The sequence below is a fragment of the Diadema antillarum genome, unplaced genomic scaffold, assembly GCF_040938485.1.
Source record: "Diadema antillarum isolate AM-2024a unplaced genomic scaffold, OU_Dant_1.0 seq00000285_RagTag, whole genome shotgun sequence".
Lineage (NCBI taxonomy): Eukaryota > Metazoa > Echinodermata > Echinoidea > Diadematoida > Diadematidae > Diadema > Diadema antillarum.
The window spans coordinates 381080-525258 of NW_027271313.1; the positions used below are offsets into that span (position 1 = coordinate 381080).

General features: G+C 38.7%; 1 protein-coding gene across 1 annotated transcript; it reads right to left on the bottom strand.

The window, feature by feature from the left end:
* Positions 1-241: 241 nt before the first annotated feature.
* Positions 242-105318, bottom strand: LOC139730002 (roundabout homolog 2-like). Its single transcript, XM_071640923.1, is given in 27 exon segments — positions 242-325; positions 969-1133; positions 2859-2960; positions 4933-5742; positions 6327-6715; positions 7242-7377; positions 7782-7904; positions 9097-9191; positions 9492-9528; positions 9916-10107; positions 11217-11513; positions 11929-12151; positions 12593-12696; positions 13384-13599; positions 14005-14205; positions 14741-14858; positions 18297-18380; positions 18382-18473; positions 23227-23386; positions 27048-27175; positions 31924-32051; positions 32858-32996; positions 33503-33593; positions 34270-34460; positions 68911-69082; positions 83914-84050; positions 103473-105318. Coding segments are annotated over 27 exon segments (4686 nt in total). The 5' UTR covers positions 103591-105318; the 3' UTR covers positions 242-287.
* Between the last annotated feature and the right edge of the window lie 38861 nt (positions 105319-144179).

Consider the following 144179-nt stretch of genomic DNA (forward strand, 5'->3'; position numbering starts at 1 on the left):
ATATAGGGACTGTGAATAAAACCTTGAGAGAAAATAAGAGCAGCATCTAATTTTCTAATAAATACAGCTTCAAAGCAGGCACAACATTTTGTGATGATTTAAAATAAAATAGCAGAGTGTACACGACAATGGCCGTATTTTTTCCTATAATTATTCAGGTTCTATTTACAATATTCAATAATATAAACTTGCCATTTACAAATTATTTTCTCATCTGAACGTCCTGTAAATGTACTGCATTGTTCCAGTCCCACTGGTGATAATCCCGTAGGAGCATACTGTGGTCCTCAGACAGTGTCTTCTCGTAATAAGTGTTGACTGGATGCTGAATGAAAGGAGTAAAAAATATAACATTATTTTCATGACTGTCAGGCAGTGTCCATAGTGAGTCATTTTGCATTTTAAATTACAATTACTTAAAAAGACTATAACAAACACTTCATACAAAATGAACTAAATCTTTATCTTATAATTTAAAGCACTGCATATTTTTTTTTGGTAACAGAATGTTAATTTACAATATGTTAATTTTCAATCTAAAACTTAGCACGCCCAGAGCAATGTAGCATATCATTCACTGGAATGATGTTATGTGTAAATGTTAATGTGCTGTATTGATCAAAATAACACAGCTCTGTCACACTACGCAGCAATGTCACACACATGTGTTGCCCAAATTGTGATACAGTAGTATTCAATGTCAAAAATGAAAAATTTCTTTAGATGCTTTATAGAGGGGCAAGTCCCAAATACCCCTCTCAAAATAATTATCATCCCTACACCCGAAACTCATGAGGTACAAAAGCCATCTGCACAGTAAGTTTGCTGCCAACAGCACACCTGTAACTCTCTTCTTCAATTTAGATTATTTCTGTTTTAAGAAGTAGTTGATTAAAGAACTGCTAAATTAGTCTGCACATCACACGCAACCCACTAGTCTCACATCAATCCATACCGCCTATACTTACATGGTACACCTCCCCTCTGTATTACACACACTCCAGCACTCTGGGCCGCTGCAGCCACCGCGCTGGCAAAGTCATTGTCGTTGAAGAAGGATTCGCCTGAACTTGAGCTGGCTTGACTGTTTCGTCTACTGCCATTGCTGCTGCTTCCATAGGCTAGCATGGATCCTACAAGATCAAGATCAGGTGAGAAGCAAATATCCAAATTAATTAAGCCCTTTGTTCTTTTGACCACAACAGTAGTAAAGAAATGTGACCAATCTGGGGGCCATTTCAAGAAGCATTTTGTTGGCTATTTTTTCTGACAGATTTGCTCTTAGCCAATCAGATGCAAGGGTTTCAGCAGCTTATAACAGTTTGTCAGGAAAAAAAATATGACAAAACACTTAATGAAATGCCCCCGCCCCCCCCCCCCCCCCCCCCCCCCCCCCCCGACTCTTACAGACCTCTTGCACCTATTCCCTAAAGTTTAGGTATGTTTCAAAAACATTCTTCAATCCATTTAGATTTTTTGTTTGTACAATCTTGCCACAAAATTAATGTGAGGTCAGTACAGTGGCCACCACAGGTCTTCTAAAAGCAAAACTTAATCTCAGCTGTAGAGGGCGTGCTCTGAGAAGAGGAGTGCACCTCTTTGCCTTCTCTCTACTGATGCCTCTATTGTGTCGATCCTGTGTAGAGATGTATCCATTTAAACCATACACACACAATCATCCCCCTCCACGTACAGATCCATCTCCCCCTTGGTTTCACAACCCTCGCATTGACCAATGGGGCATTGCTTGAGAGTGTTATTCAAAACAAGAACATTATGCTTGGAGGGAGATACCATTGCTTATTACATCTATTCAATACTGTAAACGTCAATATTTTCGCGCGATTAATTTTTCGCGCTGAGCGGCTCGAAAACGTATTCGCGGGTTCTTAAATTCGCGCTCCGCAGCAGGTTACTTTACTGTAGTACACATTCACTGCTTTCATCCAAAGCCTCTGCTACATAGCTTGCTATGCCAGCGTAAGACAAGCGACGTAGCGAGCGGCTCGACTGCGAGTACAAGCACTCAAATACGTAGTACAGCTGTGACTGTAGTACCGTAGTCACGGGGACTGTAGCATCGGTGCGTGCGGTGCACACATGCATGCTACAGTACACAGCAATCTAGGGTATCGTCTCTTCACACAGTACTAGTAGCGTAAACATGCCTGTACATTGCTGTACTACGTAGCAGTATCATCGATGAAGCGCACACAATTCATCCCGTTCAAAATGTGCATAGAAAATTTTGAAGATATATTCGCGCGTTTTTGAATTCGCGCTAGCCGAGCGTAGCGCGAAATCCGCGAAAATTAATGTACCGCAAAAATTTCCACGTTTACAGTATACCAGCGCCCCGTTGCAAGAAAGTTGCAATCAATTGCAAATAATTGCTAATATTGAAACAACCATTCTGATTGGCTCAGGGTCTGCCCTATTAAGAAGACATGCATGCAACAATGATTTTGATTGGCCAGTGACAATCAGTTGCAAGTTGCGTTTAAACGCAAAGTTTCTATCAACGGGGCCCAGGTAGGACAATTCTGTTTAGATTAGTCAATGGTTTCCCCATAGCACTGAAATTAGATTCTTTGATGTTGAGACGACCCAAATTCTCTCCTGTGTCTGAGATTCTCTGATGGTAAATAGATCAAAATTTCCAAAGTTTACCATATCATTTACCTACTGTTGAATGGTTGAAAGTTTTTTACCCTCTCCCCTGTATTGTTTATTTGGGGTCCAAAGTTCAAACCTCAACACCAAAGTTTCTCATACACCAACTGACCCAGTGTTCTTAGCTACACCTCTGCTATTGAGACACTTTGACAAGGAATGGTTCAGAGAGTTTCTCAACTTACCTGTACAGTTGCTAGCTGTCTCTAGGTCTCCGTCCTTCTCCAGGTTATTAAGTTCTGTACTCTCCACATCACACAGGGAATGGGGGCCGACTGACTGTGAGCCTATTGAGGTAATACAGGGTAAAGGTCAAGGGTCATGTCTCTCATTTTTATTACAGAACATCTGAAATAAGATTTCACTGCAAGAAGGGTGATAAATGACTTTACCTGTTTGTGCTGTCACTACAACTCCTACTCCAACTAATTCTGCTGCAGTTACTACTACTCACTCTAAAAATTTTACTTCTACAACTGCTGCTTCTCTTAACTCGTTGAGGACAGTTTGATTTTGCTACAACACGCAATTCCCATAGACACCTGCCTCAGTATACTTGGGACTCGTCCTCAACGGGTTAACATAAATGCTTCAGTTGACACCGCTACAACCGATACTACTGCTTCTACTACTACTACTACTACTACTACTTCTACTATTACTTCTACTACTACTACTTCTACCACTACTACTACTACAACTACCACTACTACTACTACTACTACTACTACTATTACTACCACTACTACTACTACTACTACTTCTGCTACTACTACTACTTCTACTACTACTGCTACTACTACTACTACTACTACTACTACTACTACTACTATACTACTACTACTACTACTACTACTACTACTACTACTACTACTACTACTATACTACTACTACTACTACTACTACTATACTACTATACTACTATATTGCTACTAAAACAACAACTACTACTTTTACCACTGACAGGCTTATTACTACTACTACTATACTGCTGCTATAAGAGCTAATGATAATAATAACTGCAAGATAAGAACTTCACTGACGTATCATGCAATGATAACCGACATGAGAGAGAATGAACCAAATGATCCACCACAAGATATTCCTGACAGCAAGAGTTATACTATATGGGTTAGTCAAAGTACTTTGAAATTGATGCGTACCTTTAACTGGTCAGTTTTGCATGGTGCCATTTTTGCAGCATCCCCAAACCTAGCTAGGCAAGACTATACACAGCCTCAGAATCCTTGCATCTTGCATGCCATAATGCTATCATGCATGAGCTGCTTCACTTCTTTGCCAAAGTTTACACTGAAATCTTCCCCCTGAAGAAAACATTTCAGAATGTTCTGCCCAGGGGAGAACATTACAAGTAATTTGCTATCACAATACCATGATTATCTGACCACTGATTTGTACATGTGCTTGACTAACCCATATCATATTCTGATATCAATGAAATACTCTTACATTATCTGAACCTTCTTTGTAGGGTATAATTTTTATGTGTCTCAAGAACTTGTCTGGTATAAATTGTGAGCAGCAGAGATTGACTTCAGTGGATTCATGTTCTGATTGGTGGATTTGTGATTAGCTGAAGGAGACCAAAGCTACCATTGGGAGTAAAAAATGATTACATAAATTCCTGTAATAAGTGCTTAACACTGTTATGAAGCAAGGAACATTATTGATTTTTAAATGATAATAGGTTGTTTGAAGAAATTTATGTGCAGCATTATTGCAAGAGAAAATTGTGGAAGAAGAGAAAAGGGTTTTGATACATCAGTGCCAAGGAGGGGTGTCCCAAGAAGTATTTGATTCCATGCAATTTCTCCACAAGTAGTTGAACACACACATTTTTGTGTACCCATACATCATGGGTTCATACAAAATGTGGGGGAGTACACCGTATGAGCATTTTGTAAGAAATAACCATCCTGCTTGGTGACAAACACTACTATTGAATATCTCCACAGCCCTTGAGATGTAGCTTTGTACCATTCATGACCATTAAAACAATTTATACGCCATAATTGACAATTAGTCTTTGGTCACATACTGAGGTTTATTTTATAATGACAAAAACAAAAATGTGCCAGGTAATCTGGCAAAATGATGTTAATTGCTGGCAATGTGGTGAGTTGTGAATCCACCAAAGTGAGTCATTTCCACTGCTGTACATGTGTGAAAAGGATGAGGTTATGGTAACATCATGATAGGACACAGATACAAGGTGAGAGACAGGATGTTGTGACTTACAGTCTGATGGTTTGAGACACATGGGGGCGTAGGGAGCATCCTCCGACATGTCCTCCAACTCATTCCTGCTCATGTACTGCAACAACTCCTGCCCGATTTGGGCGTGGCGCGGGTCCTCAAACACCCTCTGCGAAGCTATCGATTGCTCCTCCGACCCACACCGCTGCATCAAGACTCCCCTCCCGGGGCTCCCTGGTCCCGACTGCAAGGGAATCATATTTTGCCTTGTCCCGAGCTCAACAGGTGTCATGTTCCCGCTGCTCGTCGTCGGTGGTGGGGTTCGAGTCAGTTTATGCATCCCCCGCTTGTGAACTGGACTGTCGCCGGCATGCGGACTCAGCGCTGTGATTGGTTGGAAATGTGACTGTGGGCCAGGGATCTCCGTCCTACATGGCTGCTGGGGAAGCAGCGGGGGAGGGTAGATGGGGACTGGTGAGGAGTGACCAGAGAGGGGCTGGTTGAGGAGGGGACTCTGCTGGTGGTGGCGAGGGGGAACAGGTGGACAGCGAGATGCCTCACAATCTGCACACGTCCCTGGGTTGATCTGGACGTAGGCCTGGCCACCCATATGCTGACTGGGGCTGCTGCCACGACGCAGGAAGGAAGACTTGAGGGAGCCTGGCTGCGAGGGGGGCAGCGATCCACCCGGCGAGTCTATGTCCGTTGGGGGCTGCTCCGGGGGAGGGGGGAGAATCTCAGCCCAGTTCCTCTGGGCTTGCCTGCCCGGTGTGGTGGGATTGGGGTGTCTGCTCCTCTTAGAGCCAGAGCTACAGCGAGAGTATTGACTGGAGTGGTCTGAGAAGCCTGGATCTGGAGGAGGAAAAAAAAATCACCTTGGTTACAGGATGGAAACATTACAATTTGTAGAAAAGGCTTGATAATCAGATGACAGTGAAATAACTAGACTTTGTGACTATTTCATCAGGTGAAACAGGTACGGCACAGCAATATTTGGAACACTTAATCAATATGACCCAAGTTTGACTGTGATGGCAATGGTGACAGCACAGTTATCTTATTTTCTTAGTCTGATATCACTGGACTTCAATGAAGATGACTTGTATGAACTTACATGAACTACAATGTAGAAGAGATCTATCTGATAGAAATCTGATGTATAACATCTGAAGTGTGATGACTTATGCAAGGATGAATTGTTTTCAGCATACTCATATCACTTTTTTTTTGGACTAATGCGCTTAGAAACATCAGTATTAAGCGCTATATAAGTGTTATTCATTATCATTATCATCCTCACTTTCCTCAGTGCATATGCAGTTCTATCGAAGTTTCCCTCTAGAATACAAGTGGAACAATGAAAAATATCTGCAAAAACTTGGGACATTGATGCTACTATAGAGCCAAAATGTCTAGACTAGTATGTGGTTATTAACCTCTATCAGGAATTGGTGGTGCACCATCATGTGATCCATGTCTTCCCCTTGGACTACCATGGCCTGCTGTCATCACCATCCTTCCCGGGCGTCGCCCTTCACGGTTCGCCGACTGCCAGGATCCGGACCACTCCGAGCTGCTATCACTGCAGTTCTGTCGCCGGGCGGGGTACTCCCGGATGTTGGGGGGCATCACCAGGGTTGCCGAGGCGTAGGGCTCTGGGTCATCTGAGTGGTGGGGGTAGTGGGTGTGCTGTGTGTACTGCGGAGGAGGCCGGTGGGAGTCCTTCGTGCCTGGGCTAGGGATGATGGGAAGGGTGCTGGCTGCATGGATGCTCAGCTCCTCCTCCATCTCCGCCTCATTCTCAACAACTGCATACTCAGGAGAGCTGGGATGAGAGGGATATACAACAGAAATCACCAGTTGATGTTAAGATCATGATTGAAATAGGAGCTGAGACTGACTTCAGAGTACATTGCTAAGTTGGTATCATTAGCATGTCTTTGTCTTGACTGTGCCTATTTGGGGATATGCTTGCATAATATTCATGATTACAATCTACAGTAAAGTAAGATATTTTCGCAGTATGAAATTTTTGTGAACTGGAACCAGCATCCTTTTTCAAGGCATGAAAAATTTTGTGAATTGCCACTGACATCCAATGCATATAGTGTAGACAAGAAATTTTGAATGCATTTTAATTTCACAAATTTTGGCTCTCGCCAAATTGAAATCCAGCCAAACATTTTTGGTTTTACAGTATTTCTAACACAAGAGGGTTGCCCTGCCTATGTATCCTTGTTGGTCATAACCGAAATGGTAGTTGTAAATAATACTCAACAGAGGAACAAGGAACAACAAAAAACAACAACTCTGACAACATTCATATCTAATCAAGATTGATAGCATCCCACCTGGGGTGCATCATCATGCCGTGGAATGTGCTGAGGGTAGGGAAGGAGCTCCCAAAGCCACTGCTGCTCTGGCTGTCATGGGTCAGGTGTGTCTCCTTACTGACCTGGCTCTGGAGGTGTGAAGGGTACTTGGGGTCTGTTGGCATGGAAACAAGATTCAGGATGTCATCAGTTTTATCGATATCCTATCCATCTATGTTCCAAATTATCACGAGGGCAGAGTAACACGGCACTCCATACAAACTTTGTGTTCATGCTTCAGATCTTCACAGTATTTCTCACGCTATTCCTAACCAGTCTCTGTTATTCAAACGCTTAAAGGAATACCCAACTTTATCAACTTGATGTCAATCAAATCATGCATTGTCTATGCAGCAAAGGACTATTGCATTCAACAACTTTGTAACAACAGTTGATTCTTACCCACTCATGTTTTTAGTTACTTTCACAAGAATTTGAGTCTTCAACTCTTTGAATCCTACAGAGAACCACACATATCCCATGATGATATAACAATCACACCTGAGACTTTTCTCTTACCATAGATCTCCTGTAACCAGACGGGAGGGTTGCCGTTGGGCCACTTAGCTGGAAGAGGTTTGTTTTTCTCCAGCGTATCATCACCCGATGATCCATTCCCTGTGCAGCAATTTCCCATACAACCTAATGGATGATATAAAAACCAAAGAGCTCATGAACTATGTTGTATGAACATACAGTTGAACCTCTATTATCCGGCCTCCCTTTATCCGGATCTCTCTATTATCCGGACGCAATCTCGCCATGATTTTTGTTATAATAATTACGGGAAGAAAGGGGGATTCCCAACTCCTTGAGAACTCCTACCCAAACACACATGAATTACATATTACTTCCAATATGATTAACATACATTGCATCAAATTTCCTTCCAAATTGCTTACCTTCAGACATTTCAACATCCCGAAACATCCCCAAATGTAACAATGAAAAGGTTGCAGTATACACATTACTACATACTACAATGGGCTACATCAGTACATGTGTATGTATATGTACATGTATAAAGCATTATTGAGTCTCCCGTATCCGGCCAAATCCCTTATCCGGATGGGCCCCGGTCCCGACTTGTCCGGATACGAGAGGTTCAACTGTACATGAAAAGAGGGATGCCAAAACATAATTTCGAAGCTTGAAATGAATGCTTGCTTTATAAAAGGTTCTGCAAGTCAGAGTCTGCAATATATAGGGTAGACTGAAATTCAATATTAGAGACATTTGGTGTTTCTTTAAAAAAGATAGTGCTTTCCCCTTGTACACCCATCTGCTCTGTTCATATTATCTAATTATTCCCAGTGTCTTCATAGATATCTCTCTTGTAGTTGCTGGCTGGGATTCATTCTACCACTTGTCTTCTTCTAATCTTGAGATGCCCTCATCTCCTAGAGTAATTCACAAAAATTACAAGCTATGCTTCTCTTGTGAATTCCTCTTTTCCATACAGAGTTACAAAAAGGAATTGTATTGCTTACTTGTTTATTCATCTAAAAAGCAAAGTTGATATCATTATAATATTGTATCTGTGTTTTGTTGAAACTTATGTGATTCTAAGTTCCTTACAATATTATGTACTCATGTAAGCATAATGTATATTGCTTTGTATAACTTTATATGGAAATAAAATCATTTGAATTGAATTGAATGAATATTTGTGTCTTTGTCTCCATGCACTGCCTGTCATAAAAGTTCAAGTACTGATTAACAAATTCTCAGTCCCATATATTTGTAAGGGTGTGTACATGAAATGTACTCTGCACAGCTAATGAGTAAGAGATGAGGGGGAAGATAGAAAAAAAAGAAGAGAACAGTTGGTTACCATGGTGATGATGAGAGTGTGGGCCTGCAGAGGTCCATGTTTGAGCATCTCCTTCCGGATGAGCGGTGCCATTCAGCTGCGTGGGGCGGGGTGCCCTGTTACACAATTACACAAGTAGTAGTACATTATATGAGTATGTGAACATGACCTGAAATTTCTTCAAACAAACACAAGTGTGATTTTTAAAAATCTATGAATACATTGCTACTTGACTGATATCTTATACCCATAATGTAACACCTGAAAAGCTGAAGTGAGACATGTACCTGTTACAGGGACAACTGGTATCAAACTAATTGTGAAAATACACATGCTCATTATTTTTACCTGTCACCTCTGATGGTAACTATTCAGTAAGAATCTTTGTCAAAATTGTATAATCAAACTGTACTCACATGTTCTGAGCATTCACATTGTCTTTGCTGATGATACCTGCATAAAAAAGACAAGACAAGACGATATAACATTCCCAATCACTCTAACTGAACATGGAATAGGCTGAACAAACAGAATGTTGCCTCCAGGGATTTGCAGGGCACGATTTGGAGGATTGAGTAAAATCATTAAGTATGATTTCTTACATCTCTCCACAGGAACTTAATGCACTGTCTGAGTGATACATTTTGAGATTATTTCATGGCAGTATGAACTAAACATACCACATGCTCAGTGAGATTGTTCGGCAGAATTGCAAGCTACCTACATGTGGCTTGTTAATATGCAAGTAACAAAATAGCTGTACATTCATGCCTTTGAAATGAAAGGCAGTCACATGTGCAGGACATGACAGTCACATGTCCAGGAATTGTATCCTCTTACCTTTAGCAGTGCTGACAGGCGAGCAAGGTTTCTTTCGATGTCGCCTCCAGACGAGCACGAAGATGAAGGCGACCACGAGCAGCAGTGCTAGAGCTACGGCAGCATAGAACCACGGCTGGTAGAGAATGGTGTTCATCCCTCCACCAGCTGTACCATCATTGAGACCTTTTCTTGTATCAGGGTCATCGGGTCCTAACAAAGTTTGGTAAAAAAGAGTAATCACCTCCAATTAACCTAATAATGACACTAGTGCTATTGGACTCTCCTTATGAACATTACATATTGAAACACCGGTATGTAAAATTTCTTAAGAAGTCAATCTAACTGGACTGATCCTTACTGTGGAAAAGTAACAAATTCTCATGCTACAAGGCCATGTAAACATATCTATTCTGCAGTTCAAACAATTTATAGGATTTTTCCCTTTTTCATCAAATCTTTCTTTCTGAAAGGAAACAAACTATGTCTCTTGAGAGAAACTGTTCCACATTCTACTCAAACTTTTCTCACATACCGGTTTACTAACATAAAGGAATCTCTAGTTGACCAGGGCCTCGTTTCATAAAGCTGTTCGTAAAGTTATGCATGACTCTACGAAGGACTGGAATATGAAGTGCCAAATGTGCGCCTGTTTCTTTTCTTTTTCTTACGTTTTAACAAAGTATAACTGTATGACAATATTTCATTTACACTGGGGCAGAAAAACACTTTCAACTAAAAACGTCTGTTAAAGGGATCGTATAGTTTTGGTTGAGACCTGATTTCAGGTTTCTAACATTTTTTGGTGCAATAATGAGAAACCTCTCATGAAATATGAGAGAGCATGTAATTCTATGAGGAATTCAATGTTTATTTGATGAAAATTGGTTTTGAAATGGCTGAGATATCTAAAAAAGAGCGATTCTAATAAAGTGTGGCACCCACACTTTATTACGATCGCTTTGTTTTACTTTGTTTTTAGATGTTTCAGTCATTCCAAACCCGACTTTCATCAAATAAACTTTGAATTCCTCTTAAAATGGTATGCTCTGTACTATATCATAAGTTTTTTCTTGGTATCTCGCAAAAAGTTAAAAGCCCAATTCTCATCTCCACCAATACTGTACCATCCCTTTAACATGTAAGAATAATCATTATCATCTGCAAATTTCAGGTTTAGCTATTGGAATTAGCAATGATTAGGAAACCCACTTGGCTTGCCATATCTAAGTCGCTTGTAATGTCATGCATAACTTTACAACAAGCTTTATGAAACAGGGCCCAGAGTTGGCAACCCTCACCGCTCTACCTCCTCTACTTACCTGGTGGAAGGGTGACATAGACGACGTCACTGAAGGGCCCCGCTCCAGCGATGGTGTAAGCAGCCACCTTGATGCCGTACTGCCACCCAGGTTGTAGGTCAGTGACTGCCAGAGTAAGGGTGCGGTTGTTGTGGGTGGTGATGTTTCTGAGACCTGGAGGGGTCTCCCTCAGGCAGAAGACATGGTAGCCAGCAATGATGCCTGGTACCTTGTCGGCCACCGGAGGGCGCCAGCTGACAGTAATGGCTGTGGAGCCATTCTGACTGGCCTTGATGAACTGGGGTGCGGCTTGAGGGGCTGCCATGGCAACAAAGAGATAAGAATTTCCACATTTGAAATTTGTTTTTGACCCTTTGATATAAAAAAAGCGCTCTTCTTCTCTGCTCTTCTTACCATCACCTGTAACATCCTACAGAGCTTACACACACCAAAATACTTTCAAGGACTGCCACTTTAACATGTAAAGTGCAATCATTTTTCTGGTCATTTTTCTAGTCATTTATTTGGGGAGAGAGGGCAGTTACTGTGGCTTGTAGAGTTGGAACAATGTGCGGATGATGTGTAATTTTGACAGTGTGTGTACCCTTAAAAGCATTTGCAGCATTTGATTTGCAACATGATATTCTGCATGAAAAACCTCATTTATGACCATTACTGCACTCAAAGGTAACGTGTTCCTATAAACCCTAAATCAGACCCTCACTGCACTTACCATCCTGTCCAGTCCTCACAATGACTCTCTGGCTCTCCCGTCCAACATGGTTGAGACCATGGAAGGGCTGAACTGTGACGGCGTAGCGGGTCCAGGGCTGCAGTCCACCCTGGATGGCGTTCTTGGCGTCTATGACCCGCTGGATCTTGAAGTTGCTCTCGGTGCTGCCGAGAGGGGTGAGGCGGAGGTAGTAGCCGTCGATGTAATCACCATGGCGAACAATCTGATGAGACAAGCAGAGATATCAAGGATTCCTAGTAAGCCGGTAGTTTATGTCACTTATCTAACACTTGTCAGTTTTACCACTTTATAAGTCTTCGGCATCTAGACAACCTGTTCCCTGCAGTCTCAAATTCCCATCGGCTTCGTACACAACCCTCCAAAGATTTACCTCTGTAATGCCCAAGTTGACTTCTTTGCATTGACGCATGTTTTTTGTTTCATGTTTGTAATGTTCATGATATGTATCCTATATTCTTTACCTGGTCAAATACATAATAATGATAATAATAATAATGATCATGCTGATATTTGGATGCACGAAAGCTGTCATTTGATGCTGCTGTGGTGATAGGATCGATAATTTATGAACTTTCCGTTGTCTCTGATATTTCTAGCCCGTTGGTGGAAGTAAACACTGAATGACTGAGAGGTTTCTGCTTACCTGCCAAACCACTTTTATCTCTTTAGTCCCTATTGCTTCCCCCTTCTTGATGAAGATCCCACAGTTATCCAGTTTGTCCTGAAGAATGTCTCGTGAGTCACCTCCTGAGGAAAAATGGAGCAAACATAGACATGACACAAACATACAAAAAAAAAAATACAATACTAAATGAATAAAAACAAGCTGACCTATCCTACAACCAGCAGCAGCATCACCTTGAATCCTCAACTGACACATTCAGTACTTACTAAATTTGTATTGTAGTACATTAATACAGGTTTTGAAATGTGGTACTTGACACAAATATCTCTCAGTCTGTATTCTAGTATTCTGTATTTCTCCATCTGTATTTCAGTATGCTCTCATCACAAGTGTGAATCACAATAACCCTTGTGGTCAGGGTCCTGGGCCCTGGACACTCTAGGGTTACAGATGCTCCAGGGTACTTTCTTAGTCTAATTTCTGAACATATTATATGACAACACTGAAAAGGCTCAATTTTTAGATTCAATTATCTATTTTCCATCAATAAAAGGAAATATATAATACAAGGTGATACATTTATAGAGTCAACTGTTCAACAATTTAGAAGGACAAATGATTGAATATAATACAAAGTATATGTATGAATGATATTGTAGCAAAAAAACAAGAACAATGCACACTTTGTCATTGTAACAGAAAAGGAAAACATAGCGATGGAAATTTTAAACAGGAGAAAGACACCCTAAGCAGGAGACACACAGCCATATAGGGAAAAATTTGAACTCAGGCGAGGAATGAGAACTCACCGTCTGGCTGGGTGGTAGGGGCCTGGTGGGCCGTCTCCTGGCCAGGGATCTCCCTGTGAGTACCCGACTCTGTGTTGGCCCTGATGGAGACTGGGCTAGGGGGACCAAAGCCATGCTCGTTGATACCCCGGACCATGAAGACATAGGTGAAGCCTTCCTGCAGATTTTTGACAGTGAAGGAGTTGCCTTGGATACGCTCAGCTGCAACAGTCCATCCTTGGAGAAGCAGGGAAAAATTATAGATGGCAGAAACTGTAACTTTATCCAAAGGCTTCAGTCATGTTCAGAAAATTCATACAGTTTAAATATCACTGATAGTAAACTACAACTGCTCAAGAGATATAAATGCTGTAAAACCAGAAACATTCATGGCAGGAATCCTGCACACACTGGAGCCAATGGCCTTTTTCGGGGTAGGAAACTTTCGTAAATTGCTGACCATGAAAAAAAAATATGAGTATACTATACATACTGAATTGTGAAGACATACCTTAACATTTTACTTTCAAGAATTGTTTCTCCTCACAAAATTCACAAAAGTTTCATGTACACAAAAATGTCTGGTTATACATTATGCATTTTATCACCTTCATGCCATGCTAATGTTCATTCCTGGTTTACCTGTCATCTGGTCAGGAGTGAAGTACTCAAGCCGGTAGCCAGTCAGACTGACCGCCCGGTCTGTCAGGGGTCGTGCACTGGGCCAGGATAGTCTCATCGTGTTCCTGGTGATGTTGTCCACTATGGGGAAACCTGGGGCTTGAGGGAGTTGGGTGATGCTGGGGGCTGTCTGGATGGGGGCAGAGTCAGCAAATGACTTGCCTGCAGGGAGCATAAAAAACAATCATAATTACTAATCCTCACCAAGGAGACTTACTGTATACTGAACTGAATTGAACTGAATTGAATTGAATTGAATTGAACTCAACTGAATTGAATTGAATTAAATTGAATTAAATTGAATTGAATTGAATTGGACACTGAATGGAATTGAATTGACTTGACTTGAATTGAACTGAAATGAAGTAAATTGTATGGAACACTGAATTGAACTGAAATGAATACATGGTACATGCATACTCCTGCAAATATCCAATCAACTTCAAACTACCTTTTATCAGAATGTCCTCTGTGAATATGAATGACGATGCTTTGTTGATTACTCTTTGGAATATAAAGCAACATCCTTGGATTCGCAGTATAATGTCATACACTTTAGACAAGATCCTTTGGAAGTTAGTTACTAAAATGGAAAGGGACAAAAAGAAGAAGAGAGAGAGATAGAGAGAGTGAAGGAAAAAGAAATGGTGAATGAATGAAAGAAAGAAAAAGGATGATGACATGGCACAAAACTTACGGATAACTTGTAGGGATGCAGCCCACTTTGTGGATCCAACACTATTAGCAGCATCACAGGTATAGATACCAGCATCATCAGGAGAGAGGGAGGAGAACTTGAGGGTACCAGCGCCATCCTTGGTGATTCTACAACAAGACACAGATTCAGGAAATACATAAAGTAATATATTTGGTATAATTGTTCTTTTATTTGCATTTTTATATGATGCTGTATATTTGTTATGTTGATGTAGTCGATATTTGTCATTGCTGAATTGTTCATACAATGTATGCTGTTTGATATAATTATGTTTTACAATGTGATGCATTATAATTTAGCCTTTGGGCTACTACTTTGCATGTTTGTTTCAATAAACCATTATCAAATCAAATCAAATCAAACAATGGTGACATGAGAATTACAATATACAATGTATGTTCTATCCATTTTTAAATAGACAGTCAGCAGTGAATGTCATGTTGTAACTCATATGCCATGCTCCTAGACACTAATAACAAACCATGAATCAATTCTTCTAGTCCAATGTTTGAATGAGCACTCCTTCAAAGTGTACAATCTTTTATTTCTATTTGCTTGGTCATGAATCTAATTTGCTCGCCTTCCGTATGCAGAATACCTGTACTGTTTATTCCTCTTTCTGGGGTCTGTGTAATTACATGAATACTTGGAAATATATATTTTAAACTTCAAAAAAATAAGATGTAGAGAAAATCCTTCTATCTGCATGAAAGGTAGATGGGAAATAGCAGAGTGGTTGAAAATTTCAGAAGGAGTACTTTCCTTGAGAGGTTGGGAGTGGTATCCACTGCTAGGGAGAGGTCATTGTGACACAACGTTGTAATTTGATTCAGACTGAAACCTTCGTGCTTTATGTCTGGCTTTACTAATATCTCTGTGCATCAAACAAAACTCACAGCCAGCTAAGCAGTTTGTAATTGAGTGCTACTCACTTCCTTTTTTTTTCCCAAATCTATTCCACACATTTGCTAAATGCTAGCCTTTTGCAATGGCAGCTCACAATAATTTGTGGATGTGTACAGTCACAGAGTGTAGCGACCTGCGAGCGGTGGAGCTGAACAATGTGTGAGTCCATTGCGTGCTGCCTTTGCAGAAGGAAAGCTTGTGGAGGATTATGTTTGTCTCAATTTTCAGTTCCCTGCCTGAGACTTCTCTTGTCAATCTAGACAATTCTTCAGACACAATTAAAGAACTCATAAGTAGCAAATCTAAAAATAGATTGTCTGCCGTAAGTTCGACACCTTACATAATAGAGGAAATCTTGCCGGGAGGTTTTCTACAAAAAAAAAAAAAAAAAAAAAAAAAATGATTCTGTATCATTCCAGGAAGATGGTATTCATGAACCATCATCTTTAGTCTTTATCTTTGGTGTCATATAGAAATACTCATTAGTAATTCAGGTGTGGAGGATACAGTGCTGCCAACAGTGATATGATCAAAGATGTAACATACCCTGTACAGCATATGGGTGTGTGTCTGCGTGGTGTAAATGTTGAAACATGTAAGGCACCAACTCTATATTATGTATGTATGTATGTATGTATGTACATATAAATGTTTGTTTGTTCACTTCATATGTAGGTATGCATGTATGTTTGTACATTTGTATGTGAAGAGTTTGTTTGCAAAAACCAATAAGTCCATTTTTGAAGATTTTGAAGTACAATCTCTGTCATAAAGTACAAAATAATACCTTTTGAATGATATATTGGTCACTACATATATAAGGTACATTTTTGAAGTTATGGTCAAAAGAAGCAAAAATTTTCTTATTATTCTCTTTATTTTTCTTGACCTTTAATCGCAAATATCTCCATTTGGCAAATATGGACTTATCAGTTTTTGCAAACAACTCTTCATGTTCACATGTTTGTGTCTATGTATGAGTGTACCGTATGTGCATTATCTCACAGAATTTCACAATGCCCCATGCCTCAAGACATCAAATCCAGTATCCGAAAGCAATGATGAATAATTCAATAAACATAAGGCATAGGAATGCTATACATCCTGCCTTTGCAAAATAGAAGTGAGTTACTAGCACTCAAGCGAGGCTTTTAATCAACTTAGGTGAGGTTTCCACCATTCATGTTCACTCTCCCGGCAGGATCCTCTGGTAATGGTTCCTCTATGGGCTTCCATGGATTAAGACAATTTCACAAGGTTTGTGGTAGAAATTGCGGGAGAGAAATCTAATATTGATTGTAATATAATTACTGAGGATGAAGGACTTGAGTTAGCCAAAAAGCTTCTAAAAAGAGTCTTTTCTACAGCTCACTACTTTCCCTCCCAATTTCCAACAATTGACTCAAGAAGTTTACTTCAATTTCACACATTTTGTGATGTATTGGTCTCAGCAATGAAAATGTATGTCCTCTCCTCTAGTACACATCAACACAGGAAAAATACTGGGTACTCATTCCACTTTATATAACATTTATGTCATTCTTCTACAAAATCAAATTAACTGAATGAATCTTTTGCCAGCTAAAAGCGCATTTCTCCTAAATTGAATAGATTTTGTATCTGGAAAATGTAATTTTTCTGACTATTATCATAGTATTACTGTAGCCCTATGCATGAATTCTCTATTTCATCCTTCAACTCTATGGTGTTACCTGTAAGACATGTGTCTAAAGATCAGATTTATTGTCAACACAAACAGTATTACATCTCATCATTAAAAGAAGAATGAAACCAAAATATACACAAAATGAGGGAATGCAGCAATATCAATAAATTACATCAGCAAAGTTTGAGGAAAATTGGACAATATGTTCAAAAGTCATGCATTTGTAAAGTTTTGGTGCAACCATTGCTGGAAGAGAAAACTACAACGTTACCCTTTGTGACATGTATGGACAATGATGTAAAGAAAGTATACAGAAAATTCAAAATTTTTCACTTTTCTAGCATAATCAAAGAGCACTTTCAGAGAGCAGACGAAATAATATTACCCTTAACATATATTATGTCAGTGACAATTTGAAGGAATGTGCACTTTTCACAAAAGCAGAAATTTGTAGACTTCTTATATTTTCTTCATACTGTAGAACATATGTGACGTCACAAACTGTAGTAGTTTTCTCATCCACCCTATGGCTGCATCAAAACTTGAAGAATTCATGATTTTAATGGATTGTTCAACTTTCCTCAAACTTTGATGACGTGTTCTGCTTATGTTGTCTGCATTCACTCAATCCACATATTATTTGGGGTTTCAATCTCCTTTACAGCATATAGAGAAAATGGAAACTTTTTGAGTAAACTTGATGAATTTGAATCAAATGCTGGTGCAAATATACAGTCATACGAAGGAAAGTAAATTTTTAAAACAAATTACCATTGAGATTTGGTAATTACTAATAGATTTATACTTGGTGCATCTTATTTCTTATACATAATGAATCAAGACAACAGTTTAGATTTTAAAGAGGACAGAGAAAAAAAAACAAAAGAAAGGGATATTCATTTCTTGTTAATAAAGCAACAAAAATGAATGCTCCTCCTGGAAAATTAAAGGCAGTCAAAGAACTTCACAAAGTCCCACCTGGAGCCCACTAAGCTGTAGCTCCTGACCATCCTTCAGCCAGTTGACAGAAGGTTGTGTGCTGCCCCTAGGCCTGACAATGTAACTCAGCAGCAGAGCCTTCTATCAGGGTCTGGTTGGAAGGGGTTAGGTGGATGATGGGAGGCAGCTTTAAACTGTCATCTGTAACATGAAAAAGAAGAAGAAGAAGAAGAAAGATTGACACTGAGAATTGGGCGAAGGATCAAAAGTAATCAGTGCATTGTGATGAGTACTGCTAATCTCTATTTATTTCATATCCGATAAAACATGAGTAAACTGAGAGAGATAAAAGACAAACAGCCATTCCAGTCAGAGAATTTTTGTTTTTTGACAATTAGACATTATCATTCTTCTTGCACTACAGAATGTAGTTTGGGAAAATCCCCCCACAATAAAACAAAAATCAACAAAAATAAAACAAAGCAAAAGAAATTGCAATTCCTTTGCAATTTTTACTCAATCACTTTGATATGTTTTCATATGTTTACAATCCAGAGAGATGTATTTTTTTGTAACTCATTCACTCTGCAACAATGAAAAAAAAATACTAAAACTTTCTCTGCTTTCAGAGGCACTCCAATTTAAAGGGACTGTCAGTTGGAATGTCAAATTACGAGCAATTAAACACATGTTAGCCGTAAAGCTAGCCCTGAAGAGCGGACAGGAGGTTGAGAGGAGAGGAGAAAGAAGAGATGAGGGAGAATTTGAGTCAATCTAGGTTAGAACTGTTCCCATCAAACTCGCATCAATAGCTGCCCGGAGGAGTGGAGGAATACTCTAACAGTCACTGTAGATGGTGGGCCAGATTGGTTGAACGCACAACTAGAGGTAGGCTGACCTTAACTCTAGCAAGAAAACAGGAGAGATAGAATCAAGTGATCAAAAAGGAGACAGGAAAGAGAGAGAGGGAGAGGGAGAGAGAAGGAAGAAGAGAGAGAGAGAGAGAGAGAAAAAAAAAGAAAGAAACATAAAACAGGAGACAACAGGATAATAAATAGAAAGAGACAGCATAAGGAACAGAGAAAAAAATAAATACTACAGAAAGAATTAAACGATGAAGGAAGATAAAATCTTTGCAGAAACAAATGAATTAAAAAAAACTACAGATAGGTAACATAAAAACAGACAAGGACAAGGACATGAAGGGGGTGTGGGGTCTGAGAGAAACATATGTCTTTAACTAAATAGACACTAATAGATGGAGAAACAGATAGCAAGAACCTGAAACATATAAAGATACATCAAGAGATATGAATATTATACATATGTCTACTTACTCATGAAAAGAAATTGGTAAGACCAGAATGGGGAAACCCACAAACATTTTTTTGACATGAACAAAGAACCAAAGAAGAAAAAGAGAGAAACAAGGAAAGAAAGAGAGATAAACAGATGAGATGAAATGAAAAGAAAAATGAACTGATGGAGGAAGATGTACAGATTAGGGGGGGGGGAGGGAAATAAACAAAGAGAAACAGAGAGATAGTGAGAAAGAAGACAATTTAGAGAACAGAGTAAGATGGATTTCAGGTATTATAAAATAGACAAGGAGAAATATTTAAAGTTGAAGTGACTGATAAATTCAGAAAATTATGTAAGAAGAGAAAAAGCAAACAGTTTAAGGGCTGGGAAATATATCAAACATATACATAAAGAATAGGAAACTTGAAGTGCCAGTAGGGAGCTATTTGTGTGTTGGAAAAAAAAATATATTTAAGGTTTAGCTTTTTTAGCCTTCCTGGCAATAAGATTGTCATAAAACTCTTTTGAAAAATCTTTTCCCCCAAAATTATGAAAAAAAAGTACATGCAAATGAGCACAGATATGTGAAAATGGCACTTAGTAGAGAAGATAAAGACAGGAATAGAAGCACAAACCTAATAAAAAGATACAATATTGAACTGCAACTTTGGAGATTACAATCTGATTAAAGCGCTTCTTATCTTCTCAAGTTTTTGTGACAAGTCTTGTTTAAGAATGCATCTTCATTTAAGAACATTTGAGATCATTAAAATATAGAGTGTATAGTGAAAGTGAGAGTACCGTTAGAACATTGGAAATTCTCTGGGCATTAGCAAAGCATAATTTCACACGTTAACAGATATAGAAATGACCCCCCAGGGAGCTCAAAAGGGACAAAAACAATTTATGGAGAAAGACTAAAATGAGATCAAGAGGCTTGTACTGAGAAAGCCAACACATCAACAAGTAAAGGAAGGAGGAGTGAAGAATATTGTGGGATTGTGCTTCCTTAGGCCACTAAGGTTTAAGAGATGAAACTTCTGGAGCATGCAATATAAAACTTACACTTGATATAAGAAGGCTACGACAAACGCTGTTCTAATTGGCTTTCTTTTCACGCTCTCTATCTCTTTTCCGTCTATATTGTCGCTCTTTTCTAGTCTCTTCAAGGGCCCCTCCCAAGTCTCAGGTTAGTGACATTCTAGCTGTGGCAATACGTCAGGCCACCACTCGGACCGATAAGGTTGCGTCCACTGTGATGGGGCCGAGGTCCCCGACCAACGGGGGTGCAGAACGCGCTCACCTGAAACCCAAACCAGCCGCCACTATCGCTGACAAGAATCTTCCAGGGTTTGTTATCGGCGGGTCTGTTCCGCGACGGCGGTTGTGATAAAACGCAAAGGTGTCAGAGATATGGACTCTGCATGAAGTGATGGCTTCATTGGGGGCTGACCTTTTGAGTACGGCACAAACCACCACCAAAGAATGGCAACCAAAAATCTCTCTTGCCAACAAGATGCTCTTTTTGCTCTCCTCTTCCAATCTTGATCTCAATAAAAGCAGCTGATACAACAGTCTGCTGGACAAAAGCTTCAAATCAAACCTTAAAATACACAAATTATTGCATTTACCAAAAAAAAAAAAAATGCACCAGAGACATCCATAGCCATGAATAAGATAGATGTTCTAAAGAAACACTTTGATGACATTTCTTTTCAACAGGCATAGATATTTCATGATATAAATGAGAAATAAGCTAAGTTCACATTAAACTAAACACAAAACAACAGGCAACAAAGTTTAAAAGTCAGGCAAAGGAAAAATCAAAAGAAGGAGAAAAGAAGGCACAAAAAATGAACACAAAAATGAACACAACGGAAAAAGAGGAGATGAAGGAAGGACGAAACAAACAGCTGTGCATTGCTGTGCAGCTGGCTTCATCAGTAGATATCTAATAGAATGGTATTCTGATTGCAATAAGTTAAACAATGCTGATGAATATCAATAAGATACCATTAGAAAAGTGACAATAGCAAAAGAAAAGGAACTGATGATGAAGTAAAAAGGATGAAAAGGAGACAAAAAAAATGTTAAGGAGCAGATGAAAAAAGGAAAGGAAGAAGAAATTTTATTTTTATTAAAGCAAGAAGGAAAAAGGGAAGGGAAAAGGAAAGAATGGAAGAAGAAAGACAAAGAAAGGAAAGAAGTGGAGAGGAGAAAACACTGAAGAAAAGAGTTAGAGAGAGAGATATGAAGAGAGATGAGAGAGAGAGAGAGAGGAAGACAGGAAGTTAGAAAGAGAAGAAGAAGATAGGATTCTTCTGGTAAAACGGTACAAACAGCTGCTGGAAAGCTTTTCCAAAACTGTCCACAAGCACAAATTTACAACACTCCGTGGTATCGTGTCTGCCAATAAAAGTAGGAAACACGCAACAAGATATTGACCCTCCAAAGAATACCAGGGCGAGACAAAACACCGTCAGGTTGCAGAGCACTGCGGACAGCTCTTGTAATCAAGATGCATGCGTCGCTCTCATTTTTCCCAGGGACGACGCAGGACCGGGAGAAGTTGGAGATTCAAATTATGTTCCGCGGCTTCACCGCAGATCAAAGACGCTCCCAAAGAGGCGCCTTGTGTTTCTGTCGACGCCGGTATTTGAGACCTGGAAAGCCCTCCTCATACTTGGTCAACTAGAGAAGGCTCTTACCACAGGGGGAACCTTACATGTCCCTCCTAATACAGACAACCTAAATGTCACAACTTACTCTATTCACTTTGCTCTTTTGCCACTCTGAGCATTCAACAAAAATTCATGTCAGCACTTCATCTCACATGGATAAGAATGATCTTCAGTGTGCTCCTTCAGTAAAAAAAAAAGACTAAGTTATCTTTCAGATGGTTCTGTGAAGGAACTTTTTATGTATGTGCTATCGAAGACAATGAAGACAGCATTTTACAATCCATGTAGCTTTCTAGCACACTGACTAACCACATGATAGATTACCTCTTCAAGGCACAACCTATTTTACAATAATATACAAAATATTGTTCCAGTGGAAGTGTGCTGGGTTGATACTCCAAGTGTAAGGGATTTATTGGTGTAAAAAACAAAAAACAAACAAACAAGATGCATCATGCAAAGTGCACTATGCATCAGAGTCAATATAGCATGCTGCATTAGTACTTCTAGTGAAGAAACATTACAGTGCATAATATTTGATTCATAACATAAGTCTAAAAGCTATAATTCTCGCTGAAGTTAAAGGTGATTCTCAAAGTTCAGGAAACATAACTGACTGGATTTTACTCCATGCACCATATATCTCAAGTACCATGCTGACTGAACACATGATCACAGGGCCAGTTTGGACCTTAAACTGGCCTCAAAAATTATACTAATTCTGGTCATAAATCAAAGACACATGTAAGTCTGAAACAATGCAGTCTCGACAAGAATTTTGAGAATGAAGACGACACCTTTTGGCTCTCTTTTACAGCCTTAACCCTTGCAACAAGTTTAAACTTTACTCCAAATATGCAACCATATTGCCCATTTATCACCTTGGTAGAAGAATGACTGAAAGGCATGCACTGCCTTCATGTCATATATATTTTTGTCCTTACAGCTACTGAGCAATTAAAAGGACTTACCCAGAACCCTGAGGTAGGCGGAGTCTTCAATGGATCCCCTGGGGCTCATCGCTGAGCAGGTGTAATAGCCTTCATCCTCCCTGGTTACCGAGGTGATATGAAGCCTGCCCTCATTGGTGATCTCAAACCTTCCTACATGCTCACCGGGAAACATGAGAGGCTGAAAAAAAAGGCGTAAAAGATATTTGATGATGCTGAACAAAAACATTCACAAAGTTTGCACTCTTGCATCAGAAGAGTACAGAATTATGACAGGGAAGTTAAAGGGACACGTCATTTTTTACTCCAATGGCAAAGTGGCTAAAACTTGCACTACTCTTCTTAAAAACATCACACAAAAATTGGATGATCAGATAGCACTTGTTTTTCCCTTCTACCTTAATCTACCTTTTCTTTGCACAAGAAAACTGTTGCATTGCACGGATAAGAACATGTGCACAATACTTTATCTCTCTTTTTCCATCTCCGTCGGTAATACAGGTATCATACGTGCATGTAGACATCTGTAGCTTTAACAAGTCACAGGTATTTAAAAGCTGTTTGATGACTTTGTCATAAACACATACACATATAAATGGATAAACAAGGAATCACTTCAGAAAATGGATTTCAGTTCAAAACAATGCTTAACATGTGAAGTAATCAATAATCATCACATCACTTGTAAATTTCTGACTTTATGCAGAAACTTTTTTTAGATTCTTCTCAAAGTACTGACAACACTGGTTTTTCATTGGACTCTGTGATATATTTAACACTTGGTAGTCATAGAAATTTCTTTCAATAGTGAGGGTCTATGTTTTTATAAGAGTCCTGACACCCCAGAAAGTATGACATAGCTATTGAATGATATTGAAAAGGATATCTGTGATAAGGGGCCCCCGATTTCTCCACCTGCTATCAATCGAGTGTGGAAAGTAGCATCTGTCACTTTTCATTTCCATAAATATATCTCACAATGTTTCTGATGAATCTCATGTGTGAGAAGAAAATTCCAGCACTGCAAAACACCACCTGCAAACATTCAGACAATTTCACAAGACTGAAGATACAACAGTCCCTGTGATATTGATACAGTTGTCATCTCCAGAAATGAGAAGAAGAAACACACATGAGTACTGAGGAAAAGGAAAAAGCTAGGGATATCAAAATGAAAAAAAAAATGGTCAAACTCTGCACAAGTTGGAAAAAACCAAAGATACGGCAAGAAATTGACATGTGCAAAGAGAAATAAAGCAGGTGTGCTCTCCCTTGTGAACCAAGAGTCTTTATTCTTATATTTGTGGTAACTTTGTCACAATTTGAGCAGCCCTCATTTGAATTTCAATCTGATAAAGAGGTTCAACTGTGAAGTGGGAGAAGGAATCCATATGTCACTTCTCCAATCCAAAGTTGGTGTTATCAATAAACAATCTGTCATAGCAAACGTCCCATTCCTTTACCACTTCCATCTCATTCTCATAATCATGTTTTTCCAGACACGCCATCTCTCATCACTGTCGAGCTACATCCCTCCCTTTCTTAAAGACTCAGGGGTTAGAAGTGAAGTGTCTTTTCTTGCTGTGTAGTGCCATGCCCTATATCTTTACTTTCACACTGTGCTATGAGTGACAATCATTTAATTTTGTGCTTTCTTATGGAGATATGAAAGGATAAGACATCTCTAGAACAGTATCGCTTTGATGATAACAGAGCAACTAGACTTAAAAAGCATGGTGAAGCATGAGTAAAAGAAAGAAATTTATAAGAATGCTATAATTACTCCAATATCAGTATGCTGCTAAACAAGGTTTTTCATAAACACCTTGAAGTAGCTCCACTGGTCATGTGATTCCAATATTATTACTTCAGGTGGAATGCCAATTTTTACTTAATTCTGTCTAATGATTAGATAACATGGACACAGTAATATCACATTTTTACTCAGACAGTCTATACTTTCCTGCACAAAAACCTTGATAAATGTCAGTTTTGTTCATTCAACACAAAGTAAATGATGAGTGCTCTGCAAGTTTCTGTGAAAACTTGCCTAATATTCCTTGATCTGTGGTCACTACCTGATGTCTGTGATTAAAACAACCTACTTTTTGAAGTGTAATGTCCCTTGAAGACATTTTCTCACTCATGTTGTTTCTTCCTTTATTTTCTAACAAGAAAAGTGGACACTGTTGTTATCTCACCTTCGTCTACCTGACAACACTTTTCTAACTTTGCTAAATATCTTTGCCATCTACCTGCTTAATGCAGAAGTCACTACTAACACCATTTTGGGCATCTCAGATCTCAATCTGCCCACATAGCCTTTATTTGAGACATTGAAATTTGAAGTCCTATGTGACAAACACAAAGTAACATAAAAACAAGAAACAAACAAACAAAAAAACCTTACACACCTTCTCCACAAAAAAAAAAAAGAATTAGAAAAACAGAAAAGGCAACAAAAACAACAAACCCCAGAGTCTGGTCAAGGGGAATGGAAAGTGACACAACTACAGGTGACAGAGGTGGGTCCATCCACGTCAAAGTGACTCATAAGACGATCAACTTAAATCAGAGACAAAGAAGAAGTTAGACTCTGATGCAAATGACCCCCTCTTCTGGCGCCACGCGGTATCAGCCGAGACAGAGTTATCAAATAAATGCAACAGGTAGAGATAAGGGGGTAAAAGGAGGAGAGGAGATGTTTGCTCTCTTCTGGAACCAGCGAGAGGAGAGGGGAGAGGGTGAGATGTTTGGAGTAAGGAGGAAGAGGAGGAGGAGGAGGAGGAGGAGGAGGAGGAGGAGGAGGAGGAGGTGATGTACATGGAGGGGAACGTCCTGGTTATCTCTTTTATCTCTTTCGTCAATGATTGTGCCTAATGGTGAGCGAAATATTCCTCATATCGTATCAGTTTGGCATTGAACAGGGGCGGCTTAAAGGGATGCTGTGGGGCATTGCAAATTAAAGGGTGAATCAAGTTTGAAGTCTGTAACAAGTGAGGGGATCGTACGGAGTGGGTGACCCATTTCTAGGAGACCACAAGATTTCATTTCTCCTTGAGATAACAACAAGATCAGTCCCAACATCAAAGGATTTCACTGCCCAAGTTTGGTTCTAAGCATACTAGGACCATTTATTCTCATCAGGATAATTTTCAAAGGGGGGGGGGGGGGGGGGTAGGTATCGTTGTCTTAAAGGAGCAAGTCAGCATCCGTAATACATACAGGAACATATTTGGAACCTTTTCAAATCTCAGATGTAATGCATGTTATCACAATAGATGTTAAGACTGTCCAAGACTTACAGGAGGACAATAACAAGATACATGAGTAGAAACTGGTCAGTGTTGGGTAATTAACCTCTCTTATCCGACCAGACGTTCATATTTTGGATGAAAAATCCAACTGTCTTCTCTATGATTAATAGAAAACTGTGAGCTATTAAACATAATCATTGCAAATCATGAAATAGAAGTTATAGCGATCCATTTTACTTCAGAATGTATTATAATTATATTATTCACTTGGCAATTTTGATAAAATATACCTTGAAACAAAAATGAAGAACACAAAGTGGTCACTCCACAGAAATGAACCATATAGATGGAAATGAAGTGTGATAATCAAGCCAGCTAGTATAACTGGGTGTACCAGATTGTGAATCTGACCATGAGCTGCTCTTAAAAAACACATGAAAGTTTAGCAAAACTAAATATCCATACTCAGGATAGAGAATTGAAAATATATCCCAATGACCCAAATTGTATTTGAACCCCCACTCTCCTGCCCCCCTCCCCTCCCAGTGATGGGGGTTACCACCACTTCAGAGACCCTCTTCTTACCCTTGATCCTTTCCTCTCCCTCCAGTAGATTGAGGGTGCTGGTTGCCCTGTAGCCTGGCAGAGGAAGAAGGCATCCTGTCCTACCACCACCGTCCGGTCCACCGGGAGGCGGGTGAACATTGGGGCAGCTGAGGAGAATCAAGAAAGATGGACAGAAATGGTCACTTCCTTCATCCACATCTTCATCTTCATCCATTCTTAACTAGGTGTGCATGGAGTGAATATATGGCATACAGACAAAGGTCTTACACTATACTTCCTTTGACAGAATATGAATTAGATTTCTTTTTTTTAAACAAGAAAAGTTGAATGTATACGGTACATCATATAAAATATTAAAGGGAAAAGTTCTTAATATGCTGCATATTAAGTACAAGTGTGCATGTTAAAAATCAATACATTTTCGAACAACCTATTATTTTTCAAGGCACTGCTATAATTATCATTCACATCCAAGCTGACTCAGAAATTAATATCCTCATGTTTGCACATTCCTTTTTATATATTTACACACATTCTTAGATTTATGATTTTTCCACTTATGTGCACTATTTGGATGCCTAGCCTGTAGCACAAATGATCGTATGATATTTATACCAATGATTTCCGACCGCCAATATTGCAGACTGTTGCAGTTCTTTTGGCACTTTCTTTTTTCTTGCTGCTGCATTCAGCAATGCAATATAAGTGAGACTGCAGCTGTCTGTGAGAGGCACGCTCGCCGAGTATTTAGACAGCCAAATTTTCACCCTTGGATAAACCTATTACGAGTTGCCGTGGAAACAGCCCCACACTTCACAATCATAGCCAGCTTCTTGAAATGTCAGAGTGACGTCTAATCACAGTAGGAGCAGCACCGCTGAAATATCCCCAGCTGCAATTAGTGCCAGCAATATGGAAAGTCATAAAGTAATCTCAGAGTTTTTGCAGCTTCACAGTAAGAAAGACCCTTTATTAGGACCAAGATTGCTTTTATGATTTTTATTTTTTTTAAAGTCATATGGATATGAGTGAACACTTGAAATGCTTTTGCAAGGTTTTACTGATATGTATCCATCACACAACAAAAAGGCATTCGTATATAATAATACATGCGAGCATAGGTAAGACCATAAAAGAACTTTGAAACAGTAACAATCCTTGAATGACAAGTTCTATTGTAATCACGTGATAAACTTAGCTACACTAACCTATGCAGGATTTTAATATCTTTAGGTTCTTATATTTTATATCTACATATAGATCTATCATTTTATACACATTTGTCACTCCAGAACAACAAGTGTCATTCGATTCTGCAGAAATGCAAAGTAAAGGTCATAACAGGAAAAAACAAAACAAAACAAAACAAAAATTCATGGAGAAATCATATCAAGAATGCACAATAAAATAACTACACAAAAAGCATCATCTTCCTTTATTACTTTGCATCTTTTGCTTTGTATTCTTAGTCACAATCTTGTCCAATGAAAAAAGCACATTTGCAGAAGTAGAGAGCGTATTTCAGACATAGCGACACACACACAGCAACACACTTCCATGTATATATCTTCAAGTTACACATTCTCCACTCTTCGACAAACTGCAGCACATTTTTCGAGTCCACCTGTGATAACAATGGTCTCCTTTGACGGATGCTAAGCCGTCTAATGAGGAGGCTAATATGTCTCAGAGAAAACAGACCATCAAAGGCGGGCTGGATGCCCCACCCTGGTGCTGTGACCAGTTATACATCCTCAGGGGGTGTGGGAGAAAATGATGACATTGCCGGGGTATGCACTGACTCACACCAACACCACCAAATCTTTCTTTTTCCAACACACGACGGAAAAAATAGAGAAATCCTACGACCCGAGTCTGAATTTTTCATCCCCTTGGGCCACACCATCCATTCCGACTGGAAGAACTGGGGTGGCTCCTTTAAAGGTGCCGCTAGCTGGTGGCCTCTACTTGGCCTGTTAACACTAATAAGCAGAAAAATACCAAGTTTCTAATTAGAGTCATTACAGTTAATGGTGGAAATATGCTGACTCATCTCATCATAAACTTAAACTAAAGATTTACGAAAATTTCTACAGAGTGGTCAAATTGCTTCTTCTTCTTCAGATAGTCTCTTAAACCTCTATTGGCAATTTGCCCTGTGGAAGAAGACAAGATACAACCACTATGGTTGAATAAAACTTGTTGCTCTGTGTTTGGCTCTTACTCTTCTCTACAAACTACACTCTGCACCTCTTTTTTCTCTTGACCTTTAAAACAACAAGACAAGTATTTCAATATCTGTTGGGATTAGCACTACATTCAAAATGACAATGAGTGACGGGAAACGGGAAGAAAATATTATTTCAAACAAAAATAGGGAAGATGAAACAAAGCCTATTCTTAAAAAGATGAAAGTATAAGAAGACAAGTATACAGGGAGTAAATACAATACTATGAAGCATAATGGAGTCTCATTTATGAAACAAAGAAGCAAGAATGATAGATTTAGATTTAAAAAAGCAGATGGATAAACAAGAAATGGAAGAGAGAGAGAGAGAGAGAGAGAGAGAGAGGGGGAGAATGAGATGGGATTATAGAAGGCAAGAGAATAAGAAGATCTCAACAAACTGTCAAATAATGAAGTAATTGTAGAGTTCTACAAGCTTGTTAACCTGTTGATTACGAGCCCCGAGTATACTCTGGCAGGTGTCCGTGGGAAATGTGTGTTGTAGCAAAGTCAAACTGTCCCCATCGGGTTAAGTCTTTAAGTCTATATGCCTTTTCCAATCTCTCTGGCCCTTACTAACGTTGTCATTAGCACAAAGTATAAAGAAGAGAATGAGACTCTGGAAGAGTATGAGAATGCTGCAAAGTGTGGTGATTTCTCAGTAAAAAACAGAGCAAAGTGGTCATCGTTCATGTCTGTATCATACTCGGCTTCCACGACCTACAAAGTTTTCAAGCAAACAAAATTGACTCTCTCTCCCCCTAAAATCAGCACGAAAACATACCAACATCAAATGTCCAGAATCAAACATGACACAATTTTATTTGGCTGAAGTCACTGACTAGAAGAGAAACATTGAAGCAGACATAACATTTTTGGCAAAAGTCCTTTTTGTTTTGGATGATCCAGTATAAACCTTGAGCCATTAATGTTCAATTTTCACAGAATAAACTCCCAACTTCCTTTTACATCAGAAATTTTTCCAGCATCAAGAACTATTCCAACTAAAACCTCACTGGAACGTGACTAGTGCTACAATCAGTGAATAGTTGAACTTGCTAACAAGTGAGCCCGGTGAGCTCTCAAAGATCACACAGAGGTTGAGAGAAGCTCAGGCTGGATATCTCCCTAAATCTCTCTAAAGCCATCCCAAATCCGACTCCTTTGTCATCCTGAGTATGTCAGAGGAAACTGAGCTTTCAGAAATTGAATAAAGTTTGGATTCATCTCATGGTGAAACTAGCTAGCATCTTTGTGGACTAAATGTTCCTTGCAATTTGAAGTTTGTTCTCTCAACTCATTAAAGGATTTGCTTGTGACATCTCTCACAGACCCCATCCTAAGTCTGCTCACTGCTAGATCTAGATAGACTAAAGCAACAGCCATCTTTTCCTTAACACTGACTGTTTACAAAAATAAAACATAATGTCACCGATTATCTACACGGGTGATAGTTGGTAGTTGCCAATCCCCCAATATTGTTTGTTTTCAGCAGCTCATTAATATCAACTGTGAAATATAGTAATGAAAAAGTGCATTTAAAGTAAAGAAAATATCTAAACTCAATATATCTAATGTTGTATATGCATATATAATTACATATGTAAATTTATCAAAAGGAAAAATAGTAAAAGAAATATTTTCAGCACAGAATGCACTGGCATCTCTAATTCTTTTTCTAAAATTCTGAAATAATTAGAAGTTACTATTTCTCCATCTTTGTAAAGAGCAGAATTCCCCCAGGTGAGTCCCTTTTCCCCTTTAATCAATCACTGCATTCCAATGAGTGTGGTAGTTTGAGGGAGAGTGAAGACACAGATAGGACCGATGGAGTGTTTCCTTTCTACTGATACCCATCTGCATGATGGACAGCATACAACCCTGGGGTCACGCCTTTACAATGCCGCTCATTGCCTCTGAATCTATTTCAGTGGGAGCACTTACCCCAAAGAGCATACATGGTAGGTTTTCCTGATTGAAATCATGGTGGATGACGCTAGCAATAGACTCCCACAAATGGGGTTTTCATTAACCCATCGAGTGTTAACAAGCCATCTGACATTGCTAGTTTGGACATGGAACTGTTTTCCCACTGGTGTTGGACTGCTCATTTGTGCAGTGGAAATGTAGCATCAGTTATGTCACATTACCCAGTAAGAGGCATATCATTGATGAATCTGAAACAACAAGTACAGACACTGTCAGCAGCACACACACACACACAAAATCTCCTTCCCCTCCTCCAACAAAAATAAAAAATGGAGTATAAGCTTACAGATTTTCACATCAACCAAAATAGAAAAGACTGGAGTTCCAACACATTACTATCTACTGTAGATCAGGAGCTCAGGACCCTTCCAGTCACCATCATCAGCCATCTTTGCTCCCAACTTCCAACTCTGACCACAATCAAAACCCCTCACCACTACCATGAGTCATCTCAAAACCACATCTACTTGCCTTGGGGTCAAAGCTGTCTCTCTGATTGATTTTATCGCTACTCATGATCATACCAACTCATTTGGATCATCAGTACCTTTGCCACAACTTTGGTTCACCGCAACAGCCACCACCATCACAACTACTGACACCTGTGCATCCACTTCAACCATAACTGATACCATCTCCATAGCAACCACATAGCCTCAACATCTGTCATCAACTTACCGCTAACTGTGACTTGCACCTCCACGTTCCGATCTCCCCAGTCATTCTGTGCGATGCAGACGTACGTCCCAGTGTCGCTCGTTTCTGCGTTGCGAATCCGCAGCGAACTGTCCTTCAGCTCGGTATACCTGCAGGCAATCAAGGACAAGTTCAAAGGTCACATGAAATGATTTGCTGTCAAAGATGTCTCACTGTGGATTGAACAACATTAATCTTTTAACAGTAGTGAGCTTGAGATCTGTGATGCAAATGCTAAGATGATGCTATTAGGCAAAAAACGGTGTTCTGCACATGCATGACACAGCTGTTTCTATTGTCCAACATGTGAGGAGGCGTCGTCTTAGCGTTTGCACCGCGGATCTAAAGCTTGCTATCATTATGGCAATGACAAACTGAAATAAAGTCTATCTTTGGTACACAAAACCTTAAAGGGCCAGTGACAGCCTTGGACATACATGCCAGGTGAATACATACTCACTGTAGGGTAGATACTTTGCAATTTTACAGAATTAGCAAGTTTTCAAATTTAATTGATTTTGGCCTCACAGTTTCTTCCATGTAATTATATCATTCTTTTGTTACATGCTTCTACAAGTGCATGGCAGTCTCTTTTGTGGTTGAAAAAAAAAAATTTACACCTCCTTTTTGTTTCAAATTGAAGTTACCACAGAACTCCACTAAATAACAATGATCTTGCATGTCCATATCAACATTATTAGTTAGAATTACTGCTCGTTGCATACATTACAGTAATCACATCATAATACCTGTCACTTGGAAGCCAGTATTTTGGTGGATGTCACCTCTAAACATCCAATTCTACATAATCAGTAATACCACACCAGCTTCAATCAAGATAAAGTGGTTTATCTAGCTCGCTGCTCTACTGGTGTGTGTTCAGGGACAAGAAAGTGAGAAAGGTTTTCCCCCTTACCGTCCCTCCGGCAGGCTCCCATCTTTCTTGATCCATCTGATAGAGGGCTGCGGCTCACCCTCTGCTGCACACACTAGGGTGATGGTCTCGCCTGGTATGGTCAGGACTTCTTCCGGCACCGCCGTGAATGTGGGTCGGGCTGCCGTACAAGTCAAGATAAGATATCACGCTTATTGCAGGAAATTTCCCACATTTACTGCTCAGCAAACACTTCATCTACAGTGCAGGATGATCAAATATTGAGCACTGCTTCTGTTTTAATGATCTCAGTATCTAAAATTTGCTATTCCCTAATTTCCCATTCCCTCCTGGAATTGGTGCTTCTTATGATCTTCCGGTGGAAAATCTGATCATATTTTTGTTTACAGAATGACTCAAAGTTTATTTGGAGGTCTCATCAATCTCACTGCTGTTGACTAATCAAAATTTCTATCCAATTTCAGTTGACACTAACTCATAGCAGTCTACATTTAAGAAACACAAACTTTTTATATTTTATTAGTAATACAAATTCACAGATATACATTTCTTTAAAATGTGTGAACTGTTACATTATTTAACATTAAATCTTACACAAAAGAAGTGAAAATTTACAGGGAATAAAAGCAAAAAATGTTACAAGGAGTGGAAGCTACCAATACTTACAGTGGACAACCAGTCTTCCTGGGGAACTCCTCTTTGTTCCTTCGGTATTTGTCGCTGCACAGACATAGTTCCCTTGGTCACTAGGTCTTGGCTGGAAGAGGAATATATGACACCATTCTCATGTTAACTTGAACACAACAGGGAGTATCATTATTCATCATGTTTTTCCTAACACCATTATTATCTACATTCTTATCATCCTACACACCATTCCACTGTTGCTGTCTTTATTTTCACAAATCTATATTTCAACTTTACCATCATTGTCCCGTTTAGAATGTATTGTTACTGATGGTATAATCATATCATATTTGTAAGCATTTTACTTGTACTTAAAAGTATTGTGCCATGTATATAACCATTTCTTTATGATCAAATATGATAAAAATCACAACTGTCAACAACACTGTCATTATCTTCTTCATTGTTAACATAAGCTACACTGTCAACATGAGTGATACATTTACTTCATGACAATTGCTCCAGTCTCATTATCTCCAAGGACTTAGGGTTAGGGTTAAGGTTGTGATAGGGTTTTAGGTTTAGTTTGATGTGAGGATTAAGATTATGGTTAGTGTTATGCTTGTGGGTAGAATTTATCTTTGGCTCAGCATGCGGATATTTCATCGGAGCAATGGTCACAGGAGCAAATGTCATGGAACCGTCAAAATCACATCCATTAACGATTTGTCTGGTATCATCACTGCACCATCTATAATAATCTGTAGTGGTGTGAAGTTGTCTTGGTGATTTGTGTCTTTCCTCACCTGTGAAATGACAAGGTTTCCATCAGGGAGTATTCGGACCCTTGTTCCATCTGCCACCACTGTCTCCCCGTTCCTCTCCCAAGATACCTCAGGGGTGGGGTGCCCCCGGGGAGGGGAGCATTCCAGCACCACCCCCTCTCCTGTCAGGGCCGTGGTATCACTTGGCTCACGGCGAAAGTCACTTCTCAGATCTGGAGGTTGAACAAAACGAAAGAAATGATCCTGGTAAGAGATACGTCTTGTTTCACAACATGTGTTGAAAACTAAGCAACATTCAGTAGAACTGCAAATTCAGGGAATTCCAATGATATGAGACTACTGAGTACTGACACATAAATGAAATAGGGAGATGAAACATGCTGACCCATCTCTATTGGGAAGGAAAATTTCAACAAATATTCATCTTGTTCTGTTCCCACCATGATATAAAAAGATATTGAATACAACAAATCTACCTCTGCCATGAGCAAGGTAAACCTTACATGCTTGTTTATTATCACTCGTCAGCTTTTCTTTCATTCTAATTGTGTACAGAGATGAGTGCAAGGAATGATCCTCAACCTCACACAGGGATAAAGATTAATGTGAAACTGTGGAGGAGGAAGAGGAGATGACTACCATGGGAACAAGGCATCAACAGATTCATGGTTTGTATGCAAGTCTTGTCTGTTTGTACCCCAAACAAGACTTACATGGATTGAAATATCAAAGAAAAATGAAGGGGGGGGGGGGCAAATATATAAACATTCCACAAGTTGTTGGTCTTCCTACATGGTAAGGAGGAGGCAAGAAGCGTTCCTCCCCCTAGCTGCATGGAGGGGTTTTATTGGGTCTTCAATTAGATAGGGGGAAACAACTGTCGTCTAGGATGCGACAGCCGATCCTCTGGGTTCGATTGCCACGGATTGATCACCGGTGACAGACACGTTGCAACTCTATCCCACTCAACCTTCTGTTCAACTGCTTCTGCATTCAGCGCCATACAACCACAGCATCTCCGCATCTATCTATCTCTTTCTCTCTCTCCCAACTCTCCCCTCTCGCCCGTCCACATCTAAAACACTTTCGTGGATTCCTGAACTTAACACCGGTACCAGGAGAACACAATCCCCCCAGTGCGCTGGCTCCTCTTCCTCCTAATAAAATTCCAATAAAGTTGGGAAGAGAGCGACGAGTTAATCTCCGGGTTTAAGAGCTGTAATTGTCGGTTCGGGAGGGCAATAACAAGTTGGCTGCTCCTCCTCACGCTGCGGAGCAAGTCAGACAAGCAGGCATCAAGACGTCATGGCATGCAGCCAAAACTATTTTGTTTCAAAACAAGTGTTGATGAATTGTTGTTAAAGACAAGGGAGGTATTGCGAGCTAATTGAAAATCAGATTGTCTCCAACTTGGCTTTGACTGAAAACTAAACTTTTAAATGAGGAGAGCGAAAGAAAGAGAAAAAGAAGATTTTGTAACTGTATTCCAAATGTCCAGTCATCTCAAACATATACAGAATCTTACCCTGCTTTTTCATTTAGTCTTTTTAAAGTCTATTTAGTTTTAGAGTTTGAAAACTAATGTAAGCCTGCATGCAATTAAACATTCTGTGGACGTAGGTTTTACCCCTTTCTCTCATTGATAGGATGAATTCTCAAAAGTCTCAAAACTGAAAAGTTCCAAACTGTTACATATGAATTATAAATTATTATTATTATCATTATTACTATTATTCATAGTGCGCTTTTCCCACAAGGCCTAAAGCGCTTACAATCAATTCAAAACATGTACGACAATATGTGTAATTGGATAAATGTTACAGCTACGAACTAGTTGCTACTAAAAAGATGTGTTTTCAAGGCTTTTTTGAAAACACTGATTTAATGCCATCACAAAAGCTGCTAGATTGAAGTTTACCTACAATGGTCAATTTGTACATACAAGTATTAAAGTCTGTGAAAAGAATAGATGAGAGAACAGCAAAGAAGTGAGACTTGGGAAATCAGTCAAAAAATCTGAAGACAGAGGTATAGACCATGGAGAGAGGAGAGAGAGATATATATTACTAAACATGGAATGAAATATAATAAAACGTTGAGAATGATATAAGAAAAAAGTGAGGAAAGACTGGGGAAAAAGAGAGAATATAAGCTTGACGTTGTACCAAGACAAAGTATCACATAGCACAGAAGCATGATAGAAAGACAGGAAGAGAACCAGAATGAGTGAGGCTGTACCCTGCCTACATCTTACATGGAATATGATCCGTAAGATGACATCCATACCTATACAACAAGTAATGAGTTTTTAACAGGCGGTAAACTACACTGAGAGGAGAATTTGAAGACAATTGTCCGTCTGTATGTCAGAGATGTATCGCGAGGCTGATATTTGATGAGACGCATCGAAATGACAAGAAGGAGATGCGGTTTTCTGATTTTACCCCAAGACCATCTTGTAGCAATCAGTGCTCTATGGAAACAAAGGAGAGTAAAGGGATGATGCAGTGGATGTAGAGGAACGCTTCCCTGATCGCATTGTGAAAGTAGATCTGGAGGGCGAGTTGCTTCTCCCGGCGCTGCAACGTGGCCGTGCCGTTTTCAGCTGGCCAGGTGGTGCAAGCCGCGGTAACAAATCGCTGAAACCGTATATGAAATTAAGCGAGCTATTACAAACATTGCTCCCACACTTGCACCAAACTTGGGGGAAGGTACAGGCTGCAGTGCACCATCCACTCACCGTATCTCACAGTGAAGAAAAGGGGTGAAAGAGAGGGGCTGAGAGGGAAGGGGAGAGGAGGAGGGGGAGAGGAGGAGGGGGAGGGGTTGGGGTGAAACATTATCCATTGACAAAGCTTCTTGTTATTTCAGTAACAATCTCTGAAGGCAGACACATTAAGATGAAAAATATTCCAACATGAAATTCCAAAGGTCTTTCTCATGCAAAGAATTTAAGGCATTGCATTGTTAATGGCATGCCATCCACAAATTTGAAACATTTCAAGGATTATGGTATGAGTGTGTATGACTAACATATACACTATTCAATCTCCCATTGTTCTTCCCTCCCATTCACAACCAATCATTTACTCACAATGTATTTGTCAATGTTCTAACCCAGTCACATAACGCTCTGCGTCCGGCATTGCGGCCAAAAAAGTCACTTTTTTCTGCGGGCTCCTGCGGATCCCTTCCCAGGAGTAACAATGTTCCCAGATGGTATGCATCCAAGGCACACATAGTTACATTCAGTTACAGTTATTTGCATAAGTCTGCATACATGGCAACTCCCTGTGCAATTTTGAAAATTTCAAAATTTCGCAGGCTTGGGGCCGTAATTTTGCATTTTACCACAGATCACTTAAAAACAGTTACGTCTACTTACGACCTGCAAATATTTGCGTCCGTGCTGCATCCTCTTATCTGTATCTATTTGCGTTAAACGTAACTCAACTTCAGTGACCGTGCAACTGAAGCTTTACATACATGTATGTATATACATTCTCTTCATCCTGGCCACTCAACAAATAAATTGCTGCAAACATCACCAACCACCGATACACATACATAAAGGAAGGCATTTCATAAGTGTCCTATGCCTTAAATCTAAATTTACCATTTGCAGATGAAAGAAAACCCAGCTTTGGTGCTTCAAAATAGTTCTAAAATGCGAGTTAAGGATAGAAACAATCAATGTAAAAATGTTAATCAGTATAATCAATTTGAAGTCATATGCTAATATAAATTTGGTTTAAATCCTTGACACCATAAATATGACTTTATAAAATAAACCATTCTCAGTAAATCACTAGTTCTCCTTCATAAATGAGGGTTTTCTTACTAATTTCTTATCTCTCTCCATATCTTTCTGAGTTTCAATCCTTCATTCTATTCTGATTTTTGTCTCTCTTTGTTCCAATTCCTTTCTTCAATTCGAATTCTATGTTTTCTCTCAATCCAAACTCATTCTGTCTTCTTTCCTCCATCGTTATTTTATCCCCTTTCTTTCTCTGTTTCTTTTCTTCTCTCCTCTCTCTGTCTCCTAGACAATTTGAAGACAATCAAAAGGCCAGAGCACACGGCAGCCTGAGCCGATGGATTGAAAGCGATGCAGTGTTGCTCCTTATTTGCAAAAGAATTAATTCAATTTGCCTCAATTCGGCCCATGATAGCTGCCTTCTTCCAGACTCAAATTGGCAGCATTCACACTCGACCTAAACCTCACCAAAACGCATTGCCCTGAATGCTGAACCTATAACAAGAAGCTTAGTGATACATGTGGCTGCCTAATGAAGATTACTCTTCCTTACCTGCATATATTTTGTATCTAATTAATCTCAAAGCTTGCTGTTTTAGTCATTTAGATTGAAACTATTACTTGTTGACTTAACACATAACAATTTTAAAACAAATTTTTCTGTTTTTTAAATCAAGCTAGAGCATCACATATTACAAGCCAGGAGGGCATTCACTTTCATTCTAAATACATAGAATAATATTATATCCTAAACTGCAAAAATAAATTGCAGTTTGCGGATGGTTGTAAAAAAGTGCTTAGCACTTGTGAAAATTGAATCTACGAGAACCAAGAAAGCCACTCTTTCTGCATCAAGAGGCTGTGTAAACAGTTTAGTTTCTCACAGTATAATCTGATATCTTTCATCTCCTTTATTTATTCATCCACAGATGATTCCCTCTCTCTTCCTTTCGTTTCCTTGGTAACAAATACTACTGGTGTGATGGTGTGTGAACAAGATGAGACTAAAAAAAAGGAAGATGCAGGAAACAAGCATTGATACAGAGATAAAAACCAGTGAAATCTGAAAATAGCTTGTTGAAAGTGATGATGAATGGGCAAACGCTGTGAATGCCAAACAGCCAGATACGGCTGATCCATCAGCACAGAAATAACAAGACAGTACAATAATTCATCTGGCATGGGCCAACATATCCATATTTCCCAATCCACATTATTTTTTCCCCTCTTAGAAACAAAAACCGGGTGATATTTTCTTCAAACATTGTCAAACATACTTGATTCATCTTCTAAACTTTAGAATTGCATAGTATACATGAAAAAGTGTTTGGTAAATGAAGAAACCAATGTCTTAATTACAAAACAAGAGATCAAAATAACTTTATGTTCATAGAGGTGGCAGACAGATTTGGGATATATTTTCAGACTTGTCTGAGGTGAAAAGGCTTTTAAGATTTTTCATCTCACAGCATTTGTATAAAATACCATCAAAGTTCCATAAAAAAGAGGTATTTAAACAAAAAATAAAGGGGTGGAGTGGATGCATTATTTATTACTTCTTTGTTCTCAACTAATGTATAATTGCTCTAAGAATTGTTCTTTTAGAATTTGAAGGAAATTAACTGATTAGGTGAGTGAACTTTGTTTAGTTCCTGCTACTTCATTTTCATGTGCTCTTTAAATTAAGTGAGTCATTTTGTGTTGCATATGTCAATATCTTGATAGTATATGATAAATATCATAGTAACAGAGGCCATCTACTCTAAATAGCAAACTCTCAAAACAGGATGACACATTGTACACACAGCGTTACTGTCATATTCTCCACTAGATATCAAGATGGTTCAAAATTGTCATACATATCAGCAAAAATATCAGCAATGGGACACATTGGATTCTCATCTGTTCTCATTCCTTTCATATCTTTGTTAGATGCAGATAAAATACTTTCTAGTAAACAGGCCACTTTGCAGATATGCACGTCACAAATGTAAAGAGGTCCTGCAACAAGTAAGACACACTGTACAACAGTGTGAAAAGAGCACTGGTTTAGGGGAAAATATTCCCTGACACCTCTGATGAATAAAAGAAACTGCTCCAGGTTCCTGCCAGTGTGCTACAAACATCGCATTACTCCCAGAAACCCTCAGAAAGTTCATGCAAATAGAACCTAAACTGATGAAAAGATTTTATCTGTAATTGGGGAGAGCGAATCCCAGCAATAATAACCCTCACATGAAGAAAAGGCCGTGCAAAACAAGGAATACTTCTTATTGGCATGAAAGACAAAAATGAATAGTAGGAGGTTAAGTACTAGGGTGAAACAAATATCAGAATGGAAGGGATTTGGAAGATGAGACGATCGTCCTATTTTTCTTTCTCTTGAAAGAGTGTTCGTATATTTCATCACTATCCGAGGGGCTATGTAAACTTATTGCTCCTTTTGCATTCAACCGCGGTGGGGACAAAAAGAAACAGCGAAATGCGTGGTTTCAAACATCTCGAAGGCTGCCCCCAAGTGTCAGCATTGAAACTGATATTGACCTTGAAAACAACCAATAAAACCAGATCAATAGACGACCAAAATAGATACAAAAGGAGCAAACTCAGAAAGTAAAATAAGAAAGTTGGATGCCATTATTCCAGCTGTGTTTCATCAACACTTTTGTGGGTTTCTTTGAAACACAATTTAGTTGACAGTTGCGGTCTATATCTACCAAGAAAAAGCATGATCAAAGATATGCATTGTTGACTACAAGAGAGTGATCGCACCAGGAGCAAAAGATGTTGTTGCTGTTTGAGAAGAATTCAGAAATTTGGAAATGTTCCTACAAATAAAATGAAGAAATTGAACAGGAGTATGTTCCAATTAGATGAGACCAATGCTTAAATTTTGCACTTGCAATTTTACAAATTATTGCATGGGCACTACTCAAGAGTGTCTCCTGGCATCAGCATTGTTGCTAATATTATCTGAGGAGTTGCTGGCAGGCAACATTCTGCTTCTGTTTTATTGATCTACTAACTGAAAGTCTGGTTGGAAAGAAGATGAAGTATATTATCCTATAACAGCAGAAAGGAAGAGAACTCTGCATACAGAAATGATCAAATGAAAAGAACAATCCCAATCAGACACCAAATCTACTAATAAAGGTCTGTTCAGCAAATGAGAAGGATGAGCAATAAGTGAGTCTATTAATCCTCTACCAAATCACAGGATGAAACACTGCCAGTGGTCAGACCAGAGTGCGGTATACAGTAAGACCACAGAGCTATAGATTTCTTCCTGCCTCTCCTCTCATCAGGAGGGATAGGCCACAAGGCGAGCAATATATTAACTTGCCGCCAAGTTTCTACATCTGAGACACAGACGATGGCAGTGAACGCATCCCGTCTCGAGTTTCCCCAACGCCCAACCAGAGGCAGGCAGGCACACTCCCTCTTCTGACAGTGACATGGATACTTAATTGTTGTTTGGAGCAATCTAAACTCGATACTCCAGAAATATGAAAGCCTGTTTCATGTCTACCTCATTTCTTTCTGGAGAATGGAAGGGGCGTCGCTGGTATTATCTCTCCTTCGTCATCAAAAGGAATTTCTGCACCCATCTCCTGGAGGTTAGCAGACTTGCATCGTCCAACTTTGTGCCCTAGCAGCTACAACCTTAGTTTACAGGAATCCTGTGACTGTGTTGGAATCTCTTGAGACTCTGTAATTTACTGAAACTCAATCGCCACAGCCTTTATAAACCAACACCATCTCTCCCCTTTTTCTTTCTCTTCTTCATTATTTTTTTTTTCAAAGCGGCAGAAAGTCTTTTGCCGAGAGGGTAGAGATCCTTTTAAGTGGGCCGACGGTGTGGCGCATAGTGGAACACAGGCAGTAATAAAAGGAGAGGGGAACAGCGCTGGCAGTGGATCGGTTTCAAAATCCACAGCTTGTTTATTGCAATCGATAAATGAAACAATTCGTCAGAATCGCCATGGCTTTTCTCTGTCTGCGGGGTATGAGCACACACTTCATCCCCATAGAGGCGGAACCAGTATGTTAAAATAACGGCCCCCATTGAGATCTGCCATCTAGACCTGATGAAAGTGTTGTAATGGTTGGAGGAAATACCCCATAAAAGAGATAGGATGTTGCTTAAGTGCGTTTTAATAATGTCATCAATATCATCATGTAGAAATTGCCTGGAGCCAGAACAAAGTTTGAGAAATTGGAGCTGCAAATATTTTGCCAATATGGCACCTTTCATCGCCCACTCTGATAATCAGCATGGGTGGATTCCCTTTCTCCCAATCAGTTTTTTTCAATCATGCAAACTAGGGATCAGAAAATTGTTGTTTAAGTTCTTTTTAAAGGATAGAACACTGAAGGAAATGTTCAGGGATGAACAGAGAAAATACAAAAAGTTAAAGGCACTGGAAAAGCACACATATTTCTTGTGCAATAATTCTGTTGTGTTTGAAGAATGTAATGATCAAAGTGTAAAAGTATATAATGTGTTTTTGTATGTATCTCATGTGTCATACACACATAATAACAATGTAAGTATATTTTCTTATGTATTGTGAAAATATTGTTCTTGTCAGATAAAAGTTGGCAAACAATTCCATTACCATCTTCAATAGTCAAAGCAGAATATATCAAAAATACATATCCGAATGCCCGAGACTCTACATTCACTCTATGTAATCGCACAGTGGACACTGAAATATGACTGGCTGAAATTGAATTGCAAACGCCTGTAAAACGAGGAATTTTCGCGTGCATTTTAATTTCGCGAATTTCGCGAGCGCCAAAATTCGCGAAATTAAAATGCACGCGAAAGTTTTTGTCTACACTACATGCATTGAACGCCAGTGGCAATTCGCGAAAATTTCATGCCACGAAAAAGGCTGTTGGCTCCAATTCGCGAAAATTTCATGCCGCGAATATATCATGTTTTACAGTACTGAAGGAAAGGAAAAATTGAGGTCTACCATGCATTATCAACAAAGATGTGTAAAATGCACTGAGTCCTCATTTGAAAGCATGGAAGTTACTGATGTATGGTCTGTCATGGTGCCAATGAAACCTTCCAGAGTACATTTTATCCCAGAAAGATGTTAATCTGGCTGGATGTAGTGATGACAAGTTAGAACTAGTAGCAGACAGGCAAAGAGTTTTCTTGGCATTCAATGCTGCAAAACTAACAAAGCTCACACAAGTGGTAGCCACCATTAAAGGGGACCTCCGGACGATTTTCAGACTTTTACATTTGAACAACTATAAATTAGTTAAACTGAGTACAGAGTTTCAGAATTTATAGTGATTGGGATGAGGAATGGGAATGTTTTGAAAATCTATAACGAATTGAAATGAACAAGGATGATGACATGGCAGCCTCACCATAAGAATGCATGAGTTGGGGCTCAAGGAAGCAGAACAAAAGAAGAAGGCATGCATAGATTCTTCACAGGTGAACTTGTTGAGCAAGCGGTATTGTAATGAAATTCCACTGCTACATTTCTGAAATATGTGAGGCTCTGATGTCATCAACACTGTTCAGTGTAATTTGTTTAAAGATTTTCAGTTAATTTGTTTCTCTGCTCAAGAACCACCATAAATTCCATGAATCTATACATGGAGCTGTCGATTTATGTACTACATAATGTGAAATTATGAAAATCGTCTGGAATGCCCCTTTAAATACATACACAGATGGGACTGATAATTATTCCAGAACTACCCCCACCCTAAGTCTGCTACTTCCTTCCCCATAAATTCATATACTAATATGTATATGCAATTACTTTTGTATTGATTTTAGAGGATGTGTTTATTTCCTTCCTTGCTCAGTTTCTATGAGATTCATGCTGCAGATCCATACACTGAGAAAAAATAACAGATTTATGAATTTGTCGTAAAAAGCTGGAAAAAATGGGGGTAAAATGGTGGATTGAGGCATATGAAGCGTGAATGGTAAAGTGTCTGTTAAAGTGCAGTGACTCCGCACAGAAAGACAGGTAGATCTAGGGCTGAGAAGAGGGGAGGAGGAATAATGGCAAAAAGGGGTTTAATGCTGAGGAAAAAATAGGGTGAGCAAACAATAGAAAGAGATTTCAGAAAGAGGTTCCTATATGATCGCATACCAGCTGCCAGGGGAACAGTACAGTCTAGAAATAGAATGTCTAACAGCAGAAAGATGAATAATTCATATTTTTGCATGGATATTATTTTTTAATCTACTGAGAGGTGCTATTGTAGTTGTAAAATCTAGTCAGTGCTCATAAGCCTCAACAAAAAAGGTTTGAATTATTTTCATTCGAAAGAATATAATATCAGTATCAACTCAAAATTTATTTTGTCATGAATTGACAAATAATTTCAATAAATCAATTGCTTTATGTTTACCATATATTTTAGAAAAAAAGGGGACAAGTTTGACTAGAGATTTTGTTAAGAAATTACAACATAACCAAGTAATACTTATTCTACATTCCTCATGAACTTGCGCATACTTTCAATATTCTAACAACTGAAACTTGTGTTCTTTATACAAGTGAATTTAACACAAGACATGACATAACACATTTCCCCCCTAAAATTTGAGTTACTTTAAATAAACTACCCACAACCAAGTGAATGCAGCAGTTAACTATACACTAGAGCTCTGTACTAATTTCCATTCAATGAAAAGTAAAGAAAATACTATCCCCCAACAAAATACGATAGCTTGATAATAATTCTCTCAGGGACTGAACCTTTTTTTTGACACACCCTGTATCTCTCCTCTTCAGGGGTATGACAGATGGATGAGTGTGACGGAGCGAGCTACACCTATTGGTCCAGAAATAATTACCTCTTATGTTATTAAACACACAGAAGAATGAAGCCACACCAAGCTATCTCCCCGCCCCTCTCACCCGCCCTCATACCTGACTCGCTGCCCTGTTCACACCTACAATTTTAATCCCGAATACAAATGGCTCTGAACACTTGAGGAAACTGTCCATCACTCTTTTTCTCTCTCACTGGCAGACTCTGGTAGGCAAAATCAAATTGATATGAGTTTTCATACTTTGATATTAGTAGGTTGATATATCAACTATCTCAGGTATGTCAGATCTATCTGGCCAGAGAACAAGTTATCATTAAGAAGTGAGCAAAATATGCCCTTCATGTATTATCAAGCTTGAAGAGAATGTACTAGTATTGCATTTGGTAATCATTCTCCTGTGAAATTCCCCCGTCTCCCCTCCACCCTCCCCCCCCCCAAAAAAAAAAAATGAACCTGGTTCTTGTCCTCCATTTCATTGGCACAAGAAAGACTTTTCTACTTGTTAAAAAATAAGATATGTAAAGATTTTTTACTTGAGAAAGATTCAGATAAAAGGCTGCATTTGCACATCATAAAAGTCACTTTGAATTTCTCGTTTATGCATTTTTTTTTCATTTCCATGTTATGATTTCCTTTACACTTATCATCCCTTAAGTTATCCATCTGAAGACATTCAATTACTACAAATATTTTCTTTCTACATTGTAAACAAAGTAAGTAAGGAAAAGATGATGCTAAACATAGCATTTGCACTACCTGTTATTTCTGGAGTTTGATTAGTTCTGAATTTCTTAGCAGACCTGAGCAGTGATAACAATGAAACACAGCAAACTCTACGTGCAGGTATTCAGTGTGAATAGGGCTCCCTCGTGTGCCAAAGAGGTTGCAGAGTGGGCGCTCAATAGCGAGCAGTTGCCTTCATGGTAGGGTGGGCAAAGAAAACATGGCCAGCCTGATGCAGAATGGACTCGCAAACCCTTGGCAAGCAGCCGCAGAGAGCGCCGTTGCGGCACAACACAATGAGATCTGTGGAATAGCAACTGCTTAATTGACGAAAACTTCTGACAGCATAGAGGGGGAGTAGGATCCAAAAGCATTCTTGCTCTCAAATAATGGCAGGTTGCGTGTTTTCTTTAGTATAACAAAGAGCAGGCTGTGCAGTTCCAGGAATATAAAGGAAAAGGTAAAAAGATGGCACTTTTTCACAAGATTTTAATTGGAAGATTATAAGGTGAGTGGGTGCTGTGGAAGGAGGGGGGAGGGTTTGATGAATTTATGACGAATCGGAATTCAATTAACCAGAGGCTATGACCCTCCTAAATCTCCTTAAAGTTACGTATCGCTTGATTAAACGTGTTCAGGGTAATGGCTGTAGAATGGGAAAACATAATGGCATCAAGCAAGTCTCGAGGGGAATGACGATAACTTCGTCGTGGAGGAAACTCTTGTCACTATTTCAGTCTTTTGTTTCCAAGAAAGATGGTGCTTACCCTGATCATAGATTCTAGAGGCATTAAATGACCAAATGGCAACAAAAAAGATTGGTGCTCTGTATCAATATATTGCTTTTGTGTCCCACCTTTTATTTGTGAACAACAATTAAAATCTACTTTTAAAGAAACATATGCTTTGATTAGCAAAAAGAAACTGCTGGCTACTGCAAGTGTGTATATCATTAATTCAAAGGGGGAAAAGGAAAATTTTACTTTTTGCAAACTGAGGTGAAACTGCTAGTTTTCTCTATCATGCTGAAAATATTGTAGAATTTCAGTGAAAATATATATTTTTCAAGTGGAAATGCTTGATAGTCTTGTGCTGGATTTAAAAAGACAGAAACTGTCACAGAAGTATTAAAAGCAGGTGTGTGACAACTGGATATTCAACTCCAGGTAGAACATCTTAACTCCGTGTACGAATCTGTGAAAGCAAGATGGCTCTGATTGTATGGGAACACCTTAATACCATGGTGCTGAGGTTGTCAAAATAACACATCTTATTTTTACACTTACCATCACAATACCATTTATTTAATCCACAGGCTGGTGCACAAAGGAAGGGTAAGAAAACCCAATCTTCACTTGTTGATAAGCTAGATATCAATGAAACTCTTGTCTGACTTGCACAAACATCCTTCCTTATGGAAGTGGATTGTTACAAACATGAAATAGTAGTGCATTCTCCACTAGATTTAATTCACAATGTGCACAAAGAACATGGGTATGATTTGGGATACAGGTTGCTTTTTATTATCAAATTCATCTATATGGTATGAAAGGAATGTTTAGTAAGCTTTAGGTGTCTTGGAATAACTCAGTATAGATTCATTATACAAACTAAACAAGTGTACACATTCACTTTCATATCACAGATGATAAGAAGACAATGAAATAGTAGGGCCTACAAATTCTGAATTTTAGGCCATTTTGGATTTATTGGAGTCAGTAATCTTGCTGGTAAGGCAGACTTGTTATTATGTCCAGGCATCACAGATAACAAAGACTTTGTCCTAAGAGCCATGTAACTTCCCATGAGCCTTAAACTCTAATTCTTGTGGCCAGGAGTTGGAGGGTCAGCAAAATGCAGCTATATCTTGGATTGATGAAGATGATCAAATGATGGCTGTAGTCTGCATCAATTATTATCATCATAAGATCATTGTTTTTAGACTAGTTTTCAAGAATCAGTGAAAATAATATGTTTATTCAAACTGTTATCATTCTCTTAATTTTAATGTTCCCAACATACCAGCTGATCTCATATTTTTTCTTGTTACTACCATTGTTGTAATTTCCCCCATTATCACCTACATTCCTTTCAGTGGCTTCATTCAATATTATTTCATTCATTTATTTTTTCCATTTCCAGTGGAAACAAAGAATATTTTACAGAAGTTAAGAAAATCTCCATCATCATCATTTTCAATTCTTGCCATCTCCCCTTTCATTACCACGGCCAATATTTTCTGCACCATTAAATCGTCATTACCGTAACTGTCATTTCTATCACCACCAGCATCATCATCACCATCCTCATTACTGCAATCTTTGGCCCAAGGCTCTTTGATGATCCTCTTTTATTTCTGTAGAGTACCAGAAAACAACCAATGAGAGCCAAGCAGATCAAAATAGAAGCCTTCAGTATAGGAGTGCAGCGAGCTGCTAATCCTGGCTGTATGCCTCACACCCATGTACCAAAGTTTTGGCACCTCCTGTGATGCCTCTACGACGGCCCACGACCAGTTTATCTCCGGGTAAAACCCTCGGTGTGGTAATCTCCTTGTGAGTCACTGCAACATTCAGTGAGGGCAGGTGATACTTCACCAAGGGTGTATGGATTTTTGACACTTGCCCCATGGTCATTCCCCTTTGTTGCAGACAGTCCACTGGTAAATTTAAGTGCACCCCTGACCAGATAAATAATGAGTATGTTTTGGCTGATTGGTACTGGGAGAGAACAGATGGGCAGAAGAGGCCAGAGGAGACCAAGGGAGGTGGGTGATTAGATTAGCGCCCCCTAGTCCATTTTACGTACATTTATCATTCTCGGTATATGCATGAAATGTTGAAATGTCACAGGCTATTAATTGTAACACCTAGATCTGGTCCATATTTTAAAAATTTTCTTAACGTAATGAAACCTGGCTTACATACAATGAAATAAATTGACAAACTGAAGTCATATATTACAGATGAAGAGAAAAGATACAGCATGATAATGAGATAAAAAGACAAAGAAATGTCAAACCAAGGCGCAATGAGTGGAGGGTGAGAAAATAGACAAAATGGAAAGGCCAAAAAAAAAACCTATAAAAGTGTTATTTTGCTATTTTCATGAATGAGGAGGTCACATTTTCGTGAGATGTTGTTTTTGCAATTTGACACCGAGGTTATCATAAGAGCACACTGTTTTATTGTATCTGGTCATATTTTCACGAGTTGTTAAACTAGTGGCCCAACATTGATTTTCGAAATTCAAGAAAATTAAACCCTTGCATTATGACATTGACTAATCAATGAAAATTTAGCTGAGACTAGAACAAATCTTTCTAAGACACAGGATAGGTTGCTTTTTAATGAGGCTTTTTAGTATGAAACTGAAAGTAATGCCTGAAATAATATGATATCCCACTCATGTACAGAATATTGGAAAAGCATGGATAAAAGCTTTGATTTCATAGATACACTCTGTTAAATCAAAAACACCTGATAAAATTCATATTTTTTAAATCTAAAGCTGTGAACACCTATATGGACCAACTATTTCACTTTTCTTCAAATGAAACATTAAAATTTGAAGCCAATATTATAGGCACAAGTTAAAATGCGGACAATTTTGCTACCCCCCCCCCTCCCATGTACAGACACCCAATGACATTTAAAGCAATTGTGGCCAGCCTAGCTACCACCCTCCCCATTGGCTGAGCCTCATGCATATGGATGATCACAGTTACCCTATCCTGTGACATCTATCCGTGGGCCGGGGGTGTAACTGAGCAGCCAATACGTGGATTATTTCATACCGCACCCATCAATTGCAATTCATGTCACACATGGTCCATTTTCATAATTGGCAATTGCAAAAAAAGAGTTTGCAGAGACCAAAAAAAGGGGGCGACTGGTCACCTATTTGTGTCCCCCCTTTTTTTTCTTTCTCTTGATCCCTAGGTCCAATTTGATACTTCCTTGGCTTAGTCTTTACACATCTTTTTTTTTAATGTGTGTGTATAATTTTCTGCCATTTCGACTTCTACTACTGATTAAACATGGAGAGAATTGAGGTTGGATGGGATGCATTTTTTCCCATTTATGAAGGATCCGAGGAAGAGTTAAGTGTTCGGTTGAGTGAATGGCTCGATTATCTTGATTGGATGGTTGCAAATTAGTGTCCCTACCCAGCTGTGCACGTGTGCAACAGTCGTCTGACACACCCTGGTAGTAATAGTTAGACAGGTGCTTTCCTTAATCAACAGGTAAGGCCAGATGCCTGTCGAGCGATAACACTCAAAATCAATACACGGCTCTCTGGAGGATGCTATTATATTTACTCAAATATTAATCGATGAAAAACTAGAAGAGATTTATTGCTAGACATCTCATATTCATATCTTCCAAATTATTCTGCACTAAATGTCAACCCACTGAAGCATACTGCTGAAGCCTCACTTCTTTTTTTCCCCCATTTGGTGTTCATATTAATACAGACTGAGCATACACTCTTATTCATAGCAAGTAACAGCAAAAAGGAAACCTTTATGTAACTACACTTTTTATGCAAATCAAATTCCCTTCAAGGTGACAGTGACCTGTCCAAATCTGTTTTACTAGAAAACAGAGGAAATTGAAAAAATATATTGCTTTTGCCTTTAACTCTGCATTCTAACATTTCTACACCTAGTTTTATCCCATCCTGCAAACTGTATGCCTTTTGCATTGTTAAATGCACATGCGCATCCTACCAACACACAAGATTGATTGAAATCACATGTAAATATCATCATTTGAACAAAATCCTTTGTGTTTATCAGAAGTCATATGTAGATACTTTTTGGACGGCACACTATATACGTGTACTCACAGATCCTGCTATTTGTAATCGCTGTGGTTCACACAAGATATTTATATAAGGAATCAATGGGCTACCAGTAGAAGAAAGGATTCTACTAAAATTGCCAGAAAACAGAAATATTGTCCTTCCTCTCCACCCAACCATGCCGAGAAGAAAAAAGAAAGTTTTGGTGTTTATCCATGCAGTTTTGTGTTTAATCTGATTACAAATATTCTAGAAATCCGACTCCTCCTGCTTTAGGTCATCCGGAAGAGTGATTTTGCAGGACCAGTGTTCTGAGTTGAAAAGAAAGGGGGAAAAAATCTTGAAGATTGGGGGAGAAATCACCATAATGCAAACAATTAAGGCATGAAAACAATCTGAACACGGAAAAGTCTTGTTCTGTATCGATCTTCGCATGGGACGACATAAATGAACTGCCATGTTGTTGTAAGTAGGTGCCCCCATGCACTCCCCAGAACCCTTGGCGAAATTTGAGCTCCTACGTGGCTCGTGGAAACAGGAAAAGTGATTTAGCGCGCAGAGTAATCCCCACCCCTGGTCACGACAACACTTTCACCTCAAATTCAGCGCTGCCCCCTAGAGTCAACAAACTCCCCACTCTCCGTGGCTGTGGAAACATCTGCCACAGCTTCGCGCACTTCCCACCATGCGGGGCACGTGCGGACAACGAGCGCTGCAATTCCCTTTTCTTGATTTTCTTCTTCTATTTTTTTACTAAAATGCTATTAATGCTGAAATAACAGGCCATTGTTGTATATGCTGTTGAGCGGTCTTCGAGTATTGTTCTTCGTTAGTACTTCTAACAAGCTATGCCCACGGTCACCAGTGGAAGCTGACAGAAAAACGTGTTGAGCGTCTTCCCACAGTTCTCTCAGGAAACTTGCCAATCTCATCTTATCTTCTAAAAGCTTGCACCAGCCACGGTCCCATCTCATTCAAAAATACCCTAATTTCATCTCATCACACACTGTAGGTACTGAAACATAGGAAGAAAGAAGGAAAGTAAGAAAGAAAAGAATGCATGTAGCTAAGAATCAAAGATGTGTACCGTGAGTCTTGAACTCGTATCGGTGACATCTTAATATACACTAAATCCACATATGGGGGCTTAATCATAGTTGTTTTTTTTCTGGCTGCTTCTGTAATTAGATTCCATAGCTATCCATTTTATAGAATAGATTCCATTTTAGAAATCCATTTTCAGAATAGATGAGGCAACCCATAGCTTGATATGACTTTAATACATGGACTGTTAGTGTAAATTGGAATTGTATGTTTTTGTATAATCTTTTCATTTTTTGAGCGCATAGGGACATTATCACTTTGTGTTATGCGCTACAAAAGCACTGTCAATTGTTAGTATTATTATTGTTATTATTCTTGAGAAAATAAATTTGTGTGGCATGCTGAAGGTTGGTTTATTGCAGCGGCTGTTATACTTGATGTAATCTTAGCTGCACAGAAAGTTGCGTGCACAATCATTGCATTCATGAATTGGCAATATAATACAAGTTCTTTTCAAGTATTCTACAATTTAATTCCATGATTGCAAATATATGTATTATTATATGTTCATCAATGTAAATGATAAAGATCATACTTGTTATTCTGGTGATGGGTTAAACTTAGCTTGATATACCCATTCTGCTGCGGTCTCAATCTCAGCGCTTTGAATGTGGCCACCTTGCTTTTCACTTGGCATTATTATGCAATTCTGCTCATAATTTGCACAGAAACACTCACATTAAACTCTGTTGCCTTTTTGACTCTCGGAAATCTTAATGGTTTTAGCAGCCATGCTTGTAACATGCCTTAATTGTTGCTTTGTCTGCATTACTTGTAAACACAGTCAGCACTGTTGGCAGACAACAATCTAAACTAAATCCCAAATCCTTAACACTCATTACAGTTGATCAAAGTCTAGACTGCCGATGAAAATAACCAAAAACAATGTGATTGGTCTCCTGTCTTTGGGACTATGGTTGCTAATCTGGCTCGAGTCATCCGCAGTGATTAATAATTAGTAGAAAATACTCATTAAGTTGATTCAATTATGCCAGCAATGGAGGAAATGATTTGCTTTTGCTTGTTGGAATCTGATGACTTTCATAGTCAAGTAAAACAGACCTTGAAGACAGATCATCATCGTCCAATGAATCTCAAGCAAGAGAAAGAATGAAAAAAAAATCTAGAGAGAAACTAATGCATGCTTGCTGCTCGAAGGAAATGAATGCCCAAATTGTCGAGTGTCTTAATTCAAGCATTCCCCAATCAAATAGCTCATCAGATACCAGATAATTCAAAGTAGAGATGAAGTAATATTCTTCCAATGACATCGTTTTCCTTTCATTTATTTCAATGCTATCTGAGACGACACAATGTGACACATTGATTTGTTTCCGTGATCATGGTGTAATCAAGCGCATCACATGGACAAGACATATCTTAAGATTATCAATAAATAAGAATGGCGCACAGACAAAATGTGCATTTAGCATTCTTTAACGTAAGATGAAATTCTTGGGCTTAGATTACATCAGGCAAATTTCATCGCTGATTAAGTGTGCACAAATCTTGTCATTCTTTCAATTAACACATACCATGTTACAGTTCTACTCCAGGGTCATTGGGCTGCTGAGGCATGCAAGTTTAAACATCTCTAACTCGCTTAGGACGGATGCGGACAATTTGCAAACAGTTCATTGACTCGCAAGGCTGAGAATGACAAACATATTGGAATTCTTTTCTTCTTATTGAGGCCATCATCATCCCAGCGCAGTAATTGATGGATGGTACTCCGTGGCTCTATCCCAACTTAACGTCCTCATTAGACCCCCACGCCTGGCAGAGAAATTGTGACAAACATTTCCCCGATGCTCTGAGACATCTCGCGCTTCCTTCTCCTCGACCACCAGTCTCCAGCTTGTCCTCCGTCTTCCTCCAACATCCCTCTCCCCCTCTCAACATCCCTCCTACCAAATGAACTTATGTTCCTCCTTGGGAGAAGGCACACTTAACCCTTCCACCCCCGGCCCTCCCCCATTCCCTAGCTTTCTGAACTCGGGATGCTTTAGCAGCTGACTGGGATGGGGTTTAAGTCCAGTAAATTGCAGTGGTGGAAAATAAAGCTAATGCAATATTCCTCTGATGAGGAGAGACAGTCCCTAATGTTTGTGACCCATCTAGGCAAGGCAGACAAAGTGTCTACAGATACATTAGATACCCTAGCCTGGGAATTCATAGCTTCTCCATCACTCTAGGCACCCCACTATTGAAAAGGGCACCACTTTTAGTGCCACACTTTAAAAGGGGAGGCCTGAACACACAAACAAATCATCACAGTCCATGATAGCTCTCTTGCATTAACCTGTGGTCTTTCAGGCTCAATATTTCCTGGGTCATATTCTCCCACATGTTTATGGCAAGATAAAATTGGACCATATCTAAAGAGTTAACTGAACAACTTTGAGAGCTTAGAGAGAAACTGCATTCCTCCCTCTTTGATTGTAAATGTCATCCAGTCCTCAGAAGAAAAAAAAAATATAATCCTAACTTTAATATATGTGTTAAGAAAACAATTGAAGCACTTTGCTTTTTCATGTCTCAGAGTTTATATAAAAGAAACTTAATGACCTGCAATTCACTTCACTTTACTCCCACATTTCGCCCTTTGACACCAAAGTTTTATTTGTCGGTTTGAGAGATGGCATAGTAGCTGTCCATCAACATTCACAGTATAGCAGTAATCAGGTTTCTAGTTACACCAGCTGAACCAACATTCAATAATACTGATTGTGACTCACTTTTTTTCTCTCACTTCCAATGACCAGTTTTCAGTTGATATGCCACAAATTATCTGATAACAAATTTGAACATATCATAGATTTCAGAGAGGAAAGTCTACTGAAAATCCTGGGAATCACAGTCCAAAATTTGGAAACTCAGATTTGTGTGGATGTTCACTGACTTTTTATAGACTTTTACTTTTGAACTGTACTTCTTGCTAAATCAGTATTGACTGTTAAACCTGTTGAAGATTGGGAAATGCGTGTTGTAACAAAATCAGCCCATCCTCAATGGGTTAATTAAGGTAATATCCAGACCCACATGGCTGTTGATACTCCATGGAAACTTTGCTAACAGAGTTTTGTATGAAACAAAAAGACATTCCACATCAACAAAGAATCTCAGAGTGAGAAGTTCAATAGAATGCCAGCTAGATAGCACTAGAAGAACCTTTTGACACTATCTGTGCAAAAAGAAAAAAAAAATGAGAATACTCGAGGAAAGGCTGTCACGTTACTCCTCAGTTGCACCAATGGACAGTGGACTCAAGTGGGCAATGTGAGAAGTTGGCGCCAAAACACTGGATGAATTTTGATGAGATTGTAAACTGAGCAATTTTAGCTGCTTGTGCCAACAATTTGCATACTCCCTATTCTTAGGAAAGCAACATTTGATGCATTAATGTCTGCATCTCACACAACATCAGCGACCCCCATATCCTCCTTCCCCCCTGTATGCCACACTACCCTTCCCTACCCCTCAGGGGGTACATTATCTCTCAGGTAAGAGTGTCAGCCCTAGGGGGAGACTACCAAACTGCTTACTCCCCCAAACTCAATCTGTACAGCTCATCTTTGTAGACGGATACTCTCTAAGTTTGACCATGCCACTCTTCTCCTAAATGCTGCCTTAGCATAAATTCAATCTGATTTTGCATCAGCAAACATGTTTTACTTCGAGTCTTTCACGTTTAAAGTGGAAACACTATAACCCTAAAGTGATATTCCTTTTAGTTTCAGCCCCTGACAAAAGGCCAGAGGTACAGGGCAACCTTGAACTCCACTGTAAGTAAAGAACTTCTTGAATGCCCCATCCTCTGACCGAGATGCACTCCTCCCAGTTGCCGTTGCCATGCCCTGTCTCCGCTCATCCATCTCGTTGCCGTTGGAGAGCCCCCGGGCACAAATTTTACCCCTAACTGACATGGACGCTGTTTTAATGAAATCCCATGCCTTTGTACATGGGGCAGGGGAGTGCCGGGGAGCCACGGAGGGCATAATGTTTAATTGATAAAACAAGAGCTAAGTCTAGAACTGGGATGATGGGAAGAAGAGGAGGCTGACAGCTCTTCCTTTAATTTGATCCCTGTCAAAACATTGTCTTGTCTGTCAAGCAAAGCGACAGGGGACACTGCAAACTTCCTCTTGCTCCCACATACATTCTCTTCCATTATGAAAAGGAAAAAAAATTGAACAGGCATTTCATGAAATCTTACTACAGCCCCCATATTTATTAGTAATGAGCTCAGAACAGTTTCTGCCATTTTACAAGTGAATTATGTTTTACATACACACACCAACCCACCCACAAACAAACAATTAAACACATAAGCCAAACCATCAAGCATTTCTCTATTGTTCTACCATATGTCACAGACCACAAACAATGCTTGAAAAATGGCACATGAAAGTGCAACTACAACACAGTCTAAAATGCATTTTTTGCTCCAGGATGTTTTTATTTCTAATGATTTTGAGATATCCCTCTAAAAAAAAAAATCCAGCGAAAGTGGAGGTTTGTGATTTATGATTCATGACTTCTATATCTCCTCCTGAATCACCTTTATCAAACTCTGACCCCTGAACATGGTCCAGCAGGACAATTTCATGAATTGACTGTGACTGAAGCCATTGCTTGGGAGGCCTAGAGTCAGACACATCCTATCAGGGAGTCCCTGGATCAATTTTCTACCAGCTTAGGCGGCCATCAAGCCTCGGCATGCCAGGGTCTCATCCGAAACGTCAGGGAGACTAGACAACCTCATGTAGCTCCATTAGAGATGCAGAGTCAAAGATTTGACATATGACCTTCTTCCCTGGATGATCTTGCAAAGGAAGATGTTTTTGCATTTTTCAGGTATCATATGAAGAATATTATCTTTTTTTTTCATCCATTAAAAAAAAAAGATGGATCATTGATGTTCTCATTTGGCCTGAACATGAGATGCAGATTAACATAAAACCTTCAAGATATGAAATTTCTGTAGGCTTTGTGCAGGAAGCATCTGGCTACCATAAGGAAGAAGCTAATGAGCTACATAGCCCAATTACAAGAAAAGATGATTTGTAAGTCAGGTCATTATTATGTAATACATAAAAGAATCAGCAAAGGATCATACATCACTCATAACTTACATCATCAAAGTCACCCTGATAAACTGGCTTTCTATATCTGAAGAAAACGAACACATACATTTGGACAATTGTTTCAGTTTCTGCTGCTGAATGAATTGATAGTTGAGCATTGCTTACACATCTTCTTCCAACAACAAATCAAACTTAGTGGATGTGGATGTAGAAATAAGGGAACACAAATCTAAGCTTCTATCATAACCTCCAAGAGGAGCATTATCAAAATGTTAGTGAAACTACTGTGACATCATTATCTTCAACATGAATTTTTCGATTTTCTGTGGCAGCCAGTTTTGTCACTTTACCACCAAGCTTATTAAGAATTGATGTACACAGGACTTGACTAGATATTCTAACAAATTTTGCGATCTTAAGGCACATATTCTAACCTCTACTTCACGAGAGAAAGAAGAAAATGATGAGGTATAATTGTTTGAGAGGCATAAGCCAAACTGAAGTGATCAAATTAGGTGCATTTTCTATGGAATACAGTGAACCAGTTTCAGTTTCATTAATAAGTAGCAAAAACTTTCAGAAGAGGAAATAGAAAAAAGAGAAAGAGTTGCATCCTAGTGCTTCTATTCAAGGGGATAAACCATGCCAGGAGTTAAGCCTCTTGTTGATAAGCACTCGGGCACCCTTGTACCCCTAAGTGGTGTCTGAGGGGGCGTTTCATCACCTCATTCAGTGCTCCCAGAGACCCTCTCAAGAGGAGAGTGGCTCCTTCACTACCATCACTCACACTAAGAGCTGTCAGGACAGAGCGCTGCCTCCATATACCAACCTTTGCAACAGGGAAGATGGAATACTGATGGGTTTTTTTCCATTGTATGTCTGTATGACGAACATAGTTTTACTCTGTCTACAGTAAATGTTTCTACAATTTTAAAGAAGATGCTTCTAGCGCAACACAATAAACTCTTCACATGTTCCACATCAGTGTTAACCCATTCCATACTGAATTCTGAAATGCCCACAGACTTTAATACGCAGGCCACCACGTTTCGGTAGGGAACTAGTTAACATTGGAACATCTCTGCAATCCTCTGTTTTGATCTTTGATGCCCTTTTAGGAGGGTTATTCAACACCTTGGTTATTGAAGATCAAACACTGCCCTATTTTCACGATTTGCTTCAGTAAATGATATATGAAAACTCTTCAGTCATACCACTCAAAATCATAGTCCTTCCTGGCCAGAACTGCGTGAAAACTTGATTAAATAAGCTAAACATGATTTAAGAAAAATGCTTGGGATTAACATGGTGAAATATGCTTTTACACTTAAAATATCAACTCTCTCTGCATAAATCACATTTCCATACACATTACAAACAAGTTCTTTACTAACTGTAAAATTCCTTGTTTTTCCCCATTTAATCACTTTCAACTTGAAAAAAGACTGTTTTAAGTTTGCTGTGGAGAGGTCATGGAGGTCAGATAATTAATTCAGCCAAAGTCAAACGAACTTCCTAAAGAATTTCTTGGTAGAATTTCTTGGCAGTGATGTGAGTTACTTGGCTCAGGAGGAGCAAGGTAATTGTTACAAAGCCCTTAAACTGAGCCCGGAGCTAATTGGCGGGGAAGGCACGAAAAAGAGATGTTTTCCGCAAAACTTGAAACTGCTGTTGATGAGCAACAAAAGAGTGCTCTTCTCAGCCACAGCAGCATTCATGGGTCAGCCATTATCTACTTAGGGCTTTAGATAATCCTATACCAAGTTTCAATGGGGACCATTTGGAAGAGTAATGGGCTCAGGGAAGTACTAGATTGGGAGGTCTGGGCTGGTACAAGAAAGGTACCGTTATCTACCACTTTACTTTGGAAGTGCCCCCCAAGCAATGCACAGATGTGGTAAAAGATTGGTATTGTGCCTCTGTTTTTGTCATTCATTCCTTGATACATCCTTGTGCTATCATGTCTGTACTTGGTGTGAACTCTGCCCATGTGTGTGTGTGTGTGGGGGGGGGGGGGGGAGGAGACATTTAATTCACAAGGGTGAATGCTTTCGTTGACAAGATATGAGGACTGCACCAAGGCTATATTGAAGCAAAACATGAGGGAAGTCGTGTTACCAAGGAGTAATCTGACTGAGAGAAATGAAACATTATCTTTCATGTCTCACATTTATCATAAGTAAATTTTTTTGGGGGTCAAATTCAATATGATTTATTTTCACACACTTTTATGTACCATTATAGTCTGCAATCAACTGTCAAGACAACTTTAACATAAATGATGCTGATATTGACCGACAGTGAGGTAATATCTGTGAGAGACAGTATAAAACAAATACAAACTATAATCTTAAGATCAATCACAGAAGAATGACTGACTTGACATTTGAGTGTGGCATGGACGTAGTCCACTCATGGTATCCAGTTCAAATGGTTCCATGACATTTGCTCCTGTGATGATATTACTCCCATGAAATATCTGCACTCTAAGCCAAACATGAATTTTACCCACAAACATAACCCTAACCCTAATCCTACTCCTCACATCAAACTAAACCTAAGACCCGATCAAAACCCTAACCCTAACCCTAAGAACTCGAAGAAAATAAGACTGGGGCGATTGCCGCAGGAGCAATTTGGAGCAGGAGCAATTTTTTCAAATAAGACCTGCACATATAAATGACATTGAAAGGGTTAAGAGGACGAGGAAGAAAGACCCAAGCAGCTGACCCATTCACCAATATGAGCAGCAGCGTATTTTGCCCGCCGTAACTTTGCGTAAGTGGTGAAAAGAAATGGTTTGACAGCAGAGCAAAGGAAATAGGAGGCCATAGACTAACACCGGTGAGACAGGACAAAAGTGCTTTGATGATGCTGATAGCTATGACCTTTATCGTCCCTAGCCACTTGTCATCAATACTCATCTTGCCGGCGTAATTGAAACTTGGGCCGAGTTTGGGGTAAAAGAAGGAAAAAAGAAATCCCCATTCCTTATACTCTTCAGTCTTCTCTTATTCCTCCCTTCTTTCCCTCTCCCTTTCTTCATCTTTACAGCCAAATGATGAACTTATTGAAGTAATGAGCCAATCACACACAAACAATGGGACTAATGTATACCACTGTGAAAACACTGCAGGGCCCATGATTTTTACGACCCTAGGCATTTCCCCACTCAATCTCACATGCTTACAGCGCTGCCCATTGAAAACCTCCAACAAAACACAGTTGAAGCCAGTTGATATCTCAGTAATCACCGCCGTTCACAGAAATAATTCATACTTTGATATTTGTGCATGATTCCTTCAATTCCCATCAGCGTCCTCTCATTAAGTGCACGCTTATCTCGGACTCTACGTCTTGATTTATTGGTCACATGCCCTTGTTTGATCGTATGTCTAGCAGCTTTCATTCCAGGCCTGAACATTCACATGTCCGCTATGTGCGGAGGAAGGAAAACACAGCGCGATAGGGGCTTGTCACTCCCTGCTGGTTGAGGGCAGTATGATTCAGGAAAAGGTTGACCAGTTTTGATCTCAGAGTGCGGAGGAAATGAGCGAGAAAGGGTAGGCCTTCTCTAAATGGCTGCTATCCATCATACCAGCCAGGCTTCAAAATTCCAACTGTCTATCCCTGTTTTCAATTCAACTTTTTTGCAGAAAACATATTTATACACAAGATTGCAATCTCCTGTACCACCATACTTTGTGTTATCTGTGCAGCTTCTTTATCAACTGAGAACTGATATTTCCTTCACAGAAATCACACAGTATCTTTTTTTTACAGAACTTGCAGGCATTGTTGAAATCAGTGATATTATCGCCACCATGTACTCATTTGACTAACATGACTTAGTCATCACATTACCTTGCCTATGGCTTTAATGCAACAATAAGATTTGTGGACATATTCTATCATTATATCAATTTCTCAGCATGACTGAGAAATTTTTCCTTAAAAGCAAAGTTTGAGATTACCTAGAATACAGCAAACAAAATTAGTTCTTCAAGTCTATTAGTCTTAAAGTATATATGTGACCCTGCACCTCAAAACAAACAAAAAGTCGCCAGACATGAATTTTTAGTTAGGACCATATTCTGAAAGAGCAGACTTTAAGCTTTAAAATGATGTATAACTCAAATCAAATGGACTCTCCTAACCTATCTAAATACTGGAAAAAAAGCACAAACTCAGGAAAAGTGTGAACTGAGAAAAGAGGCTCTGAAGTACAGTGTCTATTCAAGCGCTTTAATCTTTACCAAACCATGCTGGCTGTGCGATGAATGGGACAAAAAAACAGGAAGTAAACCACCAGGGTAACAACAATGAAGGGATTATCAGATTAAACTGAAATTAAGCGTGCCTCATTAACACATTCTGTCCATAATTAATGCCAACTTTCAAAGCAGTAGCACTACTCTTTCAAAAGTTATTAGAGTTGAAATTGAAGAGTGTGGACAAGGTTTTTCAGAAATGAAAAAGGGATTCTAAAGACACACCTAATCACACTATTCTACCAAAAATGTTTGAGATAAACTGCTATAAAAACACACTTTCCTGCCCTTTTTATGATACCAAATTTTAGCATAATGTAAAAGAAGACCCGCTCTTTCAGAAAATATGAAAAAGTCAAGTTCGGCTAGGTTGACCCATTTCACTTATTTCCAGTCCTCACGCAAAATCAGTGTGTGCGACTTTATGTTCGTTTTGAGGTGCACGGTCACATATACAAGTATATAACATAATATCCTTGTCTGGTATGACTTAATCCTAAACGTTTAGTTATTCTTGGACTTTTCACAATAATCTAAACCCATTCACAATGATTTTTCTTTATATTTTCTTTGTATCATTTTACACATATGACATAACAAGCTGTAGTAGTCTTCTCATCCAGCAGTGACTGCACAGATACTTTAAATAATTCTTAACTTTTAAATGGATTGTCCGATTTTCCCCAAACTTTCACTGATGGGTTCTACTAATATTGCTGCATTCACTCAATACACATGTATATGAAGGTGGACTTGTCCTTTAAATCTACATTTTCATAATTAAACGTGGAAAGTTTAAACATCATGGTATATATGAGCTTTAGATGATTTTCTCTTTTTCAAGACATCAAAGGCTAAAAGATTTCTGACTCTGAAGGAGGTATAGCAATAATTGATGGATTAAGCCAAGTTCACAGAAGAACTACACACTACTGTAATTGACCTGCATAGCTCTCCCCGTGTAAGTCACTTAATCTGACCAGTAGGAAAAATTAAGTATCTTTCAGAATCTCTATGTGAGATCAGTAGATTAAGTTCTTGCATGAAAGAAGCCAAAAGTTCATGACTAATAAGTTCCTACATAGGATTCTCAAAACTGATTTCTTCCTGAACTTGGATTACACACTGTTTCCTTTCCAAAGTCACTGTGCTGAGGGTTTATTCTATTTTCTTTTTCTTCATGCTTATTTGGGAGCTGTTCCCTTCACTAAGTGTCTATAGTGTATTAAGGGTCTTTTAATAGTTGACTTTCTTCAATGACAAAACTCAAATTCGCTTCTTCATCCTAAAGTCAGTTAGTTATTTCATGCCTCTTGGTTTCCAATTAAGACATTTTTAAGCCCCTTCCTGTACTTGATTGCTTCTTTATATCCACTGATAATACTTAATCCAGAAACCCATGCCCCTACTTCCTATTACAAAGCCTCTGCCTCTACCATAGTCAACAAAGGTACAAATTCAGCTCAGTTTCACTCCAGTTGTTTCTATGAGGGAAGAGGGATCCTCTAGTGCAAGCTCTATAAATGTGTCGGGGCCAAGTGGATAAGATCAAAGACCTTTAATCTCTTCTGGTCTCTGTTCCTTGGTAGGAGTAGTTTCATCAGTTTTAGCCATGCTTTATCCTCATGACTTACTCCTTTAGAAGTCTATCCAAGGCATGCTTGCTTAAGAGCACCTGATGGACAGACCTTAAAAGGATTAGATAGGTAAAGAGGACATATGACTATTTGCTATTGGGAAAACAATTGCCTTGTCAGTAGTCACAAATCCAAATTCAATATTCAAATTCTTAGTTTCCACGTGCAATATTTTTCCCTTATAAAAATGACATGTAGTAACAGCAGAGTTTGTACCAAATCTTGGATCTATTTCTCTGTGAGGTCAGGAGCAAGAAATAGAATCCACTTCTAACTTATCCCCCTCTATAAGTTGAAAACTTAACACCATCGAGTCAAGTCACTAAAGAAGGATTTTATGAATATAACACTTTTCTTTTTTTGTCCAGTGAAACTCTTTGTTCTGAAGCTGTCGAACTCATCTGTAACTTGTCAGTTTGTGTTAAAGACAGAAACATTTTTCCTATTGAGGGTTACTACTTCACACACAATTCCTTTCCAACTGGTATGCGATATAAACTTATATCAAAATCTGTCGTAACAATGAGAACCAGGGAAGCGCATGTACAATGAAGTGGAATGTAAAGTTCTCTTCCCTAACCTTGCTAGAATGCTTCATTCTGTTAGAATTCAACATGTTTTCTTTGCTTCCAACGTGGGCATTTGCTCCTGGGTGACTACAACTATTAACTTTAGGTGCAAATGAACGATTGTGCCTCATGATTTTTTCTTCTCTTCATTCTTCCCTCGCCAAGTGAAGTCTAGCATAAGGAAGTAGAGGGGAATACATACAATGCAGAGTATTAATTGGCCATGAACAAAGTGCCGCCGTTCCCTTTTCATGTACTCTGATGTGAATTGACAAGCATTGTGAGTGATGAATACGCAGTCGGCAAAATACCTCCCTAATTATTAGGACCTAAATATGAACCGAAAGAGAAAAAAAAAATCTGAGGAGGATATTGTTGGGACTGTAAGGACTCTGCAGTTTGTTTTTCTTAGGCGGGGATTTTGTGAATTTCATGGCCCAATGCCTTTTCCGTGTCACTCCATTGTCGCTGTAACGGAGGGCATGGGGCGCATTTGAATAGGTGGTGGAATGTTTGGAGGGGATGGTGGGTTGGGAGAGAGACAGCCATGGGTGATGGGGGCACCACCAGCACGAGAGTCTCTCGTCTCTCTGGGCTTTACATGGCAAGGTGTGTCCATCAAAGGACACATAACAAGACTACTGGTGAGAGGGAACAATCCATTTAGCACCAACAAGAGGCGAGGACAACTCGCGGCTACCGCCGGGGGTGTCTGCTCCCAAATCCACCATGTCTCCACTCGTTCCATGAGGTGTCTGCGCTCCCATTCTTCCCCCTCTTCTCTCTCGCCTGGGCATCTGTTTACTCTTCCGATCTTGATTTGCTCACAAGTAATGTCACTAAATGCTCGGCAAAGACCGCTCCTAATCTGGTCGTTGCCATGTGGTTACAAACTTCCAATAGCATCTCCATTGTATTTAACCCAACACCTCCTGGTCTTCTGAATCCACCTTCAGTAAACCACCAACTAAAATTCCCTTCCTTTGACTCTCCTTTCATCTTTGACGTATTTCCTCCCATGCACTGTGGGGTCATAAGTAACATAGTACTGCTGGAAATTGTTCAGGCCAATCAATGACAAAAGGTATGAGCTTTACTCAAGTCACTAACTACTACTTGATATACACTCATGGTGAGTTTATAGGGGAGATTCTCATTATTCTTACTCACAGGAAAATTTCCACATTCCAATATCAGGCAAACAATGGTGTTTGCTGAAGCATAGATAAAAAAAGTCTTGAATATCATCACATTCAGTCCCCCTAACTAATAAAGATGGACACAACATAGGGAATTTTACCTCACACACCGAAACAAAGATTGATAATGAAAGGTAAGGAAATCAGTCTCCATAAGATCCTTGCACTGTGTGTCATAGAGGTGTGCAAGGGAGCCAGCCATTCAGCCCATAGGGTGTGAAACAAATCTCAACGGGGGTTTTCAGCGGGCGAGGTTTACTCAGGGGGTTCCCGTTTCAGTCCGGCCCAGCTTGGATCCTGGTCCTGACTCACATCAATCAATACCGGTCCCATCTCTAGTGACAATTACTGGACAAAGAAAAAGGGTGGAAAAACCTATCAACACCCCCCATTTTGTGTAGGTGGTGTCCTAAGAAAGTGAGATCATTATTATGTGAAAACAAAGACATTCACTGCATGTACTGTCAAGTCAGTGATTTATGGAGTTTTAAACTCAGAGATTCTTATATATCTAACCTTATTTCATGATTTTTGTTTAGAGTGAAGAATGCTTGCATTCAAAGAAAGCTGACAACATAGTCACAAAGGTAGGAATTCTGAGCAACCTTCAAACTTCTTGTACATCTCATACCAGAGAAAAGCTTAGGCATACCATGATATACTTTTAGCAACTTTTAGCAACAAATCTAATGTAGGTAGACAGAGAAGCACATGGACAAGTTTTGTTTAATAATAAATTTGATTTAATAATATATTTAGCAATAATGCTTCCCTATTTCTTATTTTTGCTAAAATCATTATTTCTCCAATTTCAAATATATCTAGATGAAAAGACAGTATTGAAAGGGAGAAAATGGGGAACAGAGTCATTTTCCTTCATCTCAGTATAAATAAATTGGTCTAGAATCTTTTTGTTTCATGATTTGTGTCACTCAAATAAGAAAATTAGGGTTTATTGACCTCACATTAATGTCCACTTCTGATGCCTAGCAATGAGATTACTGTACACTAACATTTGTGCAATCAATAGTAATATCTTAGTCAAATTGTGCAAACATTCGTCTAGACAGAAACAAGACCCTTCGTTGTCTTCTGCACAAGCAGAAGATGAAGGTGAAAAAATCAATTTGGTGCATATCCTTTTACACTAATATTTATCCAACTAATGCCCCAATCATATACAAATTGCTGGCCCCCTCTGCCAACTATTTTCCCTTTTTTTATATCTAGCCCATTTAAAACCCCCTCCCTCCACAAATCAATTTTGTTTGACTTTGTAAGTGTGAAAAAATACTGCTATTTGCAGCAAAGTTCTAGTTTTATAGGCACTTGCCGAACTTGAGATGAGGAAAGAAAATCAATATGAGGAGTAGTTGTGACTGGGGGGCAAGATCGCTCTATATAATTAAAGGGGTAACTCGAGAGGGTACGGGCGGGGGAGGGTATCTAGCTAGGGGAGAACGAAAGGGGGGGGGGAGAAGTTTGTAGGGGGTACATGAAGGCACATGTTGTTTCAGGAAAAGGGAGCGGAAGTAAGAGGAACCATTGCTTCATTTGTTTTTACAGTGCGGCTGATCACACAAACACATCAATTTTCTATTGTAGCACTGCCCATTCATAAATCACCCATTTTGGAGGATCCCCGCTAAAACTTTTTGTCTTTCCTTTGTATACGAGAATATTCCATGATTTGTCAGTCACAGCCATCTATCAAATCTTCCACTATGTGAATTCACCTGCAACTCGTCTCCTCACACTCATCATATATTCATCTTCTCCCATTTTCTCCTATGCAGTGATCAATACAATCCTCCAGCTCGAACAATAGCACATAAATTAATGAACTCTGCTTACACAAAATTCAATCATCTATTTCCAGGATTCATGAATTTTAATCAGAGTAAAGAAGCATCAAGTCTGTGAAATGGGATGGAATATACTTATTCCTTTTGAAATTTCTGGAAAGATTCAGCAATCATAAAGAGGAATAAATACTGCTCTGTCACACTATCTAAAAAGGAAGATCTAGGAGTATTTTGAGTTTTAATAAAACATAGATAACAAATCATACTCAAAATATGATAGTTGAGAACAGGAAACAATGCATAATGGCATTGAATCTTAAAAATAAAGATTCTCCCTAAAAGCAGGAACCTTTTCAGGGCCATTGTTCTGAGTCTGGGTATCAAAATTCTGACAAGCTATCAGTAATTTGAAAGCACTAACATTTTTCCTGTCATTAAAGGACAAGTCCACCTTCATAAACATAAGGATTGAGAGAATGCAGCAACATTAGTAGAACACATCAGTGAAAGTTTGAGGAAAATTGGACAATCGATGCAAAAGTTATGAATTTTTTTAAATTTTTGTGTTGGAACCGCTGGATGAGGAGACTACTACAGCTTGTGAGTCATATGCGTATAACAGTATAAAGAAAATGTAAAGAAAATTCAACATATTTTCACTTTTTTCGCATAATAAAAGAGCACTTGACTTGCCTCTTTCTAAAGGCAGGGGGAATAATATTACCCATAACATTTGTCGGTAACGAGTCGGGGGAATGTGTACTTTTTTCAAAAGATGAAATTTTGTGAAATTCTCTTTATATTTTCCTTACATTGTTATACGCATGTGACATCTAAGTTATTCACACACTGCAGTAGTCTTCTCATCCAGCGGTTACTGCACAAAAACTTCAAAAATTCATAACTTTTGAACGGATTGTCCAATTTTCCTCAAACTTTCAATGATGTGTTCTACTAATATTGCTACATTCTCTCAATCCTTATGTTAATGAAGGTGAACTTGTCCTTTAACCTTCTCCTAACATATCACTGCATTTCCCAAAATCATGCACTGCAAGAGAATACCTTGATGCATGGAGTATACCAATATTACCCAAGATTGATCTCTCTCTTGAGCCTTGACTTCAAACAAACTTTTCTTGGTCCAGTTTCAAAACTTAACAATGTGAAATGATATCAGACATGAAATGCACTACTTGCAAAAGGAGAATTGTCTGCATATATCCACGGATATCATCAGTCCCTAATCCAGATAACTCTGAATTCTTTGAACTACAACCTTCCATTTACTCCATTTTCCTGGTATGGGATACTTTGATGATGACTGCCTGGCACGATAATGAGAAAAAGACAAATGAATGGGGAGAGAATTGACCTCTTCCGGACTCTACCTAAACCTACCCAATGACATACGCTACAGGTGAATGACCAGAGTTGCTGCACTATGGATGGAAACTTTCAGAACATTGTAGATGTCTTCTCCACTGCTATCCCGCACTCACTGTGCCTTGCCTTCCTTCCCATCAAACTTTCTATCTATCTATCTATCTATTTATCTATCTATCTATCTATCTATCTATCTATCTATCTATTTATCTATCTATCTATCTATCTATCTATCTATCTACCTATCTATCATCTATCTATCTATCTATCTATCTATCTATCTATCTATCTATCTACCTATCTATCTATCTATCTATCTATCTATCTATCTATCTATCATCTATCTATCTATCTATCTATCTATCTATCTATCTATCTATCATCTATCTATCTATCTATCTATCTATCTATCTATCTATCTATCTATCTATCTCTATCTATTAACCCACTTTTCTTCCTCTCTTGCTCCCTTTTTGCTCTTTCCTCATTTTTCCATTTCCTGACACCAATGACTATATCTTTGTCTTTTCATATTTCACACCTGATATCTTTTTTTTCTTCCTACAGCCTCATTATCTCTTCATCATCATTTTTGCTTTAATATCCTCCCTTGTCATATCCATCCTAATTTTCTCTCTCTCTCTCTCATCTCTCTCTCTCTCTCTCTCTCTCTAACCAATCTCGTTAATCTATGATTCTCTTCGTGTATTTGTCATCTTATGACTCCCTAAGTCCTCATCCTTGTGTTGCCATTGGTTACTTGGAGGATGGAAATCAATTTTTCTCAGCAGCACACGATTTAAAAAAAAAAAATGATCCAGGGGTAGGAGGCAGAATCAATTCTTGGTCAGAGATACAAAACTGCCCAAGGAACTCTAATACATGTTAACATGTACAAAGTACTATCATATCAATAAATGTGATAGTAAGGCTGCAAGCATGCCTGTGAGTGAAGTTTGAATTAGGTGTAGATGGAGGAGCACTTGATGTATGATTGGATCTTCTTTGTCTAACATTACAGCTTTGGAATCAAGATAAAGTCACATTAGGGCAGGCCCTGAATGTTTGAACACATTAGCAATGAACAATGTGTGCCATGAAGATGCCACTGTAAGGATGTTATGAGGACTTGTGTGGTAAGTTATGTCTACAATGTGAAAAATGCTCACATGCTCATGCATGTCTCTTTCATTGAGCAATCACAGGAGTATGGTTATATATGTATTTCTTTTGTTTTCCAGAACAGACAAGATAAAAGAAGATGTTATGACCAGATTTGGATGTAGCTCCAAACAAATGTTAGCATTATTACAGCTAGAAGCTTGACAAAAGATTGTCTCTCTCTGTGTAATTTGCTGTCTCTGCCTAAGTTTGGTATCATCTGTCATTTTTAGAATACTCATGATAAAATGGTATATGAAATAAACCCATATGATTTGGTGACAAGGCTTTCAACAGCAGCTGAGGGACTGGCGTTCATAAGTAGATAACTTACAGGCAATTTCCAGAGTGGCGTTGTTGCTGTAGGCCGATCCCAGGGAGTTGGTGGCCACACAGTGATACACGCCAATGTCCAGCCGTGGGATGACCCGCAGGAAGAACAACTCTCCCGTTCCAGTGAGTGCCAGATGGGAGTCAGAGGTCAAGAGCTGACCATCTTTGTACCACTGCACAAGAACAAATGATATGAAGAGAAAACAATTTCAAACTTCCATATTTCTTGATTAGAATTTGATAATTAGTTTGCTATGCACTGAAAGATTTTACATATTGCTGAATTTATTCATTTCCTGATTCAAGCAAAATGTTTTATGTCGGCTGAGAACCAGAAGGCAATTATCACAATTTTTTTTGGTATTGAGTTATTGGTATCGAGTTGTAGAGCTTGATCTCCTCTACATTATGGCATCAATTTTGAATTATTTTCATTTTCAGTAAAATGGTAAAAATCAAAACCATAATGGTGCTATTTTATCCAATATTTGGAATGATGCTTATAAATACACCCACTTTTGATTAGATGAGCTTTTTATTTCATGAAAATTGACTGTTTCATTATTATTCATGCTCAAATCTTATAACAAGATAGTGCCCTTCTGGTTCTCAGGTAACAAAGAGTTTGTTAAGTATACAATAGCGAGGGGGAGTCACAAAAACATTTGAATTTGAAAACAGATCCTCGAGTAGAGCCTTCTTAACCAACTGCTGGTGGAAAGCTGGCATGCCATGTAGGAACTCGTTGGAGAATTACAATATCATGGGCATGACAGGTTACTGATCTGAAGTCCAGCCTGAATGAGTAATGCACACAGCCGTGTTCTGCACAACTTGCAGTTTGTATTCATACACATAAATATAAACACACAGACGGACACACAAATGATATCAAAAAATACCTGTGATTTGAAAGAAAAAACAACAACAACATTGGGATATTTCTTTGGCCTTCATGTTAACTGAAGAAACATTGTATTTCAATCATCACTGAAAGAAGAACACATATAAAACAAGTTTGAGATTTGGGGTGTTTGGTGTCAATATGTCTGCTTTTACTTCTGTATATGACAACAGGTTTGAAGTGATCTTGTCCTAAGGCATATAATGTTCAGAGGCCGTCGTCCAAGTCAAGCGATTTGCTTATTGATAATGGTCTCCCTCAAAGATCTGTACAATGAAATTCATGTATGATTTCACAGGATAATATACTTGTAATGTTAAATCTTTTTGATATTTTCATGACTTGTGAAAAATATGTGTGATATTGTTATACTTATTTTCTGTTATGTACAAGTGGAGAAATAAAACTTACTGAAACTAATTGACTTACGCATTACAACAGATAAAGGATGTTCCATGTAGTTTTACTGAAGGATAAATATGGATTGACAAATTCCAGGGCTTATGAAGCAGTTTTTGACAAGGTTGGTATCAAACACAGAGCACCATAACAGATTGATTCACAGTCTCTAAATCAAATTCCATAGGTCCCATTCACTTTGTCTGGATAGTGGTATAAGGGCATAAGTTGGGAACAACCCATCTGTTATGTTCAGCCTTCAAAGTTATTTTCAGTTTAACATTACAAGTATGTGAATGATAAAACATGCTGCTCTGTGCTGTAGTAATATTCTTTGAAAGTTGGAGTAACTCGAAGTAACCGTCCCATGCAGGATCTGTTGATCCCTGTCTAAGAGACTCCAGTAAAGCAATCAATACACTGTATTTATACAGCGGTACTCTCAATCTCCTTGATGTCATTATATCTGCCAGATTAAGGGGGATTAAGGATTAAACTAGGCCAGAGGAAACCAACCTGCATCCACTATCTCTCAGTCCATTAATTGCTGCTGAGGGTGAAGCGAGAGATGAATAGAAATAGAAAGAGAGATAGAGAAGGGGAGAGAAAGAGATATATAGACAGATAGATCAGAGTATATAGTAACACCTCAGGTAGGCCTTTCCCTTCAAGTGAATATGTAGGCTGGGGGACAAAAATACACTTGTCAGTGGAGGTGTGCGATTGTTTTCAGCATTTGATTTCTCTGGGGCGAAGCCGCTTTCCGCACTCCTCAGATTAAGAGGTGTGAAGCCGAGTCCGGTGGCAGGCTGGGCCGGCCGCAGTGAAAGGTGCCTACGACATTCTGTTATCTTGTCACGGCTTCGCAGCCGCCAGTCTAAACACCACGGCGATTTCTTTTTCTCTCCGCAGGGTTGCAAAAACTTTCCCCCCGCCTGATCCCTCTTCCAGAAAACACCGTCACGCTCGATGCCCTGGTTACATCTCACGCTCGGGAGAGTCTGGTCCATGCTTGACTTTCTAATGCTTAAACAAAATGCTCCATCATCGAGTCACAATTGTCTACTGCTGGCAGCCATGATGGAGAGCTGTCCTAACACACAGCCCACAATTTTCCCATTGTGCTACATATCACACACCACGAAACACAGCCTACTTAAAACTTCCATAAGACTGCAAAGTCATGACATGGGCTATATCTGCTTAAAATTTATTGCTCAATCACAGACTTGAAAGTACACATCACAACAATAGTTTAAGAAAAGAATTCAGGTCTGAATGCCCTTTGACTGTAGCTGCACAACTTTTGAAACTATATTCTAGTCCTAGTTTTAGTACACAATAACTATGTCACCAATACGATGTTCGTCAACACATTTTCCTTTAAAGTGTTTTAAACACTGGAGAAGATGGTGGTTACAAGCATCCCAGTCAATGTAAACTAAAAGGGAGGAGGATCTTGTGCTGCTCTGGGGAGGTTCAATGAAAACACACCCTAGTCATCGGCTTCGGGTCAGAAGGCAGCGGGCGGAGAAATGGGATTACATGCTGTTTGGAGCACACCTCACGTCAACAGCAACTTGATTACATCAGTGTTGTCTGCTCGTAACTAGGGCAGCTGTGTGTACGTGTGCGTGTGTGTTTGTGTGAGTGTGTGACTGTCCTACTGTTTTCTACTGAGATACTGGTATGTCACCCTTATAAGGATTGCATTACAATGAAATTTACCCTGAACAGGTTGTTGCAAATGGAATCACCGAAATTCAGGCAAGAGATTAGCAGAAGTTGCAAAATATCACAGAAGCATAAAGAATAGTTAGACCAGTCTCAGTGTGGGCCTGTTGACTTTATGATAGAATTATGAGGATTTTAAAAAGGCCATTTACATTATGAATCTTTGATATTGCAAGCTGGATGAAAATCCTTCTTTATGTGTATGCAGCAAGACTAAAAACTATACCTTCAGTCTTTTATTGTCATTCATTTTCCTGGGAGATTGTAAATGCAAAATCCTCGAGCCACAAAATCCCCTAAGCAGCTTTAACCAAGTGACAAAGAAAACAAAAATGTTAAATATCCTTCAAGGAAATTGGCAAAATGAAAATGTGTTGTGAAAAGACAACATTACAGCTAAGCATATCTGAGACATCTCTATGTGGTGCTTAATGAATACCATGTTTAAAACCTTTCCCTAGTAGATCCTGAAATCCCCATAGACTTGATATAGTACCCACCAAGCTCCAATACCAACTCTACCAATATCAAATGGTTACAACTTAAATTACCTCGTGTGTTTCTTCTCCAATTCCATTAAAAGTCTCTATCATTTGTTTTGTGTTGTTCCTTTTAGTGCAAAAAAGATGAATTCTTCTTTGGGTTGCATATTCCTGTAGCACCATGTAACAATATAACATCTTTAAAAAATGGACATATGTCATATCTATCTCTACCTCTGCCTGTTTTTATTTTGTGTGCACAGAGTTTTGTCCAGCTAATAGTACTGCAAGGCATGTGAATGTCTAATGGTCAATTCTTTTCCTGTGAAGTAATCTGCCTCCTTTATATTTCATTATATTTTTGACACTCAGCATCTCTGCTCCATATTAAAAAAAAAATGACTAAAAAAACAAGTCAACGAATCAAATAAGATTTTCACTTACAGAAGTGAAATAAAAGTGATAGGTGGCAAAAATCAATGTTATGCTAGAAAGAGAACAGAATTAAAATAATATCTTTTCCAAGGTTATCTTACAGCTGCCATGGCATTTGACTGTGATGCTATCCAAGAAATGATATTACCATAAAACATCACTAATGACCATGTTATCAAAAAAGGTGGGAAAACACTTTCTCAAAGTGTACGGTATCACCAGTATTATTACATGTCTTCTATACTAATATAAGCCTTTTTTTTAATTTAAGAAATTAATCTATTTAGCATGTACTTTTTGTATTCATTCTATTTCCCTTGTCTTTTCACTGAACTGTGTAACTATCTTTTGCTGTGTGTTATGTGTGCTCCCATGAATCTATGTGTGGCACAATGAATTCCACTTCAGCAAAATAAAATGCAAGTGAATTCTTCTTGGAATACAAGACACGAGACAAAAATGAGAAAAGGAGAGAACAACAAAGATGGATAGCACCAAATTTGAGGCTACGAAGTACAAGGAAGGAAAAGCTTAAAGACATTGATGGAGCTGCCCATGGATACATCATTGCATGAAGCCCAAAATGGAAAGCACCTATTTTATCTCAGAGTACGGCTGCTCATGATGAGGGGGGACAGGGGAAGGTCTATCTACAACCACATCAGCACTGTAGTCTATCCTTCACTTGCTTTTATTTCTGCTTTATTCTCTTCCTCTCTTTTTGCAATTCTGAAGACACTTTTTCTTTCCAATCTCTTTCATTTTCATTCAGGCTTCCTGGTAGACAAGCTGGAACAAACTCATCTTGCCTGTAACAGATGACAGACTGCAGTATCCCTGGCTGGTTTGTTAGGCTCCCAATGCATCCAGTCCTCCGATATAAAGAGGTAAGCTGATCCTTCCTTAGAACACCATAAAACTTCATCAGTTGAAATCCTCTCAGTGTCATTATTATCCAATCTGTGCCAAAAAATCCAATCCATTCATTCAAACTTTCTCTCCCCGTTACGGGTTTGCAGTGCCACTGCAACGCAGCTAGGCGTAAGTGGTGGAAATTTCAGGAGTCAGCTGATAAATCACCCGGCATTAGGAAGTGTCCAACTGTTCAATTCCGTTGATTGGAGGAAGGCGGTATCCTAACGAGCAAATGAAGCAACAGGGTTGCTTGGGTTAGGTGTGAAAGAGCATAGGAGAAGTGTGTTTGATTCACAATCAATTTAGCGTGTAAAAGCCTCTCCTCTTCCTTCCTCTTTCATCCAACCCTGAGAAGTTGCCCTTAAAGGACACATGCAGCTTTTTTCATTCACAAAAAGACATATTCCAAAGTTTGATCAATTCTATATGTAGATTTTAACATAAATATAACACAAGGCCATATCATTCTTGTCAGTCACCTATAATCGGCATAATGTTGTCCTTGAAAATGAGATAATATAGTACGAAAGAGATATGAATTATTCCATTAGAAACAGACAGTATACTTGCATTTAATTTAAGAGAAGAAATCTTGAAATGCAAAGTTGAATACCCAATCACTCGAAAGAAGAAATTCTTTTTTTATTCATTCACTCATTCATTTACATCACTTCCAATGCAAATGCAAATAAACAGTTAGATACACATAAGTACATAAAATCAATACAAAACTGTACTCAAGGAAAATATTAAACTGCAATAAATGGTATGTCTTTTATGATAAATACAAAATCAAAATTGATTGGAAATAGAGGGGACTGCCAAAAATCAGAGCTTGCAGTCTCTTCATAAACAATAACTAATAACTTTCCTTAATTCCTTGAAATGTGGAAAAAATCCATCCACCATGAAGAATGGCAATTACATCTGGTAAAATCATACTGCTGCACAATCTAAGCTTTGTAATGGAAGAAAATGACAATATGTGTTTCAACTAAAGAAAGGGCTGTTTTGAATGAGTGGTGTACCTGTAGATTGCTTGCAACTTAGATGTCAAGCCACACAGTAACTAAATGACTATAGAGACTTTGACAGATACCAACAAAGCATTGCATTACATTCTTACATGACCTATTAAATGGCCATAATTTCAACAAGTTGTAATGTTCACCTAACCAGTCTCAATACAGCAGCTAACCACTCTCCGGGGTTCTATCTTGCTTTAAATCTTCAGTCTTCAGGACTTGCGTGACCCTGTTACACGCATTCACTCACATTACCAACCGATTCAGTTACGATTATCTGGCAAGGACCAGCACATTACGCGTAATTCTGCAGAATATTCCTCGAAAAGTGATCCTGGTAGCTGAGCTCATCTGGAATGCTGGATGCAACAGACAGGATGGCACAGAAGGAATGTGGGAAAACTTTGATCGATAACTGCTTTTTCTGTGTTGCCTTCTTCTCCGTTTCTTCCCGGCTCCCCTCTCGGGATAAAAAGTGTCAAAACATTTTACAAATCAATTTTTCAGAATTCTGACAAGAAATTGGCTGGTTCTTCAAATCTGGGACACATATTCTTGGTTGTAAAGGTGTTAGGGTAAATATGACACCTGACATATTCTCTCATGCTTTCCGTGTACTATACACAAAAGCAAAAGGAAGTTTTTAGTGCTCCACAAGTTCTACACAGCAGTGCTGCTTGAGAGATGTCAGATACAAGGCATAGATCCAAATTCTCTTAAATACCACAACAGTCTCTTTAGATTATTTCTGTCATTATCTTGACACCCTTAATGTTTGTAGACTAGATGTGACCCAGATCTTACCATTGGGATTTGTCTGTCATTACTTTTTTATTTTCAAATTATGTGTGGAAAGTAACATTTTTGTATGTGACTTTAGAAAAACAAATCCAATAATAGATATGATAGATAGATATGATCACAAATGGCTTTTCTTTTGAGCCTTGCTTGAAAAGATAGTCCCAAGAGAATGATGTATGAGCAATAAACAGAACATTAGTTTATCTGACATCAAAAGTATGTTACTACTGAAAACTGTATCTAGGAAGATTGTTATGATGCACTTTTGTTTTACTGAGAGCACCAATGGCTGAATTTCTCTTGTTTTCTATTTTAATTTGTTAACTGTATCAGAGTGTCTTGAGAAAACTAGCTAGCAAAAACTGGTACTCATCATGATGATAAATAATGAAATAGTACTCTTACTTAAAAACAATTACATTAATGAAAATGATAATAATAATGATACTATTTATACCAGTGCCACAACTAGTACTACTAATGAAATTAATAAGTAGATTAGTATTGACATTACACAAACATAATAACAATGATAAAACCAGAACTGTTGACAAATTCAAATTGTTTTTATTTTTTCCGTCTTCATATAAAAATTCACATATTACAAGTTGCATATACATTACATATACGTACAGAGGAAACGGGGGATTGCCTGTTCAGTCATATTTTCAAAATATGTCTGTTCTTCCACAATTCATATAGGCTTTATGACACTGCCCTACTCAAACCTTTGCTAAGTCATTATTAGTTATTCTAATTTACATGATATTCATGCTAAGCTGGTGTTATTGTTCTGGTGACATGAAAATTTGAGGGGGCGCTGTAAACATGCACCACACACAGCCTGGTAAATTAAGGGACACACACAGTATCTTCTCCTACACAATCACAAGGTCTTCAACAATCACTTAAACTGTATCCAAAGTCTCAAATTCAGCATCCCTCCACTGAAAAATCCTAGCCATGAGAGCATATTATATGAATTCTCTTTTTGCTGTTGTTATCATTTTGCTATCATTTACTGGTACACATTACATAGCATTCATTACATCAAAACATTTTAATTAGACAATATGTTTCATGGTAAAATGAAATGTTTTGTAGCCCACAGCTCGCACAATTTACATAAATCACCTGATATGATTCTCGCTGCAATGAATATAATTGGCATCAGGTGGATTTTGCTGCATGTGATAAATGAATAGGAATTGAGTGAGACGATGCAATGGAAGAAGACCAAGGTAAGAAGACCGCCTTTAACCCGACACCGATTCCAGCCCTCACCTACCCTCCTCTGAGCAGGCAGCTGGTGAAATTGGCCCATAAAAAGCTCATTCCAAACCAATTTGACCCACTGAGCTGCCATCGGCTGACTCCAAATGGGGTCGATCGGGAGCGAAACATCCAAACTCGTTTCATTTCGCCTCAGAAACGAGATCCCAACGGTGGCTTGGCCACGCAAGGTTTGTTTACGTGCACAGAAAACATTTTCTGCCGGATTCTGGCAAGTGGTGAGAACCCTTCCTCACTTGTCATTTGTCGTCCTCTGCTTTATGAAGGACAAAATTGAAGACGTGATGGGGATGAAATCAAGAATATCTTCAGAATAAGAATTTCTCAGAACCCAAATGTGAAATATCATCTTACCTTGGCAATCATTTCTAGAAATCAACAATGCTTGTGAGGAAATATCAGGATGGGATTAGTAAACACAACAGTAACAGTTTCATTACTTTTAGGGATTTTACAAGGATATATAATACAAAGGTACGTATGTATAGACATACATAATCAGATCCCTGTGTGTGTACAGAACTATGTATGTATATATGTATGCATGCATGTATGTATGTATGTATGCATGTATGTATGTATGTATACATGTATGTGAATGTTCATAGAGTTCTAACTGCAGAGTGGAATACTATTACATCAGCACTATCGAGTGTTATAGCTACTATTCGTCTACTGATCGACGGATCAGTTGAGAAAGAAATCAGGTAGTTTCTTGGTCTCCCTCCCACTCCATGTAACCATTAGAGTTTGAAGCCTCTCATTGGAAGGCATGTAGTTTGAAGTCAAGAGTTTGAGGTCACTCTGGTGTAGAGATAATCAGGGAAATTATAGCAGAGATATGTGATTTGTCATTCAGAGATGGAAAGGAGTGCTAGAGATGTGCTGTGAGTCACTGATTTACCCAGGCTATCCCAGATAGCATGGAACCAATGCTTTCTCAGAACGGAACCACCGCTTCTCGTTACTAACCACACCAAAGTGGCTCAAATGGCTAGTCGAGGTCAGTCAAAGAAAAACCAAATCAGCGCCAGAACTGATGCTACATATACATGCAGTACTTCCATCATCCCTTCCCCCATGAAAGAAAAAATGGGGTTTCAGGAAAAGAACTTTGAAAAGTACACATCTATTCTGTACTATTCTGTACTTTTTTACTGAAATCTAGGGGTGAATACCCGCATGAAAAAGCTCTTTAGCAAAGAAAAGTAAATTGTGAGTGACAGATGAGTACTTGTGATTATATTGGTAAAATCATGGCAATGATGACAAGTGAGTATCGCAAATCTCTTAATATCATGTCTTATGTGACTTAACATAAAGATAATCTATGAGCCTCACTTAAAGTTTGACCCCACTTAAAGTTTGACCCCACTTAAAGTTTGACCCCACTTAAAGTTTGACCCCACTTGAGCATCAAAATGAAATCAAACTTGACTCAATCCTCTCTTGAAATCTCTGTTATATCATAACCTTGGATTATCATTCTTTCATTTCTCACCTGTAAAGACATGCAAACCACAACGTACTCGTACAACTTGTGACTAGAGAAGAGATTTTGCTAGTAGTCTAGTGAGTGACCACCAGTAGCCCCGCCCCATGCCCCATGTGAAGACCATAATTATATTACATAACTCTGCATTCCCTATCTTAAAGATGATTCCTGCCTGGTCTGATTGGAATGTGCTCATGTGTATTGGATGGGAAAAAAAGGTGGGGTGGGGCGTCTTTGGTTCATGGAACAATGAGGCTCCCCCTGAAATTACTGAGATCAACTGTTATCTTTTGATTTATAGCTTTTTAATGCCTGATACATCTAGGGTGCACTACATCTTCATCTACAGAAGATATTAATTATGAGTGCCTAGTCCCTCATTGGCCCTGGTACTAAACCCTGCTTTAGGGCTCTGCATCCTGGACACATTAATAATTTGATTGACTGTGCACTGTCCATCCTTTAGGATTACTCCTCCAAAGTGTAAGTAAAATATGATGAAAAGTTTATTTCAATAAATTTGAGCATCATGACCCTTTACCAATTAACTCATTTCCTTTGCCTCTAAATTACCTGAACAGAATCATGATTGTACAATTCCAGAGCAGAAGAAGATGGTAAATTAGAATTTATAACACTTCCGTGATGTTGGTAAAATCATCCTTTGGACTTACACTGTTCGAGGCATTTTCTTTTGATTGGTCATAGACTTTATCAAAAAGTAAATAACAGAATCCTACTGCACACATTTAAAATCAGATATGTATTCCATACTTCGTGAAGGAAGTACTCAGAATATGTCTCTGATTCTATGTGCGTTTGCCTTCAAATATTGATGGATTGTCAGCCTACAGCACTGGGTCTTTGACGCCTCCTAACACGTTAGACGTGATATTAATGACACCATAGGGTCCTGTAAGATCCACTTGGACTGGATTTAATCACTAATGACATATCGTCCATGGGAGTAAGGCCGGCGCTTATTGCTCCAGTTTGTGCCAAGGCATCATCATGACATTCACAAGGCTGACCAGGGATGGAAGAATGGAAGGATAGACAGAAGGAGGAGAGAGAAGGACAACTAAATGAACATGATGTCCACACTGAAGCTAAATAAAACTGGAGCATTGAGAGACACACAGAAAATACAGAGTGGACACATGACTGACAAGAGAAGAAAATTTTAGGGCAAACACAACTTCCATAAACATATAAAGATTATCTCTCCCATATCTGCATATTAAAAAGACTGTACAGAAAACAAACAACCAAATAGAACAAGGGGAAAAGAAATACGGTAGAAGTTAAAGTAAAAGACAATTATTGAATGTGTGTATTTGTGTGAATAAAGATCAATGTTAAGAGGTGAATTTACAAATTTCTTTTAGTGCAAGTCATTTGCCATCTCGAAATAACCTTATTGAAACAACTCAGTGATCTCGGTTTTGAACTTTAACTTTTGTTGATTTCCATTGCAGTTAAGAATTGTTTTTACTTCTCCTTTGACATCCCTTCTCAAATCAGTCACTAAACTATGTCAAACCTTCCACATCCTACTGTTTGTAACTGTGAATATTTCAACACCAGGGCAAAAATGGTGATAGTTTACCACTCCCCTAAACACAGTTGTCTGCACCCCTACCTGTTTAGAGATTCCTGTTTATCAGCTCTTTTAAAACACATGCCTCTTAAAGGTTGCTTCTTTCAACAGAGTTTGCTTTCATACACAATGATTAACAAACAATAAAATTTGATATTTTCTGCTACAATTTCTCTATATCAATGCAAAACAAAACACAGCATATAAGATACAAATCAGAGAAGAATGAATGTCTCCTGGAACCTGAAAAAAATTCATGTTCTCTCTAAAACTACAACTATTGAAATATCCCATCTTTTACATTCAGAGTAGCAATGATTTGATTTTCTCACAGAAACCATTGTGCTACAAACTTTATAAGAAATATGAATTATCCTTCTCATTCTTAGAATCATGAAGTTTAAGGTTATGACGAAGGTTATTGTCCTCACTTCATATCTGAAAAAAGAAGAAGAATGCATTATGTGAAAATATAAGAACCTTTAGCCAGAAGACTGAGCATGGAATTTATATCTTTCTAAATATTCTGGCACCAGGCTGTGATGGCATGGCTAGGATTGATTTGTCTGGAAAAAAAAAAATTAAAAAGGAAGGCTGATGTCATTGCAGCAGAAATATATTTTTGAGGTAGAAGTTGTGCACTCATCTGACAAATAATTGCATGCACAGATCCCCCTAAAGCATGACATTTATACCGAACAACATAATTTCCTTTACGTTACCCCTTTCTCTCTCTCTCTCTCTTTCTTTGTAATCAATAATTGCTTTTTATAAATCAATTTAAGTAAAAAAGAACTATTAAAGAAAAGTTGTCTTATTGTTATCCGTTTCCATATCACATATGTCTTGAAAAATGACAATCTTAAATGCTGCATCTTGTATCAGTGGGTTGTACAAAAGTTAAAATGTTTTGACATCATCAAGATGACAAATAGTTTCCCTCGATGGTTACTATTCCACTCAGATACACCACTTTGGAGATTGATTTGGTGATTTGTGGATGAAAAAAAAACTTGAAAATGTTAAATCAAATACTGAAAACAATTGAGTTAGATTTTTCATCAGTCAGGATGTGGTATTTGATTTTGTTCAATTCTTTTATTAATCTTTGTGGAATGTGGGTTTGGTCTATATATTATTATCCCCGGCTGCACAAGAAACCTCATGGCAACATGAGTGAGGACATATCCATGTATACATAAACTTTTAAAACCATGTATTCCTTCAAATACAGGTAACTCCTGTAATGATAAAGTTTTCATGACATGTAGTTTTATTTCATCATATCAAAATGTCACTATAAAGGGAAAAAATTGCAATATACACTTCACTGATAACAATTTTGGGATCATGATTTTTACTTCATTGTAACAAAATTTCATAACTGAGTTTGCTGTAATGCATGGATGCAGTAACAACAAAAATTTGTTACAAAGAAGTTAAACATTTAGGTCCTGTTCAACACAAACTCCCAGTCTAGTGGAAAGAAGGCATTCTGTTGGTTTACATGTAGAGTACAAATGAAGTAATTCCAGCCATATTATAAATTTCTATTAAAGGACTTTTCCCCACTTTCTGGCCATTGGTTGCAGACTATTCCAGAATCCATCAAGTTTTGAATGAGTTCTTGGTGGTAGAAAGGGTGATGTCCTCCTCATAGTGACAGTAGACTAGGATGAATACACATTTCCCACACAGCTCCTACCCCCTTCTCCAGAGGTAAAAGTTGCCAGCTTTCTTCTTCCACAAATCATATCTACAGCAACTGACAAGTGGGCAGTGCCAAAGACATTCCGAGAGGGGCTCCATGCATCCAGACAGAATGTCTTCAGATGGGGTCATGTGTTTATTGATGGGTATAATAAGATAGATAGCAAAGGTGCCTGGATTGACTGCAGAAAGATGGAGATTTAATAATGATAATAGATATCTTTAGAGAGACTTTTCCACTGGATACAAAGGGCTATGAGATGTCATCCCTGGTCGCCAGAGGAGATAAAATATATACAAATTACCAGGCAGTGACATTACAAGTCCAGTGTACATATAGGGATATCAAAATAAGTAGGTCTTCAAATTTTGTTTGAAGTGATCCAGTGTTGGTGATGATTTCAGATGATTTCTTGGTTTCAGATGATTTAGCACACAAAACTACTGAAAATATATGTGGAGATAAGGAGTATAGAGAAGGGGAAAGCCTGATGAAATCTTAACATGTTGAAAGTTAACTGAAATGATGTAAGGGTGACAGGCAAAGGATTGTAAAAGGAGTTGTAAGAGTTGCTGAAGGACAAAAGCATACCACAAATATGAACAGAAAAGAAATGATACTGAAGTGAAACTGCAAGAAGGAAGAGAAAATATGGCAACACACAGAAAAAAAAAAAATCTCACAAACAGTGCCGTTTGAAGAATGAAGTACGAAGAAATATCATTTTCCTCTTCCCGCGTGTATTGATGATAACTGTACAGATGGTAGGTAGGAGACTCTGAAAGTTATGACAATAGGAGATGTCTCACTATACATGAAGAGAAAAGGTGTAAGGACAGGTCAGCAAAATGAAGGACTTTGTCGAATGCTTTTCATAGAAAGGACATGCGAATCACATGATACAGTAAGCGCATCAGAGATTACAAGAAAAATAAAGAGGCACATTTATTGACCAAACCAATCCAAGGCCTTGGATTCAATCCTTGTCACCTTGCCAAGGTACCATGAATAACCAAAGAGTTGTTGGAGTAGAACAAATGAATTTTCTTTTTTTTAAAGGGGACATTGTTGATGCAACAAACATATGGTTGCACACGTGAGGCGTTTAACTGCCTGCTTTTCTTGGTTATTTCTGCAGCCACTAAAATTCTTGGTAAATCAATCACGCTACTTTCTTCAACTGAAATACACAGATTCATCAATGGTGTACCTACAACATCAATGTTATTTCATGATTTTGTTTTTGTATCTTTTTTCCTTCCCATCCCCTTTTTTCATGTTCAATGTGTGTAAAACAAAATTTCAGCTCACTAAACTTAGTAATTATCTCTGGCATTTGGATCCTACAGGTATTCAAGGTTGCTTTTGTGCAACTTCTCTTGCTTCCACTTACTTTGGTACTACATGATATCAATATGAATCAATTGTATGATTATGGTTGTTAAATATTTCTTTTTCATTTTACTGTCATGTTATGTATCGTACATCAAGTAAATTTTATGAATGTTTCACTTATTTTTCTACATACAAGAAACACTTGAATGATCTGAATGCACAGTCTAGATGAATTTTTTAAACTTTTTTTTCCTGTGTCACATAAAAATATGATGTAACATAATATATGGTGTTATATTCACCAATCTTCTTTTGCCTTAGCCTCACATTTTTTTTTTGCCTCATTCTTCATGACAAAAATTTTCCCTCTCAAATTTTCTTGTATAGTACAGTACCAACAGTATAGTTTTACTTAATAAGATAAGTGACTAACCTAATTCTTCCTGCCTTGTTTTAAGTTTATGGTTGTTTCTATGACATACTTTACTTTTTAAAGATATCCTTACTCCTTAAAAGTATATATGTTGGACAGCATCAATGCAAATACAGTGGCAAAGATGAAAAGAAATTGAGATTTGAAAGAAATTTTCATAGTATTTCCTGATACATAGAGACAGTATAACTCAAGAATACACAAGTTCCAGCTTTACATTTTTCACAGAGTAGAGTGCAAACCAGGTGGAAACAGTGAACACACTGGACATCGGCTGAGGGGGATACCAGCCTCTTGAGGTCCACTCAACCCACCTCCGACACCCAGCAAACCAGCATCAACCAGGTACACTTTGCCATATGAAGAGGTGAATTTTTCTCATCCCATTTACAATGATATTGCTCATCAGAAGGTATCTGTCCATTAATATCTCATCACTTACCTTGATTTCAGGGATTGGGTAGCCAGACGCCCGGCAAGAGAGAGTGGCTGGGCTGTTCTTACTGACTGACTGGGCAGCAGGGTGCTCCGTGATGCGGGGCGCCATCTCTTCATTTCTCCTGGCATCGGCTCCAACAGCTGGAAACAAAGTAGAAAGAAAGAAAAAGAGAGATTGAGAGGGACTGACTTGATTTGATTTGATTTGATTTCTGCATTCCTTATGTTTCATACAAAAATACTACACAAAGTCAATGGATCAAAGTTATTGAGTAGTATCTGAAACAGAGGAAATAGGGGGGGGGGGGGGGGCTACATGAAAACAGGTAAATGATCGATGTAAATGTACAATTCTGCTTTTCTTGATAGTAAAGGCAAGCCGGTGTCATTTTACACATGAAAAGAAATCAACCCCTGATATAATAATAACAATAATAATAATAATAGAGAGACTTGCTCATTTTACCTAAAAAGATACTCATAGCGCTGTAGAATAGAGTACGTATATATCACGATACAACAGAGTATCACAGTATGAACCAGTCATACAAAGTCAGAGAAAAGTCGGAGTTGGTCACAAAGTTCACTGATGTGAAAGTATTATCTTCCCACCAGTGGCTTGACTCACTAACACATTAGTTGATACAGCTGTACCATCATTGAGAAATCCTGAGTCATGTTTGCACTAAGCCACGCATTATATTGTCTTTGTGAGAGCATGAATGAGATTAGGTGCATAGTATAACAACTTTGAAAAATTGCAAATGCTTGTAGACTCTTTGGAAAGGACCATGTCGTGATCAATTCTAAATCAATTAAATCAAATGATAATAGTTACATCAGTACACGTTTTAAACAGAGTACCGGCTGAGTGTATGGTAAATGAAAAAGACAAAGCATAACTTGACACAGAGTGTAAAGAATACAGATGAAGGAGGCAATGAGTTGTAAGGACTAGATTCAGATTTGTGTTATCAGGAACAGCTGTAACTCATGAACTCACAAGCTCCATTTCTTGATCCTCATCAATGCAATAGCACACTGATTAATGCATTGACTTCACATACAGATGAAGTATTCATATATGAGAACAAAATAAACTCTAGTTTTAAGACAGCATACATAGTGTGCCTTCATATGTCCACTGAAAGCAAGGATAACCATGCACTGCATGGTCCAGCCATGATGGATATCATTAATGAGTAGAAAGGAAAGTGGGCTGTGCGTACTACCATGGGTATTTATGAGCTGCGCCTCGAAACCGCAACTGGTTGAGTGCACTTTCGCACACCAAAATTCAGTGAAACGAGATGTAATGAGCCGTCTGTTTCCCCGGATTTGAAGAAACTCATAAGAGGAATGAACATAATTTGATGCCCAGCAATAATAGAACGCTACGGTCGATGACGCATGGTGGAAAATGAGATAAACTTCCCTGTTTGGGTATGACTTGTAAGCAAATTGGGTTTGAAGTACAAGATCTGTTTAAAATCAATTGAAGAGTACAAACATTACCTATACTCCCCCTCATCCACAAAGAAAATTATGCTAAAATAAATAAGATATATAAATAAATAAATAAATAAAACCCCTTCTGGGAAGGAACTATAGAAACCAGCAGATACAGTGCAGCAAAATACAGATTTTTAATTTTGATAGTGATTTCCATAAACTCACACTTTCTGATTATATTTTATCTACTACCAAAATCACCGGATATATTCCAGGAGCTCCAATGCTATGGCACTTTCCCTTTAAAGTGCTAAAGCAGGCCAGCCAAAGAACGCCATCAACATTAACCGCTTGAGGACAAGTCTGGAGTATACTCGGGCAGGTGTCTATGGGAAATGTGTGTTGTAGCCAAATCCGTCTGTCCTCAACGGGTTAAGCAGATGGGATGATTCAAAGAGGATGCCGAATGCAGCCCAATGGGTAATCTGCCTACCAAGCCTTGCTCCACTTAAAGGAGCAATTATGTTGTTGAAAGAAAGAGATTATCAGGTGCTGTTAATTTTAATTTCAAGGCCAGGGATGTTTGTCTTGAATGTTGCTGAGTTAGGAGCTGTCTGAAGCAATGGTAGTCTAGTTAAATGCTGCTACGATCATCTGAACAGTCTGTTGTTAAAGTTGAACACCAGTTGTGTCCTTGTACTCATGGTTGTTATTAAAGTCTAGGCTTACTTCCAAAGAATTTTGTTGATTCGGAAGTCAGACTTGTGTATCATTTCAAGCTTGGGTTGTCTACATACAATGTTGTTCATTTAGATGACAAGATGTTCTATTGTGCATAATTTTCTAAACACAGGAATTCATGCAGCACTATCGTTAAGACAAAATGTGCATTGCACTGTGAGGTGTTGCATATCATCAATGATTTTTCATAAATCCTCCAGTAATGTAATGCATATAACAAAACTGCATGTACTATCCAATATGCCAAACCCCTGTGTTTCTAGATTTTTTTATACTGTCAAATTCTGCGCAAATACTGACACACACAAATCACCAGGCACAACTTGGTTTTTTGAAGGACTGATCAAAACACTTATCTAACTAGCAAAATACATCAAAACCATCATGGCATTTGCGGCCCTGCATTGAACTATTTCCTTTGCAGACATATTCAGATGTAGAAGAATGCACTTTACTGCTGCTAGCTCTTCATTCTCATGCTCTATCCAGCAGAAAATGCTTTACTTTTTTATTTCTCATATCGACCTCATACTTTCTTCTTCATTGTGATGCCCTTCCATTACCTTACCATCGATATTTACACAAAGAAAGAAGTTCGATTTTCTTCAGATTACAGAAGTATAAGATGAGTGTTTTCTCCTGTTCATTTCATATCCTGACTTACACTGAATAAAAGGTATCTATTCCTCCCTACCAGTGGTATACTCTGGTCTCCATCTCCCCCACTCTCATCCACCGCATCCTCGTGAGTCGAGGAGCAATAAACTTCCAATCATACAGCCGGAGGTTTGATTCATATTCTCCCTTTAAGATGGTCGGAATCCATGCGCCATCTGTGCGTGTGATGAACACGCGTTGAATTGTCCCCGACAAAATGTTCTACAAATTAGACTAAACAGGACTCATCACACGGCCTCGGGGATCTCAATACCACATGTCGGCTGTCGGAGGGCGAGGGCGCTATTCCCACACAGACCTTTCCTGTTAGTTACTGCCCATCTAATAATGCATGAATCATAATTATAAGCATTATGCTGCCATGAAGTCTACTAAGTAAAATGGCAGCAACCGGGAAGGATGTATTCTGTTATTAAAGACTGCATGTCTAACAAGGTTTAAGGCATTCAATAGGTCATACATATTGCCTTCTATGTGTCGACACAGTTTTGTTATTCATATGTACAACACTGTATTCTCTGACCAGTCTTTTATTAGTTAGTATGTAAATTAGTGGTGCTGTACTTTTACCTGGTTCAAAACGCAGTGATCAAAATATGCTAAGAATATAGTTTTCATTGCATTGCCAAATGAAATTTTTGCATACAATAGCATCTGTGGGAAACTGTCTACCCTCCAAATTCTAACATTTTGCTATAGCTCAACAGCAATTGTAACAAATGAATACATAATTTTAGGTCAAGTGTTCCATAAAGTTGCTCTAAGATCTAAAGTCTCTTGTCATCCACTCACTGAAAATTGAGTGTATTCAGTGAAGAGAAGTTCCACTCACAACACCTGGCCCTGTGTTCAGTAACATTATTAAGCCAATGATTCTCAGTCTGTTCCCATTCGAGTGGCTTTGTCGCTTAATTGTCAAATTTGGCAAATTTGATGCTAGATAAGGATAGATACTTACCACAAAACTGATCCTTAAGAACAGTTCTCCCATTTTGCAACCTAAATGATTTCGTGGCATTGATAGGAGAAAGCTGACTTTTGAAGATCAAGTTTCTACCAGAGTGTTATCCATCTAATATGAAACTAATCCATAAATCAAGTCACTGCTTAACAGGGTGGTCCACGAGGGGTTTTAGCATGTCGCTGCAACATGCTAAAATTCTTGTGCAACATCCTAAAAAGCCAGCAACATGCTATGCAACATCCTCAAGAATTTGCAACAAGCTAAAAGTAAAAGTATTCAAAAATGTGCAAAACATGTGCATAACGTAAGAAACATCAAACTACCAGGTACTTTAGATATTTGTGTGCAAAACATGAGAGAGAACATTGAATGTAAGCAGCACAAAGAGAGATAAGCAGCAAAATATTGCCTACTAAGTACTCATCGTGTGCGCTCCGCGCATATTCAATTTCTGCAATATTCTCAGATTCTGAGCTTGCAACATGCTAAAATTTCAAGTTGTGGACCACCCTGCTGCTTAAGGAACCTATTGACCCTGTAGAACATGTATAAAAATTTACTACATGTGTTGTAAGGAATACAAACATACAACATATGCATTTTGAAACCTTCACCATGTAATTCCTACTTGTAAAGCTATAACATCACATCAAATTTTGTTGTATACTATTGTAGATGAAAGACACTGCAATTATAAGATATTGTACGTAATTAGAAAACAAGAACTAAGCAAAACAAAATGTAACAATGCAAACATTTTAATTGCACATTGCCTTGAGGATTTCTTAATAGGTAACAATTCTACATGACGGATTGCTATTGACATTTTGCCCTCTTACATAGAGACACAAATTAGCTGCATAACATGTCGCAGAATTTTTCAAATGACTATTTAGTGCCTCTGTGCTAACGCATCATTGAACACCAATCAATTCCACACCATTGGGGAATTCAACTGAATATGCACACATGCTCACTTGCCATATTAATTAAAAAGCTAATCATGAGAACCTATATCTAATCCTACTACAGATGTACACTACATGAAGCAATAAGAATGATATCATGGAAGCCAAGTACTCATTATGTTATGAACTTTAGACATGTAAATAAATTATATCCATAGTGTTTGAACTGCTTCTAGATGTCTGCTGAAAAGAATAGCAATATTGTAGACCACTTTTTACCCATAAATTCAGTTTTTATGCATAGTTCTTCCAATACACCTTTTAATGGAAACCCCGACACTTTAACAGGGCATGTTTCACATTTGCTTTTCTACAAACAAATAAGAGTTGTTAGAATGCATGCCATCTAATATACTGAAATTGAAACAACACAAAGGGATTCAACAGTTACAAGGAATTTGGGTCTGGAAGCATCCATTAATTCCAATCACTAGTCCACCTATATTCTACTGAATTGGAAGAATTGGAAGAATTGGAAAAAGTGAGATATAAGAAAATATTTGTATGTTTCTTTTTTCTTCCACGTAAGGAATTTGTGATGTTTTCAAGGAGTATGCATTATCATCTACTCCTCAGTGCTAAGCTACCCCGTTCTCAGTCAACTAGTTATAGAAGCAAACTGCTACATCTTTATACAGTCAATTTATGATCACAAATATTGACAAGCTTTTAACTATCAAGAGATGAATTTTGAAAGGACAGCTTAGGACACTGCTGAATCAATGATAAATAGCTGATGAAAAATGACTTCAATTGTTATATCTTTTGTTGTCTTCACACCTTGCATCACAAAAAACAGATGCACACAGCAACCATTCTGTGAATGGTATCACATTCTATGCCTAGTGTTAGCTTTGAATGCAGTCATGACTACAAAACATCACGTCAGATAAACAAATACCATGTCAAGTGCAATAAACTGGACTTGATTATATTTCCAGATGAAAATGCGAGCAGCTAACCACAGCCTGCTCGTCCATTGATACATCTGTCCATATATCATCCATGCTCTCTACCACTGTATGGCCATCTGCACTTTTGATGAGCATCAACAATGCTAGCATTATCTCCTGCAGCTATAATGGCTGGACATATATTGATGGTTGTCTCCCCCCATCCTGTTTGGGATGCTAGCTGGACCGCATCTAGTATGTGAGATGGAGGAGAACGCAGTCGGATGCTTGCTTTCATTAAACGCTCCTTACACGAAGAGAACCAAATTGATCACATTTTCTACTTTGTGATTACAACATCCGCAACGTCAGCTCTGATATCATCCGCAGACTCAGTGATGATGTCATAAGACCAACTCACTATTTCTTCTCTCTTCATTTCTCCCTCTACCACGTGGTCATTTGGTCCATATCACATATCTTTTAGATGGATGAGAGTATTACATCCATTCTGTTTGTGAGTGAATGTGTGTGCTTGGTGTCCATGTGTAAAGCTCTATTTTCAAAGGGAAGAATGTGGTTTTGATTACTCCACCTTTGATTCAAGAGGGTATAAGATAAAATTGTAAGATAATATGGAATCATGACAAGAATGCAGAGCAAAATTGATCATGCAGAAAAAAAATTATAATATAGGAGAAGTAAATCATAAACAAAATAATTATATTTGTGTAATATTCTGCCACTCAGTCACGCCCTACGGTCAGTGGAGAGAGTGAAATAATGTGGTATGAAGACAGAGATAGGGATCTAGATTTTTCACCTGCTCCGATGAAATTCCATATGATATCTGACCTAGATGCACCATTTCCTTGTCAGCGTTCTGCAGTCTATCAGACACACAGGAATGAAATGCTTGCATATGTCACAGTTAGCTCTGGTCATATCTGAACAAAGGACATCCCTACGCAGATCGCTCTACAAACCTTATCTGGCGAATGATTTGATTGCAAATAATTCGCAAGGTGTGCGCATCACCCCTCCGGCCGTGTTCAACATCTCACTAAAGCGGTATAGTTGGAGGACTGACTAGGGTTACAACACCCAGTTGTCAACGTAAAATAAAATCAGTATATCTTTAAAGATACACAACATCTATTCATCTGTAGTACTCTCCAGTAGCAATGTTTTAACCATATGTGTCTATACGACCTTATAATGACATCTACTTCAAAATAAAACCTTTTCACAAAGACTTATGAACCCATTATGTCTCACAACTGTGTGTCCACTTGAGTAAATAATCATAAAAAATAGCACATGACATCCTGCTTCAATACTCAAGCGGACAAATGTATACATGTACTGCATGGAAAAGTCACATATATGTGAGCAAAACACATACAGTACATCTCATTTGGAAGTATATACAATGACACATCTATATATGCAAATTTGATAAAATAGCCTGCAGTTTCCCAAATGTCTGACCTTTCTATGCTGAAAAGATTCAGGAGCTTATAAAGATCTCCACCAGCTATGTTTTAGTGGCAAATCAAGAGCACTGACAGAGTTTATAAACACATTCTCATATAAAACTAAGTTGTGGTGATGTTATTTTGGTCAATGCTTAAATGATATCCATGCCATCTCCTAAGATTGATCAAACTCGCAGATAAAGGAGGGCCTTGCAATCAGGGGTTTACAATCCATTAACAAAGGCAGAGTGTAAGATGGAGAGCTAGGGTGTGGCCCAGTGGGGTGCTGAATAGCTACCCCTACTGGCTCCACGGGGGCTTCACACATCCCACTTGGTAGAGAGACTGGTGCTCTCATCATCTCTCCCTTCTCTCCCTGTGGTACAATGGCCACGTTTGCTTCAACTGTCTTAGGTGGCCCAAGTAACAGGATTACCAGTCCCACATCCCACAGCTGGCTTGCATATCGAGGAGCGAAATGCCACCAGATTTCTAGGGCTGCGGAATCGTGACATGGGCATCCAGACTTCACCACCGTCTCGCCCAATTACTTGATGAGCTTTTGTTTTGAGGTTGGCATGGGTATATCCATCCTGACACATCGGGATGGGAGACGTGAGCAAATACAGACTTCCAGTACAAATGACACTCTCAGATTTCTGAACTCTGGATTTCTTCTTCTTGGTATCAATTCTGTTTGCAGAACGAGTTATGGGCTTCACAGATTGTTTGAACTGGTCCATAGAAATTCTAATCATGGTGAGTCATTCTATTCTGGCAAATTAATTGTCAAGATATTCTATCACTACATCTTTAATCAATTCCATACATTCCACCAGCAATCTCAATCAATCTGACTGCTACAGAGGACAAGGAGCTGCCTCCACACAAGAAATACAGATAATGAATTCGACAAGAATCCATCTTACCTACCACCTGGATGCATTAGTTTATTCATTTCTTAACAACTCATTTATTGTCTGCATTGTCAGTATTTGCTGTTCAGGATATGTGGTACGAGTGTGATGAAGTCGCAACATCACAAAGTTAACCCTAAACATATCCAGAGAACTATGGCACTCACCCAAATGTGCTCACAAGCCAGTATAATGTTTATTGTAAAAGTGGATATGTTCGCAAATTTCTACACCACAAAATGTCCTCTTTTAGAATATTTTATTGAGGGAAAACGCATTTAATCCCCTGGATCTCAAAGCTTCATCCAGATATGTGTAGGTTGTACTTACAAATAAGCTGTAATCTATACCGTAGACAATGAAACTATTGTACAGCCATTGAAAAATGGACACAAATATCAGAAATCATAGGAAACATACATACATACACACTTGTATACAAACATATGCACATACATATAAACATATACATTCACACATATTACGATACCATTTCATTGCTGTACTAATGTCTATTAACAAAACTGAACTGTGCAAATACCTACAGTATGTGCATTGAAAACTTTTTTTTTTTTGCTATACTACCAGCTCTTTGCATTTTACAATTAGATTTCCTCACTTTTATGTCCAAACAATATTGCAAACATATAAACAAGAAGTTTAGCCATCAAATATCTGCTAAAGGCAATGCGAGTAGAATACATCTCATTTCAAGTTGAAATGGAATAGAACTAGTGTATAGAGAATGAGGTAAATTATATACCAAGCGGCCTTTCAGTACCTCTTTTTCTAAGTATATTGCTTTACACACTGTAGTCAGTAGTGTGCTCTGTAATGAGGAAAGATGTATAAAGACATATGCAAAGAGAGAGGTATAATAAAGAGAGAGAAATATAGGCCTATATGAAAAGAGAGAGAAATATATATGTAAAGAGAGAGAGAGAAATATATATATATATATATATATATATATATATATATATATATATATATATATATATATATATATATATATAAAGAGAGAGAGAAATATATCTAAAGAGAGGGAGAGAAAGAATGAAAATAGAAGTGGGGAGGAAGCAAGACAAAGGAAAGTCCAAAAAAGGAAAGTGAAGTGGGAAAAAGCCTCACTTGGAGTACTATTAATCACTTTCTAACAACAGATGAAAAGTTCTTTAAAATTATTACTAATTTTGAGATTTTGCTTGATTAGGAGTGAAGGGAGAGAGCGCTGGCGACTTTAACGAGGTGTGAATTAGCCACCAATGGCAAAAACATGCCAGGAATTAACAGAGTTCTCTTTCACAGCCAGAACAAAAGAGGAGAAACACACAATGCTGCCTGGGTACGGGTAGATAGATGCCTTATACAGGCCTGACTGAATTTGACTATGGGAGTGGCCAGAAGTGACATTGTCAGGGAAAAAGAGAGGAATGGCATTCACTTAACTCGTCTATCATCACAAGAATGTTTAACCTTGAAAAAATTAGACAGAAAAAAAGATTACTTTCTGGCCTTTGATGAAAATTTGCCAGGTATGAACTGCAAACAAATGATAAGGTGAAAGAGAGTGTAAGTGCACTGCAAGATCCAAAGATCACAGGAACATAATTGTAGTTGTACTTGTAGAATAAAACCTAAGTGACATCTGTGAAAGGGGAGAAAAATGATTAGATTTTCTTAAGGAGACCTTGTAACACCACAGCAAGAGTCACAATGAGTAGAAACAGTGAAAAACAACGAGCAACCACCAAAAATGTTTCTCTGACTATGGACTAAAAATTGTTTTGACTCTCTTCAAATATAACAACTTTGAGCGTCTGTGACATCTTGATCAGTCACGGAGAAAGTCAGTCAAAAACGTTTTATGAGTGACTCTAGAGACAGACAAAACAAGAGGAATACTAAAACACAGAGGTACAATTACGTGACACATACTGTTATTTGAAGAATCCAGTGGAGCTGTGTTTGAGACATTAACAGTGAATGAATCACTGTTTTCATAATTTGTATAGTTTACATTATTGTTACAGTTAATCAATTCTAATAACTTTTATTCTAAAACTGTTTTCTCCAATGAGTCTTTCCCCTGCTTTTATATCAAACAAGAAAATTCTACTTTGCATGACAATTACTGTGATGTCTGAATAAAGAAACTTTCTTTGACAAAAGCTCAGACTGCCTTTGGCACATACCGAGTGGTATCCAATGCCTTGGGAAGTTGGTTCCTTTGCAATGTTGTCTTTTCTGTGGTAATTGGCTCCAAGAATTTGAGTGGAGTTCAACACCAAGTAACAAATCTATTTTCTATGACATTCATACCAATGGAGACCAGCTGGGTATGAGCCGATCCTCCATATGATCAATGGCCATTTTAATCACATTCTTCTTAGATCTCTAATTTTCAGAACTGATACCTACGACCCCAGCTAGAGCCAAAGTGTTTCATATTCATTATCCTTAGGATTTCACTTGATCATGTGGTTCACTGAACTGAAAAATATTAGGAGATTACTATGAAGACATATGGCCTACTGGTATCTGAATTGGACAATTTTTCCTTTCATCCTACTTTTATCAAAACTAAACAATATGTGAGTGATTGCTAATAATGAACTCCATTTTTATTAGTTGTCTTGCACCTCTACATGGCTTGACTAGATTGCCATAAAAAGACATAGAAATTTTGAGATACCAAGGACTGAGTTCCATATTCTCTTGTGTTTCAATGAGCTCACCATACATGGATGACTTAACAAACTTGTGAGAGTGATGTTCCTCATGATTTATGGCATTATCAGACACTTTTCATACATGGCATTGACGAATGAGGTTTTCAGAGTATCATCGATTGTCATGGGTCGGTGGCTATCCCAATGTTATGATGTGATGAGACACTTCATTGTTTTTGGCTGATGGCCCGATACCTCACAACTTCCACGTCAGTTAGCTTCATCCCCCTCTGAAGAGTCTTCATCGTCATGACGACACTTCTTGGATATCAAAGCCAATGTGCCTGAGAATGTATCTCAATCTCCAGTAAAGGAGAACTGGCTCATCTCAGGTTCACACAGACTCTCGTTTCTGCACCATCCATCCATCCATCCATCACTGCGCAATAAATCTGTGTTTGTTTTCTCTGGGAGCAGGGGATTAAACATCGGAACGATCGACCTCAACCAGCAAACAGCCATGAACGACCGACAGAAGATTCAAACACTCACTCCAACATTTCTCATGGACCACCAAAGAAATTTGCGCCAAAATACTTCTGTATGGAGCCCTGTTTGTTTTCGTAGAGACGGGACACAAATTTTCAAATTTGGTTGACAGAAGTAAGGAAAGTAATAAATAAGAAGTAAGGAAGAGAGATAGAAGAGTCTAACAAGAGAGAGAGTGAAAAAAAAATGGTTGTTATGATCTGTCTGAAGAGAACTCCCACATTTTTCGCTGACCCCATACAGCTAAAATCAACCAATGTGTTTATCAAGATTGCTGACTGTAATGTTGTGGGAGCAGCATGAAGCAAGTCATTCTACAGAGGCTGGTTGGTACCTCCTAGAGACCCGGCTGTCAAGAGTTCTTCCACATTACTTTCACTTCATCATCTGCAGGGTCCCATGATGAGGACTGTAGAGAGGGAAGATTTAAAGACACCAGCCCATGAGTGTAAATCACTGTGGAATCCCAAGGAAATATGCTCACAACTGCTAGTTTGGCAACCAGTGTGTTCAACACAATTCCCACAAGGCTCTGGCATCCCCAAAGACCTTTTACTGGGCGCCAGTAGGTGGTGTTATCATATTCCACAAACTTTCCACCGATATTATGCCTTATTACTTGGTAGATGAGCGAACTATCCAAAAACAGGAATCCAAGAACATTCAAGAAACAAATTTAGTTCCTCTTGCTACATCTAGTCTGATCTTGATGTGATATTGCTCCATATAGTATATATTTTTTCTTATCCCCAGTGAATCCAACTCGTGAAAAGGTGATAATAAAATTTCTCAAGATCTACAAGAAAAGAAAGAGAAAGACTGGATTTACAGTTAATACAGTTATAGAAATATTATTTTGTATTCATAACACATAGCAGCTGATAAGCTCACATCAAATGAAATGTCATGGGGATTCCTGTCAGCCCATTAGAATGCTAGTCCTCAGTCCCAGATAGCCTTTTAACCTTGATATTCCATTCCCAAGATAACTTTGAAAACTTTGGTATCAGATGGGAAGTTCATTGTGGATTTTTGTCCACCTTTCTAACTCTTTTACAGCATATGGACATCTAGCAGCATGTGATATCTGAACAGCTATGAATTTCACTTGGCATCATAAAACCTGATAGCTTCAAGCCTGTTTCATATCTTCCATCAACCCCCAGTCATCCCTTGTATCGTACATGGACCCCTTGAGGTGACTGCTCACTGCATTCCCCCTGGAATAGAAAACAAACAAAATTTGCCGCTCCTTACAAATGTGTAAATACTGCAGTTTGCCATGAACTGGTAGGGGTCTTGCAAACACTCCCTATCAAAACCGTGAAGTAATTGATCAAATGTCTGGTCTGCAAACCCAACATAGTTGAGGCATGAATTGCACAGACCTGTCCTTAATTCAGATCTGCTTTCTATCAGACAAGGTCCTGGCCCTAGATTATCGGTGACAACTTTGGCATTATGGGTAATCGCGTCTGATAGCTGATTTCAAGTCATGTAGACAGTGAAGAGATCCAGCTTGTTGTACTCACATCTTGAGTTTTATCAAAGGTTATCAACACAGGTCCAGATTCACTGACATAATAGCACACTAGTGAGTAATATGGAAAGCCATCAAATACAACCGTCAAAAAAAAAAATCACATTGACCGATACACATAGAGCGCGAGCTTTCAGGGTTGTAAAACTACTTATTCTAAATCATTTCAGGAACACTCTTCACAATGAGTGATTTTTGTAGGTCTGACAGCAAACTTGAGTCTCAAATCATGTTCTGCCAATCAACTTCAGGCAGATCTTGAAAACATTCATCACTCTTAATCATATCCTGCCTTCTTTTGTAAGTGTAATCTTCACGAATGCTACTAAAGATATTCAGTGATTAATCTATTACACATCCAGTTTCTGAAAAAAAGGGGGTAGTGTCTTGAACGAGAACTAAGCCTGCAAGCGACAGAGATCTGAGTTCAAGTGCATGTGGTAATTGGCCCCCCTAGGACTGCCGATCTACAAGCAATTTGTCACCCTGTTATGACTTGTGGCGGCTGAGAACGAGCCATTTTGGTGACTTGCCGCCGGTTATTGGGAAGTCAGCGTCCAGCATTGCCCGGCCAGCACTGTGGTAGCTGTAGCTGGGCAGCAATGAATCATGGACTTGGCCAGGCTTTGTTGTGGTCAGGTCATTTTTCATAACGCTCATTGGTACTGTTGGAGTAATTGCGCACACCAATATGGCAAGCAGTGGTGAGATGACCTCACACAGGCTGTGTCTGTTTATTGACACACAAATATCACAGGAATACCAACATCCAGTGGTACACTCACTGCTGCAGTGGAATAATCTTCAACACAAAAATGGAAGTAAAAATTTTGTTCTGATTCTTTTCTTTTTAAATAAGTTTTTTATTGATATTCAAGATTAAAAACATATTAGCATAACAATAAACAAATAACATGAAATGGAAAAATACTGTTATAAAATGTCAGAGACACATTTTTTTTTAGATTTAAATTATTAGTTTATATCAGGCTTTAACCATATTCAATGCTTGTTCATGTGCTTTTTGAAAAAGTGATCATGTGATAATAAAAGATTGTCCATTGTTGGAAAAATACAAAAAATCACATACACCTGATTCCTTATGTTGGAATTGGAGAACTGAAGGCTTACTTTTTTTTTTCTTCTGATTTAAACTGCGTTTTTTTTTCACAGCTTATTGTATCATTTCTGATAATCATTTTTTTAGTGTATAGACATGACGGTTGAATGCTTCATTTCAGTCACACAGACTTTGTGAAAACAGAAGGTGCACCTGTCATGGAATAGATCCACTGTCATTTACACAATAAATGATATGAAAGTCAAGACAGAAAGGGGAAAAAAACAATTGGTTGATAAAAACCTGCTCTCCACAAGCGATTTAATTTCGCTTCAGATTCTGGTTCCCCCAAACAATCCTGTCAACACTTTCTCCAAAGTGGTAACCATTTTCTGGAGAGAGAAAAATCATAAATTTAGTTTTGGAGTTCTACTACCGGTAAACAGGAACCAGCCTTCCAACAGTTTATTGTCACACGTTCCCATGTTCTGGATTAACAACGGTGTTTAGGGAGAAGTGACAGATCCTGTTAAAGTTTATGAGGCTCCTTCCCGCTGGTCCAGATGGTTCCCTCTCCCATTGTAAATACCAGCCTGCCGCTTGTCGGGGAGTCTCAAGGAGGCGCTAAATCGGGCCTACCTCTTTTGTCCTCCTGCCTCCTGTTACCGCGGCAACTTGCTAATTTTCGGCTGCAAGTTGATCAAAGGGGCGACATTTTTGGGTCTTTTATGATGACATTGGTATATTAGCACCTCTCTGAGCTACTTACAAACGGCGCCTTTTGGAGGGCGAGATTACTAGGGGTGTGGAAGTGGTCTCCTCACAGTGGGGTAAAGTAGGCTTAGTGGCAGGAAATGTAGGAAAACTTTGCAATGAAGGAAAAATTGCATTGTATCTACATGGGGGGGGGGGATTGGCAGTGGTAGATTGCGAAGGGAAAGAAGCTATGGAAAGAAGCCATTTTCATAAATCAAACAAATTTTCTTAATAAAAAGTAAATTTTCATTACTAGTTTACTACTGATTAGCCTTTTAATTCATATCAAGACTGCTCTTTCTCTAACCCTGCCTGGACCACTACCACAATTGAAAGCACTACGGTACTGCCATAGTGTAAGGATGGCTGCTTACAGTAACATCAGAGTTAAGCACCTAGCTGTTACTGTGCTCTACAAATGACATATCATCACAAGCAAACATCATGATTGATGATTTGACAATTAGCAGGTGGCAATTTTGAAGTCCAGATAAAGAACAGAAAAGATAAACTAGATATGTCAGATGTAATTTTTACTAGAGTAAAACAAGGTAGGGCCTGTACTTATCACTGACATTTTTTCCTGCTCTTTGTTGTCAAGTGATACAGCAAATATGTAGGGCCTATAAAATTCAAATAAATGAAACTTTCAAAACACTTTCTCAACCAACCATAGGTTCTGTATGTATTTTTGTAATTCCAGGCATTCTAAACTTTAATTCTTTGCACTGAAGATAAAACAATGGTATAAGAAAAAATAATTGGCGAGATATAGGGGTCTATTGATTGCTTTGGAAAATGAAATTGACTTAAAGGTACTTGTACACATCTGATGCTGAAATAAGAGGAGGAATCCAAAATGTCTCACATAGAGGACATTCCAATTCTACTTATGATCCATTGCCCTGCAAACGATGATTGGCACCAGAGTGACAGGACTGCTAGGAAGTCAGCCCAAGAATTAACAAAGACGCCTAGATACAGACGTGTCGCCCAATCTGTCTGGTGTGAGTAATACTCGTAGAATCTTTACCATGCAAACACAACCACAGTGTCGGGTACATAAATCGGACATGTAATGTCAACTGACACGCCGATAATGAGAAATGTACACAGGACTAAAATACCAAGGGGATAACATGAAAGGGGGTGTCATTTTTTCCTCCCCTCTAGTCGTGGTGTGGAGATGGCTGCCAGTGTGGCTCCTTGTGGGCCAAAGCTCTGTTGACATAAGTTGAGGTCTAGACTAATTTCAGGAGAAGGAACCTGTCAGATGGAAGAATTGGATTGGGGGTGGGGGGGGGGGGGGGGGTGGGGGTGGGGGTGTATACCAGTTTCTTCCATAATTACACATGCTGAAACACATTGCCCTTAACATTTATTCATCTCACCAGCAGAAATAATTGTGGATTTTAAGTATGAAAAGCTTGCTTATCCAAATCTTAACCCAACCCCTCACTCCCCACCAAGAAAAAAATTAAATAATAAAGGAATTTAAAATATGTGTATTAACATTAAAGTTGCTGCAAGAACAAGATTACTAAACATAACATGATACAATTACAATTATAATGCAAAGAGAAAAGCAAAAGAAAAAAGAAGTACACAAGTACTGCATGAGGGAAACAAAGAGAGAGAAAAGAAAGAGCGAAAGAGAGAAAAGAAGAGTGAAAGAAAGAAAGAAAGAAAGAAAGAAAGAAAGAAAGAAAGAAAGAAAGAAAGAAAGAAAGAAAGAAAGAAAGAAAGAATGAATGAATGAAGTGTCCCAACTGCACTGGTACCAGGTCAACTATATCTAAGTGAAAACCTACTTCATGCCCTACTTCTACAGAATTTATAACTTCTAAGCTTCACATGTTTTTCCAGAACAATGATATCAGCCAAAGTCACAAAAGCAAATTAAATGAGATGGTCCTACCATGCTTGACAAGATTCCCATTTCCTTGCCTACAAAACTTTACTTAATCTCTTTTTTTAAAGAGATTAATTGCAAAATAAGAATGCAGTTCCCTCATAGAAAATTGCTTTAAAGTTATGATTTGATACTGTGAGTTTGTAAACGGGAATAGGCTATGATTCTAAGGTAATTGACAAAAAGAATAATATCAGTCTGAGATCTGTGATATGATAACATCATTGCCCTTCTTAAATACCATATTCAATTCTGACCAGGATTGCTGCAAAAACATGCTAAACTTCATGTTGAGAGTCATCACTTATGTTGGTCCCATTTAAACATCTCTTTAACATTATATTCAATGTTGAGGTTTTTTTCTTAAATGGGACATCATGGGTTCATTGCAGCATTAAAAAACCAAGAGATGAAGAAATGAATACTGCTGCTTTGAGTTAAACCCCTTTGATAGCCACAATCAACTGATACAACTAGGATATCAGGGTAGAAGACTCTCTCTCTTAGAAAGAATAATAATCAAACGAAAAATCTTTAGAAATACCCCAGTAAATATTAAAAAAAACCTACTTTATCACTTGAAGTGACTGATATGAAAAATTGAGGCCATGTACTTTCTCTCTCTATTCATTTCAGAACATGAAGGGAAAAATGAAGGGGTGAAAAAGAGTCTCTGAAATGTTGCCTGGGCACCATTATCTGCTATATTTCAGATCCGTTGCCTACTTCTGACTCAAGTCACGCGAAATAAAGCCATCATTCTAGACAGCATCAGCTGACACAAAGAAAGAAAGTAGAAAAAAAAATCAATCATTCCATTCCTCTCGATTCCTCCACCTCCACAATAGCAGAAATCCAATATCATCTCTCGATGCTCAAGCACCTCAAATACACTTCTGCTAAAATCCCTCCAAAGAACGCGCCAAGTGTGGCCGATAATTTCCTGCAATGATTACACACTCCTTCGTCATCTGACAAGCTAAGCTAAGGGATGAATGCCTGCTCTATCAGGCAAACTGGGCCAGTCTCTTCAGGAAAAATAGATAGAAAAACCCTCCTGCAAATATGATAGCTTTTCTCATTGGTTGAAAAAGCTGTATGCTAATGAGTGGCAACCATGTAGACATTAATTGCTGGCTTACACAAAATACTTTTAGCGGTAATATCAATACCAGTGACCGTGTATCTTCTGAAGAACATTCAGGAATGATCTTCAGCATCTCACAAAAAAAAACAACAAACAAACAAAGTAAGAGAGAGAAAATGACCCTTGAGACAATGAATGTAGATATTGGGAGAACAAAAATACGCATGCAAGCAACAACAGTTTGTCTACCCACACCACATTGTCTTTTGATATAATCCTTTCAGACCTTCATTACGTCAGTCCAATGTGCTATGAAATCACTTCTGAATATTTCAGGGATATGCTTCCTCAGCTGTAGCTCATCCATGCTGGTCACTGACATGGAATGTGTCATTTACTTCACAAATAAATCATAATCACCTTGTGCTAACTGGAATGTGACTTATGTTTAAAGTGGATGACATATCCAATAAAATCTTTTCATTCACTACGCACAAACCTGCAGACAAACTTGACCAATTTTACACACGACACTGCAAAGTAAAACTGAATTGAATAGAAACACTGTTGACATTTTCTGACAATGTTTGATAGAAGGGGAGAAAGTTTTCAAGGAAGTCTGCTGAGGAGCTCATTGTGGCTCTGTGGTTAAGACCCAGAGACTCTCAGTAATGAGGTTCCAGGTTCAAGTCCACCGGCAGTAGTAGTTGTGCTCTTTAGGCAAGATACTTAACTCACACTGCCTAGTCCTTTGAAGGGGTCTCAAAACTATCAGCCCTGTGGTACCTTCTCACAAGTATTTAAGTGTTTTCTTTGTGGCAACATCAAATAAATAAAAAAAAAAACAAACAAAGACAATTTAACATTGACATGAACACATGAGTCTTAACCCATTGAGGATGGTTTGATTTTGCTACAACACGCATTTCCTATAGACACCTGCCAAAGTATACTCGGGACTCGTCCTCAATGGGTTAAGTATATCTAGGATCTGTTTCTCGACATCTTTGCATGTAAGAGATGATGTTCGCATACTTTGAAATGGTTGATTGCTGACATTGAAGGTGTTCTACACATCATATTCAAATCTTTACCCTCATGTCTCACATTACTCTCTACAAGCAATATATATGGCAGAACAACTGCTATCGCTATTACAAACACGAAGTAGGCACACTGCTATCATGACCAATTACCATCACAGAAATTAGTTTTTAGGTTTCACACAATTGTTCACACGTTCAGAAAATTGAAAGTGTCTAATTCCTACAAATAACAAACAAAGGAACTCATCTTTTTTTTTCTTCTCATACATTGTTTCCTTTCCTTCAAAAAGGCCTCTTAAATTTTAATTCAATAATTTAAAATAAATGGTGCAGTTCAAACCCTCTTTTCCTGTTACACTGTTAATCGATCACAATGATTCTTACATGTTATCATTGCATGATTTATTGAAATACAATCAGTCCCCAGTTATTCGCATGCAGACTCAAGTGTTTCATTTTTAAACTTTTCCAGCCATTTTTTAATTCATCCATTTTGTAGGCAAGCCATTTTGAGGAGGCTGCAAACTTCAGAATACAGGCAAACAACAGCACTAGTTGCCATTTATTTTGCTGCACCCCTACGACTCGGAATATCTCAAATAGCCGAGCCATGTCTAATAGGCTCATTATCACTACTCACTGATATGAGTGGAATTAGAACAATCAACTGTACACATGGAGAACTCTTGATGGCTTTACCACAATACCTCAAGCTCAAGAGCACAATTTCGGTGGGCATTTTTTTTTTTGGATCAAAACCAGCTCACTGTCAAGATCTTCCGCCATGGTTAAGTGGTCCAACAAATTATCTGGGTTCAACTGTACTTCAAACAATGAAGAATCAGCTTACCTGCCATTATCAGGAGACATGTATAAATCCAACGAGTCCGAGGGAGTACGAAGCGGCTTAAAGTCATCTTCTCAATGTAGCACAAGAAGCCAATCCAATAGACATCCACAATGGCCATTATGTATGTATCCTCTTGATAGGCCAACCAAATGCAAATTAGGTACACATTCCTGCCAACAAAGTTATGTCATGTCAAGTGGACATCACAGTTCTGGGTTCATAGTCTTGGAGACACAGATATAGATACGCTTGAAACTTGTCGAGCATTCACGGTAGCTTCACAACCACAGCCCACATATGATATCAGAAAAAATAAATGTCTGTTTGTCAATATTTGATGAGATTTTAGGATTTTCCAGTGATCAATTTAACTCTGATATCCTTGAGATCTTGTTACTTTAATAGAGACTCCAGCTTTTCCTTCCTGTACCCGCTGCGGCTATGAGCTGGCTGCTACTGAGGGTAAGAGACCGATGCACAGAACTATTTGGTTACCAGTCTTCATCTGGTGTCGCAATCGTATCGCCTCGCTGACGGACGGGGGCAAGTCAATTGGCCGAAACGTGTCCCAAGTGCAGCCAACAGATGGATGAAGACCGGGTGTATTGGGGGGATCAAGAGTAGTCCCCGCTATTATTTTGTACCCTTCAGTAAGGGTACACCTTGCCGAGCAGACAAGCCAGATGAAAGATGTGGGATTCCAAAGGTGTGGGGAGAAAAAAATTTGACTTGTTGAGATTCCAGAGGTTGGAAAGGCCCGCTCTCTTTTGAGGCTCGGATTTTTCTGACGGAACTGCCGGCTTTGCCGAGTCGTCCAGACGACTGGAAGATAGCTGAAAAAGAAGCTGAACGCGGAGACTTCAGAGGGAGAGAGGGAGATGAAGAGCGCTGCACTCTGGCGTTTGTTTGACTTGGGAAACCTACTCCTGGGAAGTACTTCAGTAGCTGTTATGGTAATAAGTTTCCTCTTGAGTCGTGGCGCCTCTATGCCCTTCACTAGAACTGTGTCAAACGCGATGCCCTGCCTGGAAATCACCTCGGTATAAACGGAGCAAACCTGCAAGGCTCGGATTTCGGCTCTGTTTCTCTTATTGAGCTTGTTGTGATCACTTAATATCCCGTGTATCCGGTTTGCCCAATTTTCCTATCATGTGTTCCTCGGTGCCCCGGCATAATCTGACATGCGTCTGCTTCACGAGGGCGCTGTAACTGATAGTCTCCTTGCTGCTGTGTTGTACTGTCAAGTGCTTTTTGACATCAAATTGAGAGAGAAATCGGGCCCGGTATTGATTTTGACATGCATTCCTTGTTGACGAAAGCGTATCTATGATGGCAGGGACTGCAGTTATTCCTAACTAAATACATCTCCAGTGATCCTGAATATGATCTATCACCCTAAAGTGCTTCGGGGACTCTTCAAAGTTCAATGCACCAGTCTCCTTTTTCCCTTCCTAGCAAAGGAAAAACACAATCTGCATAGAAAGGATGTAAGATGATGTCACAACAACTGAATTCATCTAACCCGTCATTTGATGCAATACTCCATCCAAACGAAAATATAATCTGTATTTCCTCTTTAGATTGCTGTGTCCACTTGTATTTCTCCACCATCACATCTGCTAGAATGTCTCATCTCTCACTAGAACTGTCTCATCCCAGTTTTTCGCAATTATCTAAAAAACAAAACAAAACAGTGGGTGGCTCATAAAAAAAGACACACATATGTGACCACTTGTTCCACTTGTGCAGTAGAAAGCGATAAGTTCTTGTTGATTTATAGAAAATAAATTCTGTGTAGGCGTCACAACTCTACTGCTCTGCTACAGTGTAGCCACAATCACAGACAGCTAACTCCATGCCTGCATTAATGTTCAGTACTCCATCGAGGTCTTGAGTGTTGTATGTGTTGATATACGACGGTTCCATGCAGTCACTGGTCATGGAGGGCAGAGAGTTAATAGCGGTGCTAAATTTATCGTCAATCCGACTCCAGACTCACTGTTTTGACATCTTCTGCCAATAAATCACACCCAGTAGTCACCGACTGGACAGAAAAATTCACAGTCACTGAAACATGGCACAAAGTTGTGGTTATCTTCCTCTTTCAGACAGCAGAAGTTTCCGACACATTTTAGGTTTCTCTTGCGACAGTCTCCAACGACAATACCACGACTCTTGTATGGTATCCACCTGCAAAATAATCACGGCTCCACTCTAAGCTCCAAAAATCTCTAATCTGATACCGCTGACATCTTCTGCAAGAGCCTCTTTCACTGTCCTCTAATGGATACCAGTTCAGCTTCAAACTTTTCCCCACGTTTCCTGCTGATGTGGTTGTCAAGTCACATCAAACGTGATATTAATTCGGAGGAGACATGTGTTCTTCCATAAAGTCACTTAATGAGAGGAGATGGTCCTCGGAAGAAGAGTAGATCATGACAGTAGTCCTCCACCGGAACAGCAGCGATGCGCTCTTTCCTATCATAAAACAAAAAGGCCATAAAGACCTGCATGCCAAGACTCAAACGCATCGAGCAGAGCGCTGAATATACCAGTGTGCAATAGCAGTTTGTTGGAGCCAAGTTGCGTGAATGGATGAGAAAGAGAAGAGGGGGAAAAAAATTCCAACAGGCCGCAGCCTCAACGTTCGATCCCTGAGAAGTGGGCTTGTAACTGCTTAGCAAAAGGAGGCGGGGATTTCTCACACTGTTGACCACTCAGCATTCAGCATTCAGTCAAGTGAGCATTGACATGCAATATCGCTGCACACACATGCTTGCACACACACACACACACAGTCCACTACACAGCTATGCCTCTACGTGCATTGTCAGTACAATATGTGCTTAGCGGAGTAAGTAGTAGTTAGTCTCGCAACACAGGCTCATTTTGAACACTGCATAGGATACTGTAAAACGAGGAATGTTCGCGTGCATTTTAATTTCGCGAATTTCGCGAGCGCCAAGATTCGCGAAATTAAAATGCACGCGAAAATTCTTGTCTCCACTATATGCATTGAATGCCAGTGGCATTTCGTGAAAATTTCATGCTGCGAATATATCATGTTTTACAGTACTCCACTACTCCTAGCTTCATAGAATACATTTAATTGCTAATGGATTCAACACAAAAATATTTCACTGTCAGGAAGACAGTGTGCTGTAATAGAGACTTTTCTCCTACTACAACAATATGTATCAACAATAAGATATCACTGACAATACATTTCTCTTGAGCAAAGACTGCATTATATTTGTTTTATCACATGTATTACATGGATTGGTTGTGGAGTGGAGAATGGTCAAGCGTGTGAGGTCAGTGACGTTCCTCCAGTTGATTCATACCTAGTCAGTGTCAAACTGACCAAAACACAAGATCATCTGCATTCTGGAAGAATCAAGGAAGTGTGGCATCCCTACTTTCATTGTATCCAACATAAAGATATATAAGATACACTCTGGTTTCATCCGTTTGATTCATTTTCTGATCATACTGTGGGAAATCTTCCAACCTGTCATAGGATATTGTCATACCTGTCTTGATCATAATCATGATAATTCATTGTTTCTCTCCTATTCCAGTATCTTCTAAAGATGTCAGATACTTCAAAAATCTAAGAGCCTTGCAACCTTTTCTTACATCATGTCATGTAGGTAACAAGTGCAGAAAGGAGTGACATATTATGAAGAAAAGCAAATACTAAATATCAAAGAAGAACATATTTCAATGAAATCACCAATCAGATGAACCTCATTCAGGATTCTTTAGAACATGGTTGTGTAAATTAATACATGATGGTAAAACGATAAGCTTTTAAACTACTTCAAGTCTCATCTCGTACATGTTCACTTTTGACAAACATATTTTTATGTTCTTTCTGATTGAGGCAACTATTATTGAACATGAATATTACCCTCATGGATTGCTTCAACATTCAATAAGGCGAACCTACCTATAGAGATGAAAGCCCAGAAAAAACAACCTAATATAAATATGTGTGTGTGTGCATGTGTGTGTACAGGTTTTGACATACAATTTACCTATTAGTTCATACTTTAGATTTGAATTTTAGAGGAAAAACAAAAAATATCAGTGACATCATTCTGATGTAAGCCTGATGTAATTAAGAATTCCTTGGTGGATCTGGAACAATGTATCCACAAGACAATCATTAACCCATTGAAGAATAGTTCAAAGCATTCTCTCACATGTGTCTACGGGAAATGCCTGTTGTAGTACAATCAGCTCATTGTCAAAGGGCTAATGAACACTTTATTCACATATGCCACTATTAGCACCTCTGTACACACCTATAAACATGAATAAGTGAATATACATCAAATGTATTCTGCAAATTTACCCACTGGCTCTGGTAATAAAAAGAACAACAGTAATCTATTATTGGCGGAATTAAGGCAAATCCTGGTAATTTGAGAGAAGAAACCAACCATATATTCCAAAACAGACACAAGATTTAGCAGTGTAGGAAAACTAAGACAGAAGGAAAAAGAATTCAAATCACAGTTCAGAGAGGTACAGAAGAAATGACAAAATGGAAAATATGCAAGATTCAGAGAAGAGAGAGAAAGAAAAAGGAGAAGAGAGAGAGGGAGAGAGAAGAGAGAGAAATGGAGAAAATGGTGTCTGCATGAACGGTGTCGGCTCCAGCGCATAGAGTGGAAATGATGGGGTGTCGCGCCTATGGCCCGCATTTCCCTATTAGCCAGAGCTGAGTGCCGCAGGCTCCTCCTATTGTCAGGGCATTAGGAGACCACTACCAGTGCGGGGACGCGGGATGGGTCCGCTTGGAGAAAAGCTCTCCTACCCACAACTTCAATGAGAAACAGAGAGAGAGAGAGAGGGAGAGGAGGAGGAGAATTCTACTGCTGCTAATTCAAACTGAGATTTGTATATTCTTTACACCTCAGATACATTGCTGAATGGAAAGAAAAATATCGGTTTGTCGGCCGCCTCAGTGAGAGGACGAAACGGGAGCGGTTGCACTTTAGGGGAAATTTTGTCTGAATAGAGGTGGGCGGCCCGACGAAATCCAGGAAGAGGGATGGGAGGGGAACTGGGTGAAAACAACGCCCGTAAAAAGTCAAGAGAAAAATAAATGGATAAAATATGCCTGTATTTGAATAGTTTGAAGCTAAGATCAGAAGGAGAGCCAGCTTACTTGATTGGTTAAGTGCTAATCACATTATCCAACAGTTGATTAAGACAACATTGGTCATAGCCCTCTCACAGAAACTGCATCACATTTCTGGTATACATGAGACTAGTACTTCTGTCAGCAAGCTTGTGAATGCATGTGGTCTACTTCAAAAATGGGACAAAATAAATATAGCCATTTCCCACTTTTACTTACTGTGGTAATTTTCCAACACTCCTTGCATAATTTCATTTTTGTAATCAGAGAGTCAATGATCATGTTTTTAGACATTCTGATAATTTGTAATGAGTATAAACCTGGTTATCTTTTGTTTTAATCCTCTAAGCTGTCTGTCAATATCACAGTAAACATCAACTGAGGCAGATTGGGAAATTACTGATCTAATTCACTTTGAACAAACACTATACAGCATTTACATGTTCAGAAATTATTAACATATCAGAAAATCATAACCAGGATTCAAATCTCAACTTCTGTTTGTGGATTCAATTCATTTTCAGATCTCTCAAAATAATGGCAAGAAGTAATTCAAACCTCTAGCAACAAATCAACCTGATGTTTTCCAAAGAAAAAAGTAACTGAAATGAAACTGACATATAAACAAACTATAACTTTCAGTCAATATGAAAAATTTGAGTCAGACTTGATCGAGACTAATCCTTTAAAACTCGTTTAATCAATCAAAGCTCTCTATTTCTTCTTGACTGGCATAAGGAGGACTATAAAAACTTACAATTGAGTCCCTAAATCTGATTCTTTTATCTGCAGCAGGGCCCTGACACGCTGATTATCCTCAAGACACCCATCTCGACTTCACGCTTTTTCCCTCCGTAAAGGTTTAATGCCCAGATTCCCCCATCTCAGGGGGGTATTTAGCAGACAATGGTAAATGTCTTTTTGATCGCTCCCACTTTCTCTCCCCGGCATTTAACCAAGAGTGACATGGGGATGGGTGGGAGCTACCAAACTCTGGATGGAGACATTTCCTTTGTGTATATACCCCCAAAAAATACGTCCACACTCTCTCAGACTTGCGCAGTAAAAGTCGGCTGCCTTTGATGCGCCACAAGCAATTCTCCTCATGCTATCAGATCACTCTCTGTCTACCAAACTACCCTGCACTGAGAAATATATGACAGAAACTTCCTTGTTCTTTATAAGACTGTTTAAAGTTGTCATATGTGATAGTATTCTCCATTCCAGTATCAAAGCACATCCAAAATTCAAAGAAATGAAAAGGGATATATGTAGATATTTAATATCTATGGGAGATCCATAGACATACCTGAAGAGTAATAACATGAGCATGAATAGGTATACAAATTACTGCTATCATAGGAAACTAGAGTACAAATTAGAGGTAGGTTGAAGACATTCATTTGTTGGGGAATCTGATTGAAGGTCATGAAAATGTCAAGTCCCCTACATCTTATTGTATTTGTAATCTACAAACACACCATTGTCTTGCATCTGTAATAGCATTTCAAAGCTGAATATTTACCATCTCCGATGCTGAAAAAGTGTAGAAAAATGTCATCAAAAGCACCAAACAAACAACTTCTCTTAAAGGCTGGTTCAGTCACCTCTACTCTAATGGCCTTTGATTAAAAAAAAAACAATTGTCAAGCATACTTGCAACTTTGTGAATGTAGGTTTTCTTGGAATTTAGATGACATCATAAAGTATATGAAAGTTGTTGTTTTTTTCTCATGGTAGTAATCCTCGGCCCTTTGATTTAAGCCGAAGCCCAGAAATTTCATTCTGGCTCCAACAAGGGAGGCATACAGTAGCCCTCTTCAAGCCTTATAACAGCAATCTAGTCTGACCACTGCTTTAATCCTCAAAACAAACCTGTTTGTCTGAAGAAATTACAATTTACAGCCCAATGGTGCGTATCCCAAACAACCCACCGTGAATCTTTGTCTTCGCCACATTGGCAGACATTTGGCATCATACGAAGGTCCTTTGCCGGAGATCAGTTTCACAAGAAAACTGCCGAAATTTGCTTTGCAAATGATTTATGATGTCGCGATTATGAATCATCCTGTATAATTGGGTATGCGGACTTAGAGTGCATGCAACTACACAAATTTAGCACATTTACATGCTTTCTCTATGGAAGTATGACACCGAGCATTGTGGGATTGTTTTCTATAATATCCCTGAACATGTGATATGTGATTGCATAAAGAACACGGAAATTTAAAACTGGTTTTGGGTAGCAGTTTTGCCAAATTACATACATACAGCAACCACTGCGTGGGTTAAGCACTTAGTCTGGTGTCTTAAAATACAAGAAAATGAATGCAGTGTGCTGCTTGCAGTGACATTCAAGCTTGGTCAAGTAATTCTGCCACCCTGTGGTGACAAAAGGTAAAGATTCATCTTTCTCTTTTTGTGCACAAAGGAGACAACATCATCTGATAGAAATGCTCTACATCTTTTGAAAACAAGTTGTGGCACTCTGTAATACCTTCTATGGCTAAGGAAAATAACAAAAGAGATCTGGATGTATTACATCTATATATAGTGGTAAACTTAAGTGTAGGTAATCTCATAAACAATGTTCTAAATTTTCCACATCCAGAGTGCGTGGGTGCCTCTACAAAAAAAAAAAAAATCAGAAAAAGGTGTAGGCAGCTTTCTAGACACATAAATGTAGTTGCTATTTTAATCGTGTCTAAGGTTTGACATGCTAAAACCCTCTAATGCATACTCTTTTAATTTCAATCCATTTTTTTTTTTGTCTGATGGTGTTAGTTCAGACGAGCATGGATCAAATCTTGTCTTGCCAACCAGCGAGGGCAGCAGTGACAAGTGAAAGAAATCATTAACCTTCTGTTTTCGAGATAATGTTCACTCCTTCAAGATACCTCCTTCAAAATGCCTTAACCCATTGAGGACGGACTGATTTTGCTTCAACACACATTTCCCATCGATGCTTGCCCGAGTATACTCTGGACTCGTCTTCAACGGGTTAAAATGCCAGACAGCCAGGTAACAATTAAGACTTACACTTGATCACACATGTAAGAACGTGACTTACTATGATCAGCACCTCACATATTCAAGCACTTCATTCAATCACATCTTACTCAATTTTATGTGACATCCTGAAACTTGTATCAACGTGCTTAGGATTCAAGCACAAAAGAAGCTGGTCCACATTAGAATATTCAACTTCATCCTTGTCTCCATGATGTCATAACCTCATGTTCTTTTAACCCGTCGAGGACGGGCTGATTTTGCTACAACACACATTTCCAATAGACTTTTGCCCGAGTATACTCAGGACTCGTCCTCAACAGGTTAATGCTGGGCAGATCAGGTCCTTGTACATAGCAGGCTAAAAATTTTTAAAAATCACAGATAAAATGCCTGAATATGAGAAAGACCCAATCTACACTAAGAGGATTTTGAGAAAAACAAAAACAAATTGCATCCTAATACTTTGGGTTTTTTTTTTCATTATGGGAATGTTATGTATATAGATTAAAGGTTTAAATAGTCAATTGAATTGTCTATTTTTATTTCCTTGCAAGGGGTCTCTAAAGATTATAGCCAAATTTTGACTTGGGCCATTCTTATATTCATGTATTCAATTGCAAATGACTGAGAACAAATAATTCAAATCAATTCAGAGAAAAAATAGCACACAAAAAAGTTCTAGTCACATGACATGTAGACTATGGCTACTATCTTCCACAGAGTACAGGGACATATTCCACTGGTCATTGTGATGTCTGGTGTAATTTGATACAGTCTTATCCCGTTTTCTCTCAAAATCAAAAGATGACAGATAGTGTTTTCTCGTTCATTAATTTTTATTGTGAAAGGCGATTTATCACAGGGGAAAAACTGATGTCAAAAAGGTCTAGCACTCAATAATCCTGTGCTAGATTGGTCAAAATCACTTGTCCATACCAAACAAAACATTACTTGTCATAATGACAGAATTACATTTACGTCAAGCAACAAAATGAATTTATACATCTGTTTCTTGGATTTACAATCAAATTCAAATTAGGAGCAAAGATATTGTTGAGAGCTTGAATACTCTTTCATTACAGGATGTTTATGGATAAGTTTCTTGGTTGAATGGTATTATTGTCTTTTCATATTAAGAAACATATCATTTCAATGCAATAATTCCTCAAGATTACTTGTGCGGAGAAAAGGCTGAAGAACAAAGAATGGAAGCTCATTACAGTTTCAAGTCAAATAAATGACATTCGGTTCTTTCTGTTTTTATAAGAGAAGGAATGAGTCATATGGACTTCTGGCCTACCTCCTATCTCTTTCTCTTTCTAATATCTAATACTCTGTGGATATATCAAAACCATATAACACACACACACACACACACACACACACACACACACACACACACACACACAAATATGAAACTAGTTGCATCTTGAACAAAATAATATAGGTTGACTGCACTGATTTTGAACACAGACAGACCTATTGTATATGTGGGTGTAGCAGTAAGAATAAAAGTTTCAATATCTATTCTTCGTGGAACAAGATCTGAAAAGAAAGCAGTATGTTACCATTTCATCTAGCCTATTGAATATTTGTATGATGTATCGATAGCAGACTCTATGCATAAAACATATAGTCTTTGCATGAATATTGAATCCTAAACATGACTTGTGAGGTGGTATGTCATGACATTCAGTCCATATTATGTTATATTAGGATTGAAACTTTAACGAACTCACTTCTGATGTATCTGGCAGACATCTTCTGCCTAAAAAAAGTGTAAAAAGAAATTGTTGATATGATTTGATAAATACATTAATTTGTATTTATATTTTCTTTTGTTAAATGGAAATACAAAATATATATACAAAACATAATTGAATCATGCCTTCCATAGCATGATGAGATGTATTCAACCAGTTGTCACCTCACACCAATACTCTGTCCTTCCTCTGTCCCCATTCACATCCCTGAGGTGCTATTCCAATAGTGTCTGCCTGTTCTAAGTCTGGCCAAGCCTGAGGAAAAGGTCATGGTCCAATTGCCACCAAGAAGAGGAAGTTCTTGGAGTTGGCACCATTAAACTTCTTCAATGACCCTCTTCTTAAGAGCTAAGAAGCCTGCCAGTGAACTCAGGCTGCTACTCTTCCATCGATGACACACAATAGGGGGACTCTCTGATCTTTAAGCCAGTTTCTCTTACACAATTAGAACACTGGTACTATCCCCAGACACAGCGGCACTCAAGCACTATTTCACATAAAGACAAGGATTATCTGCCCATTAACAATTAGGCACACACAAGTCATGCATTCAGCGTGCCCTTTAAAGTCTCTTGATGTATTGGAGAATCGATAACGCCATAAACAAACAACCATTGCTGGACTTCTTTTATTTACTGTAAACATCTCACTCTCTGTCCAAGTTTACCAGGCCATTCAACCTGGAGTTCTGGTGCTTGATGAAAGATGATGATGATGATGATGATGATGATGATGATGATGATGAGGATGTTGATGCTTGTTACTATGGTTTCACTATTACATCTGTGTTCATTGTCAACATCAAGAATATCACTATGAATATGATCCATCACACACATAATTACTACTTGTCAATGCTACCCACATCATTGTCTTCAGAATTTCCATCATTAGCAGTACCATCGCTATTAATACGATCATTATCAACGTCATAAACATCATCATACCACCACTGCCAATCATCATCTTCAGAAGCACCTGGTACATCAAACATTAATGTGATTACCGGTTCCACCACCAGCCTCCTTCATCTACAAAACACACTATGCAGTCTTAATGCCATTCTCAAACCAAACATCCTGAATGTTCAATCAATGGATGCAGCCGGCATTGATTCAGTGCAGCATGTTCATTGTTAATATGGCGACCCATCTATTAATGATTGTTGAGGCACAAATATTTTATGTGCTCTGTCCATAAAACTATAAATAAAACTGGTGTGTCTTTTTCTTTTTAATGGAAAACATGACATCATATTCCTCCCTTATTGAATATTTATATTTATCATAATTTTTGTACAGAAGAAAACTTCATGAGAGCAGATGAGTGCTGTGAGTTGAGCCAAGAGATCATTTCCTGATCAGCTTGTAGGTGCATTTCATTTGATTTTCATTTCATTAACTAACGTTCAGGGACTGTAAATTGATGACCTCTTAATCCAACTAAAATTTGATACATAAAGGTGATTTTTCTTCAATACCTGAAAGTCTGACAGTGGTGTTTGCCTAAATTGTAGAAAATGTGGGTGTCAATCTTTTCAAGGACAAGTCTTGGATCTCTTCAAGGAAATATACTACAAATACAAGAATTAGACCAGAATCAACTTGTTCCTAATTTCTTTATAATATTCTATTTGGGAGCTGTCAGGTAAAAGCTGTAAAGTCTGGCACCTTCCTATATACTATTGTGCCCCATTTCAACAAGGGATTACTTGTTATCAACTCTTGCTGAACAGAGAGAGTAACTTGCTATTAAATAAAACCTGAACTTATTACTGGAGCATATTCATATCCTTTTATTTCATTTACCTTCACACACAACGCTGGTATCTCCATGTCATATTAGAACTTGAACCTTAGCCCTACTGTGACTGCTGATCCACGTGCTCTATCTACTCTACAGCCTTGCCTATGCACAACAAACTCGATTAACCCGTTGAGGACGAAATGATTTTGCTACAACACACATTTCCCGTGGACACCTGCCCGAGTATACTCGGGACTCGTCCTCAACGGGTTAACCCATTCCGTACTAAATTCTGAAATCCACGTAGACATAACACACACCACCAGGCTACCATATGGAACAGTTTATGTCTGCCATTTCCTCTAACAACATGTTTAGCCATGCTGTCCATGGCAGTTTGAGAGCAGTGGTGCTTAGAGAGTTAAGAGGAAGGTTAACATAACCCGCCCACTGGACCTGCCCACCGGCATCCAGTGAAGGAGAAGGATGAGTAAGGTTGGTAGAGATGGAAGATAGTGGTCACCCTTTCTGAGATGGTGTAGTCTGTAAGCCCTTAACTGACTGACACCTTACTGCCTTGGTCTCCTCTCTGGTTGAGGAGCTTTGAGCCTCTGGCTTTTGATGTCATTGCAGCCAACCATAGACCCACTCTGTGTTCCTATCCCTCCAGACATCATGACGTCTCCAGGCAGACTCATCATCATCTCTCACTGCCTCTCTCATCATCCTCTCTCATCATCCACTTTACTACCAGCCACATCAGAATCTTCATCTCATCTCTCTCTCTCTCTCTCTCTCTCTCAATCTACTTTTCCCATGACTATATACACATACATACAAACTCACACCAACACACCACATTGCACATTAACAGCTCCTGTTCTTCCTCTCTCTCTCTCTCTCTTACTCATCTCCCTCCATCCCTAAATTTATATAATTTGTCACCATGCAAGAGAGTGCAAACTGCTGCCAGTGCATAGTTGGATACTGTAAAAGTGGAAATTTTCCGATGTGGAAATTTTCAAGCATTTCGTGCAACCAGAAGCTCGTGCAGAAATAAAGCATGCAAATATTTTAGCTTGCCAATATGGTCTTGTAGTTAATGTCCTGATTCAGCAGAACTAAAGGTATGCGTAATTCATCTTACCCAGCCAAGCACAAAAAATTACTTGTGCAAAAATATCTACTTTCACAGTAGTCATATTGCTTTTATCTCTTTGAATGTATATCTACTTCATTTCCCCTAAAAGTCTTGTGTCTTACACATATCTATGTAACAATTATTTTACATTTTCTCTGTCACTCAAATCCCAAAATACTTTTAGTTACACAAATATGAATTTTCAACTATGGAGTTCACAGAGTAGCCTTTGTTTATCTTTTCAACAAAAAGCATAATATGTCTGCATGGTTGATAGTTCTTGTCATAATTCTCTGTAAAAGAGTCAAATTAATTGTTTGTGAAATATTTTCTATATTTCTTCACTGTTATGGTTGAGTTCTGTTTTCTTTCTATTGTCCTTTTCTTAAACTGTTTTATTCATTTAAAGGTGTACAGAAGTCTACAATTGTCCATCTAGAAAATTAGTCTGTACTTGACAGACTTACATATGCCATCTTCCTGTCACTGCAGGCAATCTAGCTCTTTGGGGGGTTCAGGAACCCTTTTACCATATGGGTCTTGGAGGAAGGGTGAAACGTTTCCATCAATGCTTAACTACCAGGAATCAATATCAAGACCGGAGTCCAGCGAGATACTTCATGTAAATCAGGGGCATAGGATGCCACATACATAGGATGGAGGAGGCGTTCTGAGTGACAAGATGTCCTCCTTCTATTGGTATCAACCTAAGATAACTTATTCCTGTTTCCTTAAGATATTGAATAATCAATCCCCCCACCTGCCATCTCTTCATCTGGTAGTCAGCATACAGATTGCTCTGATATCTCTATTGACATAGTGATTAATGGGAGTGAAAGAGTTAAGCAGGAATGCCACACACTCACACACTTCCTTTGGAGAGCAGAGGAGAGAAATCAATGATAGGTAGACTGTGGACATACCTGTGCAAACTCATGTTTTATGTATGAGATGCAAATGCATGCAAACATGTGTCTGGCCGGGCACTGGTTCTCCAGTGACTCATAATGAACATCAGACTAGCATCTTGGTTTCCCCATCCACCAACCCCCAGCCCGAGATGATCAAACGTCCTTCGATTTTCCCCTTTTTTGCCACCTTTTATTTTCTGCCTCTTTTGGCTCATTCTTGTGATTTAGTTTCAGAAGATCAGCAAAAAAAAAAAAAGTAAGGAGGTAATCTTTTTCTCCATTCCCTGGGTTTGTGCGAGCAGAAGATAGTCAGTATGAGTAATGGATTATTAACACTCCATGATCACGGTTGCATTGTCTGCATGCTGATACCACTTTGTGGAAAGACACATAGAGGAGACATGGGCCGTGCAGGTGATTCAATAAGTGGGAGGCCAAAAAGTGCGTGCCATGATTGCTGGTGTCTTGGGACCACACCAACTCGTCAAGAAAAATCTCACCATAATGGGAGGATCCCTTTAACTTGCCGACGACCCCCCAATGAAAATGAAATCCAAATATGCTCTGATATGCGCGAGAGTTAAAAGTGGACATTAGTGAACAAAAGCATATGTCTGTTTCCTCTCAATGTACTTTTCATTCGATCCCCCCGAGGTCATTGATCTCAGTGAGAGAATGGCATGGCTTTGTGGGAAGGAAAATATTGTCATGTAGATGGGAAAATGCATTACTTAATGAGATTTTTTTTCTTGCATCTTGGCCACTGTTTGAAGACTGGAGCAAAACAACACCAACAAAGCAGAATTAGATGAAAATTAACAGGTTCCTGATTCATCATCATCTGTAGTCTTTTAAATACTCATGACTAACTAATGCAACTCTTCACAAAGAGATAGAATAATGCAATGTTTTGCCAGGAGGCCCTTGTAATTAGCTCCTTGTCTGTCAATTCTTCTGTCAATCCATCCTATCCAACCATCTCTCAATCCCATCACAATTATCAATGCATTGTCCATCTTGTATTTCTTTCATCCATCTGTCCATTATGACATTATATTCATTCACCCTTCCCTCCATTCATTCATCTGTCTACCCACTTACTTTAAATTAAGTACCACCATTCATCTATCTGCTCATTACCATCAATGCATTCAACAATATGCCACTGGGATGTTAGTTTCAATGTATGCAAAGGCCGGAAAACCATCAGCAGCAAACTACATCGTTCACAAAAGGGCTTGCTAAACTAATTGCCAGGGTCTTAATTTACATTTTTTTGCCTCCAAACTGGCATCTCTGTATCAAACTAGATCATCCATCAATTCATCTATCAATCCCTCACCGATCAACCATCAATAAATGCAGTATTACCCATTATCCAGCTATTCTATTATCTACTCATATGTTCATCAAACTATCCACTCATTTTTCCACCTATCTGTAGACCTGTCAATTCCATGGGTAGAGGCTCAGTACCAACTGTCTAAAGGCCGTGTCACACCTTTCCGGGCAAGCCTTGCGTGCGACTTGCAAAGAGCATTTTTGACTACCCGGAGGTCCCCGTAGATGATCCGCACATGACAGTACCTGGCATGTATCTCAATCGTAGTCGCCCGGAGGTGCGCACGCATATATTTTTACCCGCAACCGTGTTTAGGCCCTGTCACATCTTTCTGGGCAAGCTACTTGGACTTGTTACGTGTAGGGATTTTCTAGCATGCCGGACATTCCTGAGGGCGGAAAAGGATTTGAGCAAGTCAGCGCATGTGTCTTACTTGCTGGACGCGTTCTACTTAAATTATACTTGCGAGTATACTGTGTGACCTTTGTACCAGTCGCGTGGGGGCTGACAACTCAGTGAAGGAATTCCTCTAATGGAATGGCTGAAATCCCACAGAATTTCATTATCTTGGCTGCATCCGGGACTGCGAAGTACCTGCGTGGGAGTTGCCTGGGAAGTGCTGCTGCTAAGGGCCTCCTACTGGCGTCCTGCGTGGACCTCTACAGGCATTCCCGCGACTCACCCGGAAAAAGTTTGGTCATGCTCAAAACTTGGCTGCGGTTAAATCGGACTTGCGTGAGCACCTCCGGGCAACTACGCGCTAGATACTGTCAGGTGCGGATCAACTGCGGAGAGCTCCGGGGAGTAAATTTGTTTCCCCGCAAGTCAAGCCGCAAAACTTCCCCCGTACGGTATGACAAGGCATGAATGAAAATTGCAAACATTCCTGTTCGCCCGCTGAAAATCTTCTACGTGAGCTTGCCCGGAATGATGTGACACGGCCTTGAGTCATGTTTAGTTGGTGGATCAGAAGGATTATCAGTCTATATACCTACACCAGTCATTCTTCAACATGTATCAATCATTCTTCAACCTACACCAGCCTTTCTTCAAATTACATTATCATTCTTTATCCCACACAAATCATTCTTCACCCTACTCCAATCATTCATCAACCTACAAAAACCATTCAAATCACACCAACCATGCTTCAATACCTTAACCAACTATTCCCCAACTTTTACCAATCATTCTTCAATCTACATCTATTGTTCTTCAGCCTACACCAACCATTCATCAACCTATACCAACCCTTCTTCAACCTATACCAGCCTTTCTTCAACCTACACCAGCCTTTCTTCAAACCACAGCATTATTCTTTAACCCACACAATTCATTTTTCACCCTACTCCAATCATTCATCAACCTACAAAAACCATTCAAATCACACCAACCATGCTTCAACCCAAACCAACTATTCTACAACTTTTACCAATCTTTCTTCAATGTACCGCAATTGTTCTTCAACCTGCACCAACCATTCTTCAACCTACACCAACCACTCTCCAACCTTCACCAACCATTCTTCAACCTACACCAACCATTCTTCAACCTACACCAACCATTCTTCAACCTACACCAACCACTCTTCAACCTACACCAACCATTCTTCAACCTACACCGACCATTCTTCAACCTACACCAACCACTCTCCAACCTACACCAACCATTCTTCAACCTGCCCCAACCATTCTTCAACCACTCCTTGTCAAGGTTCACAAAAAGTTTTGCGTCTCTGATGTCATTCAACCGGGGGTAAGTGTTTGGCACCATCCCAACTCATTAGGGGATACCCACAGCCTGCACCTGTCTTCGCACAGGATTACCATCCTCATTAAGACCCATTCAAGCACTCAAACAAACACATGTCAGCTTGAAAACTCCTTCTACTGCTCCATTATCACCTCATCTTGTTAATGTTCATTGCCATGTTTTGTGATTAGAAAATATTAATGACAAAACATACGATACAACGCATTCTTTCATATGCAAAAAGTGTCACAGCTCTCCATGAAATTCAAACATGTTAAAATCATTGCAAGACTGCCATATAAAGACAATTCCACTTGAATGTATTAATACATTTAATCAATATGTGTGTTGTTAGATGAAAGGCATTTGATGCAACATTACCTAAAAAACCCCAAAAAACTATAGTTGGATGTTATCATGCTAGATGATTCTATCTATTCTCTGAAGCAACGCTGCACACTGGCACTGGTCCGATGGTCTCGGACCAGTAAAAATCACAGTTGGACCTGTAACTTTTTCAGGAATTGACCAGTAAAAATGGAAACATTGGGTACCTACTCCTCCAACAAACAGGTCAGACAAGTAGAAAAAAATGAGTTAGTGTGCAGCCCTGTCTTAAGTTTAGTATGTATATTGATTCTGTAAGCCTGAGTCATATTGCACAACTGAGCTGAGATCAAACTGCAATGATTCAGAACTAGTTACTTCCAAGTTCTCTTGAATACTGAAAGAAAGTCATTACTGACTTCATGTTAAACAAATGTATTCAGTGCAGAGCTGCCATCCTCTGAAGATGAAATGAAAAAAAAAAACTTCACACACACACACACAAAATGATAATAACAATAACAATTTGAAGGCAAAAAGATATTTTGTTTTAGAAAATGGAAAACTGCAAGTTCAAAGAAAACTATAAAAGAATTCTATTTTGCAGGATGTACAATTGTGCAGACACACTTCATGTGGAAAAATGATACTAATTGGCTGCTCTGTAAAGGGTAATTTTTCCTTACAGCACTCTCTCTTTGAGAAGCTCATATATTCCTCTTTTAAACTCCATCTCTCCTGGTTCTAGGAAACCCAAGAGAACACCTGTCATCCAATACACAGCTGCCTGGTGGAAGAGTGAAGAAACTTTTACAACAGTCAGAGGAGATGATAATACCACATGTTTGGTGGGCCATCAAAGGCATCAGCCATATCTTGAATCAGGTCACTGGTTACTCCTTTGCCAAAGCTTGGATATAGTTTTCTGGAAATCTTCAAAACATAAACTTATAACTTAACATTTCCTGTGGACCGAGTAGAAAATCATTACAAAATGCACAGGATATGCTAGGGAAAAATAACTGTCTAACTGCAAGAAAACTGACTACTGATTATGACTGAGAAATGATTGACAGAGAAGTACAAACACGCGAATATACATAGGCATTTATAATGAAGATATGCACGTGGTTTTAAATGAAAAATGAACTAATGAACTGAGGAATGTATCAGTGTCTTTGTATTAATGTTAATAAATAATGTTCATTTTTCTTGAATGCATCTTGAATCTCCCACATTCATTGCAGAAAAGATAATGGGGAAACATTCGAAGTGTTTGCTGATTTTTCAAAGATTTGTTTTAATGTGTGTGTGTATGTGTTTTTTTTTTTTGCTACAACACGCATCTCCCATAGATGCTTGCCCAAGTATACTCGGAACTCGTCCTCAACGGGTTAAAGAGAATGTATAATGTATTACATAGGAGGAAGAGTTACAATGATACTACTCCTAATCTTAAAAACTATGGGGAATAGGTCATCCTCGGCTGAGCAATCTCTAGCATACATGGCATAACGGAAAATAAAAGAAGAAAAGCCCTCCCCATCCTCCCCTGACACATTCACATCTGAGGTAGATACAGCGTTCTTGCGGAGAATCCCACTCCACAATCAACTCACTCTCGCTGTGACCTCATCACTCAATGAATGGTCAGCTGCTTTCCAGCGAAATGAGGAAATACCCCACGCGTCTTGTCGGCTATTAATAGGCAATGGCGAAAGATGCGTCAGCTCGCGAGACTCGGAGTGACGCTCCGGCGTGCACGGCCGGTTGAGTCGACAGGAATCGTAGCATGCAGAGAATTGGATGAGGGGGTAGTGGCAAATCGGGGTATTTAAGGTCATTCTTGCATCCCATGTGTAGCCACACACAGTTCATCTTTTGTAGCACTACTCTTGGATTTAAAGGGAGAGTAGAGCACATCTCATGGGAAGAAACCTTGGGTTCCTTACCACATTCTCACATCCTCAGCATGGCATTGTCAAGAAACTCAAGAAAAGTGGAAATGTAAAGACACAATCGGGGATAGAATTCAATCAGATAAGATGCCTTCTGGAAATGAGTAATTTCTGCCACTTCCTCCTCCATCATACATCCTTACTCTTTGTCTCTTTATTTCTTCAACATCTTTCTTTTTTTTCTTTGCAACATTTTTCCTCATTACCAATTTTCCTTGAAATCTTCCTTCCTATCATTCCCATTTCTCTTTTTCAATCTTGTTCAATATCATTCATATCACTATTTCTATATCTGATTTCGATCTGATTACTTTGTGGGACAACAATGTGTACTATGTCACTCTTATTCAGACTCATTTCTCATTTCCGATACAGTCTGTGTTCACATTGACCAATCAGCGTTTCTCATCCCATCACTCTGTTTCTTCTCTTCTGTATTTGCATCTTAAAATATATCTCTTCTCTTTCTCTAATCTACTCTTTCACATACTGTCATTTTGTTTCTATACTCATCATTCATTCCTTCATCCTTTTTTGGCTTATTCATGTAAAATCTACTTTAACCTTTATTTCTAGCCATCTCTCGCCCTCTCTCTGACAGCTTGATCTATTCCTGTTTATATGTTTCTCTCACAATCTTTTTATCTCCCTTGCTATCTTTCTCTTTCTTTGTCTACTCCTTTCTTCTATTCTCTCTCACACTATTGTCTTCCACTGAATGACACTCTGTAGTTTCATCTCCTCACTCTTTCCTGAATCTTTATCTCACTGTCATTAGCATATTTTCTTCTACTCTTCATTTTCAAATCTGTCACTTTTTTTCTCATCATTATCCCTTTCTTCTCTCTTTATTTTTCTCTCCTCCTCATCTTCTCTATCTCTTTTCTCTGTCCCTAAGTCTTTTCCCCACACCAAAGTCTCCTTATATCTGTCTGTCCCTTCTGCCACTCTTTTCTCTCCTTATATATAAATATCTCTCTTGCTATAAATGTAGGTTGCCTTAATCTGTTTTCATCATCCCTCCATCCCTGTGATTCTATTTATATGCCTCTCTGTGTTTGCCTGCCTAAATGTGTTTGTCTCCCCCTATCTCTCACACTCCATCCTCCAGAAATGACTGGCCCCCTGGGCCATGGATGGGTCTCTGACACCAAAGCTAATTGTGTCATGGCCAGACAGCAAATCAGACCCCAGTCTTCTTCCAAGCCAAGACTAAACAAAGAAGAAAAAGAAATCCTAGCATAGCTCTATTGATTGCACTGTGATTTATGCCAAGAGTTGAGAACCAGAAGGGCATTAGTGCTACATGGGGTCTCTGGAGTTGAGACCCTTCTGTTTTCAAACTGATGGTATGCTGGTGGAACTTCACACGACTAAAAGGAAAACAAAGATATATTGACATCAAACACCTAGCACCGCAAATTGACAGTTTTTTTTGATATCATATTCAGAGCACTATCTTTGAGTGGTAATCATCCCTACTACCATATAAAGAAGGTAAATGCATTCATTTTATGGCTTTGGATATCAATACGATCTCTATGAAAGTTCAAATCTATGTCTCTTCTCTGAAAGGTTCGGTAATACTGCTGTTGACACACAGATTGAACCCTGGTACATTGTTTGCACGCAATTCCCATACCAGACAAGCTGAGCCAAGATTTGTAAGCTTCGTAATTTGAGTGTAACAAGCTTCATCCTGAACACACCCATCAGCTCACTTGCCTCTGTTGCTTGTGTTAAAAGCTATACTAGGAGGGGGTCCTTCAAAATCCCAGTAGTCCAATGGCAAATGTTGGTGTCTGGCCTGGTCATAGATGGAAGATAAAGGTAAAGAAGAGAAGGGTGGAACATCCCTGGGGCCACCAATCTCATGTCTCACACCTCACTGGTATCGCCACACCAATCATACCAGAAATCCCCCCTCCCTCCCTTACCCCGCCTCCGCAGTTCCTCCATTAATAACCATCCTCAAACAATAGTGCGCTTACCCCTCATCCTACAGCTCCATGGGGCCTATTCACACTCTTTTGTCTTTTTCTCTGTAAAACAATAAAGCCATATTCACACTGCAACATTAGTACCAATTCCTTAAGTGCTAATATCTGTTGAAACATCCATTTGTAGGCTCATTAATCTATTTTCTTTTCTCCATGATTAATGACAAATTTCAAGACATACTTGTGCTTTACATTTTTTGCCTTTTCCAAGCAAATGATCACATTGAAGCAAACTTGAAACATCTGTTGTTCATCAGTGGAAGAATTACATCTATGATAATGTGGGAGATTGGACAATGAAGTTGTGTTATTTTATACAGACCAGAGATCACTTCTAAACTCTATATGTCATAACTCAAGATGCTTGACTTCATAGTCATGTTCTATCTTTGCGGAGGCTATTTCTATGTCTGCAGTTCAATGCATAAAACTGGATGTGTTCAGAGATATACAGTATGAGATACATCAGTGAAAATAAAATGAATGTATCAATCTTACATTTTTTTTTACTGAAATAGATTTAGTAAGAACAAACAGAAGCTCATAACATTGATAATTCTGCATGATATTACTGTCAACTTTAAAATAAGGGATAGTATACAAGAGATAGCCCAGTCACATTTTAATCACTGCTGCTGATTGAACATATCTGTTACACACAACACCAAATATTCAAATCAATTTTTTTTTAAAGCCTTACAAGTCTGGTTGGTGCCCAATTTTGGACACAGTTCACCTCAAACACAATATGACTAAAATATGCAGTGTGCTAAAGACTTAAGGAAGTACAACTCTCACTATTATTAAAAAAAAACCCTGGAAGCTGTTCCATCAAATTTCTTTCTTTGCAGCCATTCTATCAAATATCCATTGTCCATTGAATAGATTATGGTGATTATCATGCTGCTGTTGGTTTATAAAGAATGATGCACCATACCACACAAAGAATGATATTCAGTCTCCCTCCTGAGCTATCTCATGTACTGTCTGTCTCTCATTCTAGTGGAAGGAAATCAAACAAATTCCTTTGTCCTGAGCAGACTTGTCTTTTGATTGCATGTTATTCAATCATTCTGGACATTTAAGATGGGAGACAGAAAGCCATGTTGCACTCTGGGCCAAGCTATGGCCCAGGGGAGTCTGATTCATATCAAATGGCTACCCAGCAGATGATCTCATTTGCATAATGTCCAGCCAAAATAGCCAATCACTTTTGCCATTACAGTTGCTTTCATACACAAATCTCATTATCAGCTCCCTCGGATGTGTAACGCATACAATTCATTTAATAAGTAAAACTAATTAATCACCACTAGCATTAAAAAAACACATAAAATTCTGTAGATGTCCACCAAGTTTCTGACAATGCAATTATGTGATTCTCAAGAGAAATGCAAGATATTTGATTTGGTATCAAAACTAGACATGGGACAGCTGTAAAGACATCATTCAAGAGGGAAGTATGGAGAATTCTCTTGGGCTGTCTGCTAGACCCCCTTCTCACCATCTCTTCTTCCTTTTATACTCCCATTCCTGGTTCCTAATGTAAGAGATGGGGGAGGAGCATTTCCTGTGTTATGTTAAACAGGGACTCGATTGTTTTCACAAAAATAGTGCACTCACTCCTCTCTCACAGATGACACCATCTTTGATCATTCCAGTCTGTATGGATTCGCATTAATAATCGTGAATCAGAGATCCCGAGCCCTGCAGCACTCCCTACGCCACGAACCGCTGCGTCAGGACATGACAAATTAATAGCTCTTGACACGTTTTGCGCAATTTCCGTGTAACTTGTGCGACGGATGGATGAACAGTGCGTACAGTTGTCAATCTTCTGGTCACGCCACAAGAAAATCACCCAGGCTAGTCACTGATGTGATGGGTTTCTGACATTAATTTTTGTTTTCATTGTTTGAACAACACATTTTCAGCTGCTAACACAAAGCTAGCACTTCATTTTTGAGGTTTGGTTTTAAAATACATTTCACTCCATGATACCATCATTTTGCATTGGGTAAGATGTACTTACAGATTAATTGTAAGGATCATTAGCCTTACAAACAGCAATCTACTTGCCATCAAACGTTTTAATTAATTCTCTTATACTGGTTAACCATTACAGGACAAACAGCATGTTTACAAAATGATCCTGAAAACTAAGCCTATTTGGTTGTCCTTTCCTTGACCTTTGGCAATATTACAAATTTGAATTAACTTGAGAATCTTATCATACAGCCGTGTATCTGTGCCTATAGTCTACAATGGTCAAAGAGTTGAGAACGAGATATACAGACCTTTCAGAAACTAATGGATCCCAATTTTAACTAAAATCTTGCTTATTCAGTCATTAGTACTTCAAGTCAAAATACTACCCACAGTAGAAGGACCATAGATATTGAATTCATTCCAAGCCGAGAGTATATGCATGCATTTTCAGGCAATTTTCCACTTCATTGATTCTACTATGAAAGCAGTAAGACTGCCCACTGGTATAGTTCTACATGAAGTAACACTGACCACTTCCAAATGGCCTCTGAACAATCTCATCAATGACTCTCATTTAGATTACAATGTATGTCAAGTACTCGCATCAATAAATGAATTTTCCTACCAACTGAGCCCCACATTTTGCCCTCTTCAGTATATCTTGAAGATCTCCTTTTCTTGCTGGTACTGTTAAAGCCCTTTAAGCACCAAGGGATCAATTACATTACCATTTTCCACATCTTCCTTTAATTTCTACTGCAATTGCACAAAAGGCATCTTGCCAGTAAAAGTGAAACGGTACCAGATGGAGACAGTGTTTTTCAGCGCGGCGAGTCGGGAGTAAGCGGGAAGGATCAATTGTAAGGACGGAGCAATCTTGAAAGGGTGGATGAAGTCACGAGTTGAGCACTCTTTCCTTTACACCTGTACACCAACAAAACCACATTGAAAACATGCCTGCTTGAATCACCGTACTCTTTTGTTGCAACAGTAGATGTTTCTTCCTTTTTTTCCTCTCTCAAACTTCCCTAGGAGGACATTTTTCTCTCTATCTTTCTACATCATCAGTATTCTCCCTTCAATTACAGAGAGACCATTGAGTACGATTGGACGCTCATCATTCTACCAGAGAAACGACACACATACAAACACACACAAAAAAGCTTCCGCAGAAAAGTACATGGTGGAGTCACTCCATTCAAATCCAAGACCCCCTGGTGAGGTGAGCGGGCCAAAGGCGAGAGAGGGAGAGATTTATGCAAATTTATTCTGGCTATTAATCGCACCAACACCACTGTTGTCTGCGGAAAGTCTGGCATATCAAAACTCACAACCTCTCTCCTCCTCCTCCTTCCTTCCTCCTCCTCCACCTCTTCTTCCAGTGAATTCTCCCCACTCTGCCTCCTTCCCAAAGATGTTACTTACTGCCGTGGTATCGGTGCGTCGGTGAGCAATTAAGGGCGGCGAGCAGAAACCAGGCGAAATTAACATGTGGAATCATCTCATGCTGTGAGTCATGAGGTGCTCACCAAATCCTCCATGTTGTCTTGACCAGCTCATCCCCCACAAGGCAATCATATGTCCTTCCTACCATCTTGGACCAGGGAGAGAAAGCAGAAACTGGTATCCAAGAACTTTTATCTCCATGGAGACCGCATTAATGTTGGCATCCACATCCAACATTTCACAATCCTCATCCCTCTATCACCCTCTGGCGCACATTGATTGCATCAGATCCAACCACAGTCTTGAGCTTTGTTGATTAAAATGTCAGAAATTTGACCAAAATCTGAGATGGCTGGCTGGTTCCAGTCTTCCTCTACAGAACACATGGCGAAAGTATTTCTCAGGCCACTTTCACACATATCAAGAGTGCATGATTTGAATCACTCTTCTAGTGATGCATCACTAGAATTATGATTCAAATTACACATTTGGTCGTGTGTATGCAAACGGGATATCACAGAGGGTGATTTGAATTGTAATTCAAATTGCAACTCAAATGATGGTTCAGGTGTTTTGTAATGAAAATTTCCCAGAATTATGGAACAAAACAATCATATGTATAGATCAACCTTGAAATCATGTCTGTTTATTTGTTTGTTTGATTGTTTGTTTGTTTTTCGGGGGGGGGGGGGGGGCACTTATGCCGACCTTTTAACCACTTCTGCGGAAGAACCGTGCTCCTAGTGAGTTTGGTAGAGAAAAAAGGGTACTAGTGTTATCACTTAAGAGTGACTGATGGGAAATCAGAAAGAAGCCACACCATCCCTTGCTCTGAAATTCAAAATCCATGAAAACCTTCCTCAGTCATGTGTACAGATGATAATTCTACTTGTAATTGTAATCATAAATGTAGTTCAGCATTGAAGCATAGGCTTCTTGACCCATGTGAAAACTGTTTTAGATGTGGGAGAAAGAGATAAAAATACAATGTTTCCTCACAAGCTGCAACCACCTACCAAACCACCATGAATCCATAGCCATAGAAGTACAATGCCAAGTGGGGATGTCATCACCCCAGCAGTGTTTCTTTCATTAGCGGCCTGATTTGATGACATAAAGGGAAGGCCTGACCAGAATGCCCTGGAGTGACCCCAAGATCTAACTGACCTTCCTCCAAGCCTGTAATTTGCCAATTTTTCAAACAGTCATAAATCAAAATGGGAAGTATATAGGCCTACCGGACATGGCAATATTATTGACCCATTTCTGTTAATCAACAACAAATACTATCTTTGATCTACACTTTTATGGGGGGAGGGGGAGAGAATGGAGCTCAGTCACGTATTGTAAACTGTTCCATTTTTTAAAAGAGAGCATAATATTATGGAGAAGTAAATGTAATGAAAAGATCAATCAATTCCATAACCTGTAAAATCATGTGAATCTACAGTGTCTATACAGGATGAGTATTTCTGATACTTCACTGGACAGTGGATGTACTGAAGTGATAATTCACACCTTCCTCTCACCTAGAATAGAAGGCATAAAGAGTAAGTTAAGTTTGCCTGAATCTGAACATGTCAAAATTGAAGGCAAATGTTCTCTACTAACAAGATTAATGCAAAAACGGGTTGTTCTGTTTGTCAAACAGAGCTGAACTTTAAATACACCTCAAGTTTTGAGGATGTTCATCTCACTGATCAGAGACAAAATTGATGCTGACATTGAAATCAAATCACACAGATAGACCTACATGTTGACAAATTCACTTTTCACAGTCTACTCATGACATCTGCCACTGAACGCTGCCTTACATAAGTCCCCCCCCCCCCCATGTGTATAATATACTTGTAATATGTACAAAGAATTCCATCCTCGGCCAATCCAATTCACAAACATTGGTGCATTTGACAAAAACAGAAGACATGTCATCCCTAATCTATATCTCTGGTTGTTTATCTTCTCCAATTGGATTATTTACTTCAAATGCAATACTCGTCATATGGCCTTAACTAATTCCTGAAATTGTATCATCTATACACCATGTATTTCTTTATTCTTAGGTATAACTCCAATCTTGCAAGGAGAGAGAGGTAGGAGATATATAGAGCTTTGTTGTTATTTCATTGCCAGATGAGAGAGAAGGGGGGCTAATGTTGGGGCCTCCATCCCACGGTACCAGCATCTGAGTGAAGGGAGAGCTGTCTGTATTGATCAGCTCACAGTCAGCTGAAGAGCGATGCATGGACATCGCCGCGTCCTCCGCCATTCACCGCATCGCTTGATCGGCCCTCAATTGGTGCGGAGCGCCCGGATGATTGTACTTCTCATATCCGGATGATTTCCCCTCTCGTAACCACCGGACGAGACACCAATGTGGTCTGACGTCGGCCAAACAATATCGTTACCCCTCGACATATTTTTCGCCGCGTTACGTCGGGCAGCATGAGCAAGGGAAAATTGATGTCTGGCAAAATTGGATTTATCTCTCGGGAGACGGGTGGCTAGCTCTCCTCACAGTTAACTCATATCCGACTGGACCACTGCACACTAATCAGCCCCTGCCACACAGAATCTCCCTTCTTGGGAGTGAAGGAGTTAATGCCAGTTATATGAAGAGCGTAACAAAGGAATCTAGCTTGGGCTTCTAGCGTCATAAACATCAAGCACAAATATTGCAATAGGGAAAATCATGAAGAATGTACCATGATATGAAGTTTGTAAGTACAAATATTGCTCGAAGGAAGGTCTGCAGTAATGCAATGTCAATAAATGTTTCTTCTTTGTTTCTGGTGTATGCAACACTCTACCCACAAATGCAGAGCTTTGTACAAGGAATGTTTGTGTGGTTGATACTAAGGTCAACCCACTGCATGCTAAAAATTTACAATCTATATGTAAACACATCCTGAAAATATGAATGAAATTAACAAAATCTGCTCAACATTTAAATAGTTCAATATCATTGTAAAGTATTTGAATTTTATAATTCATATCTACCTAAGCTAGTAAAATGAGACATTTTTATGTGTTCTTTGAAATAGCCTAAATATTACCCCAAATCTAAATTCAAGCACGCACAGTTTAATTTATTAAAAAAAAACATGAATAAAATAGTATACATTATTCATACAATCTCATACTCTTTGCAATTGCATACATGTATACATGTATATTGCAATCATATGTTCAGTATGTGGTATACCAAGAGCTGGATTTTTATTTGCTTTCTGTGTTTGTACTTTGTATAAAGAGGAGTTTTCAGGTGAAAGCAATGCATATAAAACACAGATGACTTCTTATTTCATATAAAGCAAGCATGGTAGGAAAAATGCCGCAGTGATATGTAGTTCAGTATCACAGGTGACAAGAGAATGCACATTAATTCTGCGATGGTGGTTACATATTCAATGTTGGTAGATTTCTCACACATTCTGTATGCAGGGAAAGCCTTCTCTATTGGGCAAACATTCTTTTGCACCACTGAGCTCTCTCGTATGCTGATATTTTAAAATTTTCACATAAAAGAGACTCAATCACACATGATCACATAGTATCATTTTGAAATAAAATTTCCCAAGAAAAACACCTACACTTGTTCAGTGTGAAGTATTTTTTTTAAAACTTGTTTTGTACTTTTCTGTAATACATGCTTAATTTTGCATGCATTTTGTGCTATCTTTTTTTTTCTAAAGGGAGAGAAAGAAAAGATGGAAAAGAAATAAGAAATTTCTTTTCTAGTCGAAGAACATTTTGTTCATCAGCCAAAGCAGTTATACCAAATGGAAAAAATATGATGATAATTGTGTTTTTCCCAAGACAGCAATCATACCCTCCATAAATTTTACACATGAGTGAATAATGGCAGGCATATAAACCCACTGTTAAAGACTCTCCCATTTCACCACCACTCTATCCCTCTCCCTCATCCAAGTCCTTAAAGATGCAGAAATTATTGGATGCAAACTGCTTTATTTCTTGGTGTTCACCATCAACACTGCTTTTCAAACTGGTGACAACTTCAAGTGCGTGCATTTCCACGTCACTGAGCTTTGCAAAAACAATTGGTGAAAAACACTATTAATGGAAAAATAGCATTAACAGGAGGCATAAGAGAGGAAAAAGAATTTGCTTTGATGGCTAGCACTATAAAGTTTATAACAAAACTTTCCTATTCTCACACGTATAAGATGCTTGTCAATCAGCTTAAACCTAAAAAGTAATGCATAACATTCCTTGTACTCAAACAAAAAGTAAAGTTATCCGACTCTTAACGCAATCAAGATATGGCAAGATATGACTAAATTTAGAGTACATCTGTGGTGTTCTAAATATTGCAACCATACAAGAAAAAATTTTTATTTTAGTGCATACAGGAAAAATACGGCTTTAGCATAGATCCATCATGTACAATCATAATTCCATAGGTTTAGTTTTACTACTGCTGATTAATGGTACTACTAACGCTTTTGACATTTTGCCCAATGTAGATGATGAACATATCACATTTGGAGTGTCTGAATAGTAAAATAACACTGTTCCACATTCACATCAAAATTGTTCAAACAATACATGCCTTAGACTGAAATAAAGGTACATAAAGAGCTATAAATAAACAAACATATGCTTTAGTACTGTGCTGTTGTAATAAACTGCCAGCATATCTCACTAATACTGAAGGTTCCATGACATTTGCTCCTGTGCACACTAAGCCAAACATATATTCTACCAAAATATGTAACCCGAATCCTAATCCTCACATCAAACTAAACCTAAAATCCTATCACAGCCCTGACCCTTAAACTGCTAAAAGATCCTTGGAGAAAATAAGACCGGAGTAATAGTTGCAGGAGCAATTGTTGTGTCACCAAAACTGAAACGTGTATCCATTTCCATGGGCAGTAAACAGAACACAGCCTATTCTTTTGTCAGTGATCCTTACATATAAATCACAAATAATTGCCAAAATCTGAAATCAAAAAGGAAACTCTGGTGAAACCATCGTAAAGTGAAAATAAGGTAAAACTACTTGCAGGCCTATGTATCAACCTATAGAGCATGAGCTGATTTTTGCTATAACACATGATTCCCATAGACACCTGCTTGAGTATACTCAGGACTAGTCTACAAAGTTTGAAAGGCTTTTTTTTTTAAAACCAGTTGAAGACAAGTCCCGAGTATACTCGGGCAGGTGTCTATGGGAAATGCGTGTTGTAGCAAAATCAAACCGTCCTCAATGGGTTAAATCTATGAAGCTATACCTTATGATGTAAACCTGACTTCTGACTGGTTTTTGAGGGAGACTAAAAAAGCGATTGATACAAATATGGAGGTACGATGACCAGAGAAACTTTAGGACCTTGAGATTCATGCATGAGGTATGCTGAGAAGGTATTCACCTGACAGCCAACGAGTCGGTAAAAGAGCATTCGATGAGGGAGGATACGCTTTGCTGTTGCAAGGCGGCGTCACATGAGCGTTATGAATTTCTTTTGACAAACCTAGGGTGGAATATTTACTCAGAGCTATTGCTCATATTCTGCCTGAAATCTTTGAAATTATTTGTTCAAACAGCAGCGACAAGATTTCTGCCTCAACGCGCATCCTGGCTGCAGGAACCAGGTATTGACATAAGAGAAATGAAAGAGGCAAAACAGGGACTGATGAAAAGTAAGACAGAGTTAGTTGCTCAGGCAACAAAGAAGAAGGGGGACTTTTATTTGGTACCAAGAGAGACAGAAGGGGGGGGGGGAGGGAGAAGGGAGGGATGTATAGTGTACATCACAATATATAGCAAAATGTACAAAATATCTTTAGCTCTTTATGTGCCATGGTGTAAACCTCCGGTGTGCCATATCATTCAGAGATAGCAACGTAGTCATACTTTGGGAAAACATTCTGTTTTTCAATCTATATAACTTTCATAGATTGTTGTTACCCTGGGCATGCAGTGAGCAAAGTTGTAGAGAAAAGGCCAAGCATTGCTCTGGTGGAAATTGTATGAGAAATCTATGATTGTTTTTCTTTCCAATGACCAGTAACTACATCATTGTAGAGGCGTGACTTTTGCACACAAAACAGTGACAGAAACTTATAAGTTTACTCCCAAATCCAGTACTGCTTGATAGTCATTCACCACATAAAACGCAAACTACAAGCAACAGGAATGGAATAATGATTAACACTTACATTGTACTGTGGCACTTGGCAATTTATCGATTTTTTTTTTTTTTTTGGTGGACTTGTGCGTTTGAGCAGAATATGCAAAGTTGGCAGCCGTCAACTGAGTTGGGTGTGCGAACGTGGCACAGTTAGAGAAAGGAAGAAAATAAAACTAAGTCAAAATAAAATGAGTTCATAGGTCACTATACAATATGGATTGGAAGATGAGCAGCTAAGTTTGCCTAGTAAAGGACATATCATAATGTGCCCGACAGAACGGCGCAAATGCACATGATTCAAGGAAAGTATGCCCAGCAGAATGACACGAGTCCATGCAAGGCGTGTGTTTTACTTACGCCCATCATATGTGTTCATGCCGTTCTGCCAGGCACATGATGATATCTTACTCTATATACAAGCCACGATGTCCTGGGAGAAAAAAAAAAAAAAAGAAGAAGCTGCTAACCAGAGAAAAAGAAGAAAACTCAAAAAATGAAATGAAATGAGCACGATTCTCTCCTCTCATAAATCTAAAGAAAACTGTATTCAGCTTAGTACTGAAACCTGGCAGGAAATTAATTAAAACCTGATATCAATGCACCTTACTTATCGCACAGCTCTTATGAATGCATCTATTCCAGGCTCCAATGTACATTATGACTGCACATGCCTTTTCCTTTTTTTTTCCCGCATTGAAAGAACCATGTGTAATAGCTTTCAAAACCCGTCTTTCATTACTGTCAAAACCAACTACGTCAAAGCCTATCCAGGGACTGTGCTGGAAGGTAATACAGAAATACAAATAGAATGTTAAAAAGAGAGAATAATAATAATAATAATAATAATGATAACAATAATAATGCAGCTTTCTGATTGCCATATGACTTGTTCCTTTGAAGGCCAGTCAAATATGTCATTGTTTTGCATTCAGTAAATGACAAGGTGCGTGTTTGAGGTAACATCAGAACGTTGTGAATGCACCAAGGTCTCCAGACACTAAATGTAAGTGTGAGAGGGAAGTAATGTATCACAGATATTCCTTTGAGGAACGTAATGCATTAGGATTCAATACTGAAAAAAAATCAAATAAATGTGAAAGCTGGCAGCAAGCTTGAAAGATATGTGCATAGCCACAGTCATGGAATTTACTGATCCAAACACAAACCTTAAATCATATTTTGACCTACTGAGAGCAAATTATTTCAGAGAGGGTGATACTCTCTTTCAACAAATCAAAAGGTTGAAAATAGAAACATACTTTATTAGTACATGTATTTGGTACATCAATAATGTTCCGTCATTCCCAGATCTTAACCCGTCGAGGACGAGTCCCGAGTATACTCAGGCAAGTGTCTATGGGAAATGCGTGTTGAAGCAAAATCAAACTGTCCTCAAAGGGTTAATGCCAATCATATTTCAGCAAAGTTATGTGGATTCACCTTTTTTTGATGATTTGTAGAAGCAAATTATGTGGATATCTGGATCACAAACCATAAGATAAGCACTCTATTTTTAAAGAGCCAATTCATTTATCCTTTAACCATTCTTATACTTACATCACTAGAAAAATTACAATTGATTACTTAAAGGGACAATATAGCATTTTGTGGAGATGAGAATTGAGCTTTAATTTTTTTTTTTTGCGGGATACTACAAAACCATTCATAAAATGTTGCAGAGCATACTATTCTAAAAGAAATTCAAAGTTTATATGAGGAAAATAAGTTTTGAAATGGCTGAGATATCCAAAAATATAGTAAAACAAAGTGCTTCTAATGAAAGGTAGGTCCCACCTTTTATTCGGTTCTTTTTGTTTGGGATATTGTGGCCATTTCAAGACCAATTTTCATGAAATGAATGTTGAATTCCTCTTGGAATTATGTCCTCTTTCACATTTCATAAGAGGTTTCTCATCATATCAGCTAAAAGAAGTTAGAAACTTGAAGATAAGTTTCACTTGAAACTTTACCACCCCTTTAAGATGTCCGTCAGTAACAGAGCAGAGACTTGCAGTAAAAGTGTTTGACACACAATTGGTGGATATTCCCATCAGGTAGGTGATAATTAACGAAAAGTAAGAGGCACTCCACCACTAATACCACTTCAATAGGGTCACCTTACACAGTACTGTCTGCACAGAAGGATCGGATTGGGCAAAGTGTCTTTTGAAAGGTGGGAAAACGGTGTGTGTCTTACACTTAGCGGGAAGGTGACAAGCCTCGTCAATAGCCGCACAAAACCTGTCCCCAAGTCCCTAGCATGTCAGTTCAGTTCACCACATGGAAGATATTCCACTCACGGAAAGGAGATTTAAGCATTTACATGGCAAAGGCTCTTCACAGACGGTAGCCTGGCTGGGTAGAATCATCAAGTCATTTCCCACATCCTACCTGATGGGTTCTAAATATTAGATCTAAACATCGCTAGATAAACATCATTTTTGTCATTAATATCCTAAAGTTAGAATAATGCCTCTGGCAACACTTTGTGGCGGAGGTATAAAAACAGAAAACAAATAATTACCAATGCAGACAGATTCACTCACACAAAGATCAAACTGAAAAAGCAATTAACCCATTGACGACAAGCCGATTTCTCTATAACACACATTTTCCATAGACACCTGCCCGTGTATACAACATACTTGGGGCTAATCTTTAACAGGTTAAAATATGTCATTTCTACTGCTATTGGAATCTATTCCAAAGTTTATTCAGCCTTATTTATCTACACGCACCCTATTCCCTCATTGGAGCCATCTGACACAGTGCACAGTATGTATCACTCATAAATGATATATAAAAAGTAGTGTGTAAACTTGTTAACCTGTTGAGGACAAGTCCCGAGTATACTCAGGCAAGTGTCTGTGGGAAATGTGTGTTGTAGCAAAATCAAACCATCCTCAATGGGTTAATAGGATGGCTGAGTTAGATAAAAGACACACAAGGCATGGATTATCCATCCTTGCTTAGATATACGTAATGCATGTGTTGGTCATGCATTTTAATCGCCTGTCATTTTTACCATAAAATGCAATTCGTAATTACATCTGATGCAGCCGCCGTGCTGTTGTTATTACTTGTTTTGCGCTCTGAATCCACTGAATTGTAATAAAGCACTGTGTAAGTATGGAAACTATTAACTGTCCACTCTTTATTTTCTGTAAGGTAGGCTGCCTGACTAGCATACATTGAGCTTGACTGTCCATGATAGATTTGGGTCAGTGGAATAATATTGATGCAAAGAATGTCCATGGGAATGGCGGTAAAACGCGGCACACAAATAACCAATCTACTCCATGGTTGCACTTTTGGAATTTTTTCATTACTCTCGACGCAGTGGAATTTTTTTACATAAACCTTCACTTCAGCTGCTTCGCTGATTACCCAAGATACCAAAGTTTCCTTTTCCAAAGTACGGACAAAAAAGTGGAAGTGATCTTACACAAGTGGGATTTGTTCTTGTCAAACTGTCGGAATAAAGTAATGTAACAGGTAAGCTGGCATCATCTTGAAAATGATGCACCTTAGCAAGGAATGGTGGTGGCTTGGGATTCAAAAACTCAATGAAGGCTGACAAAAGGTCACAACTTTACATGACCTCTATTTGTGTACTAGTGCTCCCTACAGCAACTATTGGTTATACAGGTCACAACTTGTTAATAATGTCATTACAAAAACTTTTTGACACCTGAGTAGTAATGGAAAAGATACAGCTCAACTTTTATGCATAAGTAATTGTTCTGCTACTTGTTGCATTAATTTGTAATACAATTAAACCCAAACACAAAAACGTTAAAGCACAAACATCAAATTCTCACTCGTGATTGTCAGTAACTGTATGTCAATTATACATATGCGAACTAAAAAAAAATCATTCAGTATGTAGTTTGTGAGTTTATGGAATCAAAATGACTCAGAAACTAATGATACAGTACATTTATGTAATTTTCACTTTAAAAAGGTAGAAAATGTGGTGCAAAGTGATACGGTTTGTAAAGATTAAACAGGAAACCCCTTGAAGTTCCAATGATGGTTTCAAAAAGAAGTTAAAGGTAGATTCTTGCATAATGGAATCTGGTATGATCTTATTGTGGATGGGCAAAAGGACAATTCTTGCCTGATAAAACCTTGTATGATCTTTTTGTGGACGTACAATATCTCAGAGGTAACAAGTCGAATCATGATAAAATTCCTTGTGGCTTCATTTCATGACCTCTCTCACTAGCAAGCAATATGACAAGTGCTGTGAAAAACCCGAAAAAAAAATTAGTCCTGAGGATCAGCATCTTTGGACACAGCAAACACAGGATGCCGAGTTTTTGTTGACTGGGAAAGCCATAATACCGGCTTTCCTTGACCCTGGCTCCCTTGCCTATATCCAGCTGAAGTTCTGGCAAACCAGCTACTGACGGTGTCATAAGAGTATACCTTCTATTTTAATACCCTGCCTTCATCACGCATTCCTATCTCTGTCTCCACTCATTTAAACGGTGATCATTTACTCTCTCTTTCTCTCACTCTCCTCCTCTATATTGCACCCTTGCAACGTATCTCTCATTTTTCCTCCATATTTCTCGCTCCCTCTCCGTCTCCGCCATACCTGTGCAGACGACATTCTTAATTACGCCTAGCCTCGTTTCTTCAAATTACAGCGCTTGGTAAACAACCTCCGGTTCCGATGATCAGGAAATTCATTACCCCCGCGCATCATCAGAAATGATTTAATATAAGCTCATTAAGACAGGGAAAAGGGCCCTGGAAGGGAAAGGCTGACATGAAAACCATCTGTTGATTACCCCCCATGCTGCCTGTCGCTACGGCGACATCTCAGCTAAGGTCACGGAGAGATGAAGGTGGAGGAGAAGACACGTTGGATACCAGGTGAGATGGGTTTGGTTGGGATGTGGTCCATGGCATGCAACACCACAGTAAGTTACACCTGCTGTTAAGATGTCTAATGAAGAAAGCTAATTCCTGATGATCAAAGTAGGCTAACGGCAGACTATACAGTCATTGTATCTTTTACATGCGGGAGCGCAATTTAATAGCCATCTCAATAGTAGTTGTAGAACTTCGCCCAAATCTGTTTTTGCTCTACTCAGTGTATACAAGTTTCCTGCCAGAGTGTACTTTCATTTGTTCATTTGTGGATGGTTATATCAAAACAGGGAGAAAGTGTTTTTGGGGCTGTTTTTGTGGGTCATGCTTGTGTCATAAATTGCATCCCTGTTCAGAGTCCACCTGATCTCCTTGCCAAGATTGGTAATGGATTCCTTCCCCCCTCCTCTCATATCATCTGTATGGCATCGATATTGGTCAACCAAACAGGCCCCTGTCCTTATATCTCATAGTTTGCCTATTGGCTGGTGACGCGCATAGAGTGTTTTATTACCCAGACAGCATCATTATCTCATACCATCACACACGTTATTTGGGTTATTTGGGCTATTCGCTGAAGCGATCTAAAAGATGCCATATCCATATGACATCAGAAAGTTTCAGGTACAGTGGAGATCCACAAATTTGTCCATTGCTGCACTTTTATATGCCTTGTATCCTGTTGCGGAAAGTATTTGTCCCCTTGGATTCCAAACCCTTAACACTCTCATGAAATAGGAAAGAAAATGGAGAGAGTGTACCAGCTATGATATACTTCTCAGTAGGAGAAACTGACAACACTTCACCAAACTTCACAACACGTTTGACAAGGTACTCCAAGTGGATCAGTCATGTCATTCACTTAAAATGGTTTGAGATACCACCACCCTACACTCCTTTGTGTCTTAATACAGCTCCTTCAAAGCCTATTCCTCACTGAAGTGGATAGACAGATTATTAAGGGTGGGTTTGAATGAAAGGGGTGCAGTGAGGACTTCCACTGGGGCTTTACCACCGGTGCCCAAACCACCCCCCTGGCTAGGAGCACCCCTGCTGCTCCAACCTCCGCTCTGCACAATAGGCAAGGGGCATTTGGTGCGCCTCCTGTCTCTGGTCTTAGTGGGTTCCTGTTACACATAAACATGCGGTTTTGGTAGAAAGAGTATAAAAACATCACCCTTAAGAGGGCCTGATAGCCCCAGTGAGGGGGGCTTGTGACCAGACAGGTAATTCAGAGTTTACTCCTCCTCTCCTAGTTATTGACACGCTCTCTGCTAAACAAAGAAGGACTCAACAGTGGTGTTCAGTAGCTTGCTTAAAACACTTAGGGAATCCAAAGTGCCAAGGAATTGTGGCCAAGACTGCAGTAACAAGATCTTGTCAAACTCATGCTAAATTTGAGAAAATAAAGTCATCAAACAACTGCAAAATTTTAAAGATAGTAACAAGTGTGACAAGTTTGAAAATACATGTCTTTTTATGATGTATATGAGTTCAGTATGCAACATCTCTAAAACTTGACAACAAACATTTTGGTGGATCACATTTGAAATTTTAGGTATGCTTACATATTTGAATATCTTTTAAGTGGGAAGATGGATGAAGAAATATAATACTATGTGACATACTTAATACAAAATTAATGTGTACATCATCACTGAGATGTAAAAAAAAATAAAGTTACATGAAACAAAAGGGGGGAAGAACACTTAACGTAACCACTTGACAAAACTGTCATGATGGTGGAGAAGAAAAACTGGTCTTTGAATGGTAAAGACACTTTGCTTGCAAGAGTTTATGCTTTCTTGAGCTGTGCTAATCCTGTGAAATCATGATGCAAAAATATTTCAGTATCAATATGGCAAATGAAAGGTTTTCTTTTTCTTTTAAAACTTACTTTTTAAAAAAATGAGTACAAAAACTGTATGTCAACATGTCTCATTAATATATTTTTTATTGTCATTTCTGTCCCTATTCTTCAAACTTCTGTAAGCTGAACTATACTCCTGGCTCTAGGTCAGGGTGTTTGTGTGCTTTTTTGTGTGTCTGTAATGATCTACAAGTCATAGCCTCATTGAAATTTATATCCCTTTCTTCCAGTTTCAGCTATTTTTTACACTTTCTTTCCATGCCTCTTTGTGTATCTATCCCAATGCCTCTTCAATGCCACTCTCACTCTTCATTACTTTCTTTGCCTTCTTCCATCTTTGCCCCCCCCCCCCCCTCCTCCATGGCTGGTAAGCTGCCCTAGGGGTGGGTAACCTTCTTAACTCCCTTGCACTGGGACTATCACTGCAGGGCTTCTGGGGAGGAGGGTAAACACAGGGGTGCGGGGAAGCTAAATGGCGACACAATGGGTACACTTGGTCCCCCCTCCCCCCATCTGCTCTTTATGTGATACCTTCGGTTGCCCCTTTGCATGAGCAAGACATGGGGTTGGTAGATGCTGCATATGTTATGAACATCTTGCTAACACTTGGGGAGCATTGTGGGGGAAATATTCAAATGTAGTATTCTACAAAGATTGAGAAGCAGGATTGTGTCATATGATTCCAGTTTATTGTGCCCAATCCTGGTAATACACACCAATGAATGATACAGCAGCACTCAGCAGAATATGGCCACAACATTCAAATATAGATTTTCATATCTCTTACAATCAGAATATAATCTTTGCCTTCAACATTTTCATTCATCTTTTTTCTTTTCTAAATGAGCACAGAAAAAAAAAAACCCAAATGACACTGGTCTTGTTTTACTGGTTGATATGTCTCTACCAATATATTCTTTGGATTCTGCCTTAAGACAGATGGCAATATTACTAAGAAAAGAAATGTAAGTGCCTTTAGCCTGAGAATAATGATGTATTTATCTGTTGCAGTATCCAAGTGGTAATAATAAATGAAGAAAAAAAGCAGAAAAAGCAGTGATAGTAATAATGATAATGACTCTAATACTAATGACTATACTAATAAGAATGATGATAATAACAATACCGACAATTATGTTTTATCCTGTTGTCACTTTGTTTTTAAATAAGAAATTCTGCAAATCTGTTTGATTACTTTGTGTAATATATTTCATTACCTAATCATGATTTTTTTTTTTTAAATTGAAACTATGTTTGATACTCAATTTTGTCATAAGTACTTGATTTATGCTCTAAAAACATTTTGTATAGTCATTTTGTTAACACATTTAAAGTGTCTGCATACATTTCCTTTGTACAACACGTAATTAAAAACAAAGAGTACTGAGAAAAAAAACATATTTAACCAAGGTATCCTACTAGGTATGACTAGTGTTCTCCCAAAGGCCATGTCTTTGTGATTACACCGTCCAACTGACACTTTCCTTCAAACACTGCAGCTTTTTTAAAGCCTTCTCTATCTTCTCCATTCATCTCATGGCTGTTTTAAAGGCATTCACATTGCTTCCAGATTCAGGAATCTGAGCTACAAGGTCTTAATATTCTACTACTGTTTCTGATTTAGTGTCAAATAGAGATTTGGTGGAGACATAAGAAGTGAAATCAGTCGGTGACTAGATATAAAACACTATTTTTCCCCATGTACATAGTAGTGCTGTATTTCTTTAGTTGTTTGATGGCATAATGATCCCCTATGGAGACTGGAGCCTAAGTGTTTGCATATAATGGCTCTACTTTATGAAATAATCTACCTTAGAATCTATAAGTTACCAACATCAACAATTTAAATTTCCTTTTCTTTGAGTTAATAGTAACATATACATCGTGTTATGGGCAATATAAGCATTGTTAATGATTATTATTAGTATCATTATTGTGCATACATGTATTTACAAAAAGTTTTTAATTTTCCAAACTTCTGTGGGCTTAAGTTTTCCCTAATTGATTTGAACAGCACTGTAGGCGAGTCTGCATTATTCAACAATTTGTAAAGGTGAGCCCTGCAATGTGTAACAGTATCTTGAAGTCAATACCTGATGGTGTGAGGCAGCCCTCTGTCACTAAAGCAAAAGACTTTTTTTTAAAGGGATGGTATAGAATTGGTTGAGGTGAGGATTCAGCTTTCCAGGTTTTGTGAGATATTTACAAACCACTTTATATGTTAAAAAGTATACAATACTAAGGGGTTTGAAAGTTTATTCTATGAAAATCAGTTTTGAAGTAACTGAGATATCCAAAAACAATTGATAAGTTAACAAAGAGATCCTGATAAAAGTTGTGGCCTGTCACATTTTATTGGGATCACTTTGTTTGGATATGTCAGCCATTTCAAGAGTAATCTTTATCAAACAAACTTTGAATTCCTGTAAGAATTACATGTTTTTCCATATTTCATACGAGGTGTCTCATTATCTAACAAACACACACACCAAACATTTGGAAACCTGTAGCCCCATCTAAACCAAAACTGTACTATCTCTTTAATAAAAACTCCTGATTCAGGATCACTCAAGGTAAGAGGCCCATGGTTAGCGGACTCTGAAAACTGGCCAGGTGGAGTAGGGCGAGGGCAGGCTGCGGGTCAGCACTGGTCAATCATCCTGTCAGCGTCCCATCCTCTCCGGCCACTCTGGGTCATCCCCAAGAGCCAAGATAGTGGCAGCGAAATCTTAACCCTTTGACCACCAAAGACGTTGGCAGAAAGCAGCAAGTCTCTCTGTTTTATAATGTTGACTACTTGTGTACAAAAACCTCCAGACTCTACTTCCCTATGGCCCATCAGAAATGTACTATGCATCATCTTCATAGTACAAAACAAAAATCTTCATTGTTTTTAATTATAATAATGTAAGTGGTTCCCAAACATCACATACTGTCTAAAACAGGTGAAATTGATATATATATTCATTCATTATGTGCAATCTATGAACCCAATGTATTCAACTGAAGATTGTACAATGTACTCTCACTAATGATAAAATATCAATCTTGTTTCCCATTCTTCCTAATATTTCCGTCAAGCATTAAAACGTTGTAACTAAGACACTTTTATTTGTTTTTCTATTCCACATCAGGTGAAATGTCTCATGTTGGCAAAGAGGAGTGACAGGAACTTGAGCTATGGTCAAATGATTTGAATAATTGTGATAAAGATTAATCCTTTCTGTGCAAGGGACTTTGGATAGTATGTATAATG